The following is a 144179-nucleotide window of genomic DNA, read 5'->3' as shown; positions in this document are numbered from 1 at the left end:
TCCAGTGCAGACCATAACTACACTGAAATTATTATATAGTGAGGCTCAAAAAATATTTAGCTTACAAAATGTTATTGTAAATAGATTTATTTGGCTTGATAGAAACGTAGACAAATATCCAGGACAACAACGGGGGCTGCAGTGGTATATCACCAGGTATGAGAACTCACTTATTCAAGGAAGCCTATCCCACACCCACCTAACAACTGTCAACGAGCCACCCCCATCAAATCATTCCCTACATCTATTACCTTTTGTATCACCATCCCCTCCCTTTAGAATGTAAGCTCTACAAGCAGGGCCCTCCTGTCCCTTCTGTATTGAACTGTACTGTAATTGTGCTGTCCCGCCTCTACATTGTAAAGCGCTGCGTAAATTTTGGCACTATATAAATCCTGTATAATAATAATAATGTGAAGTCGCTAAAATAGAGGGTTAATATAGTGACCAATTAATACTAAAGGTAATATATCCTAAAAATTAAACTAAATTTAGGAGGTATTGATATGATATAAAGCAGAATAACTTACCCAAGGTCATGAAAGAGTTAAATTAATTTAGCTCATCGATAATTATTGAACCTCGCCATATAGCAAACAGAGGGTAAAAGAATGACCACTGTAAAAAAAGATGGTTCCTGTAGGGTAACTAGAGCCTTAGTGGTGCGGACATAAGGAATCCTTATTGTCTATGGTAGTAGAGGCACTGCAGGTTACCTTTGGGAAGCAATAATAGTAATTCTGAATGGGTAAGTATATATACAACAGGTCCCCATCCTAGACGTTTTAGAAGACCATGGTGCAGAGGGAGAGACATAACATACCATGTAATGGAGACATCCGCCTCAAACCTCTGCTGTTCACAATGAGTCCCTGGGGTAATGATAATGCCTGTATAAGGCGCATTTGTGCCTATTTGTACATCCATCCCAGCCGTGCGGCATGTCGGCGGTGCCATATGTGACGTCAGCCAGCCCGGCCGCCAGTCACTGCGCATGTGTCCGAATACTGCGCAAGCGCCGTGATGCGAATGTGTCCGTTTACACCCCCCGACATCCAATACGATCCGCTAAACACAGACGGATGAGGATCCGTTTCCCATCTATCTAGCAGATCGGATGGCAGTCGGGTGTAAACAGACAGGTGGTCTGTTTACATCCGATCACTCATAAAGGAAAGTGGGCTGTGTCCACTCTGCATAAGCTGAGCAGACACGGAGCAGCCGCCTGCCTGCTCAGCGGGGATCAGTGGACAGATTCTTTGCTGAACGTGTGAAAGGGCCTAAGTATAAGGGGAAAGGTGAGCAAGGAGTAAAGTAGGAGAGGTGTATTTACAAAGTGGTATGGGCAAAGTGACAGATTATTTTTAATGGTCTGAAATATACTCTAATGGTTAATAGTGGCCTTGTTGCCTTTTTCAGAAACCAGACCTAGGTAAGGGGGTAGAAAAGAAAATATAGGAAAAAATAAAATAAGAATCAAGGTACATGTGAGAAAGTTTATTTTGATAACCAAGTCAAATGATTTATTTATATAGTAAAAGGCATATTATATTTTAGAAAAATATATTGTATTATACAATTAATCCAAAAAAAAATTGCTAATCATAGTTTACAAGTGTAAAACTTGCCTCTGAAGGAGCTGCTGGATGTATTGGGTCTCCTGTTCCTCTCCATGAAAGAGTAATGAAACAACAACAATGATACAGCAAACATATAAATTATAGCAAGACTATGTTGAAATATGTAGAAATAAATATACTGTTTGAAATAAGCAATGGGTATAGCAACTCCTCCTAAACCTTCTACTGGCATAATCCTAGCTAAAGAGTATTACTCCACTTTAGCAGTTCAGCCGTCTGTAACATACTTTCCTTTGCTGGCCAGCTCGTTGGGGCCAAACTGTTATGTCAGAGTGCTCAGGATAGTGTCCCTTTAAAAACTGATACAGGCACTGACTCTGGTCTCTTTAAGCACTGATAATATTACTGGTTTTGGTAACTTTAAACACTGATAAAGTCAGTGGCTCTGTGATATTTACAGACAACACTGTCTCTCTTTTGTCAAAGTGTAATGTGGATTTGGCAGCAGCCTCTCACCAACTTCTTGTGTTAGCAGATGGTCTCCCTCTGTATACTAGGTGAAACACAGCCGATCTTTGTCTACCATGTCCTACCTTACTGATAAGACAGCGGGCTGTACCAACACTCATGGCTCTCTCCAATGTTCTCAGATGTCTGCCATTGTGCCTCTCCCCCTATCAGGTGCAGTGGTGACCGGTCTGCCAGCAGTCAAAGGTGCACACAGTCATCTTAGAAACAGCTTGTAAGGGATACAGGGAAACATGACAGTGAAGCAAATCCAAACCAACAACCTAATTATCATAAACTATATACAAATGGAGGAAAGCTCACATAAACAGGGCATGGTCAGGACCAGGAACAAGGGGAGCAGAGCTGGGGTAGCAGGATACAGGATACTGTATACAAGGTACAGGATACTGGATGCAAGGTAGAGGATACAAGGCAAATGATACAGGATCAGGCAGGGAAGGGGATCAGGCAGAACACTGAGGTCCGTATAAAAGTTAAGGGAGGGATTATATACCTTCCCAGCAGCCAGTATTAGGTGGAGCCTCTTCTGACACTTCTCCTAGGCCCGGGAAAACAACAGGGGACCACTTCTCCTCCTTGCCCCAGTGTCCTGTGGGATTTACAGTCTGCTCCTTCCAAGGTCACCAAGCCAACATAGTCTGTCAGAATTACACCTCCCATGACCCATGCAGTCCACATCCTGTGTGAATTCGGTATTCAGTAGAGGGCAGGCTTGACATTGTGTCTGTGATAAAGTCTCCTCAGCAGCACAGACACAAAGTTATTTTCCTGTCAGAGCTGCAGACTAGGCTATACAAAGTTAAGAAGCAAATATTTAAGGCCACTTTACACAAATGTGTTTTCTTTTTTTGTGCTAAATAATATTTATTCAGGGCGTTATTGTGCTTCAGTCAAAAAAGTGCTTATCTGTTTTTCATGGGTTATGTGTTAAATGGACTATTGACGGGAATGCAGGATAACACAGACATGTAGATGTAAAGCCAGCTTATTATTCTTGCACACAAACTACCTATGTGCCTCTGCATCAGAATTTTGGCATTCTTGTGTTAATAACTATGGTCTAGTGTAAAATCATAACATTTCCAAATGTCTGTGTTTGTTTTACTAGGAATACAATATTCACCCACATCAATGACAGAAAGCAGAAATTGCCCTATGATAACAGGTGTAAACAGTTGAATTAATTCTGTGGTATTCAGCACTTAACTGAATAGGGGCCATAGGACAAAACCGTAGCACAATTACCATTAAGGTCATCCATTCAACCAGAAATAATAGCATATTACAACACTTGTGGGTAAAGTCTAACATGGAATTCAAACATTTTTTTATGTATTATTAACCAACGGTGAGAGAAGAATAAAACTTTATGCCAGATACAACTTTTATGTGTCTTGTAATCATGTAGTAATAGTGTCAAGAGTCTCCTATAGGGTTTGTATTATACTAATGTGTTGTAATCAGTGGATGAAAGCTGACCTGCGATTCTAAGGACTTCCCATGGGCAATTAAAGGAACTTCATTCATTTTCCAGATGCAAAAAATAACATTGTTGCATGCCAGACTTGTATTTAGCATGTCAGACCTCTAAAATGTAAGAAGCTATTGTTAGAACCCATACAAAAATCAGTGTACCCAACTCTAGATCCTGCTAGTTTAGTTCCAAAGAGATTTAGAAAACTTTTATGCATTTACCAATATTCGTTTTTAAACTGATATTAGCTTAAAGTATATAATGTATAAAATATATATTATACATGTATATTATATTATAAATGTGTGCTTATACTGTATACAAAAAATCTTTCTGTATTGAGTGTAATTACATATGCGCTGTGGGCAGATTTATTTGCTCTTTGTATGGTCTTTGCTACCTGTACTCTGGTATTGTGTCCTTGCTGATTGTCTTGCCTTTCTGCAAGACTCACAGACAGTCTCTAATGACATGAAGCATCCACAGTGTACCTGTTAGCTATAGCCCATATCAGTAGGCAACCTAGGCTTTAGGTCACAGGAGCAGCAGTTATTTTAATCATATGAAACAAGAGGTACATTTTAACTGAAAATAAAATTGTGATTTCATAGTGTCCAATGATTCATGTAAAGTGTTATGACAGGGCATTTGGAAAGTATTCACTGCGCTTCACTTTTTCCATACTTTGTTATGTTACAACCCTATTCCAAAATGGATAAAACTCAATATTTTCCTCAAAATTCTACAAACAATACCCCATAATGACAATGTGAAAGAAGTTTGTTTTAAATCTTTGCAAATTTATTAAAAATAAAAAACGAAAAAAAATCGCATGTACATAAGTATTCACAGCCTTTGCCATGACGCTCAAAATTGAGCTCAGGTGCATCCTGTTTCCACTGATCATCTTTGAGATGTTTCTACAACTTGATTGGAGTCCACCTGTGGTAATTTCAGTTGATTGGACATGATTTGGAAAGGCACACACCTGTCTATATAAGGTCCCACAGTTAACAGCACATGTCAGAGCACAAACCAAGCCATAAAGTACAAAGAATTGTCTGTACATCCACCTAACATCTGTCCCCGAGCCACCCCCATCAAATCATTCCCTGCATCTATTACCTTTTGTACCACCACCCCCTCTCTTTAGAATGTAAGCTCTACGAGCAGGGCCCTCCTGTCCCTTCTGTATTTAACTGTACTGTAATTGTGCTGTCCCCCCTCTACATTGTAAAGCGCTGCGTAAACTGTTGGCGCTATATAAATCGTTAATAATAATAAAATTGATAATAATAATAATAATAGACCTCCGAGACAGGATTGTATCGAGGCACAGATCTGGGAAAGGGTACAGAAAATTTTCTGCAGCATTGAAGGTCCCAAATGAGCACAGTGGCCTCCATCATCTGTAAATAGAAGTTTGGAACCACCAGTACTTTTTCTAGAGCGGGCTGCCAGGCCAAATTGAGCGATCAGGGGAGAAGGGCCTCAGTCAGGGAGTTGACCAAGAACCCAAGGTCACTCTAACAGAGCTCCAGCACTTCTCTGTGGAGAGAGGAGAACCTTTCAGAAGAACAACCATCTCTGCAGACCTCTGGCCAGATAGAATCCACTCCTCAGTAGAAGGCACATGACAGCCCACCTGGAGTTTGCCAAAAGGCACCTTAAGGACTCTCAGACAATGAGGAAAGAAATTCTCTGGTCTGATGAAGCAAAGATTGAATTTGTTGGCCTGAATGGCAAACGTCATGTCTGGAGAAAACCAGGCACTGCTCATCACCTGGCCAATACCATTCCTACAGTGAAGCATGGTGGTGGCAACAGCATCATGCTGTGGAGATGTTTTTTCAGTGGCAGGAACTGGAATCAGGAAGTCAGGATCAAGGGAAAGATGAAGGTACAGAGACATCCTTGATAAAAACCTGCTCCAGAGCGCTTTGGACCTGAGACTGGGGCAGAAGGTTCATATTCAGGACAACGATCCTAAGCACACAGCCAAGATAACAAAGGAGTGGCTAGGGGACAACTCTGTGAATGTCCTTGAGTGGCCCAGCCAGAGCCCAGAGTTGAACCCGATTGAACATCTCTGGAGAGATCTGAAAATGGCTGTGAACCTGATGGAGCTTGAGAGTTTCTGCAAAGAAGAATGGGAGAAACTGGCCAAAAATAGATGTGCCATGCTTATAGCATCATACTCAAAAAGACTTGAGGCTGTAATTGGTGCCAAAGGGGCTTCAACAAAGTATTGAGCAAAGGCTGTGAATACTTATGTACATGGGATTTTTTATTTTTTATTTTTAATAAATTTGCAGAGGTTTCAAACAAACTTCTTTCACGTTGTTATTATGCAGGCATGTACTGGCCATCGGGACTATAGGGAGTTTCCCATTGGGCCGACAGCTCAGTGGGCCAGTTTCAGTGACAGCCTGTCAAAGTAATGGCTGCGTGGCCTGCACAGCCATTACTTTGAGCACTGCTGTACTGGTGTCACTGGGGGTGCCTGAGGGGGCCATAGAATAGTGTGCCCCCCAATGTATAACTCATTCATATAACGGCCGACGCTGCGGTGTCCGATTGATTTGTCACTTGTCTGTCAGTCTCGGAGCCTCGAGGAAGTCAGGGCTAGCTGACGTCATGTGATGGCCCCCGTCCGCCGCTGTTGTTTATGGAAGTTGTAGTCCGTGGTGGCAGCGGTGTGCTCAAGCTCCCTGCTCCCAGTAGATGGAGTCTGGAGAGCAGCCAGCCTGAGCTTAGTGAGATAGCTACAACTCCCAGTCGCCATTGTCGGATTTTGGAGAGTTTGACTGAACACACAAGTGACTGGCCTGGGTGCGCCGCTGGCTGCAGTACACTGTGCAGTGTGCACGCTTTATGCACCAGAAGTTGACCCCAGGAGACAGGAGCATCACCCACCCCCCCAGAACTGGAAGAGGCAGAGGCCATGCAAGTAGGACCTGTCCTGCTGAGCTCTGAGCCTGAGCTGGCAGCTGCTGTCAGCCCATTTACATAGTTACATAGTTAGTCAGGTTGAAAAAAGACACAAGTCCATCCAGTTCAACCTTAAAAACAATAAATAAATAAAATTAAAAATAGCGTACAATCCAATATACCAAATTTTATACCCTCAGTTGATCCAGAGGAAGGCAAAAAACCCCAGCAGAGCATGCTCCAATTTGCTACAGCAGGGGAAAAAATTCCTCCCTGATCCCCCAAGAGGCAATCGGATTTTCCCTGCATCAACTTTACCTATAAATGTTAGTACCCAGTTATATTATGTACATTTAGGAGAGTATCCAGGCCTTTCTTAAAGCAATATACTGAGCTGGCCAGAACCACCTCTGGCAGGAGTCTATTTCAGATTTTCACAGCTCTTACTGTGAAGAAACCTTTGCATATTTGGAGATGAAATATCTTTTCCTCTAGACGTAAAGAGTGCACCCTTGTTCTCTGTGATGACCGTAAAGAGAATAACTCAACACCAAGTTCACTATATGGACCCCTTATATATTTGAACATGTTGATCATATCCCCCCTTATTCTCCTCTTCTCAAGAGTGAATAAATTCAGTTCCTCTAATCTTTCATCAAAGCTGAGCTCCTCCATGCCTCTTATCAGTTTGGTTGCCCTTCTCTGCACCTTCTCCAGTTCCCTGATATCCTTTTTGAGAACTGGTGCCCAAAACTGAACTGCATATTCCAGATGAGGTCTTACTAATGATTTGAACAGCAGCAAAATTATATCTCTCTCTCTCTGGAGTCCATACCTCTCTTAATACAAGAAAGGACTTTGTTCGCTTTGGAAACCGCAGCTTGGCATCGCATGCTATTATTGAGCTTATGATCTACCAAAACCCCCAGATCCTTCTCCACCACGGATTCTCCCAGTTGTACTTTTCTGAGGTGAGAGACCCTGACACCCCCAGCTGACCCCCACATGATCATCCCATCTATCCCCCCATACACCTCATTTACCCTGCCCCAGTGCCCATAGCCTGTGAAGCCTGCTGGGAGCTGGCCGCTCCCTGTGGGACCTGTGGGTCCTGCTGACCAGTCACCTGTGGGTCCTGCTGGCTACTGGCCATGGCCTACCAGCCAGCGGCCAGCAGGGCCCACAGGCCAACAGCACCCATAGGCCATGGCTAGCTCCCAGCAGGACCCACAGGCCAGTGGCCAGCAGGACCCACAGGTCTGCAGCCAGTTCCCAGCAGGACCCACACGCTGTGGGTCCTGCTGGGAGCTGGCCGTGGACCTGTGGGTCATGCTGGCCACTGACCTATGGATTCTGCTGGCCGCTGGCCTGTGGGGCCTGCTGGCCACTAGCCTAGGGTGACCAGAAGTCCCCAGCTTCCAGGGGAGGACACTGAGGACACTGCCCCTGGACCAAGTCTGTCCCCGCAAGCTGGGGCAGAGGGGGGCCCCCAGGGCTGACCTTACCACTGGGCCTATTGGGCTGTCTCGGAGAGGAAGGGGTGGCGAGCGTCACCAGATTACACAGAGTGGGGATCTCCCACTTACCCGGCGACTGCTGTCATATGAAGTCCCACTTCCTGGACGGGTTACTATGATAGACTGCACAGAGTGGCCGTGCCATGTAAGCGGGAGATCCCTGCTCTGTGTAATCCGGCGGCTCTCCTCTCTCTAATCACCATGCACTGATCAGGTTGCATTGATGGGCACTGATCAGGCTGCATTGATCTACACTGGTGAGGTTGCAAAGATGGGCACTGATCAGGCTGCACTGATGGGCAACGGTGAGGCTGCATTGATGGACACTGATCAGGCTGCATTGATAGACACTGGTGAGGCTGTATTAATGAGCACTGGTGAGGCTGCAGTGATTGGCACTGGTGAGGCTGCATTAATGAGCACTGATCAGGCAGCATTGATGGGCACTGGTGAGGCTGCATTGATGGGCACCGGTGAGGCTGCATTGATGGGCACTGGTGAGGCTGCATAGATGGGCACTGGTGAGGCTGCATTGATGGGGACTGATCAGGCTGCATTGATGGGCACTGGTGAGGCTGCATGGATGGGCACTGATCGGGCTGCACTGATGGACACTGGTGAGGCTCCATTAATGGGCACTGGTGAGGCTGCATTAATGGGCACTGATCCAGCTGCATTGATGGGCACTGGTGAGGCTGCCTTAACGGGCACCGGTGAGGCTGCATTTATGGGCACTGGTGAGGCTGCATAGATGGGCACTGGTAAGGCTGCATAGATGGGCACTGGTAAGGCTGCATGGATGGGCACTTCTGAGGCTGCATTGATGGGCACTGATCAGGCTGCATTGATGCATTATTTTTGTTAAACCTCCTTTGTTGCTTCATAACATCAGTATCGGTTAAAATACAAGGTGGGCACAGATTGTGAGCTGATTTGGTGATTTAATGGGCCACTTGTTTTATGGTTGGCCCTCCTACTTTTGTCCCTGTCCCCTCATGTGCCCCCCCTAAATATGAAAGCTGGAGAGGCCACTGCCTATATGAGAAATAAAGCAGAACGCCTAATGGCCAGTGAAGGGGGGGGGCTTGAGTGGCCATCGGGGTTGGCCAGCTGGGGGGTGGGTTTGTCCAGCCAACCGGTATGGGAGAGACCTGTTATCCACACCACCCATTACCTCACTTCATAGTGCGCAACCTGGCTCAGCCTCATCGCCGCTGCATTGCTGAAAGGCAGCCAATGACTGTGCAGCAATGCCGGTTTTTGAAATTCCAGCCAATGAGGCTGTAGCAATGTTCCTGCATGACGTTAGCCCTCCCACTTCACCTGTTCACTTGTTTTTGTGCATGTTTGCAAAATTAAAGTGGGCCAGTCTGGATGAAGTCCATTGCCAAATTTTTGTTCCAGTCCAGCCCGGTCGTTATGGGGTATTGTTTGTAGAAATTGGAGCAAAATAATGCATTTAATCCATTTTGGAATAAGGCTTTGACATAACAAAATATGGAGAAATTGAAGCGCTGTGAATACTTTCCGGATGCACTGTATGTAATGATGGGCCCACCCTTAAGGTGGTTGTAAATCTCTGACATGAAATATGAACAAAGCATATCCCTCTACAGTGTGAACTTGTCTCTTCGAGAGCACTAAGTGTCATTCCTGTCTTCTGGCCCATTCCTCTGCTATCTGCATGAGTCACTCCTGACAGGTTTTTCTGGCAAAAAAGGTGACAGAGGAGGGAGCACCAGCACACAGGCTGTGATTGACAGCCTCAGCTCTGTTCCTGTGTGCTATGTGAAGGGAGTGTGTGCCTTCCCTCCAATCAACTCAAACTGAATGTAACTTCAGCTCCCTGCTTCCTGCTTTTTGAAAGCTCAGACAAGCTGTAAAAATCTGGACTTTGAACGTCTGCAGAGAAAAAAAGACAGCAGATAAACAGGTACAACTTATGTAAGAGGATTTATTTAATCTCTGTGTATCACCTGAGGCCATCCACTTCACTTAGTAAATGTAGGGGTTTACAATCCCTTTAAATGTCTTTAGTGGTAACACATGTAAAGACGCTATTAGGATAACTTTCTACTAGGAGTAGGAGCGCAGTAGGAGGCACATCAGCTGACATCGGAGGCACAGCACTAGGAGTAGGATCACAGCAGCTGACATTGAAGGCATAGCACTAGGAGTAGGAGCACAGTAGAAGGCACAGCAGCTGACATCGGAGGCACAGCACTAGGAGTAGGAGGCACATCAGCTGACATCGGAGGCACAGCACTAGGAGTAGGAGCACAGTAGGAGGCACAGCAGCTGACATCGGAGGCACAGCACTAGGTGTAGGAGGCACAACAGCTGACATCGAAGGCACATCACTAGGAATAGGCGCACAGTATGAGGCACAGCAGCTGACATTGGAGGCACAGCACTAGAAGTAGGAGCACAGTAGGAGGCACAGCAGCTGACATCGGAGGCATAGCACTAGGAGTAGGAGCACAGTAGGAGGCACAGCAGCTGGCATCAGAGGCACATCACTAGGAATAGGAGCACAGTAGGAGGCACAGCAGCTGACATCGGAGGTACAGCACTAGGAATAGGAGCACAGTTGGAGGCACAGCAGCCGACATTGGAGGCACAGTACTAGGAGTAGGAGCACAGTAGGAGGCACAGCAGCTGACATCAGAGGCACAGTACTAGGAGTAGGAGCACAGTAGGAGGCACAGCAGCTGGCATCAGAGGCACATCACTAGGAATAGGAGCACAGTAGGAGGCAGAGCAGCTGACATTGGAGGCACATCACTAGGAATAGGAGCACAGTAGGAGGCACAGCAGCTGACATCGGAGGCACGGCACTAGGAGTAGGAGCACAGTAGAAGGCAAAGCAGTTGACATCGGAGGCACAGCACTAGGAATAGGAGCACAGTAGGAGGCACAGCAGCTGACATCGGAGGCACAGCACTAGGAGTAGGAGCACAGTAGGAGGCACAGCAGCTGACATCAGAGGCACAACACTAGGAGTAGGAGGCACAGCAGCTGACATCGGAGGCACAGCACTGGGAGTAGGAGCACAGTAGGAGGCACACCAGCTGATATCGGAGGCAAAGCACTAGAAGTAGGAGCACAGTAGAATGCACAGCAGCTGACATCAGAGGCATAGCACTAGGAGTAGGAGCACAGTAGGAGGCAGAGCAGCTGGCATCAGAGGCACATCAATAGGAATAGGAGCACAGTAGGAGGCACAGCAGCTGACATCGGAGGTACAGCACTAGGAATAGGAGCACAGTAGGAGGCACAGCAGCCGGCATTGGAGGCACAGCACTAGGAGTAGGAGCACAGTAGGAGGCACAGCAGCTGACATCAAAGGCACAGTACTAGGAGTAGGAGCACAGTAGGAGGCACAGCAGCTGGCATCAGAGGCACATCACTAGGAATAGGAGCACAGTAGGAGGCACAGCAGCTGACATTGGAGGCACATCACTAGGAATAGGAGCACAGTAGGAGGCACAGCAGCTGACATCGGAGGCACGGCACTAGGAGTAGGAGCACAGTAGAAGGCAAAGCAGTTGACATCGGAGGCACAGCACTAGGAGTAGGAGCACAGTAGGAGGCACAGCAGCTGACATCGGAGGCACAGCACTAGGAGTAGGAGCACAGTAGGAGGCACAGCAGCTGACATCGGAGGCACAGCACTAGGAGTAGGAGCACAGTAGGAGGCACAGCAGCTGACATCGGAGGCACATCATTAGGAGTAGGAGCACAGCAGCTGACATCGGAGGCACGGCACTAGGAGTAGGAGCACAGTAGAAGGCAAAGCAGTTGACATCGGAGGCACAGCACTAGGAATAGGAGCACAGTAGGAGGCACAGCAGCTGACATCGGAGGCACAGCACTAGGAGTAGGAGCACAGTAGGAGGCACAGCAGCTGACATCAGAGGCACAGCACTAGAAGTAGGAGGCACAGCAGCTGACATCGAAGGCACAGCACTAGGAGTAGGAGCACAGTAGGAGGCACAGCAGCTGATATCGGAGGCAAAGCACTAGAAGTAGGAGCACAGTAGAATGCACAGCAGCTGACATCGGAGGCATAGCACTAGGAGTAGGAGCACAGTAGGAGGCACAGCAGCTGGCATCAGAGGCACATCAATAGGAATAGGAGCACAGTAGGAGGCACAGCAGCTGACATCGGAGGTACAGCACTAGGAATAGGAGCACAGTAGGAGGCACAGCAGCCGGCATTGGAGGCACAGCACTAGGAGTAGGAGCACAGTAGGAGGCACAGCAGCTGACATCAGAGGCACAGTACTAGGAGTAGGAGCACAGTAGGAGGCACAGCAGCTGGCATCAGAGGCACATCACTAGGAATAGGAGCACAGTAGGAGGCACAGCAGCTGACATTGGAGGCACATCACTAGGAATAGGAGCACAGTAGGAGGCACAGCAGCTGACATCGGAGGCACGGCACTAGGAGTAGGAGCACAGTAGAAGGCAAAGCAGTTGACATCGGAGGCACAGAACTAGGAGTAGGAGCACAGTAGGAGGCACAGCAGCTGACATCGGAGGCACAGCACTAGGAGTAGGAGCACAGTAGGAGGCACAGCAGCTGACATCGGAGGCACAGCACTAGGAGTAGGAGCACAGTAGGAGGCACAGCAGCTGACATCGGAGGCACATCATTAGGAGTAGGAGCACAGCAGCTGACATCGGAGGCACAGCACTAGGAATAGGAGCACAGTAGGAGGCACAGCAGCTGACATCGGGGGCACAGCACTAGGAGTAGGAGCACAGTAGGAGGCACAGCAGCTGACATCAGAGGCACAGCACTAGGAGTAGGAGGCACAGCAGCTGACATCGAAGGCACAGCACTAGGAGTAGGAGCACAGTAGGAGGCACAGCAGCTGATATCGGAGGCAAAGCACTAGAAGTAGGAGCACAGTAGAATGCACAGCAGCTGACATCGGAGGCATAGCACTAGGAGTAGGAGCACAGTAGGAGGCACAGCAGCTGGCATCAGAGGCACATCAATAGGAATAGGAGCACAGTAGGAGGCACAGCAGCTGACATCGGAGGTACAGCACTAGGAATAGGAGCACAGTAGGAGGCACAGCAGCCGGCATTGGAGGCACAGCACTAGGAGTAGGAGCACAGTAGGAGGCACAGCAGCTGACATCAGAGGCACAGTACTAGGAGTAGGAGCACAGTAGGAGGCACAGCAGCTGGCATCAGAGGCACATCACTAGGAATAGGAGCACAGTAGGAGGCACAGCAGCTGACATTGGAGGCACATCACTAGGAATAGGAGCACAGTAGGAGGCACAGCAGCTGACATCGGAGGCACGGCACTAGGAGTAGGAGCACAGTAGAAGGCAAAGCAGTTGACATCGGAGGCACAGAACTAGGAATAGGAGCACAGTAGGAGGCACAGCAGCTGACATCGGAGGCACAGCACTAGGAGTAGGAGCACAGTAGGAGGCACAGCAGCTGACATCGGAGGCACAGCACTAGGAGTAGGAGCACAGTGGGAGGCACAGCAGCTGACATCGGAGGCACATCATTAGGAGTAGGAGCACAGCAGCTGACATCGGAGGCACAGCACTAGGAGTAGGAGGCACAGCAGCTGACATCAGAGGCACAGCACTAGGAGTAGGAGCACAGTAGGAGGCACAGCAGCTGACATCAGAGGCACAGCACTAGGAGTAGGAGCACAGTAGGAGGCACAGCAGCTGACATCGGAGGCACATCACTAGGAATAGGAGGCACAGAAGCTGACATCAGAGACACAGCACTAGGAGTAGGAGCACAGCAGCTGACATCAGAGACATAGCACTAGGAGTAGGAGCACAGTAGAAGGCACAGCAGCTGACATTGGAGGCACAGCACTAGGAATAGGAGCACAGTAGGAGGCACAGCAGCTGACATCGGAGGTACAGCATTAGGTATAGGAGCACAGAAGCCAACACAGCAGCTGACATTGGAGGCACAGCACTAGGAGTAGGAGCACAGCAGCTGACATCGGAGGAACAGCACTAGGAGTAGGAGCACAGTAGGAGGCACAGCAGCTGACATCGGAGGTACAGCATTAGGTATAGGAGCACAGAAGCCAACACAGCAGCTGACATTGGAGGCATGGCACTAGGAGTAGGAGCACAGTAGGAGGCAAACCAGCTGACATCAGAGGCACAGCACTAGGAATAGGAGCACAGTAGGAGGCACAGCAGCTGACATCGGAGGCACAGCACTAGGGATAGGAGCACAGTAGGAGGCACAGCAGCTGACATCGGAGGCACAGCACTAGGAATAGGAGCACAGTAGGATGCACAGCAGCTGACATTGGAGGCACAGCACTAGGAGTAGGAGCACAGTAGGAGGCACAGCAGCTGACATCGGAGGTACAGCACTAGGAGTAGGAGCACAGTAGGAGGCACAGCAGCTGACATCGGAGGTACAGCACAAGGAGTAGGAGCACAGTAGGAGGCACAGCACTAGGAATAGGAGCACAGTAGGAGGCACAGCTGCTGACATCAGAGGCACAGCACTAGGAGTAGGAGCACAGTAGGAGGCAGCTGACATCAGAAGTGCAGCAAAGGGATGGACAGAGGGCGGGACCTGCCCCAGTTAACTCATTGGTTGCTAAAATGCAGGGCAGTTTTAGCAACCAATCAGTTAACTGGGCCAGCCCCTGCTCTCTGTGCATCACTGTGCTGCTCTTTTGATGTCAGCTCTCTAAAGACAACAGAGCTAGCAGGCAGCAGGTGGCTGAGGGGAAAGAAAGCAGATTCTAAATGACATGACTGCGGCGGGGCCAGATGGAACATTGACTCGGTCCAGACTTGGTCTGTGGTCTGCTATTTAGTGATGCCCGATTTAAACCTTGCAGTGGGGGGCCCACTAGAATGGTATTATTTTTTTAAGCCTCGTTCACATTGGAGCAACTTGTCGTGCAATTTGACAGGTCAAATCACATGACAGGTCGCACCCTATTGCCGGCAATCATACTGTTCAAATCAGTGCGACACCGACTTTACGGTGCTGCATTGATTTGAAAAAGTAGTTCCTGCACTACTTTTGGTGATTTCGGGTCCATATTGCATAGATATCTGTGCATGAAGCCGCACAGATGTCTTTCTAAGTCGCACCGCCATGCCGCTTTCAAATTGTGCGATTTCAAAGCCGCAGTCAAGGTGAACGAGGACTGAATCCTGAAGTTCAGCTTTAAAGGTTTTAAAGGGGTTGTAAAGTCAGAAGGTCATTCTATGCATTAAGAAGCCGCCCCAGCACCCCTAATACTTACCTGAGCTCCATTTCTGTCCAGCGATGTCCACGAGTGTCTTGGCCTCTCCCTCCTGATTGGCTGAGACACAGCAGTGGCGCCATTAGCTCCCACTACTGTCAATCAAAGTCAGTTAGCCAATCAGGAGAAAGAGGGGGCAGGACAGGGCGGGGCCGCAGCTCTGTGTCTGAATGAACACAGAGAGCTGTGAATCGGCATGGGTGCCCCCATAGCAAGGAGGGATGGGCCAGGAGCACAGAAGAGGGACCCAGGAAGAAGAGGATCTGGGCTGCTTTGTGCAAAACCATTTCACAGAGCAGGTAAGTATAATATGTTTGTTATTTTTATAGCAAAAAAAAATAAGACTTTACAATCACTTTAAATTCCTGTACATGTAACTTGTGCTATGATAAACGTATTACTTCTTAGAAGGTACCTCATTTTTCATTATTTAATAGCGTTTGCATGTTGATGGGCGGCTGTAGGACGATGGGTCCTCTGCTGATGGTTTGCATGTTCTTTTTGTGCTTGCATTGATTTACTGTTCCAATTGGCCCCAGTATGTGTGTGTCCGTGCTTATGCATGTGAGATAGGGACTTTGGATTGTAAGCTGTTGATGTGCACATACAGTATGTAAAAGTGCTACAGTATATAAATACCTGTAACAAATAAATACATTTAATAAATAACTGTAATCTCCTAGATTGTAAGTTATAACAAGCAGGGCCCTCTAAATCCTCCTGTTTCGAATTGTATTGTAATTGTACTGTCTGCCCTACTGTTATAAAGCACTGCGCAAACTGTCGATGCTATATAAATCCTGTATAATAATAATAATATAATAAATTCTATTCTCTCCCTGTCAGAATAGAAGTGTCAGGGTGAGCACCATGCTGTACGGCTCTCCTACCTTCTCCCTGAGGTCAATGCTAACAGACACTTTCAAGAAGATTGCTCGCCCCCTCCTACCTCCCACACATTCCTGGGCCAGTGAGGAAGGCCATGGCCCATGGCCATCATGAGCCAACAGGAATGTGTATAGGTGGGAAAGAGCAGACAAGCTCTGACACTAGGAGGAAAAAGGTTGAAGAGTTGCCAGTAATAGCACAGTAAACCAAAGTCTGCATACATTACACTACTGTATACTATAATTGTATAGATCCTTTGTTACTCACCTGCTTGCAAAAGAGAGTCAGGACTGGGTATAGTGGTTTATGTGCCCTAGGGCTTAGACAATAACCCACCTAACATTAAGAACTTTTTTTATGAAGTGTATTTTATGGTTATCTCTGTTCTCTTATATTTACAACCCTATTATTAAACAGTTGGATACGCGACACAGTTTAACAACCACTTTTTATTAAAAGCACAATATGATTATTAATGTCAATTACCATGATAAAATTAAGACCTACAAGGGTAATCAAATTAATTTAGAAAGCAGAATTAAATAATCCATTCAATCAGTTCACTAATCAGCCGTGAAGGTCTAATTAAAAAAAAAAGTAAGGTTATATGTCTCAGCACAGCTAAGTGCTTTTTACATATTTAATGAACTATAGCCATGGAGCTAATATCTGTAAAAAAAAAAAAAACAAAAAAAAAACATTTAATGTCTTTCCAGTCACCAAGCCAAATTACAAAATAATGCTTATAGCTAACATCCTAGTTTGGACTGAGACATATGTTATAACCATGAAATGTTCCAACTACTAAGATTTAAATGTTACTAAACACACAACAGTAAAATCAGTGCGTATATGCAATAAAGCATGCTTGTTATAGTCACTGTGGAATTGAAAGGGTTAATCCTGCTCATTGTGTAAAAAGGCTATTTTTATCCTGTCTTTTCTGATTCCACAATCCCCAATCCATCTCCAGATTGTACAGAGCCTTGGGGGCACTCTGCCCATGCTCAGTTTGGTGTGTGTTGCTAAGGAGGTTTTTTTGGGGGATGGTGCATGTGATCAGCACAGGGCAAATCAGCATTGTCCAGACAGAAAGTCAGGGGTCATGCAGTCTCATAGGACAGTCAGAAGAAAATGAATACTCCTCTTACAAGCTTTAACCAGTGCTCAGCCAGACACTGATAGAAGTCATAGCTGCTATATACTGCTGATGACAAAAGGTATTCAGCAGTTTATATTTACTAAAATAATTGCATTTCCATGTACTGAGGGATCAGGCTGGCGAAGGAGTCTGTACTGCGGTGGTGGTCTGAGAGGGGGTATTCAGGGACGTGGGGGGAAGATCTGTACTGGGGGTAGGCTGGGGCTGTTGGTTGAGATTTGTACTGTGGGGGATATGGGCTTCGGGGTGTTGATCTGTATTGGCAGGAGGGGGTACATTTTTATTGCAATCAGTGTAGTGGCTTGTGCGTTACACACTCCAGAGCCCTGCACACTGTGCGTTATGCACTCCTGAGAATGTAGGTACAAGTACTGGGGCATATGTGTGCTGTGTATACAGTGGCTTGCAAAAGTATTCACCCCCGTGGCTTTTTACCTATTTTGTTACATTACAGCCTTTAGTTCAATGTTTTTTTTAATCTGAATTATATGTGATGGATCAGAACACAATAGTCTAAGTTGGTGACGTAAAATTAGAAAAATATATACATAAAACTATTTTTCAGAAATAAAAAAATGATAATTGGCATGTGCGTATGTAGTCACCCCCTTTGTTATGAAGCCCATAAAAGGCTCTGGTGCAACCAATTACCTTCAGAAGTCACATAATTAGTGAAATGATGTCCACCTGTGTGCAATCTAAGTGTCACATGATCTGTCATTACATATACACACCTTTTTGAAAGGCCCCAGAGGCTGCAACACCTAAGCAAGAGGCACCACTAACCAAACACTGCACACAAAAAACTCATGAACCGGGCAAGGAGGACATTAATCAGAGAGGCAGCACAGAGACGTAAGGTAACCCTGGAGGAGCTGCAGAGTTCCACAGCAGAGACTGGAGTACCTGTACATAGGATGACAAAAAGCCATATGCTCCATAGAGTTAGGCTTTATGGCAGAGTGGCCAGAAGAAAGCCATTAGTTTCAGCAAAAAACAAAATGGCACGTTTTGAGTTTGCGAAAAGGCATGTGGGAGACTCTCAAAATGTATGGAGGAAGGTGCTCTGGTCTAATGAGACTAAAATTGAACTTTTTGGCCATCAAAGAAAATGCTATGTCTTGCAAGGCACTGTACAGTTAGTAGGCTCAGGTTTTATTTAACCATGGCTCTTTAACCCCTCCCATTGTGAACACAATCTGGCCACACCCACAGTTTGGTGCAATGCAGTAGTTGGATAGATCAAATTTTGTTAAAAGGAGAAAAATACTGACAATAACCCTGTCCATCATTGCTGAATAGTATGTTAGTTCATAAGAGCAGTATAAGGCTGCATTCACACCTAAGCGCGTTTTCATGTGCGATTTTGGCGCGTTTTTATGCACGACCATTCGCACGTTTTTGAGCTTTGGCGCTTTTTTTATTAGCCGGTAGAGAAAACAATCATCTGTTGCATCATTTGTTGCTAGGTATTTCAGCCTTTTTTTAGCTTTTCCCTTAGTTTTTATTTCTTTTTTAATAGCAGGGCCCTCTGATTCCTCCTGTATTGAATTGTATTGTAATTGTACTGTCTGCCCTAATGTTGTAAAGCGCTGCGTAAACTGTCGGCGCTACAGTGCCTTGCAAATGTATTCACCCCCTTGGCATTTTTCGTATTTTGTTGCCTCACAACCTGGAATTAACATGGATTGTTTGAGTATTTGCATCATTTAATTTACAGAACATGCCCACAACTTTGAAGATTTTTTTTTTTTTATTGTGAAGCAAACAACAAATAGGACAAAATAACAGAAAAAGTCAATGTGCATAACTATTCACCCCCCTAAAGTCAATACTTTATAGAGCCACCTTTTGCGTCTATCACAGCTCCAAGTCGCTTTGGATAAGTCTCTATGAGCTTGCAACATCTTACCATTGGGATTTTTGCCCATTCCTCCTTGCAAAACTGCTCCACCTCCTTCAAGTTGGATGGTTTGCGCTTGTGAACAGCAATCTTTAAGTCTGACCACATATTTTCTATTGGATTGAGGTCTGGGCTTTGACTAGGCCATTCCAACACATTTACATGTTTCCCCTTAAACCACTCAAGTGTTGCTTTAGCAGTGTGTTTGGGGTTATTGTCCTGCTGAAAGATGAACCTCCAACCTAGCCTCAAATCACACACAGAGTGGTACAGATTTTGCTCAAGAATATCCCTGTATTTAGCACCATCCATCTTTCCCTCAACTCTGACCAGTTTCCCAGTCCCGACTGCTGAAAAACATCCCTACAGTATGATGCTTCCACCACAATGTTTCACTGTGGGGATGGTGTTGTTTGGGTGATGTGATGTGTTGGGTTTGCGCCAGACATAGCGTTTTCTTTGAGGGCCAAAAAGTTAAATTTTAGTCTCAACAGACCAGAGCACCTTCCTCCTTACAAAGGTGCCATTTTGTTTTTAGCTGAAAGTAATGGCTTTCTTCTGGCCACTCTGCAATAAAGCCCAACACTATGGAGCGTACGGCTTATTGTCATCCTATGTACAGATACTCCAGTCTCTGCTGTGGAACTCTGCAGCTCTTCCAGGGTTACCTTAGGTCTCTGTGCTGCCTCTCTGATTAATGCTCTCCTTGCCCGGTCCGTGAGTTTTGGTGTGCGGCCATCTCTTTGCAGGTTTGCTGTTGTGCCATGTTCTTTCCATTTGGTTATGATAGATTTGATGGTGCTCCTAGGGATCATCAAATATTTAGATATTTTTTTATAATCTAACCCTGACGTGTACTTCTCAACAACATTGTCCCTTACTTGTTTGAAGAGTTCCTTGGTCTTCATGACAGTGTTTGGTTAGTGGTGCCTCTTGCTTGGGTGTTGCAGCCTCTGGGGCTTTCAAAAAGGTGTGTATATGTAATGACAGATCATGTGACACTTAGATTACACACAGGTTGACATAATTTCACTAATTATGTGACTTCTGAAGGTAATTGGTTGCACCAGAGCTTTTCATGGGCTTCATAACAAAGGGGGTGAATACATACGCACATGCCAATTATCATTTTTTTTATTTCTGAAAAATAGTTTTATGTATATATTTTTCTAATTTTACTTCACCAAATTAGACTATTGTGTTCTGATCCATTACACATAATTCAGATTAAAAAAACATTTAACTAAAGGCTGTAATTTAACAAAGAAAAAGAAAGGGGGGGGAAGTGCCCGGTACTAGTGTCCGGGTAAGGGGTTACTTTAACAGCACTAATTGAATATCAATTATTCAATAATAACCAACTAAAATGCCGTAAATTGATTAAATATATCACTTTATTAAGTATTTTAAAACAACATTGAACATGTTGGACAGTATGTTGGATTAAGATAAAAAATATGTATATAGATGAGTTCTTTTGGGTTCTGTTGAAACCCTGTTGCTACATATATCATCAGATAATGGGTCAGACTGAGCGAACTATAGTTGATAATAACATTAAATCGAAAAGCAATAAACAGAAATGCACAAACAAAAACAAAAAACAAAAACAAAAAACATACAATGTGGAACAACGTCCGGACGCCTATAGGATCTTGCTACGTGTGAGCTGGTACGGAGAAAAATTATAAATGTTTGGTGATGTTATTTAGTTTATTAACTAAATATCAATAATCAGGGGGGCGTGGCCAAGATGGCGATGTGAGCGGCTGCTTCCCAGAGAGCTCCGCACATCGCCGACATAATCCGGATCCATCTGGCTTCTAAATCCTCCGGACACATCCCTGCTGTCTCTGGGGGGCTCACAGACCCTCTATCTCTTGAGGGGGAGGATAATTTTTTTGATCCGGGGCCGCGATCGGGTCCGCCGGACGCTCCGGCCTACCTCGAGGCACTAGGCCGCAGCCGCGGACTTTCCTGGTGGGCCGCGCCGCGATCCGGATGACCCCTGGCGCGGTCGGAGCCTCCGGAACCATCACGGCCCACCACGGGCCTCGGATAAAAGCTCAGGCCTAGCCACGGCCGCGGAATCGGCCCGGATTGCATCCTCAGGCCCTACGAACAGCTAGGCCGCATCCGCGGCCTCCCCTGAAGATCTGAGGCCGCCGGAACAGCTGAGGGTGACACTGACCCCAGAGATCTGGAGGGGGAGAGCCCAGGAAAGCTGAGAGTCTCCATCTGGATTGTGGAGCAGGCCCTGGACCATCTCCTTCCCTGACACCCTGGGAGAGACACACAGAAAGTCCCTGTAGGCCTGTGGAAGTCCGAGGACAGCCCTGATTCTACTCAGCCTGCAGGTGAGGGGGCAAACTCTCTGGGGGGCACGTACAGCTCTAAATATACTGACTGCATACCCCTGAACCCCCCCCCCCTGATAGTCTCCCACAGCCAGCCACTAATTACTGCCCAGTCCGGGGCCTTGCTAATCTGAATGAGGCGCAGATCTTCTAGTGCAAAATATAGCAAGGGGGGCAAAAGGTTGGCCTTTCCACCACAGTCGGACTTCCCCCAGACGCCCACCTGTCCCACTCCGGAGGCCCATACCACACGCAGCACACATAGAGCCTCACAGACAAGCATCATGGAGCCGGATGACTCTCGTCCCCCCTGGCTGGCGGACGTCATGGCGGCCATAGCAACTTGCCAATCCACATTAACAACAAAAATAGAGGCTGTTCAGCTGGATATGGGTCTAATCCGTCAAGACATAGACAAAATTAGGTCGCGAGTTACCGAGACGGAACAAAGATTGAGTAACACTGAAGATACCGTTGCGGAACATGGAGCAACACTCCGTACGCTCCAGACCAAAGTAAAGGCCTTAGAATACAGAGCTGAAGATGCGGAGAACAGAAACCGGCGCAATAATCTTCGTATTATCGGTTTACCGGAGGGGGCGGAGGGGAACAATCCTACCTCCTTCATAGAGGGCCTGCTGCGAGACCTCCTACCGGAAGCCCGTTGGTCGCCCTACTACACAGTTGAGAGGGCACACCGTATACCGCCTAAGCCAGGGCCTCCTGGATCCCCTCCTCGCACCTTCATACTCCGTCTCCTTAATTTCAGAGACAGGGATGAAGTTCTTCGTGCCTCCAGAAATGTTGGGGACCTAAGATTTCAGAACACTAAACTGATGATTTTCCCTGACTATTCGGTAGAGACCCAAAAACTCAGGAAATCGTTTGACCAGGTTAAGGCCGCACTGAGATCACGCAACATTCGCTATAGTGTACTCTTCCCTGCTCGCTTGAGGGTCCAGGATGGCGAGACGACTCGATTTTTCACCACACCAAGGGAGGCCTCTGTCTGGCTGGATTCTCTGCCACAGATCCGTTGACCGACCGATCGGTACACACCGAATCTCCTCTTTATTCTTTACTTGTAACAACCTGGGCCCAAGTCTGAATTCACATACGAACTGCTCCATGGATGACTTAGTTTTGTTGCACAGGTTGTGCCCAGTTCATCCCCATGATGTGTTCAGACTTGAGGGGGGTAACCAACTATCCCCTTTCAGGAAAACTCTAAGTTAATGCCCCTGCCTAAGCATTTGGTCAGGAGACTGTTGACCTATGAGGCTTCATGTTACCTGCATACCTGTATCCTCTTAGTGATGGATCGACTTCACTGTGGGGTCACAACACGATTTACTTCTTCTCTGTTTGACTTCTAATACCCCACAGCCTGTTATAATCCATTAGCGGAGTTCTCACACTCGAAGGGCCGCTTGAACTCTTGCTTGCCCCCCCATGTGCAATTTAGGGGGGTCGGGCTCGCCTCTTCCACGGACCCCTTGCTGCAGCCGGCGAGCTGAATTGGTTTGGGATTGAAACCCGCCTCAGTTTGGGGGGGCTGGGTGGGGTGGGGGGTGGGGAAAGTTCCCCTAATGGGGCTGTTCTAATTTATGTTAGAAGTTGGACTGTTTTCAGTTTGGTTCTGTTTTTGTTTTACAATTGTTTTTTTAAAAAAATTGACTCATCAGCATTGCAATGTTTTCAGGTATGTCCATTATGGGTCCGGGGGTCCAGTTCGGGAGCCACGACCTACATTGATCCTAACATTATTATCATTCTGAGTAACCATGTCCTCCCTTAATATTGTTTCCTGGAACACTAGGGGACTGAACTCCCCGGTTAAGCGTTCCCTGGTGTTCCAATTCCTTAAAGCTTACAACCCACATATATGTGTGCTCCAGGAGACGCATTTGATAGGAAGTAGAGTTTTGGCCCTCAAAAAACCGTGGGTGGGTTATCACTACCACTCCACGCACTCCAGTTTTTCCAGGGGTGTCACTATTCTGATATTGAAATCCCTTCCTTTCCGGCTCCTGGATTTGGCCCTGGACCCTGATGGTCGTTATGTCATCATACATGCTAAAATATACTCTCTAACGTGGACCATTGTGGGTTTATATTTGCCTCCTCCGGCTTCACTACTGGTGCTCAACCAGATCACCGGTAAGATAGCTGAATTTGCATCTGATAACAATATTATATTGGGTGATTTCAATCTAGTCCCTGATCCGGATCTTGATAGAATGGCGTCTGCGGGGTATCACCATCCTGGGTTGATTGAGTGGGCGGACACGTATGGCCTGACTGATGTGTGGAGGTGAAGACACCCCCAGACCAGGGCATACACATGCCACTCGGCCTCTCACAGGACGTTCTCCCGGATAGACTTAGTCTTCGCGGGAAGTCCGGTCCTCCCACGGGTTACAGATATACAAATACTCCCTAGAGGAATTTCTGACCACGCTCCCCTGCTGTTGTCATTGGACCTTTCACTGGGCCCTGTAGACAAGATATGGAGGCTCTCGAGGTTTTGGATTTCAGACACGGCCGTAGACTCTCAATTCAGAACGGAGCTGCTTGACTTCTGGGTGGTAAATGTGGGCTTGGCTGACCCCACAGTTGTCTGGGATGCATTCAAGGCCACGACAAGGGGACAATACCAGACCATTATAGCCAGAGTTCGTAGGGAGCGCAGGGCAGAGTTGGTAAGGGCTGAGAGAGAGGCGAGTTGTGCAGAGATCCTCTTTGTTCGTATCCGGGACCCTATACACTACTCACATTTACAATTTATGACATCGGAGGTGGTTCGTCTTCGTACCACTCTTACCCAGAAAAAAATGCTGGCTCAATCCCAACGGATTTTTGAGCAGGGGGAGCGAGTGGGTCGCTTGTTGGCCTGGCTCTCCAGGGAGCAGGCGGGGGGGATGAGCATCTCCCACATCAGAGACCCTTCGGGACAGATAGTCCACACACCGGAAGAGATCAATAGCTGTTTCGCGGAATTCTATAGATCTCTCTACATGTCCAGGGCAGACTATAGGGAGGAGGACCTGGTGGCATACTTAGACAGTATTGATGTCCCAACCCTTACGGTAACATATCGTGATAAGCTTGATGCCCCAATTACATCCTTGGAAATACTCCGGGCACTCAAATCAATGCAGACAGGGAAAACACCGGGACCCGATGGAATCCCTATAGAATTTTACAAACAATACGCTGCAGAACTAGTAGACAAGCTTCAGGACCTCTTCTCTGCGTCGATGCGCCTCGAGAGACTCCCGGATACAATGAGTGAAGCGATTATAGTGGTGATCCCCAAGCCCGGGAAGGACCCTACTTTATGCTCCTCGTATCGCCCCATATCTCTCCTGAATGTGGACGCAAAGGTCCTGGCAAAAGTACTGGCCAATAGGCTTAACCTTGTCATCACTGCCCTGATCCACAGAGATCAAACAGGCTTCATGCCCGGGAGAGGTACTGACATCAACATTAGGCGTCTTTATACTCATATAGACAGGGCGGATGGGGAGTCCGGAGGAGTGGTGGCCTCACTCGACGCAGAGAAGGCTTTTGATTCCGTCGAGTGGGGCTACTTATGGGAGGTGCTCTCGCGTTTTGGGTTTGGCCCGGGCTTCACAAAATGGCTCCGCATGCTATATCATAGTCCTTCAGCCAGAATACGCACCAATGGTTGTCTATCGGAGAAGTTTAAATTGTTTCGGGGTACGAGACAGGGGTGTCCCCTCTCCCCGGGCTTATTTGCCCTGGCGATGGAGCCCCTGGCTATACTGCTGCGGGCTGACCCCGGGGTGAGGGGGCTTCAGGTGGGCCCAATCGAGGAGAAGATTTCGCTGTATGCGGATGACGCTCTGCTCTATTTGGCGGATGCGTCGTCCTCCCTGCAGACTGCACTAGGTTTAATTAACCGATTCGGCGGGTACTCGGGGATCCGTATTAATTGGGATAAGTCGATACTGTTCCCGCTCCATCAGTCGACCCCTAGGATCCCACACGTGCAGCTTAAATGGGTAGAGGACTTCAAGTACCTAGGGATTAAGATTAGTGGTAAAGTCCAGGATTATATAGACGATAATCTGCGACCACTTATGACACAACTAACGGCTAGGTGTGCTTCTTGGCGTTCCCTCCCACTGACCCCGGTTGGCAGAGTAAATCTGCTAAAAATGATTTACCTTCCCAAATACTTATACTTTTTTCGCAACACACCCATCCATATCCCTAGGGCCTTTTTCCAGAGATTGGAGGGTCTGCTGATACACTTTGTGTGGGCTGGGAGGCCACCCAGAGTGGCCAAGCAGATCCTATATCTCCCATTATCCGGGGGGGGACTGGCACTACCGAACTTTCAAATTTATTACTGGGCAGCTGTTCTTGTTACGGTTCGGTGGTGGTTCTCCCAGCCCGCACAGAATCCTGCTGTTATTCTTGAAGCAGCCATTTTGGGTTCTTTTGCAGCCCTGAGCAACCTTCCGTTTCGTGGACTTCGGGCTAGTCAGTCCATGACAACTCTGATGCGAACCACTGTAAGGGTCTGGCAGGAGGCCAGGAGGATATATGGGAAACCCAATCATATCTCACCTCATATGCCCTTATGGGGCAATCCCATGCTCCCTCACCTTTATAGTATACCAGACCCTTCTATCTGGGCAAAAAAGGGTATCCTCACACTAAAACATATAGTTCAGGATGGTAGGCTTAAGACTTTTCAGGCCCTGAGGCAATCATTTTCTATCCCTTCCTCCTTCCAATTTAGATACTGGCAGCTAAAGCACGCTTTTGAGGCTCAGTTCCCTGCCCCCCTTATTTTGGAACCAGACTCCATTGAACGGCTCCTGATTTCTAGCGTGATGGGGAAGCCACTTTCAACGTTATATCTATACCTCACAGTAGAGTATGACACCAAACTAACCAAGACATGGGAAAAATGGAGGGTCGATATCCCTTCCTTGGATGAAGAGGAATGGAAGGAGTGTTTAATTTCCTACATTCCTTCCATGATAGCGGCGAAAGATAGGTTCATACAATTTAAGTTCCTACACAGAGCGTATTTCACCCCACAGAGACTGGCACGCATTTATGATCAAAGGGACCCCAATTGTCAGAGATGTAGGCAGGAAGTGGGCACCTTTTGGCACATGGTCTGGTCCTGTCCCAAACTCAAACCCTTTTGGTTAGCAGTGGCCACCACACTGAGCGATGTCACAGGTTTGAATGTACCGGTTGACCCTCAGATACTATTGCTTAGCCATTTGGAGGATATTGAGGGAGACAGATATAGTAAACTGTGTCTTACCTTCGCATTATATTATGCTAGGCGTGAAATATTAATGGTATGGAAAAAGGCAGAGCCTCCTACTTTGGCATCATGGAAAAGGTCAGTGAACATGGTACTTCCCCTGTACAGATTGACATATGAAAGTAGGCAATGTCCAGGAAAGTTTGATAAGATCTGGTCCTCTTGGGTAGATGCCTCTGGGGCCCCGGAACCCCCTCTCGCATAATTATTATGCTATGAAACTGGTTGGAGGAAATCTAGTGTCTCTTTGACTGCTCTTCCGCTGCCTGTTCCCTCTTCCCCCCCCCTTGCCTTTCCTTCGTTCTTATTCCCCTCCCTCTCCCCCCCCCCTCCCCCCCCTCCCCTCCCCTTTCCCCCTCCTTCCCCTCCCCCCCCCTTCCTCCTCCCTATCGGGTTGGATTGAAAATGGTTACTTATGTAAGTTTATCTACGATGCTATAATATTATAATGTATTAAGGTGTACTGTTAAGTGATACTTCTGATATTTGCACAATTGGAATATCTGATGATTACAGGTTGAAGGTTGATTTTAATGTCATTTCCTTCTATACTTGAATGTCTTAAATCACTCTGTAAAGTAATGCTGATTTGTTTAATAAAAATTTTCTGTTAAAAAAAAAAATATCAATAATCAAATGATAGCCAAAAAGGTACCTGATAAGCGGACGAGAAAGATCCTAGGGAGATATACGGGAGAGGATGATGGGGAGGGGAGGGGGAGGGGAGTTGGAGTAGTGCTGGTCGGGCTAATTGGTGTACACCAGGTCTGTTCTGCAGATTTAGTTTAGGGACACATAGGATGGTAATCAGACCTATTAATGGGTATCAGATGAATGAAGCGCACCAATAGGCAGGATACTGTTGATGGACAGCTGTCCGCATGTATGATTCCTAAAGTCACTGGTGGTAACTATAAATGTAAAGTATATAGTTGATAAGGAACGTTACCAGTCCTTGCACTGACCGTCCTCCAAATCCCGATCCGAGCCGTTCATAAAGCTTCCGTCCTCTTTAGTGGGAGATGTGCTATAGTGTACAGCTTCTGATCCTGTGTGAGTGGCTGAAGTGGCAGCGTAACTGGATTGATGCTCCGCTGGCTCGTCCACTCGGTCAGATGAATGCTGCAGATGCCGCCTGATCAGCGGAGTCACTCAACTTTAGATACTTGGCCGGAAGAAATTAAGTCCACTAGCTAGTATTTAGCAGACATCCCCGTCTACCTCCTCGTTTACTCCGGTGTTCAGAGTGTGGCGTCCGTGACGTGTCGGCGTTGATGACGTCAACGCGTTTCGCTATTGGCTGTAGCGTAGCTTCATCTCGGACGAATTCAGGGCTTGTGAAGGCGCTCCTTTTAACTTGGCGGCTGCGTTCAATCACCGCCCTGAAATGTTTAGGTTTTGCAATGTAAGGATCTTTAATGGACCGATAGTGTTCCTAAAGCTCAATCTAACTCTTTTTATTCATTATTTTTTATAATAAAAAGAAAAGAATAGAATTGTTGAACATTGATGAGTATTCTGAGAGAGGGGCTGAAATATTTTTAGTTTCAATAGCCTATTGTTATTGGTTTACATCCAGGATGCTATTGATTGACCCACTGTCTCAATTTTTTAAAAAACGTAAGGGAAGGCAAAAGAAAGTGGATAAAGGGAGAAGTGGTTACAGCTTGCACTTGATTGATTACATTTTCTAGGTGTCTCTTGTTCCCCATCCTTTCCCTTATCCCTTGTATTATTTGTAATTTAACAAAATAGGTAAAAAGCCAAGGGGGGTGAATACTTTTGCAAGGCACTGTATATAAATCCTGTATAATAATAATAATAATTACTATTAATCGTTTTTTATTATTTTTTTTGTTAGGGTAAGGGGTTAGAACAGGGGTCTCAAACTGGCGGCCCTCCAGCTGTTGCAAAACTACAAGTCCCATCATGTCTCTGCCTGTGGGAGTCATGCTTGTAACTGTCAGCCCTGCAATGCCTCATGGGATTTGTAGCTTTGCAAAACAGCTGGAGGGCCGCCAGTTTGAGACCCCTGGGTTAGAGTTAAGGTTAGGTTAGGGTTAGGAGTTGGGGTTGGGGTTAGGATTAGGGGTTAGGGTGTCATGTACCTTGGTTGGAGGCCGAGTTGATGAGCGGGCTTCCCTTGCGGCTCTGGTCTGAGCACCCCTGAATGTGGTATAAAGGTACAAAGGTATAAGGCTCAAAGAAGCACGGGTGCCAGTAGCTTCATAGCAGGTGACTGCCACAGTCAGGGACGTAGCCAAGGTGAGCCAGGGTCATAAGGGTAAGACAACAGGGTGGTCAGGAGGCGCCTATGTGTCAGTGCACACTGGATATTAGCCTGAGCTCTGTGCTGGTACACATGCATGAGCATTAGCGGTATGTAAATGAGCAGTAGCTGCAGAAGAATTTGCATTAGCTGTATGAGAATTAGTATTAGCTGAACTAAGTTCCTAACACAGGGTTATTTTTTTATTTATTTTTTTGTTAGGGTTATATATAGCTAATCAATGCTTTATCACCTGATATTATCAGCAGCAGGGACTTCTCACACTCCCATACTCTAAGGCTCGGTTCACACTCGGGGCGGCACGACTTGCAGGTCGCCTCACCGAGGCGACCTGCACACGACTGCCTGGGCGACTTGCAAAACGACTTCTGTATAGAAGTCTATGCAAGTCGCCCCAAGTCGCCCCCAAAGTAGTACAGGAACCTTTTTCTAAGTCGGAGCGACTTGCGTCGCTCCCCTTAAAACGGTTCCATTGTACAGAACAGGACGCTACTTGTCAGGCGACTAGGTCGCCTGACAAGTCGTCCTAGTGTGAACCGAGCCTCCTACTAATTCAATCACTCTATAATGCACATATAACAGCAAGTGCTTATGTAATAAATCTGTGTGTGCAAATAACAAAACCAAAAAAATATATATATATTAAAAAATATATACAATATTGTCAACTTGTCATGTCGCATTAAATCACAACAATACCAATACCAGTGTTCATAAATATAGTGACAAGTGAGTATATATGAACCATAGATGGTGTATCCTCAAAAGAAAAAATATATTAAAGAACAAATAATTGAAAATGGCCCAATTTAAATTGTTGTGTATGTGGTAACCACTCCTTCTGTGCAATCCTTAAAAAACATTTTCCCGGAGCCCATTATAACAAAATGACAAAATATTGCAGCTTCATACCAACGTGCCTGAACAGGGTCGGCCCAAGCAATTGTGCTGCCTGGTACCAAGAATGAAATGCTGCCCCCCCCCAAAAAAATAAAATAAATTACGGCCACCAAAATGCCCCCACATCCATTATTTTATATCATGATAACTAAAGTGGACCTGTCATGGCTCTATACATATATATAGGAGTATAAAGAGGACCTGTTATGGTTGGTTACATGTATAGGAGTATAAAAAGGACCTGGCATGGCTCTATTCATGTATAGGAGTATAAAGAGGACCTGTCATAGCACTATACGTGTATACAGTGGGGCAAAAAAGTATTTAGTCAGCCACCAATTGTGCAAGTTCTCCGACTTAAAAAGATGAGAGAGGCCTGTAATTTTCATCATAGGAATACCTCAACTATGAGAGACAAAATGTGGAAACAAATCCAGACAATCGCATTGTCTGATTTTTGAAAGAATTTATTTGCAAATTAAGGTGGAAAATAAGTATTTTGTCAATATCAAAAGTTCATCTCCATACTTTGTTTTATATCCTTTGTTGGCAATGACAGAGGTCAAACGTTTTCTGTAAGTCTTCACAAGGTTGTCACACAGTGTTGCTTGTATGTTGGCCCATTCCTCCATGCAGATCTCCTCTAGAGCAGTGATGTTTTGGGGCTGTCGCTGGGCAACACGGATTTTTAACTCCCTCCAAAGTTTTTCTATGGGGTTGAGATCTGGAGACTGGCTAGGCCACTCCAGGACCTTGAAATGCTTCTTAAGAAGCCACTCCTTCGTTGCCCGGGCAGTGTGCTTGGGATCATTGTCATGTTGAAAGACCCAGCCACTCTCATCTTCAATGCCCTTGCTGATGGGAGGAGGTTTGCACTCAAAAACTCACGATACATGGCCCCATTCATTCTTTCATGTACACAGATAAGTCATCCTGTCCCCTTTGCAGAGAAACAGCTCCAAAGCATGATGTTGCCACCCCCGTGCTTCACAGTAGGTATGGTGTTCTTTGGTTGCAACTCAGCATTCTCTCTCCTCCAAACATCTGACCATATGACATTCTCCCAATCCTCTTTTGGATCATCCAAATGCTCTCTAGCAAACCTCACTGCAGGATCTGAGTCCCTGGCGGCGTAGTGTGTTACTGATGGTAGCCTTTGTTATGTTGGTCCCAGCTCTCTGCAGGTCATTCACTAGGTCCCTCAGTGTAGTTCTGGGATTTTTGCTCACCGTTCTTGTGATCATTTTGACCCCACGGGGTGAGATCTTGCGTGGAGCCCCAGATCGAGGGAGATTATTAGTGGTCTTGTATTCCAATTATTACTCCCACAGTTGATTTCTTCACACCAAGCTGCTTGCCTATTGCAGATTCAGTCTTCCCAGGCTGGTGCAGGTCTACAATTTTGTTTTTGGTCTCCTTCGACAGCTCTTTGGTCTTCACCATAGTGGAGTTTGGAGTGTGACTGTTTGAGGTTGTGGACAGGTGTCTTTTATACTGATAACAAGTTCAAACAGGTGCCATTAATACAGGTAATGAGTGGAGGAGAGAGGAGCCTCTTAAAGAAGAAGATACAGGTCTGTGAGAGCCAGAAATCTTGCTTGTTTGTTGGTGACCAAGTACTTATTTTCCACCATAATTTGGAAATAAATTCTTTCAAAAATCAGACAATGTGATTATCTGGATTTGTTTACACATTTTGTCTCTCATAGTTGAGGTATACCTATGATGACAATTACAGGCCTCTCTCATCTTTTTAAGTGGGAGAACTTGCAGAATTGGTGGCCACAATTGGTGGCTGAGTAAATACTTTTTTGCCTCACTGTATATAAGTATAAAGAGGACCTGTAATGGCACTATACGTGTATATATGTGTATATATAAGTATAAAGAGGACCTGTCAGAGTTCTATACATGTAAAGGAGTATAAAGTGGACCTGTCATGGTTGTTTACATGTATAGGAATATAAAGAGGACCTGTCATCACTCTATACATGTATGTAGGATTATAAAGAGGACTTGTCATGTCTCTACATCTGTATAGGAGTGTAAAAGGACGTGTCATGGATCAATACATGTATGTAGGAATATAAAGAAGACCTGTCATGGCTCTATAAAAAGGACCTGTTATGGCTCTATTCATGTATAGGAGTATAAAGAGGACCGGTCATGGCATTATATGTGTATATAGAAGTATAAAGAGGACCTGTTATGGCTCTATACATGTATGTAGGAGTATAAAGAGGACCTGGCATGGCTCTATACATGTATATAGGAGTATAAAAGGACCTGTCAGGGCTCTATACATGTGTATAGGAGTGTAAAAGGACCTGTCAGGGCTCAATACATGTATGTAGGAATATAAAGAGGACCTGTCATGGCTCTATACATGTGTATATAGGAGTATAAAAGGACATGTCATGGCTCAATACATGTATGTAGGAATATAAAGAGGATCTGTCATGGTTGTATACATGTATAGGAGTATAAAGAGGACCTGTCATGGCTCTATACATGTATATAGGTGAATAAAGAGGACCTGCCATAGCTCTATACATGTATAAAGAAGTATAAATATGACTGGTCATGGCTCTATACATGTATTTAGGAGTATAAAAAGACCTGTCAGGGCTCTATACATATGTATATAGGAGTATAAGAGGACGTGCCATGGCTCAATACATGTATGTAGGAATATAAAGAGGATCTGTCATGGTTGTATACATGTATAGGAGTATAAAGAGGACCTGTCATTGTTGTATACATGTATAGGAGTATAAAGAGGACCTGTCATGGTTGTATACATGTATAGGAGTATAAAGAGGACCTGTCATGGCTCTATACATGTATATAGGAGAATAAAGAGGGCCTGCCATGGCTCTATACATGTATAAAGGAGTATAAAGAGGACCTGTCATGGCTCTATACATGTATATAGGGGTAGAAAGAGAACCTGTCTAGGCTCTATACATGCATAGGAGTATAAAGAGGACCTGGCATGGCACTATACATGTATGTAGGAGTATTAAGAGGACCTGTCATGGCTCTATACATGTATTTAGGAGTATAAACAGGACCTGTCATGGCTCTATACATGTATATAGGAGTATAAAAGGACCTGTGCGTGGCTGGTGGCCGCGCTGTCAGCCGGCCATCTGCGATCGCTCCACAGAGAGCCAGAATGACAGGGGAGGAGAGACAGATCTGATGTTACTAACGATTAGGAACAGAGATCTCTCTCCTCCCCCAGTTAGTCCCATCCCCCCAGTTAGAAACACCTCCCAGGGAACACATTTAACCCCTTCCCTGACAGTGACATTTACACAGTAATCAGTGCATTATTATAGCACAGATCGCTGTATAAATGTCACTGGTCCCAAAAGTGTGTCAAAAGTGTCCGATCTGTCCGCCGCAATGTTGCAGTCTTGATAAAAATCGCAGATCACCGCCATTACTAGTAAAAAATAATAATAATAATAAAAATGCCATAAATCTATCCCCTATTTTGTAGACGCTAAAACTTTTGCGCAAACTAATCAATATACACTTATTGCATTTTTTTTACCAAACATATGTAGAAGAATACATATTGGCCTAAACTGATGAAGAAATTTTTATTTTTATTTTTTTGGATGTTTATTATAGCAAAAAGTTGAAAAAAAAAATTTTTTTTCAAAATTGTTGCTATTTTCGTTCATAGCACAAAAAATAAAAAACGCAGAGGTGATCAAATACCACCAAAAGAAAGCTCTATTTGTGGGAAAAAAAGGACGTAAATTTTGTTTACGTACAACGTCACACGACCGTGCAATTGTCAGTTAAATCGACACAGTGCCGTATCGCAAAAAAAATGATTGAAGTGCATTATTTCTATTATTACATTGTTATATAAAATAAAATAGTTCAACTCACCATAATGCAGAATCAGTGGGAGCCCTGAGTGTGTCACTTGCCACTGTCACCTGCCTTAAGATGTGGATTGTCACTTCCCGCGTCACCTGTCACCAGATGCATTGTCACTTGCCACATGTTGCGGATTGTCACTTGCCACAACGTCACCTGCCACACATTGGGGATTGTCACTTGCCACAATGTTACACATTGCGGATTGTCACTTGCCACAACGTCACCTGCCACACATTGCGGATTGTCACTCGCCACGTCACCTGTCACAAGTTGTGGACTGTCACTTGCCACAACGCCATCTGCCACACATTGCGGATTGTCACTTACCACGACGCCACCTGCCACATGTTGCGGATTGTCACTTGCCACGTCACCTGCCACACGTTGCGGATTGTCACTTGCCACGACGCCACCTGCCACACGTTGCAGATTGTCACTTTCCACAACGTCACTTGCCACACATAGCGATTGTCACTTGCCACGTCACCTGCCACACGTAGTGGATTGTCACTTGCCACATCACCTGCCACACATTGCGGATTGTCGCTTGCCACAACGTCACCTGCAACACATTGCGGATTGTCACTCGCCACGTCACCTGTCACAAGTTGTGGATTGTCACTTGCCACAACGCCATCTGCCACACATTGCGGATTGTCACTTACCACGACGCCACCTGCCACATGTTGCGGATTGTCACTTGCCACGTCACCTGCCACACGTTGCGGATTGTCACTTGCCACGACGCCACCTGCCACACGTTGCAGATTGTCACTTGCCACGACGTCACCTGCCACACATAGCGATTGTCACTTGCCACGTCACCTGCCACACGTAGCGGATTGTCACTTGCCACATCACCTGTCACACATTGCGGATTGTCACTTGCCACAACGTCACCTGCCACACGTTGCAGATTGTCACTTGCCACCGTCACCTGCCTTCAGATGCAGCTTGTCACTTGCAATGTCACCTGTCACCAGATGCGGATTGTCACTTGCCACATGTTGTGGATTGTCACTTGCCACGACGTCACCTGCCACACATTGCGGATTGTCACTTGCCACAATGTCACACATTGCGGATTGTCACTTGCCATGACGCCACCTGCCACACATTGTGGATTGTCACTTGCCACATCACCTTCCACACATTGCGGATTGTCACTTGCCACGATGTCACCTGCCACACGTTGCAGATTGTCACTTGCCACGACGTCACCTGCCACATGTAGGGGATTGTCACTTGCCACACGTTGCAGATTGTCACTTGCCATGACGTCACCTGCCACACGTAGCGGATTGGCACTTGCCATGTCACCTGCCACACCTAGCGGATTGGCACTTGCTGTGTCCAAAGTAAAGGCAGGCAGCAGAGAGATGATGTAATCTCTCTGCTGTCTGTGGCTGCACAAGGGCGGACCTGTAGTGATGCAGGGTGGGCGGTGAAAGATGATGTCATCTCTCTGCTCCCCCGCCCGCCGGCCTGCTGATTGGCCAGCAAGCCCGCTCACCTGCCGACTGTCCCGCCCACTGACTGTTCCCCTGTTCTGCCCGCACGCTCCTTTCACCTCGACACCGGTGTTCTGACGAGAAAGGTCCCCATCGCACAACTGAAGGGTGGGTTCTGCAATGTAGATGGGCGGGTTTGCAGGACCTATTTAACTACCTAACACAAGCAATTTGTATGCATCCGCTCCTTGCAGAGTTGCATGAGCATCGGGAGCATGCGGCAGCGTTTGGCACAATGTCGTCTTGATTGTCTTGATTGCGCAGGCGCCATGTACAGCTGATCAACAGCTGTTCATGTTTGGAGATTTTCGGTGGCTCTGTTGAGCTCTGTACTGCGCAAGCACTGCGCCTGTGCAGTACAGGGCGGGCATTATCCGACGGGGGACCTTTCTCGGCACAACACTGGGCTCCTCACAGTGGGATCCGCAGCAGAGTGGGCGGAATGGGCTGGCTGGCGGGTGGTAATTTGCCGCACCCCTAAAAGTGCCGCCTGGGACAATGGTACAATCGGGTCGCATGGTAGGGCCTGCCCTGGGCCTGAAGTACTTAGATGTCTTCAGGCCTGTTGGCATGAAGCTGCGATATTTTGTCAGTCAGTTAAGAATTAGCCCCAGTGTATCAATAAGAAGCCAGTGGGCTTCCAGAAAATAGCAATGTCCCGAATATTGGAGATAATGTTATAATGGGCTCCGGGAAAATGGCAGTGATTCTGTCAGAAACCATGAATCAGACTGAGACAGAAGAATAGTTAAATCACACTTGTTTAGTAATATTTAAAAAAAGGTAAACAGGGTAAACGTAGTCAAAACATAGCCAGAGTTCAGGAACCGGAATGGATAGTCAGACAAGCCACGTCAGGGAGCCAGAAGGAATGTCAGCCAAGCAAGTCTTTAACAGGAACACAGGAGAGTGTCTCTAGGGATGTGACCAAGGCGAAGGCAGAGATTATCTGGACTGGATGGCTTAAGTAGGCAGGACTGACAAGCAGGATCACAACAGGTTAGTCACTGTGGAGAGATAGGAGCTGGCAATTAGCCGAAAGCTGAGCGACCAGCTCAGAGAAGGAAGGGTTGGGCCCAGCCCTGACCTTACCACCTCCTCAATGACCCCTCCCCCTCGGAGGACCACCAGGCTTGAGGGGAAAACGTCTATGGCAATCACAGAGGAGGACAGGGGCATGTACGTCCAAGGATGAGACCCAAGAGCATACCCCTTCCAATGCACCAGGTACTGTATGCGCCCACGGAACCTACAGGAATCAACAATGGACTGTACTTCATACTTCTCATGGTTCTCAACCAGAATAGGGTGAGGATGTGGCACCGAGATAGGTAAAGCGGTTGCAGACCAAAGGTTTTAATAAGGAGACATGAAATACATTTGAGGTACTCATATTAGAAGGTGGTGTAAATAAGAAGTTGCGCTGACCCCAAAACAAAATATATGTGAACAAGTGGTGAAAAGCTGCTAGCACACAAACAAACCAAGTCGCATCAAATGTGTAAAAAATACGTGCAGCGCTAAAAAAATATATAAGTGTGTCAAACATGAATATGTAAATTAGTGACAATAAAACAACTATAAAGTAATAATGATCAACACAATAAACATTGGTGAGGTGTATACGAATGTCCCAAAGAAATGTGTTAAGTATGAATATGTCCAGGAGTAAGACTAAAGTCAAAGACTAGAGTCAATACATATAGGTAGAAGATGTCTTCTCAAACACAGGGGGTGCATGGATACATGATGTTGACTGAAGACTGGAAAACACATCAATCACAGACAACACGTCATAAGTATCTAAAGTTAGGTACTCTTACCAGATCCAGTGGGACGTATCAGCCATATAGCAGTACGTCTGTCAGAGCTTGTGTAAGTAGCCTCCCGTGAACTCTCCCCAAAAGGTTCACTCTTCGGTCATGATCTCCGATAGGCAGGTAATCACTTGGGTCACGGTCACCGATAGCCAGGGCAGTCAACGGTGGGGATGGTCAGCTCACTCCCACACTCTCCGGTTCCGGGCAGGTTCAAAAGGTCTCAAGAAACCAATCATAGATGAAATCATGGAGAAAAAAGAAAAAAGGGGCTCCACATGGCGTAGGTCAAAAATAAAAGGGATTTATTGAATAAAAGCCTTACAAGATAAAAAGTGATCACTGAATAAAAATTGGTGGCAATGTGGAAAGCTTGAAATCTTGACGCTGGGCGTTCAAGCTTTCCACATTGCCACCAACTTCTTGCATGTGGACGTGGGGAAGAATGGCTGGATGTCCGATGGTGGAGTCATCACCCAGACGGAGTTTTACAGGCGTCTCCAGAATGGCAGCTTGGACTTGCCACCTCCAGAGGACAATGTGGAAGGACTCCCATTCGTCTTCGTTGCTGATGAAGCATTTGCGCTTGGGGACCATCTTATGCCGGCATTCCCTATGAGGACCCTCACCCCGGAACAGAGGGTTTTTAATTACCAGCTGGCCAGAGCCAGAAGAGTGGTGGAGAACACATTTGGAATCCTGGCCAGCCGGTTCCGCCTATTTCTGACACCCATCCATATGGCGGAGTATAAACTTAATCATATAATCCTGGCGTGCTGTATTCTCCATAACTTTTTACGCAAACATTCGGCCAACTATGCTGGCTCAGTTGGGCCTGAGGCCGGAATGATACATGAAACAACACTGATGGCGCTTGAAAGTGGCCGTCCTGGCTTGCCCTCCCTGAGTGCCCGTGATGTCCGGTTACGATACCTGGAGTTCTTTGCGGGTAGGGGGGGCCATCAATATGCCAGCAAATTTGTGAAGCCTTTATCAAATAAAAAAACAAAAAAAAGAAAATCTTTGTTGACATTTACTGCTTGTGTTTGTTTTAGCTGACCCTGACAGAAATGTGTTGAGTCCAGAAAATGGCGTGATTGTGTAACCTTATACAAAGCACTGTTGGGTGTTATTTACTAAAGGCAAAGACACTTTGCACTACAAGTGCACTTGAAACTGCACTGAAACGGCACTTGTAGTGCAAAGAGGATTTGCCCTTAGGAAATAACCCCCATTTTCACAGAAAACACCAATTACATCACCACCAAAGTGTTTTAGCGTTGACACAATAATCCACACATTCTTGCTTAACAATCTTTTTAATACCTGCACAATCACATGTGCATTTAGAAAAGGTTTTTCAAACAAACCAACATGTTTGTTGTATAACAATTTTTGGGGTAGCATTCTAAAAAATAGAAATGTCCATTTAAGATAAAACAGGCATGTGTAAAACCAACAAGAAAGACACAAATCTTGAACTTACAAAGTTCACATTTGGTAGAACTTGAAGGCAATATCAGACATGAGTATTTAGGAACTGTGTTTGATATTGCGTTCAGATGGGGTGAAGTCACCCCAGGAAAAGCCAAATTTGGAAGATGCACACAAATTTACCAAGGTCAACATGTGCTAGCTGCCATCACGGGGGATCAAGGGACGTGTTTTGGGGGAGAAACCCCTTCCTCTCAGCTACTTTATTATGGAGGAAGGGGTTGCACCCCCAAAACGCGTCCATTGATCTCCTGCGATGGCAGATAGCACATGTTGGCACACTGTGTGCATCCTCCAAATTAGGCTTTTCTAAAAATCACTAAAACATTTTGAACATTGTAGCACACAAAAACACAAAGGGATTGGGAGGGGTTTTAAACTCGCCCCAAAACATCAATGATGTTTTTATTTTTTTGAATAACATCATTGATGTTTTTCTTGAGGTTTTCCAATTGTAAATTACACCCCATGATCTCCCCGATCAGGATCTGGGCACTTTCTGATGTGAAAGGATCTGGATCCACAACATCACCTAAAAAGAGAGAAACCCCAAAAAAAGGTATCAAAAATATGCTGGCATCCATCTCTTACCTGAGCCTGTGGTCGCAGACACTCACCTGTTGTGGTGACTAGTTCCACCACGTCTTCTTCCTCCTGCTCTTCTTGGGTTGGTGGGATTTCCCCTTCTTCCAGAGGTGGGGGGTCTGTGGTCTCCTCGGATGAGGGGTGTCCTCCGAGTTTTTTCTCCCCTATGTAAAAAAAAAAATGCTATACTTAGCACACAGAGATTTGATGGCAGAACTATAAATAGGAAACATTGCTTGGAAGTGGGGTACAATTGTCTATTTTGGCAGAGTTCCAAAATGTAGCATTTTCAGTGTCCTTTGTCAAGCTTCAATACTTTACCTGTTTGGTACAAGCTTCACAGATGTAGCCCCCCCCCCATAGTATAAACTGGAGCACCTGTGTGGCCCCCTAATAAAAATGGTGTTCTTGTGTCCCACACTAGTGCTCCAGTGTCCAGATGTGAAAACAGCTGCTGAGTGTCCTCTCCTTACACAGAATCTAGTTTGCATTTCATTCTAGTAACAAAGCCATCTACACAACCAAAATAGTTTCAGACAAGTAGGGCGTAAAAATTGTGGCCAAATGCATATGGCCTAAACACTGGTGTTTTATAGGCCGAAAGAAAAATGTTTGATACGAACGAATAATGTGCCCATGAACATGAAAGTTGCCATTTAAAAATGTACACTTGTAAGAAAAGCACATGGAGCAGCACGAACGTAAGAAACATAAAGAATAGGAACACAGGACAACTACTTACTTTTTTGCTGCACTCTCCGGATCTTTCTGTACTGCTCATATTCTCGTAATTTCAGGTCCGACCACCGCTTCCTGAGCTGATCTTTCGATCGTCATACCCCGAATTTCCGGTGCAGACTCTTGACCACTTTCGCAATTATCTTGGCCTTTCTGACATTGGGGTTGGGGTAAGGTCCATACTTTCCATCATAGTCGGCCTTCTTCAGGATGTCCACCATCTCCAACATCTCCCCAAAGGACATATTTGATGCCTTAAATCGTCTACTTCTGGATCGTGACGTTTCAGGCTCCGGGCTTTCCTCCCCCTCCTCCTCGTTCCTATAATTAGCACGCACCTGCTGTGTATCCGCCATGTGCTCTTCCCCCACTGCGCAGAACGAAAAGGGGCGGGGTATAGACTAGAAAGAACGTCAGGGGCGTGCAGAGTTACACGCATGCGCAGTGTGTATAAAGCGTAACACGCGTGCGTATTACGTACGATCTGTGAGCGGAGGAAGGAGCATCGAAAGCGCCGATCGTGATAACGAAGTTAAGATCTAAACTTGGGCCTATACTGCTTTGAAATGAAAGCCTATATTGTAACCAGATTAGGGGAGTTTGGCCTGACCTTAGGGTTTGTCTTGTGTTGTGTCTTGCAGAGAAAATGGATGGCTTCAATGACCACAACTTCCTCCCCCTGTTCATAGACAAATACAGGGAGCTGCCCTGTCTGTGGCATCCTCATTATAACAATAAACAAAAGAGGCAGGCAGCGCTGGAGAAACTGCTGGAGTTGGTGAAGCCGGTGGTCCCCACAGCAACCATCCCCTATTTAAAAACCAAAATTGGTGGCCTGAGGAGCACTTATCTTAGGGAGCGCAAGAAGGTCACAGATTCCCAGAGGTCCGGAGCTGCAGCAGATGACATTTATGTCCCCAGGCTGTGGTACTATGAGAGACTGCGATTTCTGTCAGACCACACTGAAGTCAGGGAATCCCTCTCCACTCTTCCTTCCACTCTTCCTTCCACCCCAGCTGAGGCTTCCGATGTCCAACCTGGGCCTTCCAGCCAGGAAGAAGTGGAGGAGCCCAGCTGGAGTCAGGTATAGCATTCTTCTACAGATTTCTGGTCAATAAATAAATGATGTTTATTAGATGTTATTATTGATCACTAATTGCTGATTGAAAAAAGTGTTTTACATATCAATAGACAGTAGTGAGCACCCAAAATTGGGACAAGAATGAAAAATGCTGGGATCAGAATGATAGTCTGTTATATTTGTTAACATTCAATTTGCAACAGTCATGAGGTTAAAATTGTGTGTGATTGATGAATAAAAAACTCAAACTATGTCCCTTTTTCATACACAGGAAGACCTCAGCCAGGAGGAGGTTGTGGAATGTGGCAGTCAGGAGGAGGCGGGGATTAGTGACAGCCAGGAGGAGGCGGGGCTAAGTGGCAGCCAAGAGAAGCCTGAGACCAGTCGCAGTCTGACTGAATCGCAGGTTCCTCCCCTACGCCTTCCATATAAAAGAGCGAGGAAGGCGACTCCCATGCAGGATTCAGCGCTCAGGCTAATTCAGGAGGCTTTGGCGTCCCTCAGAGCCTTACCCACTCCTGAAGAGGCCTTTGCCTGCATGGCTGCCACCAAACTGCAGGGCATGCAGGAGGGTCAATGCCTCCTGTGTGAGCAACTTATTTATAAAGTCCTAACTAAGGGGGTGAGTGGGGAACTAACACCCAAGACCGAAGTGATTGAGTTGGACCATCCTCCTCCTCCTCCTCCTGCTGCCACAACTCCACCACCAGAGCCACCACGTGGAAGGAAGCGTGGAAGGAAGACCAGAGAGTGATGACCCTGGGTTCAGTCTGGTCTGACAAAAGCTGCAGTCTCTCGTATGACCACAGCCTGGGGACACAGATGTCATCTGCTGCTTTCCGGATCTCTGGGACTTCTGGACCAGACTGCACTCCCTTAGATAAGGACTACTCAGGCCACCAATTTTGCTTGAAAATAATTGAGGGGGTCCAAGGCTTCGCCAATTTCTGCAGTTTCTCCAGCGTTGCCTCCCTCTTTGTTTAGTTGTGAGCCCTTAATAAAAGTTTTATTTTGGGAAATTATACTCTCCTGTGTGTTTTCATCCAAAAAGGACAGTTTGTTGGTGACGATTCAGGTACATTTCTAACATAAAATGTGAAATTAACAAGGGACAACAACACCAAACAATCTCCTACACATTAAATAGAACAACATATCAATGGTCTTGACACAAAAAACACACACAAAAATTTTCAGGAGTACAAATAAAAATCCCCCCAAAAAAATCAGCCTTGAAAAAAATACAAACCAAAAAAAAATAATCGTCCTTCAAACCAAAAAAAAAAAAAAACACCAAAATAATGTTGTCAGATGTGACAAATCAAAATACTGTATATTGAGGGAATCCCGATAAATAATAAAGAAATAAGTTTGTGAGAAGTCTATGTGAATATGAGCAGCAAAAATACTTAATTCTTGTCACATTATAAAGAAGAAGAGAGTGCGCTGTATTAAACCATTTTTAACATTGCAGCGTGACGAAAGTGCTGTATCCATTGCAAACGCTAATTTTACCAGACCGAGCTGTTCCGTGTCGGAATTTCTTCTAAGCATGCGTGGCACTTTGTGCGTCGGAACTGGCCACACACGGTCGGAATTGACGCGATCGGATTTTGTTGTCGGAAAATTTTATAGCCTGCTCTCAAACTTTGTGTGTCGGAATGGAAAATGTCCGATGGAGCCCACACACGGTCGGAATGTCAGACAACACGCTCCGATCGGACATTTTCCATCGGAAAATCCGACCGTGTGTACGGGCCATTAGACTGCGGGTGATACACAGAGGAGAAAGCAAGCTGAATTCCCAACTGTGCACAAAAGGCTCGCCAGAACCGGGACACAAACTGACTACCCATGTCTGAGACAATCACCTTGGGCACTTGCCCCATCTATGTTCCAGGCGGGCAGCGCTCCTCCTCCTCTGCATCACGATGGCTTCCGCCATGCGTCTCCTCCCTCCTCGCATGTCCTTTCAGCCAATTGGGTGATGACTCTCAGGACCTGCTTCCTGATTGGCCGGGAGGAGGATAAGTGTGAGAATAGCAAATATTAATTAGTTATTTTCCCACAACTGGGTGGGCTCGGAGCGCAGTACTCTGCACCCCGAGCCCACCGTTTTTTGAAGCCTATTAGAGCCTCTGGCTCTAATCACATGCTTCAAACCCCCCCCCCCGTTGGAATCCATGCGCCCACGCCCTGCATGTAGATTAGGGGGCTGTACACATGGATGGGGGGGGCTGGTGCCCCTGCACCCCTAATGGACACTGGGACTACAAGTGGGGTGTTATCACTTGTTGTAGTAGATGAGCACTTTTAAGGATTGTACAGAAAGAGTGTGGTGACCACATACACAAAAATGTAAATTAGACCATTTTTTCAATTTTTATTAGTATATTTTTTCTTTTGAGGATATACCATGTAACAATGACTGTATGGTTCATATATACTCACCTGTCACTTCATTTATGAACTCTGATATTGGCATTGTTGTGATTTAGTGCCGGTTCACACCAGCGCGTTTCGGGAACCTGCGTGATTCCAGTGCCCTTTCAGGCATTGCATAGAACTCGCAGGCAGGTCACACTGCTGCGATGCCAACCTCCCTCCTCCTTATTATTAATTTATTTGATTTATTTATGATGATTTTTAGTTTTTTGTGAATTTAGTTTACATTTATTTATTCATATATTATTGCTATTTTATATTTTCCAATTTTTAATTTGAGCAAAAAATTGAGCACAAGCACGTGACAAAATGCACGAATGTGCACAAGAACGCACGAATGGTGCATTTCTATTAATTTCTATGCCAAAAAATGCTCAAATCTGCCTGATTCAAGCTACAAAAAAAGCTCCTGAACTTTTTTGAGCTTCAGCCGTTTGGCTTCAGATGACTTGGAGTGGACATGTGAACCGTCGCCATAGAGAATAATTGATTTTTTTCTCCAGCGTTTTGGAGCTTTAAGCTCCAAAACGCTGAGATGTGAATGGGGCCTAATAGTATAGCTTGTTTGCATGGGGGAATTAGTGGTTATTATAGAGTCTAATGCCATGTACACACGAGCAGACTTTTCGGTAGACTTTGCCCGGCGGACTGGATTTCGTCGGACAATTCGATCGTGTGTGGGCTCCAGCGGACTTTGTTTTCTCAAAAGTTGGACGGACTTAGATTTGAAACATGTTTCAAATCTATCCGACGGACTCGAGTCCGGTCGAAAAGTCCGCTCGTCTGTATGCTAGTTCGACGGACAAAAAGCCACGCTAGGGCAGCTATTGGCTACTGGCTATGAACTTCCTTGTTTTAGTCCGGTCGTACGTCATCACGTACGAATTTGACGGACTTTGGTTGATCGTGTGTAGGCAAGTCCGTTCATTCAGAAAGTCAGTTGTAAAGTTTGTCGAAAAGTCTGCCGGGCAAAGTCTGCCATAAAGTCCGACCATGTGTACGCGGCATAAGACAGCAGTACCATGGGCGTCCGCAGAACTTTTTTCAGGGGGGCATCATTTTAGGTCACCCATGCTCATTTAGATTGGAGCATGGGAACTGTCACAGACTGACAATAGGATACGAGCTCGGCGCTGGTGGATGTTTTTTACTATAGCCTTCTGCTAAATGTAAGTGTACCATGTTGTTTTTTAACCTAATAAACTGATTTATATACGGGATCACGCTATGTGCACTCTCTTCCAACACTCCACATATATTCATCCCATTGTGACGAGCATTGAGGAAATGGGGACGGTTTGAAGACACCCTTATGAGGTATACGAACTTGGCGTTCGTTGGACTGACGCCCACACTCATTTTACAAAAGTGAGTGCATCCCCCTTCTGTGTCCTGTCCCTTTTTCCACTCTGGCCGCCACGGAGTTATACTATATACTCTCTGCTTATGTTTTTTATATACCATCCTGCACATCCACCACCCGAATCGCCTGAACTACTGGATAGGACCCTTGCCTGCTGGTGATTTGTTACTGGATTACAAGCTGTTGTCTTGCAGCAGTAAGGTGAGCTGCTTGCGAGCACAGAGGTGTCCTCACTGAAGACCTTTTTTCCCTTCCCTGTGGCTTGTGGACTTGCCTTTTTGGAACTGATGACTCATTGTTTGAGCACTTTGTACTACAAGGTGGTGGGACTGTTCACCATTTATTTATTTACTTGGAGTCACTAATAAGAATTTGCTGAGTTACCACATATGTGCTAGTATGATACTAGCCCTTTTGCACTGAGATTTTTTTTGTTTTTTTGTTTTTTTGTTTCAGTATTTACAATATTTTTTATGTGCTAGTATGATACTAGCCCTCATGCACATGGACTTTTTTTGATTTATATATTTTTATTTGGTTCAATTTTTTTTTGTACCCACACTGTATTTGTCACTCATTTTATAGCTTTTTATACGTTTTAGGCAATTTTGTTTCTTCAGTTTATTCGGATTTAGTGCCCATGAGACTGCACTTTATTACATTTCATTATACTTTTATATTTTGTATAATTTTTTTCATTTTGCCTTTTTGGAACTGATGACTCATTGTTTGAGCACTTTGTACTACAAGGTGGTGGGACTGTTCACTATTTATTTATTTACTTGGAGTCACTAATAAGTATTTGCTGAGTTACCACATATGTGCTAGTATGATACTAGCCCTTTTGCACTGAGATTTTTCTTTTAATAAGTATTTGCTGAGTTACCACATATGTACTAGTATGATACTAGCCCTTTTGTACTGAGAATTTTCTTTTCTTTTGTTTCAGTATTTACAATATTTTTTATGTGCTAGTATGATACTAGCCCTCATGCTCATTATACCTTTTGTATAATTTTTTCATTTTTCATTCACCTCTCTATACATTTGAGTTAGCCCCTTCCCCTTCCTCTTCCCCCCCTTCCCCTTTTTATCACAGCGCAATTACCACTCACCTTATTCATACCACTTTTGTCTGTTTGGATCAGCCATTTAGGTGTTGCAGCAGTGCCCCATAGCATAGGTATTTCTTACAGCGCAGGAGTTTCTTCATTATTTATTGGATGTGATTGACAGCAGCGCGAGCCAAAGGCTGCGCTGCTTTCAATCCTTCCACTGTAACCAATCAACAGCCAGGCTGAGCAGCAAAGAGGATGTCGGGGGCGAGCGCGGGACTTTCGAGGAGTCAGATAAGTAAAACGGGGGGGCTGGGGGGGCCGGTATTGTCTGATGTTTTTTCACCTTAATGCATAGAATGCATTAAGGTGAAAAAACTTTTACCTTTACAACCCCTTTAAAATAGAACTATAGGCAACACTTTTTTTTTTTCATTTTGGAAAGAGTAAAGGAGGGTTATAACCCCTATCAGTTTATTTTTTACCATTCCTGTCCCATTCAGAGATCTTCCTTCACTTCCTGCCCCATAGCCAAGCAGGAAGTGAGAGGAAATCTATGCGAATTAAGGGAATCCATTGCCCCCCCCCCGGCCCTCAGAACTAGTGTCCCCACTTGGAAATTTCAGCAAGGGGTGTGACCTTGACAGGAAGGGGTGGGTCATATTTAAATTAGGGGGTGCACGAGTTTAGTCAGGCCTAGGGCAGCACAAAACCTAAATACACTACTGGTAGACACACAGGTCGGTAAAGCGGGGACGACCTCTCCCTATAGCCAGCAGATAGCTATGGTAGTCCCGTAGAAGAAGAAGCCAAGGTCGCCGCCACTGCACAGAGCAGGTTCGTATAACATGCGTGTTAATTTATTTAAAAAAAAATCATTGGAGTTTAGTAACACTTTAACTAACCTCTTATCAATGGATTGTGTTAATTAATCTTGATCTCAGGCGCAAGCGTGGCGTGTAGGATGGCGGATGTGTGAGAGAAGAGGTCCGGTCCCCGTCTCTATGTCCGCAGCTCCTGCGAAGCCTACAAAGCACCAATAGCCCCAGGAGTGACACCGCCGACTGCCAGTGGTCCCCAGACACCGTATGGGTAAGATTGGCTTCCAAAAAGCGATCTACAGAGGCTTTATCCCGCCGCCACCATCGCGGCCTATTCACAGTATGGAACGCTTCTGTATTGGCCACAATCCCCGGCCTCGAGTGATCCGCTCAGCCCGCCAGACACTGCTGAACCCCACCTGACGACGGGAAATGCAATTTCGGAGGATCACAGGTCCCAGCAATCCCACCCATCCAAAAATACTACAAATGCTGTGACAGTGGCTGTACAAATTACATTCATTACTTCAGGACCTAACCCTCAATATTGCTAAGGAGGTGGGTAAAATAGCACACGAGCTGCGGGGAGAAATAGATCAACTGGGGGAACGCACTGACACCTTGGAGAATAAATATGATGAATTAACCCAGTATGTACATGTTCTTGAGGAAGAAAACGCCACCATGAAACATACAGTCTCCCAGCTCCAGCTACAGCAGGAAGATTTGGAGAATCAGGAAAGACGCCAGAATTTGAGAATCAGAGGGATCCCTGAAACGGTTAGCGACACGGGGCTACTCTCTTATCTTTTGGGCCTGTTTATTACCTTAGCTCCCCATATCCCTGACATAGACGGCGGCTTGACAGGGCACACAGATTCTTGGCTCCAAAACCCCCTCCTAGTGCTAACCCTAGAGACGTTATTGTCCGTTTCCACTACTATGAGAGCAAAGAAGCCCTCACAGTTGCAACCCGCAACAAGTCAAGCATTGACTTTAAACAAACCAAGATCCAGATCTTCAGTGATCTTTCCCCAATTACTTTAGCCAAAAGGTGCAGTTTTCGCCCTTTTACCACACATCTACAAAACCATCAGGTCCCTTACCGATGGGGGTTCCCATTCCGCCTGTCCGCTTCCAAAGATGGCGTCCAATACTCACTGAGAGACCTCTACGAAAGTGAAGCTTTTATCAGCAACCTAGGTCTCCCACCTATCCTTGAAGAAGATCTTCAGCCCCAGGCTCCGAACCCTAAGCCATTCACAACCCCAGCCAAGATCTGGACCCCAGTCCAACGCAGATCGCAGAAGACCTTTTCCACCCCGGAACGAGCTAACTCTCACAGATTCCTGACCTAAAGAGTCCCTTTCTCCATCAACCTTTAGCCTGGTTTCACACATGTGCGGTGCGAATTGAAGCTCAGGTTTCACTGGGGAGATAACAATCTCCTGTTCAACGGATTCATTGCGTTTTTGCTCAGGATTAGAGAGCAGGGAGAGGGGGAGGGAGGGGGGGGAGAGGGGGAGGTGTAGTGAGGAGAAAGAGAAAATCCTTGTTCAGAACGCAATGCATCTGAGAATCAGATGCGTTCCCATAGGAGATAATAGGCTTGTAGTTCGCACCGCAATGCCCAAAAAACGCACACGTTTTTTGTGCAATGCGCAGTGCGAATGCAACGCACATATGTGAACCAGATGCATTCATATGAATGTATTTTAAAATGTCCTGCGAATTAGATGCGGTGTAAGCCGCATCTAATTCGCATAGGTGTGAACCCGGGCTCAATCTTTCATACCATAGGCAGATATTGCTTAGTCTGGCTATGCCAGTGACCCTCTTGGAGACTGGTCACCTTCTCTCCCAAAGAGACACACGCTCCTTACTGTTGGATAGAACCTATCACCTATAACTTTTCTGAAAGACGTTTCTTCCCCCTTTCATGATCGATTAGTTACCTACCACTGATCAGTTTTGTCTGCTACTCTAGAAGAGACAGGGACCCTCCGCCGGTTCCTGCAGGCTGCTATGCCCCTCCCCACAACCTATGGCTTCTGCCTGGGTACCCTGAAGTTTTTTTTACCTTCAGGTTTTTCAAAAAAAATTTTGTTTTTTTTTTCATTTTTTTCTTTTTTCTGTTATTTTTTACTGTTTCAATTTACAGGTCTTTTTTTTAATCTTTATATGGTTCCTAATGCTAAATCTATAATACCGTTTCAACTTCGGTATCTATGTGCCTTTATGTGTTTTATCTCATGGATGTTCAAATACTTGTTTACAGTATATAATATACTAGCATTATTTACACCTGTTTAGATATGGCTCTTAAAGTATATTCATGCAATGTTAAGGGCCTGAACTCCATCGGGAAGCAATGACAAGCTCTGAGGGAGTTTAGGTCCAATGCAGAGGTGATTATGATTCAGGAGACCCACTTTAAATCCGGGGGCTCATTCAAATTTGCTTCCAAACATTTTCCCATGGCCTATATGGCCTCAGACCCATCTGGAAAAGCAGGAGTAGCAATTCTCATTAAACGATCCTACCCGATCCGGGTCCTCTCATCATATTTAGACCCTCACGGTCGGTTCATACTCCTGAATTGTAGTCACCTGAACACTCATTTCTCTTTGGCTAACATATATGCTCCAAATGTAGGACAAATCAGTTTTCTCACAACAGTTTTTGAGAAGTTGAAATCCTTTTCTCAGCCTTTTATGATTTTGGGAGGCGATTTCAATGTGTGTATGTCCCCGACCAGGGACAGACAAGCTTTATTCCAAGATACCCCACAGATAGCTACCCAGAAATTATCTGCCTCTTTACGTAAATTAACTAGATCACATAATCTTTTTGATACCTGGAGAGTAAAATATCCCACTCAGGGGAGTTTTACACATTCTACTCCCCCTACCACAAGCTTTATTCCAGATTAGATCATTTTCTAGTTACGGCCCCTCTCCTTCCCTACGTAGTCTCCTCGGAGATAAACCCTATTACCTGATCGGATCATGCACCGATTGAAGTCGACATTGTTTTGACGTCTTCAAATCCTAAGACGTGCCACTGGCATCTGAACGAGTCCCTGATCAAAAACCCAGTATCCCAAACTCACTTGCAACAGAAGCTGTTCAAATTCTTCCAACTAAATGATGGGTCGGTTTTGGAAATTTCCACCTTGTGGAGGCCAACAGGGCTTTTTTTAGAGGCGAGTGCATATCTACAGGCTCTTGCCTGAAACGAGATTCTGCCAAATTAAAAGTAGACCTCCTTGCTCAACTGCAAACTGCAGAGATGCACTTGTTGGAATCCCCCACGGTGGAAAAGTTGAGAACTGTTACCTCAATCCGAAATCGAAACAAATCATTTGATATGAATAAAATTTCTAAATCTATGTTGTGGGCCAGACTAAAATTCTATGAATTTGCAAATAAACCTCATAGGATGCTATTTAACAGGTTAAAACCCCAGGCTTTTCTATCAATACCTGACCATCTGATGCAGCTTGACGGCACCCCTACATACTGTCCTAAAGCTATGTCCAAAGTATTTGGGGACTTCTATAATCAGTTGTATAACTGCTTAAGCTCTGACTCGAATTCCCAATTCTCACAATCTAAGTTTGATAAATTCATAACCTCCCTAACACTACCCAAACTATCCACTGAACAAATTTCCACTCTTAACTCACTGATCACCACAGAGGAAATAGCAGAAGTGATGCCAGCCCAAAAATCCCCAGGTCCGGATGGCCTCCCTTACATTTATTACAAAACCTTTTCACAGACTCTAAACCCCTACCTACAATCCCTATATTCTTCTCTCCTTAAGGGTACCACCCCACACTCACAGTTTCAACATGCTAACATAACAGTCATTCCTAAACCGCATAAAGACTCCGCACTACCAGACAATTACCGCCCTATTGCTTTATTAAATTTGGACTATAAAATATTTACCAAAATATTAGCTAATAGATTCTCACCCCTACTGACGACCTTGATCCATAAAGATCAGGTGGGATTCGCCCCAACAAGACATGCAAGGGACAACACAAGAACAACCATAGACCTGATTGACTTAATAACTAAAACTAAACAACCCACTATCGTTTTAAGCCTTTACGCACAAAAAAGTTTTCGACCGTTTAAGCTGGCCATTCATGTTCGCGGTCCTGGCTAGATTTGGATTCTCGGGTCCCTTCATACAGGTTCTACAAGCCCTGTACTCTCACCCCACCTCTCAAGTTCATATGTCTTCCTACGTGTCGCAGCAGTTCACCCTTAGTAATGGCACCAGACAGGGGTGTCCTTTGTCACCCCTGTTGTTTATATTGAGCCTTGAACCTCTCGCAACAGCCATTAGATCTCATCCTGATATCCGGGGGGTCCCGCTGCGACAACAGGACTACAAGCTGTCACTTTTTGCAGACGACATCTTACTAACTATCACCCATCCCGACATCTTACTACCTTTCTTACATGACATTCTATCCACCTTTGGAACTCTGTCAGGTTTTAAGATTACCCAGTCCAAAACAGAAGCCCTTCCTATTAACATAACCCCAGAATCGCTCAGCTCTTTACAAAGCAGATTTAAATACAGATGGTGCGCGTCTTCGTTGAAATATCTAGGCATTCATCTTACCCCCTAATATTCCTCCCTCTACCAAGCCAACTTACCCCCTATGTTCGCAGAAATAACCAGACTTCTGCACCTCCATCCCAATCTCTCTCCTTGGCAGAATTAACGTTCTCAAAATGTCGATCCTGCCCAAAATACTGTATTTATTTGAAACATTGCCAATCCTGGTCCCAATGTCGCAGCTGAAAAACCTCCAGAGAAAATGCCTCAACTTTATATGGAATAACGCCTCCCACAGGAGTGCTCAATTAGTAGTTTTTGCTCTTAGAACTAAAGGAGGGTTGGCTGCACCAGAATTCATTAAATATTATTACGCCTCTCATCTCAGGGCATTGACTGCCTGGACTTCTAAGAAAGCTCCAAATAGGTGGGCTGAAATTGAAATGGGGATTAGTACATCCTTGCTACATGTTGTGGCCATCCTCAAATAAATGTATGCCCCTATTGATATCCCTTTGTTTGGCCCCGATGCTTTTCACCCTATCCATTTGGAGGAAATGTGCAGACCGGTTCTCTCTCTCCTCCCCTTGCTCTCCACTCCTGAATGTCCTTTTCAACCCAGATATCCCAGATAGAATGTCTTATATACGAATACTCCCATGGACCCAAGCGGGCATCTTTCAGTTGCAACATCTGGTACACCCGGTTACACGCAAACTCCTGTCATTCCCAGATCTAAAAAAGAAACATGATCTTCCTGCTTCCTTGTCGTTCTCATATATACAATTTAAACATTTTTTCCTTGCCAATACACCCTCACTATCCTTAGAGAAAACTACAGATTTTGAAATACTTTGCGCAAATGGCCCTTATGAACCCAAACTAATTTCATCCATATATAAAATGCTTCACGAGATGCCTCTCCTAACAGACATCTCACACAGTTACATGAAAAAATGGTCTTGATTACTAAACTGGCCAATCTCATTGTTAGATTGGGGAAAAATATGGGAATTGTCCTCAAAAATCTTACGATGTGTAGCACAAAGAGAAACTGCCATTAAGATACTATTCTTTATAAAACTCCTGACATGCTCAGAACCCCTCTGTCTCTAATCTATGCTGGAGATGCGGAGAATCTGTAGGCACTCATTTTCATATCTTTTGGGAATGCCCTGTCATTGGCCCATATTGGACCGAGGTTCAAAAAATATTACAAATATTACTTTCCACAACCATTCAATTGAATCCTATATATTTCCTCTTAGGTCTCCCTATTCCGGACATCTCCAAAGAATTACAGAAACTTGGGTCCTTCATACTTCTAGCAGCGAAGAGAGCCATTTTCCTAGGCATTGGCTCTCTACTTCTCCGCCCACTTTCCACTAACTTCCTTTCCATAGTAGCAGATATACGCAGGATGGAACATCTGACTGCAAAGATTGAGGATAACCTTTAACCCCTTATTTGATAAGATTTGGAAAGCCTGGGATGATTCAATATACCCTCTTGAATCTGATAACTACACATCCTTCTGATTCCCACTAGACTATATATTATAATCTAACACATACCTTTTCAACCAGATTTAAAAGAAGATACTGTATGGAAACTGTGCTTAGCTGATCCAATGACGGAAGACGCTGCTATTCACCCATACATGTATCCCTGTCAAGTTCTACTGGCTCGTTTTCTATATTGTTTTGTATATTCCGAAGTTGAAATGTCTTACTCTCTGTATCTTATGATATGGTGTTTTATAATTGTTATAAATAAACAATTTAGAATTCCAAAAAAAAAAATTAAAATAATCTTGATCTTCTGGGAACCCACAGCTCCGGTGCTGCAATAATAAACACATCAAACAGTAATAAAGTCCAAATGTAAAAGCATAACTGTGACGTCTTTATTATCCTCTTATCAATGGATTGTGTAACAACAGCTCTAGTGCTGCACATCAACACATAATAAAATCACATATGCTTCACCTCTATGTCAATTGTGCCCTCACCTCCACATTATGACCTACATAAACATACAGTATCTCACAAAGTGAGTACACCCCTCACAAGTTTGTAAATATTTTATTATTTATATTATCTTTTCATGTGACAACACTGAAGAAATGACACTTTGCTACAATGTAAAGTAGTGAGTGTACAGCTTGTATAACAGTGTAAATTTGCTGTCCCCTCAAAATAACTAAACACACAGCCATTAATGTCTAAACCGCTGGCAACAAAAGTGAGTACACCCCTAAGTGGAAATGTCCAAATTGAGCCCAAAGTGTCAATATTTTGTGTGGCCACCATTATTTTCCAGCCCTGCCTTAACCCTCTTGGGCATGGAGTTCACCAGAGCTTCACAGGTTGCCACTGGAGTCCTCTTCCACTCCTCAATGATGACATCACAGAGCTTGTGAATGTTAGAGACCTTGCGCTCCTCCACCTTCCATTTGAAGATGCATAACAGATGCTCAATAGGGTTTAAGGCCTGGAGACATGCTTGGCCAGTCCATCACCTTTACCCCCAGCTTCTTTAGCAAGGTAGTGGTCATCTTGGAGGTATGTTTGGGGTCGTTATCATGTATAAATTCTGCCCTGCGTCACAGTCTCTGAAGGGAGGGGATCATGCTCTGCTTCAGTATGTCACAGTACATGTTGGCATTCATGGTTCTCTCAATGAACTGTAACTCCCCAGTGCCAGCAGCACTCATGCAGCCCCAGACCATGACACTCCCACCACCATGCTTGACTGTAGGCAAGACACACTTGTCTTTGTTCTCCTGACCTGGTTGCCTCCACACACGCTTGACACCATCTGAACCAAATAAGTTTATCTTGGTCTCATCAGACCACAGGACATGGTTCCAGTAATCCATATCCTTAGTCTGCTTGTCTTCAGCAAACTGTTTGTGGGCTTTCTTGTACATCATCTTTAGGAGAGGTTTCCTTCTGGAACGACAGCCATGCAGATCAATTTGATGCAGTGTGCGGTGTATGGTCTGATCCCCCTTCCCTTCAACCTCGGCAGCAATGCTGGCAGCACTCATACATCTATTTCCCAAAGACAACCTCTGGATATGACGCTGGGCAACTGCACTCAATTTCTTTGGTCGACCATGGTGAGGCCTGTTCTGAGTGGAACATGTCCCGTTAACCACTTGCCGAGCGCCTCACGCAGATATACTGCTGCAGAATGGCACGGGCAGGCAGAGTAACGTATGGGTACGTTACTCGCCTCCCGCGAGGCGGTCGGCATCGCTCCGGAGAGATCCGTCCTGAGGGGGAGGCCACTGATTCATAGCATCTCCCTCACGATCGCTCCTGACGAATGAGAAGCTTCCTCTGCTTCTGAAATGTAAACATTTTGTTCCGGCGCCCAAGGAGAGAAGACATCACAGTGAGTCTGCACCAACACTACACTAACACTAGCACACATAGGCACATAACCCCCCCAATCCCCCCCCAATCAGCCCCCCTGTACCCCCTGTCACAGGTGAAGCTAGTTAGCCAGGTAGGTATTTAGGTTCACCGTCAGCTTTTTATAGCATCAGGTACCCCCATATACTACCTAATAAAGGTTTTAACCCCCTGATTTCCCCCTAGTTAACCCTTTCACCAGTGATCACCGTATAAGTGTTACGGGTGACGTCTATTTCCCAAAGACAACCTCTGGATATGACGCTGGGCACCTGCACTCGATTTCTTTGGTCAACCATGGTGAGGTCTGTTCTGAGTGGAACATGTCCTGTTAACCACTTGCCGACCGCCTCACGCAGATATACTGCGGCAGAATGGCACGGGCAGGCAGAGTAACGTATGGGTACATTACTCGCCTTCCGCGAGGCGGTCGGCATCGTTCCAGGAGCGATCCGCCCTGAGGGGGAGGCCACTGATTCATGGCCTCTCCCTCACGATCGCTCCTGACGAATAAGAAGCCTCCTCTGCTTTTGAAATGCAAACATTTTGTTCCGGCGCCCAAGGAGAGAAGACATCACAGTGAGTCTGCACCAACGCTACACTAACACTAGCACACATAGGCACATAAACCCCCCCAATCACCCCCCGATCACCCCCCCTGCACCCCCTGTCACAGTGACACCAATAGCAGTTTTTATTTTTTTACTGATCACTGCATTGGTGTCATTTGTGACTGTTATAAGTGTTAGGGCAGTTAGTGGTAGGCCCCTTTAGGTCTAGGGTAACCGCCTACCTAATAAAGGTTTTGACCCCATGATTGCCCCCTAGTTAACCCTTTCACCAGTGATCACCGTATAAGTGTTACGGGTGACGCTGGTTAGTTAGTTTGTTTTTATACCCGCCATTTATTACCCAATATAGGTTTAACCCCCTGATCGCCCGGTGGGTAATATCAGTTAGGTTTTAGGGTCAGTTAGGGTCTGCGTGCCCCAGGCAGCGTCAGATCAGTGCCAGTACCGCTAACACCAACGCACGCAGCATACACCTCCCTTAGTGGTATAGTGTCTGAACGGATCGAGATCAGATCTATATTAGCGTCCCCAGCAGTTTAGGGTTCCAAAAAACACAGTGTTAGCGGGATCAGCCCAGATACCTGCTAGCACCTGCGTTTTGCCCCTCCGCCCGGCCCAGCCCAGCCCACCCAAGTGCAGTATCAATCGATCACTGTCACTTACAAAACACTAAACACATAACTGCAGCGTTCGCAGAGTCAGGTCTGATCCCTGCGATCGCTAACAGTTTTTTTGGTAGCATTTGATACAGTTGCTGACAGCCTAGGAGCATGTTTAAACGCTCATGTGCTATACAGAGCTTCAGGACGGACTGGATCCTTCCTTAAATTCCAGGAAGAGATCGTCAGAGCCCTTCTGTTTCCAGACAGTGCTCTACCTCAGCTTCCCAATCCAAATGCAGTAAGCCGGCTGCATGAGAGGCATTTTCTTTATGTCCTCCCGAGTACCCCTACCCAACGAGCCCCCCAAAGAAAATGTCGTGTCTGCAGCAAGCGCGGATATAGGCATGACACCCGCTATTATTGTCCCTCCTGTCCTGACAATCCTGGTCTTTGCATTGGTGAATGTTTTGAATGTTACCATACACTAGTTGAGTTTTAGCGTAGGGTACATCACTGCACAGACTAGGCACACTTTCACAGGGTCTCCCAAGATGCCATCGCATTTTGAGAGACCCGAACCTGGAACCGTTACAGTTAGAACGGTTACAGTTACAAAAAAAAGTTTAAAAAAAAAATATATATATAAAACTAGAAAAGCTACAATTTCTGGGGAGCCTACAGTAGTCTACAACTGGAGTGGGCAGAGTAACTGGGTGGAAGGGCTGGAGTAACTGTGTTAAAAAGCTTAATATTTTAAAAAGTATAAATAGTAGTAAGAAAGTTGAAGAAGTCCCATCATTAGCTGAAAGAGCTGAACATTTTTTTCAAAAATTTTTTTTTTTTTTCAAAAATGATTTTTTTTTTTTAATTATTTTTTTTTTAATTATTTTTTTTCAAAAGATTTTTTTAAAAAAAAAATTATTTTTCAAAAATGTTTTTTTTTCAAAAAAATTTTTTTTCAAAAATGATTTTTTTTTTCAAAAATGTTTTTTTCTTCAGAAATGATTTTTTTTTTTTTAATAATTTTTTTTCAAAAATTATTATTTTTTTTTTCAAAAATTATTATTTTTTTTTTTCAAAAATTATTTTTTTTTTTTCATGGGGTGGTCATAATGTTTTGGCTGATCATGGGGTGGTCATAATATTTTGGCTGATCATGTTGTGGTCATAATGTTTTGGCTGATCATGTTGTGGTCATAACGTTTTGGCTGATTATGGCGTGGTCATAAATTATTTGGCTGATCATGGGGTGGTCATAATGTTTTGGCTGATCATGGGGTGGTCATAATGTTTTGGCTGATCATGGGGAGTCATAATGTTTTGGCTGATTATGGGGTTGTCAGCTTTTGTCACCTCCCACTCTAGTTTTGAACATTTTTTTTTTCTCAAAAATGATTTTTTTTTCAAAAATGATTTTTTTTCAAAAATTTTTTTTTTTTCAAAAAAATTTTTTTTTCAAAAAATTTTTTTTTTCAAAAATTTTTTTTTTTAATGATTTTTATTTTTTCATGGGGTGGTCATAAGATTTTGGCTGATCATGGGGTGGTCATAATATTTTGGCTGATCATGTTGTGGTCATAATGTTTTGGCTGATTATGGGGTGGTCATAATGTTTTGGCTGATCATGGGGTGGTCATAATGTTTTGGCTGATCATGGGGTGGTCATAATGTTTTGGCTGATCATGGGGGGGTCATAATGTTTTGGCTGATCATGGGGTGGTCATAATGTTTAGGCTGATCATGGGGGGGTCATAATGTTTTGGCTGATTATGGGGTTGTCAGCTTTTGTCACCTCCCACTCTAGTTTTGAACATTTCGCCATTCATTCCTATGGGACCAATTTCACCGCAAAACGACGATATTTTGTGAACCATTTGGCGAAATGTTCCACAAAGTAATAGCACACCAATCGGGAACAATCCGCATGTTTTGGTATATTACTGTCTATGTAGTGTAAAAGCTGTGGGAGGAGTTAGCGTGTAATTTTGGCTATAATAAGAATAATATATATGTGAGATAACAGTAAGTGGTCTTGCTATGCAAGAACACTTAATAAAAATAACAAAAATAGTTGTCGTTTTATTGTTCTCTCTCTATTCTCTGTCTATTGTTCTGCTCTGTTTACCTGTATTCTATTCTGCAATGTTTTATTGTTATTATGTTTTATCATGTTTGCTTTTCACTTTACTGTTTACTGTGTTTTATTGTTAACCATTTTTTTGTTTTCAGGTACGCCATTCAGGTGCAGTGCGGATTTATTTATTTTGACAGCAACAGCGTTTGCTCCCACGATACATAAAGCCTTGACTCCAGCGCTGTAGGAGGTGATTTCACCACCACAGTTAAAAAAAAGAGCATATATGCCGAAGCATGGGGGCAGCAGGGGCGGATGAGCGATCTGCTTCTAATTTTGGGGCAGATGCCCCCATGCTTCGGCCTATATTTTTTAGGCCATTCAGCTGCAGCACTGATTTATTTATCTTGACAGCAGCAGCGTTTGCGCCCACGATACATAAAGCCGTGACTCCAGCGCTGTAGGAGGTGATTTCACCACCACAGTTAAAAAAAATGGTGCATGTATGCCCATCATTAGAAGTGGGTGGATGAAGGGAGGTATTCTAATGGTGGGCATACCCACCGATCAATCTCTTTTTTTTGTTCAGTCCACAGGCTACATGAAAAAAAATTACAATATATGCCCAACAAGGACTAGCAACGTACTGGTATGTTGCTGGTCTTTGAGTGGTTATACCAGAATGATGCCTGCAGGTTTAGGTATCATCTTGGTGTCATTCTTTTCAGCCAGCGGTCGGCTTTCATGTAAAAGGAATCCTAGTGGCTAGATAGCCTCTGGACTGCTTTTACAAGCAGTGGGAGGGAATGTCCCCCTTCCCAACGTCTTTTATGGTTTTCTCTGGCTCTCCTGTCCCAACAGGGAACCCGAGAATGCAGCCGGTGATTCGGCCAGCTGACCATAGAGCTGATCAGAGACCAGAACGGCTCCAATCATTTCTATGGCCTAAGAAACCGGGAGCTACGAGCATTTCATGATTTCGCTGGATGTAAACAGCTGGAAAATTGGGAAATTGGGAAAGCATTTTATCTCACTGATCTTGGTGTGGTCAGATGCTTTGAGAGCAGAGAGAGATCTAGGGTCTAATAGAACCCAATTTTTAAAAAAAATAGTACCTGTCACTACCTATTGCTATCATAGGGGATATTTACATTCCCTGAGATAACAATTAAAATGATTAAAAAAATGAAAGGAACAGTTTAAAATTAGAAAAAAAAGCAAAATAAATAATTAAAAAAAAAAAAAAAAGCACCCCTGTCCCCCCGTCCCCCCGCTCTCATGCAAAAGCGAAAGCAAGCGTCGGTCTGGTGTCATATGTAAACAGCAATTGCACCATGCATGTGAGGTATCACCACGAAGGACAGATCGAGGGCAGTAATTTTAGCAGTAGACCTCCTCTGTAAATCTAAAGTGGTAACCTGTAAAGGCTTTTAAAAATGTATGTAGTCTGTCGCCACTGCACGTTTGTGCCCAATTTTAAAGCATGTCATGTTTGGTATCCATGTACTCGGCCTAGGATCATCTTTTTTATTTCTTCAAACATTTGGGCAATATAGTGTGTTTTAGTGCATTAAAATTTAAAAAGTGTGTTTTTTCCAAAAAAATGCGTTTGAAAAATCGCTGCTCAAATACTGTTTGAAAAAAAAAAAAATGAAACACCCACCATTTTAATCTGTAGAGCCTTTGCTTTAAAAAAATATATAATGTTTGGGGGTTCAAAGTAATTTTCTTGCAAAAAAAATAAATATTTTTTCATGTAAACAAAAAGTGTCAGAAAGGGCTTTGTCTTCAAGTGGTTAGAAGAGTGGGTGATGTGTGACATAAGCTTCTAAATGTTGTGCATAAAATGCCAGGACAGTTCAAAACCACCCCAAATTACCCCATTTTGGAAAGTAGACACCCCAAGCTATTTGCTGAGAGGCGTGTCAAGTCCATGGAATATTTTATATCGTGACACAAGTTACGGGAAAAAGACATTATTTTTTTTTTTTTTTGCACGAAGTTGTCACTAAATGATATATTGCTCAAACATGCCATGGGGATATGTGAAATTACACCCCAAAATACATTCTGTTGCTTCTCCTGAGTACGGGGATACCACATGTGTGAGACTTTTTGGGAGCCTAGCCGCGTACGGGACCCCGAAAACCAAGCACCGCCTTCAGGCTTTCTAAGGGCGTGAATTTTGTATTTCATTCCTCACTGCCTATCACAGTTTCAGAGGCCATGGAATGCCCATATGGCACAAACCCCCCCCCCCCCATGACCCCATTTTGGAAAGTAGACACTCCAAGCTATTTGCTGAGAGGTATGGTGAGTATTTTGCAGACCTCGCTTTTTATCACAAAGTTTTGAAAATCGAAAAAAGAAAAAAAACATGTTTTTCTTTTCTTTCTTAACTTTCAAAAACAAATGAGAGCTGCAAAATACTCACCATGCCTCTCAGCAAATAGCTTGGGGTGTCTACTTTCCAAAATGGGTTCATTTGGGGGGGGGTTGTGCCATCTTGGCATTTTATGGCCTTCAAAACTGTGATAGGTAGTGAGGAGTGAAATCAAAAATTAACGCCCTTAGAAATCCTGAAGGCGGTGCTTGGTTTTCGGGGCCCCGTACGCGGCTAGGCTCCCAAAAAGCCTCACACATGTGGTATTCCCGTACTCAGGAGAAGCAGCAAAATGTATTTTGGGGTGCAATTCCACATATAACCATGGCCTGTGTGAGCAATATATCATTTAGTGACAACTTTTTGTAAAAACAAATATATATATATTTTTTGTCATTATTCAATCACTTGGGACAAAAAAAATTCAATATTCAATGGGCTGAACATGCCTCTCAGCAATTTCCTTGGGGTGTCTACTTTCCAAAATGGGGTCATTTGGGGGAGTTTTGTACTGCCCTGCCATTTTAGCACCACAAGAAATGACATAGGCAGTCATAAACTAAAAGCTGTGTAAATTCTCACAAAATGTACCCTAGTTTGTAGACGCTATAACTTTTGCACAAACCAATAAATATAAGCTTATTGACATTTTTTTTACCAAAGACATGTGGCTGAATACAGTTTGGCCTAAATGTATGACTAAAATTGAGTTTATTGGATTTTTCTTATAACAAAAAGTAGAACATATCATTTTTTAAAAAATTTTCGGTCTTTTTCCGTTTATATCGCAAGAAATAAAAATCGCAGAGGCAATCAATTACCATCAAAAGAAAGCTCTATTTGTGTGAACTAAAGGACGCAAATTTCATTTGGGTACAGCATTGCGTGACCGCGCAATTACCAGTTAAAGCAGCACAGTGCCAAATTGTAAAAAGTCCTCTGGTCTTTAGGCAGCCAAATGGTCCTGAACTTAAGTGGTTTAACCACTGTATAGTCTTGGCCAATGTGCTGCAGCTTAAGTTTCAAGATCTTGGCAATCTTCTTATAGCCTAGGCTAGTGATGGCAAACCTTGGCACCCCAGATGTTTTGGTACTACATTTCCTATGATGCTCATGCACTCTACAGTGTAGTTGAGCATAATGGGAAATGTAGTTCCAAAACATCTGGGGTGCCAAGTTTCGCCATCACTGGCCTAGGCCATCTTTATGTAGAGCAACAATTCTTTTTTTTCAGATCCTCAGAGAGTTCTTTGCCATGAGGTGCCATGTTGAACTTCCAGTGACCAGTATGAGAGAGTGAGAGCGATAACACCAAAATCAACACACCTGCTCCCAATTCACACCTGAAACCTTGTAACACTAATGAGTTACATGACACCGGGGAGGGAAAATGGTTAATTGGGCCCAATTTGGACATTTTCACTTAGGGGTGTACTCACTTTTGTTGCCATCGGTTTAGACATTAATGGCTGTGTGTTGAGTTATTTTGAGGATACAGCAAATTTACACTGTTATACAAGCTGTGCACTCACTACTTTACATATTTACAAAAATGTGAGGGGTGTACTCACTTTTGTGAGATACTGTTGATCACAATGTTCATAGGACACTCCTCTCCAGGGATACCAGGGCTGGTGCAAGGATTTTTGTCACCCTAGGCAAAACCTAATTTTGACGCCCCCCTTGGCTCCACCCCTGACCCTGACTCCACCCCCTTTGCCCTGCCCATGTATACCCCACATTTTTAATGAAGCGCCCATCAAATGCAACCCACCAGAACCTATCAATGCAGCCTATCAGCGCCCATCAATGAATGTTTGCTTGCCTCCTTTCATTCGGAAGTCGGGACACAGACACAGTCCTCCGCCGCCACTGCGCCTCTGACACTATGAGCGAACAGAGAGGCGGCTGCCTGCTGATGCTGAGACTTAGTTGCTTGCTGCAGAGAGAAGAGAGTAGGAACACCAGTGGCGGGCGCCCTAGGCAGCAGTGCGCCCTAGGCGGCTGCCTAGTTTGCCTAGTGGTAGCACCGGCCCTGGATGTCACTCTCCTTGTTTAGGACACTTCCAGTCTCTTATATACGTATTCCCCTTTAAGGGGGGGGGGAGTTGAGGGGTCCGCTTGTTCACTACAAAAGTATGTAGAAGCTTAAAAACAATCCTTCTTATTAGAGTAATTGCACTCACATACATTTCGTGTTTCGGTGCGTAACAACGTCACCCAGCTCTGCCCAACATGTTCCATACCTCATGAAGTCTGGTGAAAACTGTTATTGTATTCATATGAGAGGACAGTCTGCCAAAAAGTCACACAGGTGAGTGAGATTAGGTAGTTCTATATGGCATTTTGGGCATGTGAATAACCATGTATTCAAGGTGGGTTTAGGGTTGATATTGGTGAGATTAATGTGTGACATTAAATTGGATCTCTCTCCAACTCTTGCTCCGAATTGCCTTTAGAGTATGCATCCAGCCATGCAGGAGAGAAAGCCAGGTTTCTTCTGGCAGTAGATTTAAAAAGGTTGCCCATATGCCCATATAAAATCTCTTGTTAGTGGGGGATCTGAAAGCCACCATGAAGCCAAACAAACAGGGTTGCCCACTTATCTGTTCAACTGATGATATACAGTTTTCGTGATTGATTACATTCTATTGGTGTCTTATCAGTGTGGGCAGGGGTACCTTTTACGTGGAGTGCACTCATCAAAGCCCAGGACCAAGCGGGGGTCACATTCATGTGAGAATCATACATTAAGGCAGTTCCCCAACTTAGTGATGATCCATACCACTGTGTGCAATAACAAAAGTACAAAGTTCCTCTCCACCAGTTGTCAGGGCTGGGCTCAGCCCTTACTTCTCTGAGCTGGCCGCTCAGCTGTCGGCTAATTGCCAGCTCCCATCTCTCTCCACAGTTACTCAGCTGTTGATGATCCTGCTCGTCAGTCCTGCCTACTTAAGCCGTCCAGTCCAGTCCTTCTCCTTGGTCACGTCACAAGAAACTATCGCCTGGGTTCCTGTTTAAAGACTGGCTTTGCTGACATTTGGCTCCAGAGCCTGCTTAAAGACTGGCTTTGCCTTCTGGCTCCAGAGCCTGCTTACTCTTCCACTACTTTGATCCCTGACGTCTGGCTTGGCCGACTATCCATTCCAGTTATTGAACCTTGGCTATGTTTTGACTACGTTTGTTCTTTTTACTTTTATTATTAAACTAGTGTGATTTAACTGTACTTCTGTACAACTGTCTGATTTCATGGTGTCTGACACCAGTCCAGTGTACCTTTGCCACCTCACTCCCAGTGACAGAATGGTATCCCGTCGTACACCTAACATGGACCTCATGCGTGCTCTTGTTAATTCCTTCCTTACCGTACCATGTGGTTAGGCTATGGGTCTACGTAATGTGGGTTCGGTCCCAGTCGCTCTGGGAAACCGACCTTCTCGCTACCGGAGGACCCAACACCTACACCAGGTACTGCATTAATGACCAACTGCAGTGTACCTTGCTGTAGTTGCTGGTTACCCATGGCAACTACATTACTCCTACAACTTGTCCTGCTGAGTTAACCTTGTAGTAGTGGCTTTGCTTCATACCCCATATCTGCTTTACTGGCCCTTGTTCTTTCATACACCAGGAACCGTCATACACCTCATTAAATTACTTCAGACCAAGCTTTGAACAATTGATGCAACTTTTACTTACTTGTAAACCGTGGATGTTACAAAAAAAAATGCAAGGCAATGGCATAATGTGCTAGTATGCATCAAATTATGAAATATTCACCTTGGAACGAAGCCCTCCAGCTCTGTAATGTCACCGCTGAAAGGGCTGACATGCCCCCCCCCCCCCCCCCGTCCCCCCGTCTTTCCAGGTTCTCATGCTCAGGCTGTGATTAGTCAGAGCAGCAATGGCATCACTGTGTGGTGGCTCTCGGTTCCGGCAAGGTATGCCGGACCTTCAGAGCGTATGCACCAGTGATGTCACTTGGTTCATGCAAGGTAAATATCTCCTAAATGGTGCACGTTTAGGAGAGATTAATTTTACCTACAGGTAAGCCTTATTGTAGGAGGTCTAAAGGGGAGGTCTAAAGGGGTTGTGGAGTGGGGAAGGGAAAGTCTGTGGGGGCTGATCTGGGGTCTGAATGTTAAGGCGGGCTAAACTGGTTTCTGGCTGTTAAGGGGGCTAAACCAGTGTATGTATGTTAGGTGGGGACTGATATGGGGCTGGTGTGAGGTCTGAATGTTAAGGGGGCCTGATCCGGGGGTCCAAATGTCAAGGTGGGCAAAACTGCAGTCTGAATATTGGGGGGGGGGATGAACCGGTGTCTGAATGCTAAGGGAGTACTGATCTGACGTTTCAATGTCAAGGAGCACTGATCTGGAGTCTGAATGGTAAGGGGCCTAAACTGGGGTCTGAATTTTAAGCAGGTACTGATCTGGGGTCTGAATGTTAAGGGGGGCTGACCCGGGGTTTGAATGTTAAAGGGGGACTTATCTGGGGTCTGACTTTTAAGGGGGGCTAACGCGGGGTCTAAATGTTAAGTGGGGACTGATCTGAGATTTCCATATTCAAGGAAGACTGATCTGGAGTCTGAATGGTAAGGAGAGCTAAACTGGGGTCTGAATGTTAAGGTGGTACTGATTTGCGGTCTGAATGTCAAGGAAGTACTGATCTGGGGCCTGAATGTTAAGGGGGGACTGATCTGGGGTTTGAACGTTAACAGGGGACTTATCTGGGGTTTGAATTTTAAGGGGGGATAAACCGGGATCTGAATGTTAAGGGGAACTGATCGGGGATTTAAAATTTAAAGTAAATGTAGCAACATGGACTACAATTGCAAAGTGTGGCGATTCCCCCATCATTTCTATGTACTGTATTGTCCCTCTGGTGCCCAGCGTCGCTAACTGACATCATCTCTTTGAGCCAAACCAAAGGGAAAAGGGATTGTGGGATTAGTAGTTCCTCAGAATGGCAATTGCCCTGCATGACTATACACTTGGACTACATATCCCAGGGATCTTTGCTACCATCAGAGAGCTTGCTGGGAGGAGCTATAAAAGAAGCCAAAGACCCACTCCATGCTCTCTTCCTCCTGGGCCTCGCGTGTGAGGGACCTCTCTGTACAGGGGGAGTGAAGGTCGCATCCTACCACGCAGTGTACAACCTTCCATCCCGGCCGAGAAGGGCATAACACTGCTTGCTGTTCATCGGATATCTATCCAGCACCACCATGACAGTCCGGCAATCCGCTCTTCGTGCTACAGATGATCGCTGCAAGTGGATCTGCTGCAAGGACGCCTCTTTAGGAGCCGCTGTTCGGAAGGCACTGAATCAGCCTGGTCGTTGGTAAGAGGGAAATTGCCCACCTTTACAACCTTTTCTTGTTCACTGGGACACTGTGTACAGACAGCTTTACCCTGGGGAAACACTTTACTGCACTTCTATTTGAGCACTGTACATAGACACCTGTCACATAAATACCATTAAATACCAGAAATACCATTGTCTTGTTACTACACCTTTTTGGCTATAATTAATGATCTCCAACTCCCAGTGAAGACCATCAGGCCTGCAACTGGGACATTGCTGTCATTACTATTTAAAGGGCCCTCACACCATTCCTGTTTGCTTGATCTCTCATTAGGATTAAAAGTTAAATAGGCCAGCCTGGATTTCTCCTTTAGAAGTCTTGCCAGAATCAATGCCTAACTCCATTGTACATGCGTGTATATAATATACTGTTATTGCCAAACTGTCTTAACTTGTATTATTGTAGAGGAATTTTGCTGAGTCAGAACTGTTATCCAAAGCTCAGTGGATCTGTTACTTCCTTTTTGCAACAACATCTTCTTTGAGTTATTCCAGTAAACGTTAATAGGATATAAAATCACTGATGTGTCTGACTTATTACTTTAACTGAGCCTCTTTTTGATACTTGTTTTTTTCAAGATAAAATCTTTTTTTTTTTTGCTAGAAAATTGCTTAGAACCCCCAAACATTATATATATTTTTTTTCTAACACACTAGAGAAAAAAATTGCGATCGTTGCAATACTTTATGTGACACCGTATTCGCGCAGCGGTTTTACAGCACTTTTTTTAGGTGGCACTGGTGATCACTGATGGGCACTGATAGGTGGCACTGATTAGCAGTGTATAAAGTGAAATATCCGCGCTAACCCTCCTACAGCCCCACCCGACGCATTTCTCCGTATGAGGCATCGTCTGGGAAAGAAGGCTGTCGATGCCTCATACGGAGAAACGCATCAGCTGGAGCTGTAGGACCTGACGTCATCACGTACCAGCTGGCTGGCTTGAGCCGCAGCTGCTAGTTCTTATCCATACACCGCTTTTATCATTGGATGTCAGTTGCTTACTATCACCATTTTATTGGAATAAAGAAGCCTTTTTTGAGTACTGCACCATGAAGTCTTTTTTCTGCCTTCCATAAACACGCTCCACGAGCGATCTTATCCTGATAAGGGTTCCATGGAACAAAGTTACTGCAACAGTAATGATTGATATCTGTCATGGACTATTAATTACACTGTGACATTAATCACATGGTGGCACTATTATTTCGCTTGTAACACCAGTTGTGTTTTATTTCAATACTTATGTGATTTTCACACATTTTTTTAATATATTTTGGTTGCGCAATTGAATTTGTTACACATATCTATAAGCCGAATATTTAGGTTTTCCTTTTGCAGCACCACCTTTTTTTGTGTTTTTTGTTAACAGATATACCTTAATTTGAGTCACGTTTTTATATATATACATATATCTAAATATAGGTATATGCACGTTTATTAGAGGGTTAGCGTGGATATTTCACTTTATACACTGCTAATCAGTGCCACCTATCAGTGCCCATCAGTGATCACCAGTGCCACCTATCAGTGCCCATTAGTGCCTCATCATCAGTGTCACCTATCAGTGCTGCCTATCAGTGCTACCTATCAGTGCCCATCGTTGCCGCCTATCAGTGCCCAACAGTGCCACCTATCAGTGCCCTTCAGTGCCGCCTATCAGAGCCCATCAGTGTGGTCTCATCAGTGTCCACCAGTGCTGCCTCATCAGTGCCCACCAGTCCTGCCTCATCCGTGCCCATCAGTGCTCATCAGTGCAGCCTATCAGTGCCCATCAGTGCTGGCTGATCAGTGCATGTCAGTGAAGGAGAAAAATTACCTGTTTGCAAAATTTTATAACAAACTATGAAAAATGTTTGTTTTTACAAAATTTTCTGTCTTTTTTCGTTTCTTTAACAAAAAATAAAAAACCCAGTGGTGATTAAATAGCACCAAAAGAAAGCTCTATTTGTGTGAAAAAAAAGATAAAAATTTCATATGGGTACAGTGTTGCATGACCACGCAAGTGCGACAGCGCTGAAAGCTGAAAATTGGCCTGGGCAGGAAAGTGCCCAGTAAGCAAGTGGTTAATACATGCCGTAGAATGGGTGTACCTCCCTGTGTCCATTTTTTGCCTATTTGCTTCACTTCCCCCAGGGCAACTGCCCCACCTGCCCACTTCCTTACCCCAGCCCTGAGCACAGCAATGATGTCACTGTTCATTTTATATGACAATATGTGGTTTTGTAAAGGCATCTAAAGCTGGATACACACTATATATATATATATATATATATATATATATATATATATATATATATATATATATATATATATATATATATATATATATATATATATATATATATATATATATATATATATATATATTTTTTTTTTTTTTTTAGATTTTTTACCTTAGATTTACCAAAACCATATAATGTGAGGTCAAACCTAAACATTTTCAATTTGTATGCAATCAGACAGGCCCTTGCACTACATAGTTGAAGGTAATTCTAAAGGAAATCAAACAACAAAAGTTGTATAGTGTGTATCCAGCTTAATACCCACAAAGTGGATTTATATCCTTTGTGGTGATTGACAGATATACTGTATTTATAATCAATATTCTGCGCTTGGAGTTCAGCTTTAATACATGTGAATGTAGAAACAGGCACAATCCTTTCTAGTTTGAAGGTGAAATTCCCCATCAGATTTGCTGGTAATATAAAATATCCTCCAGATATAAGAGGCTTTCCCTTGCTGGAGGAGAGATAAAGTGGCTTGTGAAACCTTGACTACAGAATGGAAAGTCCCTGTACACAGGACAAAGCCTGTCCCTCCTATATATAACACAGTGCAGCCTATCATCCCATATACAGGACAAAGCCTGTCCCTCCTATACATAACACAGTGCAGCCTATCATCCCATATACAGGACAAAGCCTGTCCCTCCAATACATAACACAGCGCAGCCTATCAACCCATATACAGGACAAAGCCTGTCCCTCCTATACATAACACAGCGCAGCCTATCATCCCATATACAGGACAAAGCTTGTCCCTCCTGTACATAACACAGCGCAGCCTATCATCCCATATACAGGACAAAGCTTGTCCCTCCTGTACATAACACAGCGCAGCCTATCATCCCATATACAGGACAAAGCCTGTCCCTCCTATATATAACACAGCGCAGCCTATCATCACATATACAGGACAAAGCCTGTCCCTCCTATATATAACACAGCGCAGCCTATCATCACATATACAGGACAAAGCCTGTCCCTCCAATACATAACACAGCGCAGCCTATCATCACATATACAGGACAAAGCCTGTCCCTCCTATATATAACACAGCGCAGCCTATCATCACATATACAGGACAAAGCCTGTCCCTCCTATATATAACACAGTGCAGCCTATCATCCCATATACAGGACAAAGCCTGTCCCTCCTATATATAACACAGCGCAGCCTATCATCCCATATACAGGAAAAAGCCTGTCCCTCCTATACATAACACAGCGCAGCCTATCATCCCATATACAGGACAAAGCCTGTCCCTCCTATACATACCACAGCGCAGCCTATCATCCTATATACAGGACAAAGCCTGTCCCTCCTATACATAACACAGCGCAGCCTATCATCCCATATACAGGACAAAGCCTGTCCCTCCTATACATACCACAGCGCAGCCTATCATCCCATATACAGGACAAAGCCTGTCCCTCCAATACATAACACAGCGCAGCCTATCAACCCATATACAGGACAAAGCCTGTCCCTCCTATACATAACACAGCGCAGCCTATCATCCCATATACAGGACAAAGCTTGTCCCTCCTGTACATAACACAGCGCAGCCTATCATCCCATATACAGGACAAAGCTTGTCCCTCCTGTACATAACACAGCGCAGCCTATCATCCCATATACAGGACAAAGCCTGTCCCTCCTATATATAACACAGCGCAGCCTATCATCACATATACAGGACAAAGCCTGTCCCTCCTATATATAACACAGCGCAGCCTATCATCACATATACAGGACAAAGCCTGTCCCTCCTATACATAACACAGCGCAGCCTATCATCACATATACAGGACAAAGCCTGTCCCTCCTATATATAACACAGCGCAGCCTATCATCACATATACAGGACAAAGCCTGTCCCTCCTATATATAACACAGCGCAGCCTATCATCACATATACAGGACAAAGCCTGTCCCTCCTATATATAACACAGCGCAGCCTATCATCCCATATACAGGACAAAGCCTGTCCCTCCTATATATAACACAGCGCAGCCTATCATCACATATACAGGACAAAGCCTGTCCCTCCTATATATAACACAGCGCAGCCTATCATCACATATACAGGACAAAGCCTGTCCCTCCTATATATAACACAGCGCAGCCTATCATCACATATACAGGACAAAGCCTGTCCCTCCTATATATAACACAGCGCAGCCCATCATCCCATATACAGGACAAAGCCTGTCCCTCCTATATATAACACAGCGCAGCCCATCATCCCATATACAGGAAAAAGCCTGTCCCTCCTATACATAACACAGCGCAGCCTATCATCCCATATACAGGACAAAGCCTGTCCCTCCTATACATACCACAGCGCAGCCTATCATCCTATATACAGGACAAAGCCTGTCCCTCCTATACATAACACAGCGCAGCCTATCATCCCATATACAGGACAAAGCCTGTCCCTCCTATACATAACACAGCGCAGCCTATCATCCCATATACAGGACAAAGCCTGTCCCTCCTATACATAACACAGCGCAGCCTATCATCCCATATACAGGACAAAGCCTGTCCGTCCTATACATAACACAGCGCAGCCTATCATCCCATATACAGGACACAGCCTGTCCCTCCTATACATAACACAGTGCAGCCTATCATCCCATATACAGGACACAGCCTGTCCCTCCTATACATAACACAGTGCAGCCTATCATCCCATATACAGGACACAGCCTGTCCCTCCTATACATAACACAGCGCAGCCTATCATCCCATATACAGGACACAGCCTGTCTCTCCTCTACGCAGGACACCATGGGGTTGATTTACCAAAACTGGAGAGTGAAAATCTGGTGCAGCTCTGCATAGTAGCCAATCAGCTTCTAACTTCAGCTTGTTCAATTAAAGGGATTGTAAAGCTTAATTTATTTAAAAACAAACAAACAAACATATCATACTTACCTCCACTGTGCAGCTTGTTTTGCACAGAGTGGCCCCAAACACCATCATCTGGGGTTCCTCGGCGGCTCTCGCAGCTCCTCCCCACATCAGATAACCTCCTAGCAGAAGCGCTCTCCCGGGGGGTTACCTTGCGGGTGCGCTCTCGAGTCCATCATTCGGTGGCTATAGCCGCCAAATGTATGACTCGGCCCTGCCCCCAGCGCCTGCGTCATTGGATTTGATTGACAGCAGGGGTCAATGGCTCGCTGCTATCAATCTATCCAATCAAGAGCCAAGAACCCCCGGGCAGAGGGACAGCGCATCCCCGCCGGGTGAAATTCCAGGGCTCAGGTAAGTAAAACGGGGGTTGGTCACTGTCATATGTTTTTTCACCTTAAGGCAAAAAACTTGATGGTTTACAACCCCTTTAAGCTTTGACAATAAAACCCGGCAGCTGATTGGTTACTATGTAGAGCTACACCAGATTTCGCACTCTCCAGTTTTAGTAAATAACCCCCAGCCTTTCACTCCCATACAGAGGACACAGCGTGTCCCTCTGTTCCAGTGTCATCTCCGTCATCCCTACTCCCAGCTGTGATGATGGGGGTCCTTATCAGACGTCAGCCTGTGTCCATCACCTTTCCTCTGCCTCCCTCCTCCCTCTGCTCCCTCTGCTCCCTCCTGCTTCCCTCCTCCTCCCCCAGCTGATAAGAAATGCTTTCTCCACAACTCTCAGAATTCGCTGAGTGATCTTGTCTTCTTTCGAAATCGCAGAGCTTCTGTACCTTGCACCCTCCCTCCCTGGCACCCAGCTATTATATGTCTTGTTTTTTCTTGCCTAACCCTCTTCAATCTCAGGGACAGCCGGAGGCAACAAGTAAGTGTGACCCCCCAATAAGTACCCCACCCCAGGACTCTACACTACCTGCTCAGCACAAGGGATGGGGCTGTCATTGTCATACAACACTCAGATGTTTGTTTATTACTGAAACTTGCATAGTGCAGGAGAGATCCAAGGATAAAGCCATTGTGCAAACACCAAGTAATGCTGATGTACCTAACAAAGGGATTGCTAGCATTTAAAGGGGGTGTACTATTGCCAGGACTGCTTTATGTGATGTATTAGCCTTTATTGTAGGAGCTGTGAGTCCATAGTTTAAATAACTTGTATACACACTTGTTGGATGTTTGTATACAAACGAATGCTGGCCATATACACAGACATTTATTTATCATTTTTGTTATTTATTTTGTATTATATTGCCTGAACAAGCAGCCAGCATGCTTCGAAAACCTATGTTACCATTTATTTAGTTTAGGCAATAAATGGTATTAACTTAATACTACACTTCTACTTGTTACTTTCTTTTATTACAGGTATTTATATAGCATTGATCTTCTACGTATTGTACACCCACACATCTATCTATCTATCTATCTATCTATCTATCTATAAATAAATAAATATATATATATATATATATATATATATATATATATACACACACACTTTATTACCAAATGTATTGGGGCACCTGTCTTTACACGCACATGAACTTTAATGGGATCCCAGTCCTACTCCTTAGGGTTCAATACGGAGTTGGCCCACCCTTTGCAGCTATAACTCGAATGTACAATGTATATGTAAAGCGCTGTGTAATTTGACGGCGCTATATAAATACCTTAAATAATAATAATAATAACAGCTTCAACAGGGAAGGCTGGGAAGGCTGTCCACAAGGTTTAGGAGTGTGTCTATGGGAATGTTTGACCATTCTTCCAGAAGCACACTTGTGAGGTCAGACACTGATGTTGGTTGAGAAGGCCTGGCTCGCAGTCTCCGCTCCAATTCATCCCAAAGGTGTTCTGTTGTGTTGAGGTCAGGTCTCTGTGTAGGCCAGTTAAGTTCCTCCACCCCAAAATCACTTATCCATGTCTTTATGGACCTTGCTTTGTGCACTGGTCCAAATTATTTGGTGGAAGGGGGATTATGATGTGGGGTTGTTTTTCAGGGGTTGGGCTTGGCCCCTTAGTTCCAGTGAAGAGAACTCTTAAGGCGTCAGCATACCAAGACATTTTGGACAATTTTATGCTCCCAACTTTGTGGGAACAGCTTGGGGATGGCCCCTTTCTGTTCCAACATGACTGCGCGCCAGTGCACAAAGCGAGTTCCATAAAGACATGGATGAGTGAGTTTGGGGTGGAGGAACTTGACTGGCCTCAACCCCATAGAACACCTTTGGGATGAATTGAATTGAGTGGAGACTGCAAGCCAGGCCTTCTCGTCCAACATCAGTGCCTGACCTCACAGATGCGCTTCTGGAAGAAACCTAAGAAACCTAAACCTAAAGCCTTCCCAGAAGAGTTGAAGCTGTTATAGCTGCAAAGGGTGGGCCAACTCAATATTGAACCCTACGGACTAAGACTGGGATCCCATTAAAGTTCATGAGCGTGTAAAGGCAGGTGTCCCAATACTTTTGAATATATATATATATATATATATATATATATATATATATATACTGTTATTGGAAGATTGCGTTGATCTGTGCAATCGTTTTCACAACGGAAAGCTGGTTGAGTCCCCATTCACACTTAAGTGTGAACATATATGGGCAATTTTGAAGCAGTTTTCAATTTTTTTTGCAGTTTGATGCATTTTTGAAGTGCAATGTGTGTGTTTTTCATGTGTTTTCAAGCCTCAGACTTTTTTCATTTTGGACCATGGAAAGTATCATCTCTGACATCTTATGTTGCTGTCTTCCTTTTATCTGCCAGAATAACTGTTAAGAGCAAAACATACGCTAAAATACTTCTTTTCAGGCACTTCCATTATTAGTCAATGGGGCCAAAAATGCACAATTCTGCCTTAAAAAAAGCTCATGTTTGCCTTCATGTGGCAAGCAACAAAGCGCTCAGGTGTAAACAAGCAACATTAAAAATAAAGGGGTTCTTCCTGTTGAGCATTGTCCGGCTTCAAGAAACGCATGACAAGATACTCAGGACCTGTTCAAATCTGAGCATTTTGGGATTGCGGGCAGAATCATGCAATTCTGCCTGCGATTCCAGAATTGCAGCAAACCATGGGACACACTTGCGGGGCTATTATTTCTTAATGGCATCTGAAACGCGGTGTGATTTTGCCGCCATTGTGGTGAGACAAAACGCATGAAAATTGTGGCAAGTAACCCAATGTGAAACGCGCCTGGCTCGGTGCCAAAGTTTTTTACATAAGCTACTTTGTCACATTTTTGGAGCTGACAAAGGCCCATTCGAAATAAATGGTGGCACTCCAAAAAACACACCACAAAATCGCCCCCCCCCCAAAAAAAAAAAAAAAAAAAGCTACACTGCTGCCGTGTCGCTCAGGTGAGAACAAAGTGTGAATAGGGGCTAACATTGGTTGCTAGAGAGTTGTTCTTTGTATGGCCAGTTTTTGATGATCTTGCACACTTATCGTCGCAGTTCACATTAAAGACATATACAGGGCAGACGCATACCTCCCAACATTTTGAGATGGGAATGAGGGACACCTACTAGCAAATGTATGTAGGCATAGGACACGCCCCCTGCCACACCCCCCTTAAAGGAGAATTGACCCCCCCAAAAAAGTTAATCAAATCCACAAGTGCTTTTTTTTACCACTACTATTCCTTTATATTGGCTTTTAAAAGTTACAAATGCAGTAATTTAGAAATCAGAAGAAAGGTTTAGCACTGAAAAACACTTTTTGAAAGTTAAAAAGTGCATTTTATATACAAAGATATAGATTAGAGCAAAATGAGGGACAAATGAGGAAGAAAGAGGGACAGAGGGACTTTGTTCCAAATCAGGGACAGTCCCTCGAAATCAGGGACAGTTTGGAGCTATGCAGACCTGTGACGGTTTTTGGAACTTTTTTTGTGATACGCGTTCCTCCCCCTTCCCATTGGTGGAAATGTGTGTTCCCTGGTTTTTAAAAGACTGTTTTTGCTGCTACATTGCAGTGGATTACTTCTATGCTCTACAGAACTGTGTTCACCCTTAAACAAAACAAAATTTGGTTATACAAACGCTGCGACCATAGGGGAAGAGATGAAAAACCTGTGGGACAGGTAAGAGGGACATGGTATATAATGGTAAGGATTAGCGAGGAAAGGGATTCCTTCTGACTTTATTTTTCAGGAAAAAAAGAATGGAATGATAGAAGAGGAATTGTGTTGTGCTTAGTGTTTGTGAATGGTACAGGATGCTGAGCTCCTGGCACTGAGACAAGGTAGGAAGTGTTTGCAGCTCCAGAATCACAGTGTACTTAGCTGTAAGGGCAAAGTCGTATTAGAAGCCAATATAACAGTAACAGAAAAACAACTCCAGCGCTGCAAGAAAGGGCTGAAAGTTTCGAGTTAAATTACAAGTGCTGTTTATAGCCCTGAGAATGATTATGGGGACATTGCTCTTCAATCCTACTCATTAATGACTAACTTCCTAGAATCCCCTTCGCTTATCATTGACTATAGGTGAAGCTGCTGGTTCAGGCTTCTTTTATCAGACAAGCAGTAAACACATTGCTCTAATGATGTGAAAGTTTTATCACTTTATTCCACCACTTATTATGCGATATTAATCTCTCCGTTTTTGTTCAGCAGCTCATTTATTCTCCTACTGAGTATACAGCTTCTTTATATTTAAAGAGGAAGTAAACCCTCCTGCAAAAAAAAAAAAAAAAAAAAACTAAAAACACACCCTGCAAGATAAAGGCATAATGAGCTAGTATGCATAGCATACTAGCTCATTATGAATTACTTACCCGAGAACGAAGCCCCTGCAGCCGTCCTCGTCTCCCCCTCAGGCCGCTGACATGTCGCCCGGGGCTTGCTTCCGGGTATCACGGCTCTGGTGCTGTGATTGGCCGGAGCTGAGATGACGTCACTCCCGCGCATGCGCGCGGGAGCCGCCGCGAATGGCACAGTACAACTGAAGCAACGGCACGTACGTGCCATTGCTTCAGTTGGCTCAAGTGCGCATGTGCCGCATGATGTCGGCACATGCAAATACAGGGATATCTCCTAAACCGTGCAGGTTTAGGAGATATCCAGTACAGCTACAGGCAAGCCTAATTATAGGCTTGCCTGTAGTTTAAAGTGGTTGTAAAGGGCTTGCAACCACTTTAAATCCTTGTCTATGCACTGCGAGGGGGGCGCAATGCGGGGGAATCAGACACTGCACCCAGGCAATAGGGGATTAGGGTGTGCCCACGCACACCTGGCACACCCCCTGTGCGCGCCTATGTTCCAGTTTAGACCCTATACCAGTGATGTAACCTTGGCACCATAGATGTTTTGGAACTACATTTCCCATGATGCTCATGCACTCTGCATTGTAGTTGAGCATCCTGGGAAATGTAGTTCCAAAGCATCTGGGGTGCCAAGGTTCGCCATCTATGCCCTATACACACTATTAGATTTTCTGCAGATTTTTTTCTTTAGATTTACCAAAACCATGTAGCATACCTCCTAACTTTTTGAGATGGGAATGAGGGACACCTATCAGCAAAAGTATGCAGGCATAGGACACACCCCTTGCCACGCCCCCTTAAAGGAGAATTGTACAAAAAAACAAGATTGGTTAAACCCATAAATGTTTTTTTTACCACTACGATTCCTTTATATTGGCTTTTGGAATTTACAAATGCAGCAATTTAGATGAAAGGTTTAGCGCTGGAAAACACGTTTTGATAGATAAAACGTGCATTTAATATACAACTATATGGATCAGACCAAAATGAGGGACAAATGAGGAGGAATGAGGGACAGAGGGACATTGCTCCAAATCAGGGACAGTTGGGAGCTATGAATGTAGTACAAGGGCCTGCCTGATTGCATACACATTGAAACTCTTAAGGTTTGACCTCATATTATATGGTTTTGATGAATCTGAAGACAAAAATCTGATGAAAATCTAATAGTGTGTATGGGGTCTAAGCTGATGCCATGATCACTGCCCCAGTGGACGATTGTTCGTCCGTTTTTTTGTGGCATGCTAGTCTCATGTCTAGTCTAGTGAAGAGGTTACTCACCATATGAAAATTCTCGTATGACAAAGTACAACTTCAGAAGTGATGTAATGTGTTGAATAGTTTTGTATCTATTCTTTAGTTTCTGAGCATGCGTAGTCTTGCTCTTATGATTTTTTGTGGACAAAAACCAATTAAATGAAAATCGGACGTTGTGTTCACATCCGACAAAAAATGTTATAGTCTGCACATCCAGCTTTTGTCGTACGAAAAAGCTTCTCACAGCAGTGGGTCCGGTGCGTCCCTGTTTACCGATTTCTGACCCAAAGACGCACAGGACTCTTTCCAAATGCGGACTGAGGCCGCCCCAGAGCTGTGTAAACCGGCTCCACAGAGAGCCAGGAACACTCCTCTCCTGTTATGCAAATTTGATGCAGGGAAACCCGCAGTGCCGGCCACTCTTGCAGGGCGCAGGGGTGCCACCCCCCTAATCCATGTGTCAGACGCATGGATTCCAATGGGTTTTTTTTTTTTTTTTTTTCGAAGCGCATGATTAGACTGGCTTCAGAACACTGCGCCCGGAGCCCATCCAGTTGTGTGACATTAGCGAATAAATATTTGCTAAAGTCTTCCTGTTTCTTCTCCTGGCCAATCAGGAAGTGGGTCCTGAGACCTGATTGGCTCGGAGTCCTAAGACCCGATTGGCCGCAAGTCCTAACTCCTGATTGGGGAAAAGCAACCGCCGGGACTCGAGAGGAGACGTAGGGGAGCAGGGCTTGTCAGGCGACGAGCGAGTGATGCGGCGATCGATCGAGCAAGCGCCGGTGGGGGAGGGGTTGTTTGGTTGGTTGGCTGGTTGGGGGGCACCACTGGAAACCTGCATCAAATTCTCACATGTGTGAACCCAGCCTAACAGTAAAACACAATGGGTGGATGTCTCCTTTGGGCTGGTTCAATTGTATTTGGAATTAATCTATGTTGTCACAGGCATACCCGCAGAAGAAATTCCTGTTTCAAGGGAAATTTGAGCTTAGGTTTTGTTATGTCTATTGTTTGCATGGATAGATGATTTTAAGTGGCCATATACTTTAGCGTTAGTTACAACTCTACTTCCTCCTCTCCTCTTCCTATCTCTGTTGGGGTCCCCCAAAGTTCTATTCTTGGGCCTCTCCTATTTTCAATCTACACCTCCTCCCTCATCATTTTGGAGTATCTTGTGAGCCTAAGCTCCTCTTCTGTTGAAATTCTTAAGCAATAAATGCTAAAAAGATGTCCCCTAGACCTTTGATGGTCCACGAGAAAATGTTGGTGGTTCCCGGCGGTTTTGCCACAAATCAACATTGTGGCGGATGTATAGGGCCCAATGTTTCCAGTGTTGTTCTCGGTGCGCGCTGACAGTCAATAATGTCAGCACACATTTATACACAATGCCTCCTCTGTAGTTCTGGCTCCTGTGAACTCAGAGGGAGGCACCAGGAGCAGTGCAATTTGGACATTTTCACTTAGGGGTGTACTGACTTTTGTTGCTAGCGGTTTAGACATTAATGGCTGTGTGTTGAGTTATTTTGAGGGAACAGCAAATTTACACTGTTATACAAGCTGTACACTCACTACTTTACGTTGTAGCAAAATGCCATTTCTTCAGTGTTGTCACATGAAAAGATATAATAAAATATTTACAAAAATGTACAGGGGTGTACTCACTTTTGGGAGATACTGTATGTGTGTGTATATATATATATATATATATATATATATATATATATATATATATATATATATATATTAGGGTTAGTGTCAAAGCATTGTGAAAGATATAATTGGAGACAAGCAAGAAATGAAATATTCACGTTGATTTCCCGTAATGGTTTGCTGTTGTATGGAATTTTAAAGGAAACCTGTACTAGGAAAATATAAAGGTTGCCATGGTTTAGCTCTCCTACTGGAAAAGCCAGTTGACCGGCTGACCATTGGCTTTAGTGCTGTGAGCACAGACTGGATATGGATATCTGACTTTCTAATCTGCATGTTTGTTCCAGGTGAAACAACCTGACAAGTAGTATTCTTTTAAGAAAGTCCGTGCCCGCAACCTCCGTATTTCTCTTAGTGCAGGTCAGTATTATAATTGTTATATATATATTAGTGTGTGATTTTTGACAATCTCAAGATATCTAAGCATTAAGGAGAGTATTTGAATAGAGCTTGAGTATGAAAAATATTTGTTCTTCATGTGCAGATGAAGACTGGATCAAGTATACCTTTGAGTGCCTTAGATAAGAGAACCTTTGAATACATATTATCTGGTATAGTTTTGGTATGACACTACCCATGTGGTCTCTGAGGTCAGTAGATAAGGGCAGTAAGTAAGGATCTCTGGGAATGACAGATAAGTTTTCTAAGGATTACTTGACACTAAGTTATATAGATAGAAAATATTCTTCCAATAATCCTGTTTGTCATACACCTTGCATAAGGCTGCACACACTTGCACAGATCTTTCCTGAGTTTAGATTGATAAGCTTAAAGGGGTTGTAAACTCTCAAGGTTTTTACACCTTAATACATTCTATGCATTAAGGTGAAAAACCTTCTGTAGTGCAGCCGCCCCCCAGATCCCCCCATTTGCTTACCTAAACCCGATCGTTCCAGCGATGGGGACAAGCACAGCAGCTCCAGCGGCCGTCTCGGGTCCTCATTGGATAGATTGATAGCAGCGGGAGCCAATTGGCTCCCGCTGCTGTCAATCAAATCCAGTGACTTGGGGGCGGGGCCAAGTCCTGCTGTCTGTATCAGTGTACGCAGCAGCAGGACTCGGGAGCGCACCCACGCGAGTGTCCCCATGGAAAGAGACTCTCCGTGGGGGCACTTGAGAAGAGAAGGAGCCAGGAGTGCCGCTGAGGTACCCTAGAGGAGGAAGATCGGGGCCGCTCCGTGCAAAACTTTTGCACAAAGGAGGTAAGTATAACATGTTTGTTATTAAAAAAAACCCCAAAAAACGGACCTTTACAACCCCTTTACAAGGAGCCCGTGCTTATTAGACCCCTTTCACACTGGGGCGCTTTGCAGGCACTACAGCACTAAAAATAGTGCCCTGAAAGAGCCGCTGCTGTGTCTCCAATGTGAAAGCCCCGAGTGCTTTCACACTGGAGCGGTGCGCTGGCAGGATGCTAAAAAAAGTCCTGCTAGCAGCATCTTTGGAGCGGTGAAGGAGTGGTGTATACACCGCTCCTGCCCATTGAAATCAATGGGGCAGCGTGGCTATACTGGTGGCATAGCGCAGCGCTTTGCGGTGGTTTTAACCGTCTCTCGGCTGCTAGCGGGGGGGGTAAAAGCATCCCGCTAGTGGCCGAATAGCGCCGCAAAATTGACGGTAAATCGCCGCTAAAAATAACGGCGTTTTACCGCCGACGCACCCACCGCCCCAGTGTGAAAGGGGCCTTACAATCTTCAAAGCAAAAAAAAAAAGATCCACAACACCATATCAGTTAGGCTAAGTTCACATTGACGTTAAAAGCAGGCATTTGAGAAGTGTTAAAAACATTCCTCAAACGCCTATGCAAAATGATACAAAGGACAGGGCTTGCTCACACTATCAAAACATGAAACGTTAGTGTCGAATCGCTTCAAAATTCTAGCATGTTGAGTGAGGAGATGTTTGAAGCCTTTCAACGCCTCCCATTCAAGTCTATGGTAACGCTTCGCAAACGCTGTGGCAGAAAGTTGCATTGCAGTTGCGGGGCGTTAAATTAGCTTATTAATTTTGTGGAGGAGTTATAACGCGCATGATCACTCGTCAAACACTTCAAAACTGCCCATACGGTGTTTGGGGAGCATTTTTAACTGCTCATTAACGCCTGTAAAACGCCAGTCCAATGCCCATACTAGAGCTCATTAAAGTGAGTCTAACACCCATACTAATGCTATAGAAGTGATTGTTAAGCATTCGAAATTTAGAATTTAGTGTGAGCAAGCCCTAACGATCACCAACCAGCATGATTAAAGTTAGCTATAGATATTATGTGATACTCACCACACATAAAGTGATTTTAAGTGCCAGTTCACACAGGGGTGGCTTCAAAGTCTCCCTGACTCTGAAGCCGCCCCGTACAGCACGACTTCAGCGCGGCTTGTAAAACGACCTCTGTATAGAAGTCAATGCAAGCCGCTCCAAAGTTGCCCCCAAGTAGTACAGGAACCTTTTTCTAAGTTGGAGCGACTTGAGTTGCTCCTATTAGAATGGTTCCATTGCATTGCATGGAGCTTGAATTGTCCGGTGGCTAAGTCGCCTGACAGGTGTGTGAACCAACACTAAAGGCAGAATTAAAAAAATAAATAAAATGAAATAAACATGTCATACTTACCTGCTCTGTGTAATGGTTTTGCATATAACAGCCCCGATTCTCCTCTTCTCGGATCGCCCGCCATCACTCCTGGCCCCTTCCTACTGCCAATTGCTCCCAGAGCTAGCAGCTTGCTATGGGGGCACCCGAGCAAGGTCACTCCCACTCACACTGAGGCTGAGGCTCTCATGCATGTCACTGGATCGATATGGAGCTCAGGTAAGTATGGGGGGGGGGCTGCTGCACACCAAAGCTTTTTTACATTCATGTATAGCTGGCCATACACTTAAAGATTTTTTTCACTCAACCTGTGCGCTGTATGAAGGAAATCAGATTCCTCAATCCACGCTAAACAGCGCAGATTGAGGAGTCGCCACTGCTGGTTATTGTATTTTGACAGCCAGCGACACCCTGAACAGTGCCGGCATCTGATTGGTTACAGGCGCTGTTTGGTCAACAACAATTTTCTACCTAGTTCCTTCCACAAAAGTCGGTCGACTTTTGTCAAGCTAGGTGGTTCCAAGCCAACAGGGTAGCTTTAAAATGTAAGTTCACCTTTTCTGAAACAATAAAAAGGTGAACTAACACCGTACACCCTCCCCACCCCCACCCCCGTGGTCCCTGCTGTACATAGCTCTGTGGGTGATGAGCAATAAGTGCCAACTGAAAACCCACTATTTTTTTTAGTTTTGGATAGTTTTTGGATAGAGTGGAGAGGGATAAGAACACCTGTTTTTATTGCTGTATGTGCTCCCGTTAGGGAGATTCACCTTCTCTATTTGTCCTGTTTACCGTTATCACTGAAAGTGAAAGTAAAAGAAAATCTCAAATTTTGGATTGTCCTCAGAAAAGTAATAGAGGGGACATCTTCCAATGGGGACAGTGGTTCTGTTGATCTGTGGGTCACCAAGGAATTCCCTTAATTTGCTGGGATTTCCTCTCACTTCCTGTGTGGCTATAGGACAGGAAATGACTGGAAATCTCCGCAATGGGACACAGATGGTGGGAAAAAATCTGCCGTGGGTTATAACCCTCCTTACTCTATCCAAAATGAAAAAAAAAACGAAAAAAAAAAGTTATGGCCATATTTCTACTTCAGATGAACACTAAACCATATCCTTAGTCTCCAAAAACCATATCCATATCCATCCACTACTTAATGGCCCTGTTTTCTATTTTTCATGAAATAGTTTTTTACTGTTTTTTTTTCTGCTCCCTTGTAATGTCCTCCATGAGTTCCTGGGACCTCTCCTTTTCCGCCTAACTTCCATTTGTTTCAAATGAGCAGTGCACGTTAGTGGCTGTCATATGTACTGCTCTATGCACACTACAAATCCCATAGTTCACAGTCCCTAGTCCATCTTGGAAGTGAACAAAGAGAAGGTGACTTTGTTCCTGCATACAGTGGGACCATGGAGAACAAAGAAGGTAGCCACCCTCTAAAAGAAAGTCAGATCACAGCAGCAAAAAACAAAAAAAGGAATATGGAGATTTTAATGAGCCCGCGAGAAGGTACTTTTAAAAATGATAAAAAGGCTTTTTTTCTCTTTTCTAAAAATAACAAACATGCCATACTTACCTGCTCTGTGGAGTGGTTTTGCACAGAGCAGCCCCGATCGATCCTCCTCTTCTTGGGTCTCTCGCCAGCGCTCCTGGCCCCTCCCTCCTGCCTAGTGCCCCCAGAGCAAGCAGCTTGCAATGGGGGCATCCAAGCAGCCCTACCCCCCCTCTCTCCTCATTGGCTTACTGGCTGTGAATGACAGCAGCGGGAGCCAATGAAGAGTGAGAGTCCCTGGAGAGCTGAGGTTCTCATGCATATCACTGGATTGCGATGGGGCTCAGGTACTGTATGTATTGGGGGGGCCTGCTGCACAGAGAAGGTTTTTTTTACCTTTGAATGCACGAAGGTAAAAAACCTTGAGCCTTTACAACCACTTTTAAGTTAAAGCAGAACTTCAGTAATTTTTTCAACTTTCCATCTATTAAATTCTCTGCCCTTGTTGTTTTAACTTTGGATAGTAAAACATTTTTTTTCTGCCAGTAAATAACTTATACAGCACACTGCCTGTTTCTTTTCTGGTCATTAGCCTAGGCTTGTGACATCATGCACAGCTCTCTCTCTCACTCTAGTGAGAGTTTGCCAGGAAGGGAGGGGGGATGAGTAATAAGAGAGCCAATGAGAGCTGCAGAGCTGGAGGTGTGTCTGTGTGAATTCAGGAAGTGAACAGGCAGCAGCTTCAGCTGCCCACAGCTAAAATGGATGCAGCCAGACTTAGTGGAGGGAGATTTCTGAAGCATATTTGGCAAGTACAGAATCACAGTGTATATAAAATAATATGCAAAGTGGTTGGAGGGAAGCTTCAGAATGGCAAAGATGTTTTTATTACAAATTATGTGAGCAGACTGCAGTTCCTCTTTAAGAATACATACTTGACTAGAATTAGCTTTTTTAAAATCAGAGTTTAGTGTCACTTAAAAAAAAACACACACACAGAGAAATAGAAATGGTCAAAAATGTGAGCTTTTTTATTACATTTTATTATTACAAAAGGTCTTTCCAAAATGTCTATTCAAAGCAATTCTGTCACAAAGAATTTTTAAAAGAATATCTCCTGCATCAGAAGACTGTAAATATTTACAGGTCTGACCAATGGCGAGTCTGAACTCCACTGTCATCATGCAGTACATCCTTGTGTAAAGCCTTTGGCATTCAGCACTTCTGTGAGCGTTGAATGCCTTCATCCCCCCACAGCACAGGTGGTTCCTTCTGCCAGCCCCTATGTCACCACAGAATATACTAGTCAGAGGAAGGTACCACAGGGTGCACAGGGGACACAGACATTTGACACACCTAGAAGGGTTAAAAGCCAAAGATTTTGCAGAGGAGAAAAAAACTCCAGAATAGACTAAAACATAAGGCTCATTGCTGCCTGTTAAGTAGCTAAAACATTGACCAGTTATATCAACATGGTAAGCTAAAATATGATTTATATATAATTCTGAATAATCTGAGACATGACTGGCAAAAAAATGCATCGTACATGGATGACTTTATAAACAGTTCAAAGAGAAGAGAAGAGCCCAGATCTTTGGGTCTGTTTTCTTGTTATGTAAATGAAGCCAATAATCCAATCAATAATCTTCCATTATTTACTGCCTAGCTGTATCATTTTGCACAGATGGCTGATTCACAATTAACTTTTCCAGACATCTGAATGCAAAAGTAAGCAGATCTGGCTATTCATCAAGTGGATCACTTGCATAAATCCCTATGGCAGATGACCTGTGTAGGCCCTTTTGTACGGACATCTGCTGTCTATACTTACAGACAAGGGTGAAGATGATCCTGTCTTTGAATGGCATTATTCAGAGCATTGTACTTGTTTTACAACCTCACATCTGACATTGTACTACCAGATTGTTTGCATGGGCTTAAAGTAAACCACAGTCATGTCACAGTGCTGTAGAGCAGACAGAAACAATGCATTAATATCTTTTGTTTTTACATTAATATTAGGGAAAAAGTGATAGTAGCTGAAAAAAAGAAAGTTGAGCACTGTACTTGATTCATTTTATTTACTCCAAGACCTCCATTTATTTATCTGTGTCCCAAAACAGGAAGTGAGAGTAAAGCCGCGTACACACGGGCGGACTTTTCGACCGGACTGGTCCGACTGACTTTCCGACGGACTTTCAACGGACTTCCGACGGACTTTCTAACGAACGGACTTGCCTACACACGATCACACCAATGTCCGACGGATTCGTACGTGGTGACGTACACCAGACTAAAATAAGGAAGTTGATAGCCAGTAGCCAATAGCTGCCCTAGCGTCGGTTTTTGTCCGTCAGGACTAGCATACAGACGAGCGGATTTTCTGGGTCCGGCGGACTTACGACGTAAAGATTTGAAGCATGTTCCAAATCTAAAGTCCGTCAGATTTGCGACTGGAAAAGTCCGCTGAAGGTCCGATGAAGCCCACACACGATCGGATTGTCTGCCGGACTCTGTCCGTCGGACCAGTCCGGTGGAAGAGTCCGACCGTGTGTACGCTGCATAAGTCCCTCCGAAGTGAGTCAATCCCTGGTTGTCCCCTCTGGAAGATTTCCTCTCTATTACTGTTCTGGTGACAACTCAAAAAACTTTCACTTATGGTGATAATGGTAAATAGGACAAATAGCGAGGGTGAATCTCCCTTAAGGGGACACAGACTGCAAAAAAAGAAAAAAACCTGACAGGTGTCCTAATCTCTCCTCACTATATCCAAAACTAAAAAAGACGTTGCCTTTAGTTGTACTTTGCAAAAAAAATTGCACATTTATAAAGCGCAATTGGGACTTAAATGACTTGAATGAGAGGGAATGGCTGAGAGTAGGAGAGTCCAGATCTGTAACTTGTAAGGCCGGCCATACACAAGATTCTGGAAGGCTGGTGTTTTGTCAGATTAGCAAACCTGTGAGATTAGCATGCTTGCCGTTGCTTTTAAAATTCAACAACAAAACAGTCAGACGGATTTTTAAATACGTACTGTATTTCACTATATAACCTGAGTTTACTGGTAAAAGTAAGAGTGAAATGCATGACTCCAGTGGGTGTAACAAGATGTCCGCTTGCGACCTTTTCACTGTATCCTTACTGTGGACGAGTGCGGGGTGTAGCAAGATGGTGGCGATGGAACGTCACTTCCGTTACAAATTCTGACGAAACACCGGCCTAAAGATCATGTGACTGGCCTTTCATCCAATCATAGAGTTCTCCCTGCTTAACAGTGCAGGATGAGCACACCAAACACTCCATACTGTGTTGCAGAGAGGCAAGGCAGTGACATCATGCTCTCCACCTCTTCCAATCAGAGAACATTTTGCATTCATTAAGACGATACAAAGCGTTCTCTAAATGGTGCTGGTGCCAAGCAGCATGCCTCCTGTGTCCAGAATGCATCAGGCCAACTGCTCAGCACAGGACCCGGAAGCAAGTGGAGATCACTGGAGTAGCAATGTAGTATCATTTATTTCAGTGATTTCCAGCTTCCAGGGGCATCAGCAAGGTATGGTATATACTGTATATCAGGGGTGTCAAACTCAATTTCATTGTGGGCCGCATCAACATTAGGGTCACCCCCAGAGGGCCAGTTCTATCTGTAGCCCCCACCATCAGAAGTCAAGAGTCCCCACTCTCTCTTACATCACAGTGCACCCCCATTGCCATGTGCTGCTGCCGGGAAGGAGCTGGGGGCAGAGCTGGGAAGCAGAAAGTGCAGGGTCTGGAGGAGGACCAGAGGAGGGCTGGAGTCAGCTGCCAGAGTCTGCTGAATGCTGAGACCGGGGGGGTGTGAGGGACAAGTCTCTGAGGCTGCACGGAGAAGTGCAGGATTTGGCAGAGGAGTTCCGTTCTCCTCTCTGTTGCCATCTGCTGAGACAAGGTAGGTCAGAGATGAGGGAGATGCAGCAGAGGGCCACAATAAATGGCCCATGGGCCTTGTGTTTGACACATATGCTTTACATAGTTACATTGGTTCAAGTCGGTCCAATGTAAATATGTAATAATAATTCGCCACAGCAGATTGCCCTAATGTAAATTGACCTTAACAGTTCAGAAATTACATTCTCCTTATTTCTGCCAGTACAGGTTCTAGCTCTCAGCAGTCAAAGGGAAAAGGGGAAGCTCCACTTGTTTGCTTCCTCCCCCCCTCCGCTGCCACATTTGGCACCTTTCGGGGTGGGGAAGTGGATACTTGTCAAAACCAGGTACTCGCTCCAAATTCCGCGTAAGATCAGTGCAATCGTTGTGCGGCGATCTACGCAATTTCCGTCCCCTTTTCCTTCCCCACTGCTGTCTTCTGGGAGACACACAGATCCCAAAAGACATCGGGACCATTCAGAAAGCGCAATGCGACTCGCGTATGTGCAATAGGAAGTGGGCAGTAAACTTCCTGTTTCCCTTCGTAAGAATGCCGGCGCCTGCACCCGGAGCCGATGGATGGATTGGATTGGGGTGCCGACATTGCGGGGTTCCTGGACAGGTAAGTGTCCTTATATTAAAAGTCAGCAGCTACAGTATTTGCAGCTGCTAACTTTTAATTTTTTTTTTCCGGGCTGAAACTCCGCTTTAATGTCAGTTAAAAGGGAGTTCTCAGTGCGTTTTCTGATGACTAATGCACACAAATCTATATAGTTGATTTGCAGCACTGGGTAAAGATAAAGGCGTACTGCAGCATATGTCCTGATTTGACATTACCTTTATATCAATGCACCAGGAGCCACCTCCACTTTACAAACTCAAGAGATTAGTAATGGTTTACCATAAGCCATGGCCAGGATTTCTTTAGCATTAGATGCTTTTTTTTGCATCTACCCTGTTTAGTACAATCTACCATACTTTTTTTTTCCCCTTACACCTGCAGCAGTCCACAGTGGATCATTTTTCAGAGAGCAGCATAGGTGCAGCTGGCAGGCATTCAGGAGGTGAAAAAAATGCCCATTCAAAAACAGGGTTTTTGAATGGGACTACCACGCCACAACCATGACTCTAGCATTTAGTTCGCCCAAATAAATGGGTCACGTTTATGCCCACCTGAACGCAACATGGGGTATAATTTTTACCATACCTCCCAACTTTTTGAGATGGGAATGAGGGACTTCTATTAGCAAAAGTGTGCAGGCATAGGACACACGCCCTTAAAGAAGAATTATACAAAAAAAACATAATCATATTATTTAAACCCACAAGTACTTTTTTTTTACCACTTCTATTCCTTAATACCGGCTTTTGAAATTTACAAATGCAGCAACTTAGATCCTGGATGGAAGGTTTAGCCCTGAGAAACACTTTTTGAAAGATAAAAAGTGCATTTTATATACAACTATATAGATCAGATCAAAATGAGGGACAAATGAGGGGGAAAGAGGGACAGAGGGACATTGCTCCAAATCAGGAACAGTTGGAAGCTATGTTTTTGCTGTGGGTATAACCCCAGTAAATATCTAGCATCCAGCATAGTTACGTAGTTAGTCAGGTTGGAAAAAGAAACAAGTCCATCTAGTTCAACCAATAAAAGAATAAAAAAAGAAAAAAAACATACAATCCCATATACACAATCCTATACCCACAGTTGATTCAGAGGAAGGTGAAAAATCCCAGCAAAGCAGGATCCAAATTGCTACAGCAGGGGAGAAAATTCCTCTGTGATCCCCCAAGCGGCAATCGGATATTCCCTGGATCAACTTTACCTATAAATGTGAGTACCCAGTTATATTATGTACATTTAGGAAAGAATCCAGGCCTTTTTTAAAGCAATCTACTGAGCTGGCCAGAAGCACCTCTGGAGGGAGTCTATTCCACATTTTCACAGCTCTTATTGTGAAGAAACCTTTCCATATTTGGAGGTGAAATCTTTTTTCCTCCAGACGTAAAGCTAGATGTAAAGAGTGCCCCCTTAAAGTGAATAACTCAACACCAAGTTCACTATATGGACCCCATTTGTACATGTTGGTCATATCTCCCCTTAATCTCCTCTTCCCAAGAGAAAACAAATTCAGTTCCTCTAATCTTTCCTCATAGCTGAGCTCCTCCGTGCCTCTTATCAGTTTGGTCGCACTTCTCTGCACTATCTCCAGTTCCCCGCAGAGACAAATTAGGCAGTTGCCTAAGGCCTCGCCCTCTCAGGGGCCTCGCGGCGGCCTAGTTTGCCTAAAGAGCAGCCCCTGGCTATCCTCATACATCAGTCCCAGTACAGTCAGCGGAGCTTCATGGCGCCTTGTTTAGCGTACAGTCAGTCCTCCTCCTCTCTGCTTTGTAACACCACGCCCCACCAGAGCACTGCCGGCAGACACACACACAGAGACTAACGACTGCCCTGTCCAGCAAATCCCGTCCGCCCTTGAGCCGATATCTTGTGCAAGGGCGCAGCTAGCATCTCAGAAGAATAGTCGACCTTCCAGGGTGGGGCTTCCATGGCGGAGCCAATTCCAGTTCGCTGTCTGTGTGCAGCCGACTGACTGCTGAGCTGAGGATGCGCTGATTGAGCTGTGAGCGGACAGAGCCTTGCTATGCGTGCGGTACATGGGCTTGGGGAGGTGTGCATGTGACTGGGGGGTGTGCTAGGGGGGGTGTGCATGTGACTGGGGGTGTGCATGTGACTGGGGGGGTAGATGTGACTGGGGGGTGTGCATGTGACTGGGAGGGTGTGCGTGTGACTGGGAGGGTGTGCGTGTCACTGGGGGGTACATGTGACTGGGGGGGTGTTCGTGTGACTGAGGGGGTACATGTGCCTGCAGGGGGTGTACATGTGTCTGCAGGGGGAGTGCATGTGCCTGCGGGGGGTGTGCATGTGCCTGCGGGGGGTGTGCATGTGCCTGTTGGGGGTGTGCATGTGCCTGTTGGGGGTGTGCATGTGCCTGCGGGGGGGTGTGCATGTGCCTGCGGGGGGTGTGCATGTGCCTGCGGGGGGGTGTGCATGTGCCTGCAGGGGGTGTGCATGTGCCTAGGGGGGGTGCATGTGCCTAGGGGGGGTGCCTCTGGTCCTCCGATATCCTTTTTGAGAACTGGTGCTCAAAACTGAACTGCATATTCCAGATGAGGTCTTACTAATGATTTCTACAGGGGCAAAATGATACCTCTCTCTCTGGAGTCCATACCTTTCTTAATACAAGAAAGGATTTTGCTCACTTTGGAAACCACAGCTTAGCCTTGCATGCTATTATTGAGCTTATGATCTACCAAAACCCCCAGATCCTTCTCCACCATTGAATCCTCCAGTTGTATTCCCCCTAGCATGTATGATGCATGCAAGCCCCCAAGTGCATAACTTTACATTTATCAACATTAAACCTCATCTGCCACTTACTTCCCCAATTAGACAGTGCATTGAGGTTGGCTTGTAAATTGGAGACATATTGTATGGACGTTATTCCACTGCATAGCTTGGTGTCATCTGCAAAGACTGAAATGGTACTTTTAATCCCAGACCCAATATGATTTATAAATATATTAAAAAGTAAGGGTCCCAACACTGAACCTTGGGGTACACCACTGATAACCTTAGATCAATCAGAGTAAGAATCATTAACCACTACTCTCTGAATTCAGTCTTTTAGCCAGTTTTCTAGCCATTTACAAACTGATCTTTCCAAGTCTATAGACTTTACCTTACACATGAGCCATGTGTGTCAAACACTTTTGCAAAATTCAGGTATACCACATCCACCGCCATCCCTCTGTCCTAGGGCAATTAGGGGAATTTCAATAACCCCCCAACGCAATTCATATAAACACCAACCCAGTGCTCTGGGGGACAGTCTAGCTGCTGGCGGATTGTGCACAGCTTAATGGTGACAGTAAAACCACAACTAAACCAACTATTTTTACTGCCCCTGCGATTTTACTGCCCACTAGAACTGTTCCAATACAGCCGGATGGGGCTGTACACATGCCATGGCCATAATGCTTTGCTTCACAGCCACGATGAATATAACTCGGGGTGCAGCGTTTGCTAGGCAGTACCTCCTGTCACACTCACCCATAGAGTTTAATGGGACCAAGCCGCAACCGTGTGTAATGCACCAATTGTTGTGCAGGAGCGTGGCATTATAGGGTTAAATGAGGCAGTGAGGAGGCTTATAACTCCTATAAACTGTGTATGTCACACTTCCAAACTGAATGACTAGAAAACCAACCCTAACAAGGAAAACCTGTCTAAAAATAGGCATTTAAATCTTAAATGACACAGTGGTTGTTTTCCTGCAAATCCAGATTGTGCTAATGGGGGTTTTCAGCCAGAAGCTCTTGAGATGAGATTGTAAGTGGCATTAATGGGTAAGATGATGCAACCACATCTCCTTCTTTGATGATGAGCAGATGCTTCTGGGTGGTGCCAAGCAAGAAAACAGAAAACCACTTGATCAATGGTAACTATTCTTTATTACTATCATTACTGTCCTCTCCAGAAAAGCTGCAGTGATCGCACCATTGTATGAACATTTTGTAAGATTGCTAGTACATGTATTAAAATGGAACATGAGAAGAAGGCAAAAGCTGATGACATACAGGCAACGCCTCCACTTTGTCAAAATCGAGTAAGGGTCTCTAAGAGGCTACCTGTTTGTCCATATGGAATCTCCTACCCTGTAACTAGGGCAGCGCGATGTCGATCTCATTGGTAGTGTTCGTGTCTGGCTACAGAGGGAGCAATTTTATAGATCAACTCTACCAATTCCATAGTGATCCTGCCACTGATGATTTCTCTAGCAGCAGAACTACTTATAAGTCACCATCCTTAGAGTGACACTAAACGCTGGCTTTAGAAAAATTCTATACAAATATGTATTTTGTGGCTTCCTCCAAATCTCCAAATACCTTTCTTTTGCTGCTGTGATCAGACTTCCTGTTAGAGGGTGGCTACATTCTTTCTCCATTGTTCCACTATATGTAAAACGTAGACATCCTTTCTAGCTCATTACTGCGAAGGACCAGGAACTAGTTGGCTATGGGATTTGTGGTGTGCACACAGAAGTGAATGTGACTGCAGCTAATGCCCTGTACACACGACCGGTTTTCCCATTGGAATAAACCAATGTCCGATCGTCATATGTTTTCTCATAGACCTTTCATCCTCCTGAAGAAGTGGTTTTTACCGCAAAACTGGTAGGGGAATATTTATACCCCACCTTTACAGAAACTGTACCGGGGAAACCTGCTATGAGTTAGTTCTGTGTGGTGTATACTGTACTATTTTTTATAATTGTCTCTGTATACATTTCTGTGTTTTTAAGATATTGTTGGTACATTGTTACAGAATAAAATTTTGTATTTTATTAATCAAATTTGTGGTTATACCAATACTGAGAAAGTCATTCCAATTCCTTTTGGGTATCTATGTGTATGGGATAGTTTCGGCAACTACCCCCACATTTTCACCCTCCCCAATCATATATGTCAATTTGGACGATGGTACTCCTTTACTGTTATTACCTTAATGTTATGTGAGGCTATACTCAACGTTTAAAACAAGAACGCGGTGATGTACAGCACGTACGACGGGACTAGAAAAAGGAAGTTCAATAGCCAGTAGCCAATAGCTTCCGTCTCCTACTTGCTTCAGAGCATGCGCCGTTTTTGGTCCATTGGAACATACAGACGAACGGTTTTCCCGATAGGAATTGGTTCCGTTGGAAATATTTAGAACATGTTCCATTTCTAGGCCCGTCAGAATTTTCGAAAGAAAAAGTCAGATGAGGCATATACACGATCGGAATATACGATAAACAGCTCCCGTCTGACTTTTTCTGTCGGACATTCCGCTCGTGTGTACACGGCATAATGCGCACTCTGGGAGCCCACAGAGGACGATCCAAGGAGGCAGAAAAAAAAGATTTCATGAAAATAGATTACAGGGCCATTAAGTAGTGGTTGTGCATGGATTATTTTTGGAGAATAAGTATAATGTTTTAGTGTCAGTTTTCGCATCATTGATTCAATTTTCCAATGGTTATTAGAGTCAAATCAACTTTTGTTTTCAACCATAGTGATAGGGAAATTTAAAGGAGCAGAATGGAAAATTTTTCTTGTGCGAACCAAAATTCCAAATGTAAGTCTTGGTTCACATTGATGTTACTTTGAAATCAATTAGCGCGATTTCAAAGTAGCAAGGTCAGTGTGATTTCAGGTGCTACTTGATAGACATCTGTGTGGCTTCATGCACAGATGTCTATTGAAGTCGCACCTGAAATCGGCAAAAGTAGTGCAGGAACTACTTTTGCAAATCGGTGTGGGGTCGCAAGATCGGTGTCGTACCGATTGGAACAGTGCTATTGCCGCCAATAGGCTGCTCCGACGTAAACTTAGGCTAAATGTGGTTTTCATGAGAAAAATAGTAACTATTGTAATACCTCTGGGAAAGAGGCTTGAATGAAATTTTAACAAGCTTAAAAATGAAATTAGTTGACTCAATGATATCAAGAAAGAATGTTCTGACCTTTTATTTTTCTGCAAACATTCAAACAAAAATCTGACCTGTATGGCCAGCTTTAGGCCTCATGCACACTGGGAGTTTGATTTTCTCCTCTGAACGCCTTTTGCTCCTGGCAGGAAAAACTGCTTAAAAAACAAGTCGAAAGCTGCATATCGCACACGTGTTTAGGCATTAATGGATTCAAATGGCCAGAATATTCATTTATTCTGGCCATTGGAATGAATGAACGCTCAAGCGCGACACACATTAAGCATTTCAGTGCGTTTAGATGAGTTTATAAGCTCCACCAGAGAAAGTTCATCTCACTTCTATGGTCAGGTTTAGGATTAATTAAAAAAAAAAAAAAGACTTAAAGATTAACTAAACCCACATCATAAAAAACTATCAATAAATGGTGTATTACATGCTGTTCATACTCACTCAGTCACTATGAGATTCCTTTTCTGTATTCTGCAAAAACCCTGGTTGATTCTGCTCCACCTTCTGTTCATGTCCCCAATTCAGCTAGGAATTTTGCAGCTGTAGTGGCAACTCTGCACATGCTCAGTTTTCAGTGAGTTTCTATACTGAGCATTTCCCCAGAGGGGGCAATTTTAGAGATCAACTCTACCAATTCCATAGTGATCCTGCCACTGGGGATTTCTCTAGCAGCAGAACTGCTTATAAGTCACCATCCTTAGAGTGACACTAAACGCTGGCTTTAGAAAAATTCTATTCAAATATGTATTTTGTGGCTTCCTCCAAATACCTTTCTTTTGCTGCTGTGATCAGACTTCCTGTTAGAGGGTGGCTACATTCTTTCTCCATTGTTCCACTATATGTAAAACGTAGACATCCTTTCTGGCTCATTACCGTGAAGGACCAGGAACTAGTTGGCTATGGGATTTGTGGTGTGCACAGAGAAGTAAATGTGCATTTCAATGAGTTTATAAACTCCACCAGACAAAGTTTCTCTCACTTCTATGGTCAGGTTTAGGGTTAATTAAAAAAAGACTTAAAGATTAACTAAACCCACATCATAAAAAACTATCAATAAATGGTGTATTACATGCTGTTCATACTCACTCAGTTTTGCTCAGTTTTCAGTGAATTTCTATACTGAGCATTTCCCCCACTATCACATCAGAGCAGCTCATGTGACTATCACATGTGATAAATGACAGCCCACACCCTCCCTCCTCCTCCATGCTGACTAACCAGCCAAACACAACAAGGGCGGGATATTACATGTAGATTATTGGAGGCTTCACCTTCCTCTTATTCTAAGACACAGGCTGGGGGGGGGGGGTGACACAGCCTGTAACTGAAAGAAATCTGCCCACACCATGTTATTGCCAAAAAATAATAAAGATTTGATTTCATATATATCTTTGAATGACAATTTAAAACAGTTTATTGGTATTATTTATTTATTTTTACTCTGTATTCCAAAGGCTATTTTTTTTACATTTTGAACATGTGAACAGCAGCAGAGCACTAGAAGCTCCTCCTGCTTATGTTTCCCTCCAGACAGGATGGGAGAGAGCTGGGTCATGTGACAGCTGTATATTGATACATTAAACAGTGTGTGTTTAGTATCACTTTAAAGTAAAAAGTTACTTCATGTGAAAGAGACACTAATATGTTTTTGAATATGTCTGTAAGCTCCCATCTGTACATAAACTGGAAAATGTAACATCTATCTATCAATGAATGCTATTAAAATTCCAAAATTCTTGTACATAAACCATCATGTAATTTATCCTCAAAAGTCTAAAATTCTTTTACATAATCCAGCATGTATTTTAAGTGGCCTTTTAAATAGATATGTTTAATTTTCCAGTGGATTGGCTGTGAATACAGTTCAGTATACCTGGCTATTTCTGTACCATACAGTGTGTATTTAGAGTTAATATTGTTTAGGCAGCACTGAAGAGGTAAAATTCCTCTCCTGTTCCAATTTATTGTGCATGGCTGCTCCACTCACCCTGTGACCTCTCGCTTTCTCCTAGCTGGACATGCTGCTGTGCTGCTGACTCTTTCATTACACCATGGGTATCTCCGGTAAATACATACCTGCCGCCACAGAGGAGCCAGCTCCCAATGGCAAAAATGAATCTCCACTGGACACTAACTCTCAGGAATCCATGAAACTCAAGAAGGAAATTTCCCTGCTGAATGGGGTTTGTCTGATTGTGGGCAACATGATCGGCTCTGGGATCTTTGTGTCACCCAAGGGTGTCCTTATCTATAGTGCTTCTTATGGCCTTTCATTAGTCATCTGGGCGGTTGGAGGAGTTTTTTCAATATTCGGTGCTTTATGTTATGCTGAACTAGGTACAACCATTACCAAATCAGGAGCAAGTTATGCCTATATTCTGGAGGCCTTTGGTGGCTTCATAGCCTTCATCAGACTGTGGACATCCCTCCTTATTATTGAGCCTACTAGTCAAGCTGTCATTGCCATCACCTTTTCCAACTACATGGTGCAGCCCATCTTCCCATCGTGTGAATCGCCGTACTCTGCTAATAGGCTCCTCGCAGCAGTGTGCATTGGTAAGCCTTGTAGATAAGAAAACAAAACATGAAAATGTTGGTTTAACCAAAAATTTTACTTTGACTTCTGTCAAAATTGACTTTTTAGTGTTGCTTATTTTCTAAGGAAAAGGTCATCTGGCAATCCCTTGTCCCTCCCTTGCTGTATAAATCAGTTTTGTGGTGTCTATTTATAAATGTCTTCACACAACTTTAACCCAATATATATATATATATATATATATATATATATATATATATATATATATATATATATATATATATATATATATATATATATATATATATATATATATATATATGTATCCAATGGGATCCAAGTGGAACATGTGTGAAGTTGGGTAAATCATTCATAATATTAAAAAAAATAAATAATGTCATTTGATTTGCTAGTAAATTATTATGGATGATAGCCATTTGAAGTGGAACTTCATTCTCCCAATCAACATTGATTATTTTAATCCTCATGCTACTAGCATTAGTAAATAGATAGGTAAGTATATCATATTTACTTGTTTTAAACTTTTGTTCTTTTTTGTTTACATTTTTTTAATTACTTCCTAGTTTCCTGCCTAGGCAAATGATGTCATACATCCCAGGAGTCTTCAGGAGGGGAGGAGAGGAAGAGGGGTTTTCTTAGCTAATCACACTCTACTGCATGCATGCTTGAGCTAAGGGCATATGGATTCAAGGAAGTAAATACTACATGAATCATCTGCCCTTAGTCAAGATGGCCACAGCCAGAAATGCTAGGAGGTTGTTTTTCAAAGTGATTTCTCGACAAAATAAACCATGGAGACATGGATGGATGGGGGAGTTTGCTTTGAATTTTAAAAATAAAGTAAATAGTGTTTTCAGTTTGTGGTGCTCAGCTGCAGTGAAGATCCGCTTTAAGTATTGATCACTGGAGATGTCGCACTAAGGCTAGAAATGTAAAAAGCTCATTACAGACAGTCTGTCCTCGTGATCTCCATAAAAAAAAAAACCTAACAGTTTTGGGTTGAGGCCTTAAAATAAGAACATGTTTTCTAGTACACAGAACATGTATTCAGTTTATCACAATGGGGTTTCTTTATTCTGTAATAAAATTATTTTTTTTTGTTTTTTGTTTTGTTTTTTGCATCAACTATCTTACAGCATTCTATGCATTAGTTTTAGTGGAATTATTTCTATTTCTCTTCCAAAATGAAACAAAAATGTGATTCACAGCCAACAACAGAGTAAAGCTGTTCAGTAGCTAAAAGATTACAAATGTTAGAATGTCAATGGCTGGGAACCTGTGAAGACAGAACTATGGGAGCTGCCTTTGCAATTAAACGTGCAAGCTCTGTCATCCTTATAGTGGCTTTACTACCTAGTGAGGCAGTTAGACACGTCAGATTTCACTTTTTATCCTAGATCAGCAACCCACTAGATTGACCTTTCTCAACCAGGGTCCATTGAGAGTTTGCTAGGGGTCCCTTGAGCAGAGAATCATTTTCTGACACCACTGATCTTTTTAGTTATTTGTAAGGGGGAGATTCTTTCCAATGACCACAAATATAAGGGGCATTTTTCCCCAATGACTATCATGCTAATGTACCATGAGCTGTAGATCTAATTTTTTTTTAACAGGGGTTCTCTGAGTTTGAAAAGTTTTTTCAAGGCTGAGAAAGCCTGCACTAGATCTGCATTGCCAGAAACAGCATGACGTCCTAAAGCCTGTACTTGTACAAACAACTAGGCAATTCCAAAATTTTTATACTAACCGTTTTTTTTTTGTCAACCCAACTGACAGTGATGTTTTATTATTATTATTATTATTATTATTATTATTATTATACAGTATTTAAATAGTGCCAACAGTTTGCACAGAGCTTTCCATCATAGAGGGAGACAGTACAGTTACAATACAATTCAATACAAGTGGGTAAAGAGGGCCCTGCTCCTGAGAGCTTACAATCTAATAGGGGGGTGCAAGTGGAACAAAAGGTAATAACTGTGAGGGATGAGCTGATAGGAGAAATAAAAGATTCAGTTGTTAGCTGAAGGTAGGTTAGGCTTTCCTGAAGAGATGAGTTTTCAGGGATCGCCTAAAAGTGGACAGAGTAGGAGATAGCCAGACAGAATGGGGTAGGGAGTTCCAGAGGTTGGGACAGGCTGTGGAAGAGTCCTGGAAACAAGCATAGAAGGAGGAGACAAGAGAGCTAGAGAGAGTGGGAGGTGTGAAGAGGATGGTTTGGGTGATATATTGAGACATGATTGGTGATGTAGCTCGGGACAGATTTGTAAATGGTTTTGTGAGTTGTTAGTATTTTGAATTTTATTCATTAGGCAATCGGAAGCCAATGGAGGAATTGTCACAGAGGGGTAGCTGACACTGAGTGGTTGGAAAAGTGAATGAGTCTGGCAGCAGCATTCATGATGGACTGAAGGGGGAAAGCCTGTGTAGAGGTAGACCTATGGGGAGGGAATTGCAATAGTCAAGGCGGAGATAACAAGGGAGTGAATAAATTGCTTGATTTATGTGAATGTAAAGAAATGAAAACACCAGCTCAAGATACAAGATTTACTGGTAATGGCTAAGTTGGTATCACATGGGAGCACCTAAAGTGGTTCTAAACCTTCTTTAAAAAAAAACAAAAAACAAGTCATTCTCACCTGCTATGTGCAATAGTTTTGCAAAGAGCTGCCTTGAACTTCCTCTTCTGGGGTGCCCCCGCCAGCGCTCCTGGCTCCTCCTCTTTGGTAAGTGCCCCCATAGCAAGCTGCTTCCTATAGGGGCACTCCTGCGGGCTCAATCCTTAGCCGCACTGCCTGCATCCATAGACATAGACAGCGCGGCACAGCTGCCCCTGCTCCCTCATCACAGAATTTGATTGACAGCAGCGGGAACCAATGGCTCCCGCTGTCGCCTTTCTGTCCTCTGAGGTGGCAGAGAGTGGAGAGAGCTGCTGCTCTTGGGCACATCGCTTAATCAAGATCGGGCTTAGGTAAGGTTGGGGGGGGGAACCTGGTCACAGAAGTTTTTTACCTAAAGGGGTGGTAAAGTCTCATGTATTTTCATCTTAATGCATATCCATGCATTAGGGTGAAAAACCTTCTGTGCTTCAGCTGCCCCCCTAGACCCCCCTTTTTCTTACCTGAACCTGATTGTTAGAGCGACGAGCATGTGCCCAGATGCTGTCTCGGGTCCCCATTGGCTCCCATTGCTGTCAAACAAATCCAGTAACACGGGAGCCGGGGGCGGGGCCGAGTCCTGCTGTCTGTGTCAATGGTTGCAACAGCAGGACTTGGGAGCGTGCCTGCACGGGTGCCCCCATGGAAAGCGGATCTTCGTGGGGGCACCCACCCGATGAAGAGGAGGAGCCAGGAGCAAAAGGGGGATCGGGACTGCTCTGCTCAAAACCCTTGCACAGAGCAGGTAAGTATGATATGTTTGTTATTTAAAAAAAAAAAGCGAACCTTTACAATCACTTTAATGCAGAGAATACTTTAAAGTAAAAAAAAAAAACCTTAAAGCGGTAGCACCAACTTTTTTTTTAAACCCTGTAAGGTAAAGGCATAATGTGCTAATATGCATCGCATACTAGCACATTATGAAGTACTTACCTTAAAACGAACCCCTTCAGTGCCGCGCTGTCACTGCCGACAGATGCTTCCGTTTCCAAACTACGGCCCTCCAGCTGTTGCAGAACTACACGTCCCTTGAGGCATTGTAAAACTCTGACTTTCACAGACATGACTAGGCATGATGGGAATTGGTAGATCCTAAACAACTGGAGGGCCGTAGTTTGGAGACCCCTGCACCACTTTAAAACACGGGTGCCAAACTTTCCATTTGGTGATTTAACCCACCACCACCAGCATCCACTGAAAGCTACATTATCACATTTTTTTTTGGCATTTTACATAATATTTAATGCATTAGGGCAATTCGGCACCTATATAAACTGAAAATATTAAGAATGTTTTTATACTAAAACAATGACCTTCTAGCTATATTCTACTTTCAATGCATTCTGTATTTCAGTTGTATATATTTTGAAAAATGCTAAGCATCATTTAGTGTATATTAAAACTTTTATGCAGGTTTGAATCAAGTAACTAATTGCTAACTTTATGGAGCAGAGTAGATCTTTCTACATTTAAACTTATTGTCAGAGCACACAGCTTACAAAAAACACATTGAGTGGATCCAAATCTGGCTAGACCATTGTATTTGTCAGATTGGCAGAGTGCGTCATGCTCACCGCAGGTCATGTGTTTGATCATGTGAGTGAGCCTCAGAGAAGTGAAACTATATGTGCACACGGTTGTGGTGGTTTCATGCAAGCAAATAGTGATTCTTTCTTTATTGCTCTCATAGTGTTTTACTTGTACAGCTATTCCTGTTCTATTTAGTGTTCTTCCCTTACTTCTGTTTTCCTGTCTGTCTCATGTTCTTCCCTTATTATTGTCTTTTGAAACTCTGTATTCCCCGGATTGTTACGGACAGGATGTAGGTGGAAAGTCGTGCACAAGGAAGTGCTAAAGGATCTTCTGCTGACAGCAGCAGTAAAGTCCCATGACCGTTGTATACAATACATCCCTCAGTGCTGTCATGTATCTATTATTTTAGAAGCTGAAGAGTAAGGCTCCATGCACACTGGGCTTAAAAAAAAAAACATCTGTTATTTGGGAGTAAAAAACACTCATATAAAGCATTTTTTTGTACAAAGTCTAGACGAGTTTAGGAGAGTTAAAAATGTTCTCCCAGTAAGCTCCATTAACCACTTCCGGACCGCCGCACGCCGATACACGTCCTCACTTTGAGGACGGATATCATTGTTATGGCAGCAGCTAGCTGCCATAACCCCGGTATCGCCGCGTTCGGCCGGCGGTCCGGTACAAGATAAAAGTGGTCTCTGCGGCGGATTGGCCACGAGATCACTTTTATAGACGTAGGAGAGGGCCCCCCTCCCACCGCGATCCCGTGCCCTCCGCGGAGGCAATCAGATCCTTCCCATGGCTGTGCTTGGAGACGAGTAAGGGGATGATGGCCCCTACCCATCTCCATGACACTGCAGGGCGGAAGCAACGTCAAAACGTCACTTCTGCTCATAGCTCTTAAAGGGCCATTTTTTTTTTTACATTTTTTTAAATGACAATTTATTTTTTTTAATTGCATTTTAGTGTAAATGAGATCTGAGGTCTTTTTGACCCCAGATCTCATATTTAAGAGGTCCTGTCATGCTTTTTTTCTATTACAAGGGATGTTTACACCATTTTTTTTCTTGTTAAACAGTGTACAAATAAAAAATAAAAAAAAATAAAAGGTAAAATAAATAAGACATTTTTTTTTTTTAAACGCGCCCCGTCCCGCCGAGCTCACGTGCAGAAGCGAACGCAAACGTGAGTAGCGCGCGCATATGAAAACGGTGTTCAAACCACACATGTGCGGTATTGCCGTGATCAGTAGAGCGAGAGCAATAATTCTAGCCCTAGATCTCCTCTGTAATGCAAAACATGCAACCTGTAGAATTTTTTAAATGTCGCCTATGGAGATTTTTAAGGGTAAAAGTTTGTCGCCGTTCCACGAGCGGGCGCAATTTTGAAGCATGACATGTTGGGTATCACTTTACTCCGGGTAACATTATCTTTCACAATATATAAAAAAAATTGGGCTAACTTTACTGTTGTCTTATTTTTTAATTCAAAAAAAAGGAAAATTTATTATCAAATACTTACCGTAATTTTCCTTTCCTGATGAACTCCATGGCAGCCTACGTGTGGGTTAACCCCGCCTCCTCTCCAATGCTATAGGACCCCATACCCTATAAGATTGAGCTCACCTGAATAGACTGTGTTCCGTAACTAGCCTACTCTTTGACCGATGGGTGGGGACTCCGTCTGCCATGGAGTCCATCAGGAAAGGAAAATTACGGTAAGTATTTGATAATAAATTTTCCTTTTTCCTGACAGACTCCATGGCAGCCTACGTGTGTGAAAACTAGCCAATCCACCCGGGTGGGCATGCTAAACAGCAATAAATTTCAATTTGACCCGTCAACCGACAGGAATTATAACCAAAGTCCACAGAAGATAGCAAAGCATGCTCAATATCGTAATGTGACGATAAAGTTTTAATAGAGGCCCATGAGGCCGCTTTGTAGATCATGTCTGGAGCCACATGCCGGGCTGCTGCCCATGAAGTCGCTATACCCCTGGTTGAACGTGCCACTACAGCTTCCAGAAGATCCAGGCCCCTAGTTCTAAAAGACTGATGGATAAACTAGATGATATAGGCTGCAGTTGTTCTAGCTGAAGCCCAATTCAGTTTGTTACTGCCAAAGTGCAGGTCGGCTGAGTGTCTAAAAAGGGAAGAAGCAGCTTGCAGGTATACCGACAGAATTTTGCCCATGTCCAGAGGATGAACTTCAGCGGACTCCTGGTCCTGAATGTTGTTAGGATGATCTCTTGGTCTTTATGGAACTTTGAGGTAATTTTTGTATTTGAGCTGAGTCTAGGAATAAGGACCATCCGGATCGGAAAGAAGGACAGAAGAGGTTCTTTGTAATTTTAGTGGCGCGACCTCCGAGACCCTCTTGGCCAAGGTAACAGCTACAAGGAAAGTTATTTTAGCCAAAAGGTCTCCAAATAGAAAAGCGGGGAAGGCCCCGTATTTACTGAGTTCAGTCAGTGAGTTGTGGACAAGAGGAAGATCCCAATTGGGGAGCCTTGGTTTAGTTTGAGGGCTGAGTTTTAACTCCCTACGGAATCACTGCTGGATGAAAGGGTGAACAGTCCACGAAGCACCGGAGAAGGCCGACAAAGCTGAGACTCGGACTCTTAGAGAGCTGATGGATAGAGACAAATAAAGAAAGCCGGAGATATCCTGAGCCTTGGATTTCTTCCTGATCTGCCTGAAGAATATGATAACTTGACCGATTTGGCCCATCTTCTTCTATAGACCTAACTCGTGCTCATCCCCGTAGAGCTCATGAGAGTGGAAATCATCCTTGACCTGCACCCAAATCGGACAAGGGTGCAGGACTGCCACTTGAGACGGAAAGTCCGGCCCGAGAGGGAGATGCAACGGGTCCCGAAAGCTGAGCTGGCACAAGAGGGGAAACCAAGGTTTGCTTCCGCCAGTAAGGGGCTACTGCCACCATTTTGACTGCTTACGCATGAGGTCTCGAAAGGACCTGAGGATTATTAGGAGCTGTGGAAAGGTGTATGCCCTCTTGAAACTCAATTGATCTGTCAGGGCATCCATTCTGGAGGCCTAGCTGCCACGACCCCGAGTGTAACACTTCACCAGCTTGAAGTTACCTGGGAAGAGAATAGATCCACTTCAGGATTGACTCCCAAGGACAGAATCCACTTCAATGCCTGCCTGCGAAGAGACCACTCGTTAATGTCTTAACCGAATGCGCCATAAGAAATTCGCTCGGACGCTCTGGACCCTGGGGAAGTAGGCCGATGAAATGTTGTCTAGGCCCAAAACCTGAAGGGCTCGACCTCCCAGAATAGTGTGGAGCTTTGAGTGCCTCTATGACTCCTCACATAGGAGATTGCCATTGTGTTTTCCATCTTCATCTTTTTTTTTCTTTTTTTTTAAATCTCTTTTGTCGAGTATAAGACATACAAACAGATAAACACCAGTACATCTACCACAGCACTGGGGTGTCGTCCATTCTTAATAATACTGATTCTCCGTTCTGGAGATGGGAGAAGTACTGAAGGGCACACTAGGCTTGCCGAAATTCCATAATGTACTGGCCCGGGTTGAGAGAACACGTACCCTTGAGCAAGATCCGATCTGCAGAGGGCTCCCCAACCGGTACCGCTGGCATCGGACATGACCTTGACACATAAGGTGGGGCAACAGAGTGGCAATTGGGCAGGTTTTGCGCTGAAGCCACCAGAAGAGGCTGCTCCTCATCGTTGATGAATAGGTTGACTATTGCCTCCTGATTTCTATTACTGCAGAAAACCTGACTGGAAAGGGAATAATCTCCGCAAGGACCACTTTACCATAGAGGTCGCGGAAACCGACGAGCCGATAGATTCTTGCACTATAAGGCCCTCAGCCCTGAAGGGATTAGAGACCACAAAATTCTCTCCTGGATGACAGTGATCTTCCCCACTGGGAGAGAGATGGAGCCTGTAGCAAACTGGGCCCCAAAGAACATCTGGCGCTGGATAGGTGTCTTTTTCCTAGATTTAGGAGCCAACCGAAGCTGGTCAAGGTGGAGATTAACTGTTTCCTGTGAACCAGCAGCTGGACTTTGTCTTAGGACAGCAACAGGAGGACCTAGGAACAGTGATAAAGACGTACCCCTCTCCTTCTGATGAGGGCCATTATGGCCAGAGGAATTTTGCGAAGACTCGGGTGAGGTTATCAGCCCGAAAGGGAGGTAGAAGAACTGTCGATGGTCTTGACAACTTGGAGCCGGAGGTATTGAGAAACTCCTTCGCCACCTGAACATGGAGGAAAGCATCTTTAAGTCAAATGAGATTAGCCAATCGCCTGTCCGTACAGATGGTCGACAGAGCCTATATTTGGATCTTCTGAATTTATATACTTGTTACTTAGATGTTACTTAGATCTAGCATTAGATGCCATAAATCGTTTAGCACTGTATAACGAAGAGGGGAAGGTATACCCCCTGGAGTTTTTCGTCCCTTGGGACGTGTACCACTGCTCCCTGAGACCATAGTGAGTCCACGTAGGACAGTAACGTCTGCTTCTTCTCTTCCGACCGAGCTTAGCAGAGTGGAATAAATCTGGGTGGAGGAGTAACAGTGAAGGACCATAGGTTGCTTGAACAACCATTTTGACGACCCGTCATGATTGAGGCCACCCAGGCGTGCCGGAAGAGGAGCAGACAAGCCCCCCTGCCCGAACTGTCTGGGCGGGCGTAACCTAAAAGAATTAGCCGGTTCACCACTACCGGACGCCTGGTTGTTAGTGGGTTTTTCGGAAGGGCACTTGCCCTCTGCTCCAATTCTTACAGAAGCTCCGGCAGGCCTTTACAGCAAGCTTCTCTCAAGCGTTTGGCACCTTCTGTACTGGGGACTCTTCAGACCGAGACGGTGCCTCTCGTGGGAAAGGCGTAACCATAAGGCCCGTTGAACCGCAACTGAGGACCCTTTAGTCCAAGCCAACAGGGGGATCGGATTGACGCCAGCTCCAGCTCCCTAACCGCTGCACTTATGTGTTCTGAAACTCCATTTGAGAACAAAACCACGTTCTCTGTCCTGGTTTCCGTAGCCCTAGACATAGCTGCTAGAGCCAGGGCAGGTTTACAAGTCATGTTGGCATACTCATACGTCCTTCTTGAGGTCTTGATACATTTCTCTCAAGCCTGTCCAAAAGGACACAGCATCTTTTAAGGTAGAGTAACCTGTTTTTCCATCAATGAGGGGAGTGTTTTCCAGATACTTCGCTCTTTTACCTTGAAGGGATACAATCTGGAGGTTTTGAATGACATAGAAGTTCTCTTGTCCATCTTGCCCCACTACCCATTCTTTAACTCCGTAAAGAAAACAGAGAGAGAGAGAGTGTTCTTTCTCCAGGCGCTTAAAGAATTGGTTTGCTTAGCTGGGGGTGGAAGGATCTACCTACTTAAGGGCTTCCATAATCGCTTTGACTCGTGGAGGAACCCGAGAGACGTCAAGGCTTCCAACATATTCGTCCCCCCCTAAATCGCCAACCGAGGAATCTGGAGAAGCAGCGTAAGGCTGGGAAGGACCCAGATCCTTTGGGCCACGTCAGCCAAGGAGCCAGGTAGAATATACAACTGGCTCAATGTGTGAGATGTATCCCATTTCCTTAGGGACTGCTGCATCACACATTTCACAAGAGACTCCACATCATTGTTATCTGTCTCTTATTCCCAAAACTGCCCAGACATAACACCGGTCACATAAAGACTTACCCTCGGGAAATCGTGTCCCATATCTCCAGCATACTCTGTTCTCCGAGCAGCTGTCATGGCGGTGGGTGCGGTGACTGGAGGAGGAATGGGAACGTCTCCTCTAGATGGAGGAGGAATGGTAACATCTCCTCTAGTTGAAGGAGAAATGGGAACATCTCCTCTAGTTGGAGGAGGAATGGGAACATCTCCTCTAGTTGGAGGAGGAATGGGAACATCTCCTCTAGTTGGAGGAGGAATGGGAACATCTCCTCTAGTTGGAGGAGGAATGGGAACATCTCCCCTGCTGTTATAATGTTGTGGCCTGGCAAGGTCTCTGTCGTTCTGGATCACAACCTGAGAAGGCTGAAAAATAAAATGTGGGGAGGGGGAAGGCGAGACATGAAATTAAGACGCCAATACTTTGCAACCGTAAGCTCAACCCCTCCCCTCACCTGCACGTACCATGTGCGTGAGGGCTGGCCACACGAAGGCGGAGACTTGTCCATAACCTTTGGACAAAACGTCAAGAGACGAACGGTCTGCAAAAGACCTGAAAATGCCAAAATGTACCAGAGCCAGCCAAAAGAGCAAAAAGATTATATAATCTTGCTTACCCCCTTTTTTTTTTTTTTTAATAGTAAAGAAATATACTTATACATTACTTCCATCTCTTTTTTCTTTTTTTTTTTTTTTGAAATACACTTATTTTATTTATTTTTATATTTAATTATTTTTATTTATTATTTATTTTTTTTTTAAGAAAAACATTTCCCCTTGAGGGAGAAGGACTAGGCACTCTGAGGCATTCATCAGGGCAGACCAAGGCTGGAGGGGCTGGAGCTGCTACTGCTCACTGCCTGGGGAGATCCCATTTGACAGGAGCTAGCAGCCATTTTCGAATCCCCCGCCTGTGACATCACCGCCCCCCCACCTCGTGCCTGCGCTGTGGGGAGGTAGCCGAACGGCGCCCGCACGGCCGCCGGGGTGCCCGTCAATCTGCGCATGCGCGAGCCCAGCCTCGCGCTGAGGCTCCGGCGCCTGCGCAATGACGGTGGCGGCCATGACTCGTAAGCGCTGCGGCGAGCTGGAACGCAGAAGCGTTCCAATCGCCATGAGGGGTAGCTGGGGATACGGAAAGGCACTGGTAAAAGTGAAAACAGGGGCTACAAACAAAAAACACATAGAAACGACTGCCATGAATATAGGAAGAAAAATAGAGTCGCAGACCTTGCCAGCCGTTGATGCGTCCATGTTCAGGCATACAGAGGCAACCTCCCCTCCACAAGTGGGGTATCTAGTGCCTTAAAAGCTTCTCGCCCGCCCGTGGCTGGGTCCTGAGCTGCACCGCGAAGTGGTATGCCAAATCCCGGAAATATCCAACCGGACGTGAACAGGAACAATCGTGTGTGTAGGTCCATTGGAGGAGGACAAAAAAGGAACACAGTCTATTCAGGTGAGCTCAATCTTATAGGGTATGGGGTCCTATAGCATTGGAGAGGAGGCGGGGTTAACCCACACGTAGGCTGCCATGGAGTCTGTCAGGAAAGTGTATTTTTTCAAAAAAAAGTGCGCTTGTAAGACTGCTGCGCAAATACGGTGTGATAGAAAGTATTGCAACGACCGCCATTTTATTTTCTAGGGTGTATAAAATGTATAATGTTTGGGGATTCTAAGTAATTTTCTAGCAAAAAAAACAGTTTTTAACTTGCAAACAACACATCTAAAAAAGAAGTGGTTAAGAAATGCGAACCAGAAGGGGTTTTTTTCCTGCCTCTAAACGTTGATCTCAAAATAGGCCTCTAATCATCCCAATGTGCATGGACACAGGACAACATTGAGCTGCTTCTACAGGAAAAACAAAAAACTCCTGTAGAAGCAACGTTTTTTAAGCCAGTGTGCATGGAGCCTAAGAGAAGAGAAGCTGTAAGACTTTGGGGGTTATTTACGAAAGGCAAATCCACTTTGCACTACAAGTGCACTGCAAGTGCACTTGGAAGTGCAGTCGCTGTAAATCCAAGGGGGACATGCAAGGAAAATATAAAACAGCATTTTAGCTTGCACAGGATTGGATGATAAAATCAGCAGAGCTTCCCCTCATTTCAGATCTACCCCTTAGATTTACGGCGACTGCACTTCCAAGTGCACTTGCAGTGCACTTGTAGTGCAAAGTGGAGTTGCCTTTCGTAAATAACCCCTTTTGTGTTATTATATTAGATCAACCTCATACTGTTATCTGCAAAAATAATAACCACTGCAATGTTTAACCTTGTAGAGATATTTTCCTGCAGACAATGTATTTATTGTTCAGTGGGTGGTGGCTTATAGGTTGAATATATTTTTATTAATATTGCTATGATCATGAAACATATGGAGGTACAAAATAAACGGATGGGGATATCAGGTGATAATTAATTAATTAATTTTATAAAAGGTATCGCTCATGCCACAGTTTACAATGAACAAAATCATTTGAACATCTTATAAATTGCTACATCATAAAAAGCAAAACATTGTCTGTGAGTCCTGGGGGAAAGGAGAGAAAAAAAAACGATTAAAGGAAGGAGAGAGAGAGAATAACAATTAAAAGAGAAAGAATGAATAGGTTAGTGGGTTGGTTGACACGGTGTGATCTGTAGAAGTTGTATGACTACCATAGGTCTCCTCTGGGTGGGTAGGCCCATGGAGAGAATAAAATGATGAAAAGGGGCAGGGGGAGGATTATTAAAAGAGCAGACGGTGGGTAAAGAGGCAGGTAAAGCCAGTTATTTGTACCCTGCGTTCAGGCCAACCATCTACTCTAGACTACATGGAGAATCTAGGTGGTGGCTTATAAGCATAGTACTTTATCTATGGATATGGAATAATTGTTGTGCAGTCCAGACAACTACAGCTAGATTGGAGAACCATTGGTATACCTGAGCGTAGTAAACATCTCATTTACGGTTCATTCTTTGGGAGTTCAGTGAACAACTGGGTTGGATTCTTACCAATTATGTTATTAATTAATCCCAGATACCACAGGTGTCTTTCTACCTCCCTCTACAAGTCCATTCCAATCCAAGAGTGTGCATATTAATAGAACGAGCATTATAAATTGATAATATACGATTGAATCCTCATCCAATGTATGTGGATAGCTATTACATATACCTACTTACATAGTTAGGCTAAAGACACATACCCCTCGCTTTAAGCATCAGGAAAAAATATATATGTACATGTACCATATCTATCTATCTATCTATCTATCTATCTATCTATCTATCTATCTATCTATCTATCTATCTATCTATCTATCTATCTATCTATCCAGATTTTATATTTGTGATCTGTAATATGTTTAACATTGGTAAATTGTGTTATAACAGCCATTCTTAACTAAGTTTCCTTGAGATGTTGATAGGGGTTCCTGTAGCTGATTGATCTCCCATTTGATGGTGCCTGCATAGTTCCTACACCAAAACTCTTGGCATAGCCAGATCATCAATTTTTTTTTTTAGCTGGCTTCAAGGGTGGCATTCTGATCACCACTGTAAGAGCAATTTTTCCCACTGATGACTAGTGTAATATGCATTTTTTCCCCACTGACCTATACCAATGAACTGGTTTTAGCAGGGGTTCCCAGATACCTGAAACATATGTTATGGGTTCCTCTGGAGTAATAAGGTTGAGAAAGGCTGGGTTAGATTATTATTTGTATTATACAGAATTTATGTAGTACTGTACCAACAGTTATAGCTTTATTTGCCATATATTATTAATGAAGTATTCAAAGCCAAAAATGTTTTTTTTTTTTTTTTTTTTTTGGTTGAGTAGTTAAAGCAGACCTTGCAGTAAACTGCAAGGCTTGCTTATAATGTCTGTCCCTCTTTCCCCTGTAAAAGTCCCTAGTTCAATGTATGTAAAAAGGTACCTTGTAGAGAAAAAGTTAGATTTTTACCTACTTTTACTTAGGAGTAAGCTAAGTGTAAATCTATTGTTTTCATTTACAGGTACATTTTTCTAATTAATTTGACAGAGGGAGGGGGCACCGGACATTATAAGTGGACCTTGCATATTAAGGGTTAGAGCCCCTGGCAGATTTTTTGGTCTACATCCTTGCTGGATAGATTTAAGCTGTTTAGTTGTCATAGTTACCATCACTAACTGGACAGAAAATGATGGGAAACCCAAAATGTAACCTCCAATGGGGTACCTGTTCCAGTGACACCTGTCTATAAGAGAATTTTGCCCTCACATTAAAAAACATGGAGCTGTCGCTGTTTGCTGACCTGTCAGAAGAGATCCCCAGACATCTTCGAACACTTATATTTTTCATCTTTCTAGTAGCTAAAATAACCATAGCACGAGCGTGGAAATCACCCGCGATTTATGTCACATTGGTGAAACATAAAATATCCTGGATTATGATCAATGGAAAAAAGTATTTGCAGAGATAAACAAGCTAGGTTTGAGAGAGTGTGGAACTCCTGGATTGAATATCTCCAAGCTCCCTAGACACTGGGCCACCTTGCGAGGGGAGGCCCGTGCTAAGGGGACTACTCTGATCTTCTTCTCCTACTTTTCTCTTTTCTTTCCCCCTTTTTTTTTTATTTCTTGCTTCCCTGTTTTTGGTTCTGACTCTACTATTTTCTCAGGATCGAGATCCCTTGGATTGAGGTATCGGGATCCATTCTAGAAGCTAATGTTATACATCATCATGTTCTGGAAATATGCGTGGCCGACAACTTGCTGTAATGTCACTTGATAATTATCCCTATTTGTTTTATGCCCTTATGCCCCGTACACACAATCGGACTTTCCGACAACAAAACCGTCGATTTTTGTCCGAAGGTTGTTGGCTCAAACTTGTCTTGCATACACACAGTCACACAAATGTAGGCCAACAATTCCGAACGCGAGAACGCGGTGACGTACATCACGTACGACGAGCCGATAAAAAGGAAGTTCAATAGTCATGTGATATCTCCATTAGGATTGCTAGTTTTACAAGACCGAGCGCTTCCAGCTCGTACTTGATTCTGAGCATGCGTGAACTTTTGTGCACGGACTTGTGTACACACGATCAGACTTTCTGACAACAAAGTTTTGTTGGCGGAAAATTTGAGAACCTGTTATCAAACATTTGTGGGCGGAAAATCCGACAGCAAATGTCCGATGGAGCATACACACGGTCGGACTTTCCAACAACAAGCTCACGTCGAATATTTCCCATCGGGAAATCCGACCGTGTATACGCGGCATAAGAGAAATGGTCATGCTAACAAGTAGACCCGGATTGCTAGGCCTGAAACTCTTGTAGTAACTGCTCTGTACAGCCGGTCCTCTGATCACTTTGGTAAATGCATCCTTGCTTTGATGATTACCTGATAATATTCAAGTATAAGTTTTTGTATTGTGCTTAAAATTGTAATAAAAATGATTGAAAAGAAAAAACATGGGGCTGTAATAATTCCCTACTGTATCGAAAACTGAAATAAAATTGTCTTTAGATAGATGTCTTTTTTTTATTTTTATTTTTTTATTATATGATATTAACATATAATATGGTAGAATGACAATAATATTATGAGATTTTTAGATGATATAATAGTGCAGTAATGATAATGTAATACCAATTATGTTAAAAATCTGGATTGCTTTTTATACCTGATTCTTTATTGTGTAAGACTTGTAAAAGTTGATTATCTGCTCTGTTGCATTCTTCTATAGTAATTTTTTTATTGTACCTTCTAGTACTTCTCACCTTTGTGAACTGTGCCTATGTAAAATGGGGCACCCGTGTACAAGACGTTTTCACTTATGCCAAAGTCTTGGCTCTGATTGCAGTCATCATCGCAGGAATTGTAAAGCTCGCTCAAGGTGAGGTACTGGAGGAAACAGAGGAAGAGTTATTGCAGAAAGCAAACTATGTTATGTGTGGGAGGAATACCAGGCTTGGAAAATTCACATTTTATAAAATGTTATTCAAGAATCAAGATCAGCCAAAATGTACTTTATTTTGGTAATATAAAGCATAGTTTTTCTAATCAAGAACCCTATTAATGCTTCAGTGTGGACCACAGGGGGTTCTTTTTACAACCCCACTATTTTACATAAAGTAAGCCTTTCCTAAATGTAACATGGGTCTGGTTTCAGGCTGAAGGAAAGTGGCTTTAATTTATTTTTGCAAACTTTAAAAATAGGTCTACCAAGGTCTGCATTAATGTAAGTGTGTACTGTGGTGATTCAGATTAAAGTAGCAGGTTCACTTAGCCTACTGCCTCTACTACTATTAGTTTCCACAATTTCCTTTAAATTTCCTGTAAAGTGCATAGTACATATGGGTAAAGGGGAACCTTGACTCTTTCACCTTGTTCATGATAAGCAGGGTGCTAAGTGGCCAATTGTAATTTTCTAGTCAGTGTCGGCTGGTGTTTTTCTTTTTCTTTTTGGTGGGGCGGCAGACAAGATCCCTGGTCATATACCGGTCAGGTCACACGCACCGCCCTTCCAGCTGGTTGGCCGGTCATCTAGTAAGGACACTTACCCATCTAGGTTTGAGGTTGTCTCCTCCTCCTAGGTGTCCAATAGGATCGCCTGTCCTTTCAGCCAATCAGGTGACGGGTCTCAAGACCCACTTCCTGATTGGCCGGGAGGACAACCATCAGTGTTGCGATAGCGTATATTTATTCGCCATTGTCAAACAACTGGGTGGGCTTGGAGCGCAGTGTTCATCCCCCCGAGCCCACCCTTTTTTTTGAAGCCTATTAGAGCCTCTGGCTCTAATCACGTGCTTCAAAAAAATAATCACCCCCCCTCCCATTGGAATCCATGGTCCTGCATGTAGGAGGATCAGGTGCATCAGGAGGCGCATGGATGGGGGGGGGGGGCGGTGCCCGGGCGCCCCTAATGGATGGACTGCCGCTGGTTCTAGTGCTGACACGTCAGGCTGAAGGAAAGTACTTTGCCGAAGTGCTGCACATAATATTCTGTGATTGTAATACTTCAGCAAGCTGTCAGAAAATGAAGACATTCAATAGGAGATGATCAGAGACTGCAAAGTTGCTACAAGGGTTGTTCAGGACACGCTTTATGAGCCACTCTAAAAATATTTTTGTTTTACTGGCTTAAAGTAGAACTATAGGCAAAACGTTTTTGTTTTCCTTGCTGGGTAGAGCAAGGGAGGATTATAACCCCTGTCAGACTTTTGTTTTCACCATCTGTGTCATATTGCCGAGATTTCGCTTTACTTCTTGTTCCATAGTCAAACAGGAAGTGAGAGGAAATCCCTGCAAATTAAGGGAATTTCTAGGAGACCCCCCAGGTCACCAGAACTAGTGTCCCCATTAGAAGATTTTCCCGCTATTAATTTTTTGGGGACAACCCAAAATTTTGGATTTTCTTTTACTTTTAATGATAATAATAAACAGGACCAATAGAGAGTGTGGATCTCCTTAACTGGGACACAGACAGCAATACAAACTGACAGGTGTTCTAATACCTCTCCATCTCATCCAAAAATAAAAAATAAAAGTTTTGCCTTTAGTTATACTTTAAATATGCATCAAAACAGACCACTGTCTGCCTGGACCCAGAGGGCTGCACAGGAAGTGTCAAAGGGCCACAAGCAGCCCTCAGTCTATAGGCTGAGCACTAGGGTTGTAGAGGCTTAGCTATAGTGTCGAACTTTTACATTGCCTTGAATAATCAAAGTAGAAATTTGCTTTAAAAACAGAATTCTTGGTATTAAAGGGATTCCATGCATTGACATATATACAGTATTTGGCTGCCCAGCTGCATCAAATGTCTGCTATGTAACCAATAATATACTAGCTGCAAAATGTTAAGGGCCTGTTCACAACTATGCTTGCAAATTTGTCTCTGTGCAAGAGTTTCCTGTAATAAAGACCGGTCACTGGTGCTCTCTCTCCTTGTTTAGGGTGACTGGTCTTGTATCCACCCCCTCCTGTAGTTTTTTTGTAGACAGCGTGACAGCTTGTAGTGTCAGCACCTGATAGTTCCCTCTTACAGCTATGCTCTCTGTATGTGCAGCACCGTGCTGGTTTTTACAAGGTAATATCTGGTGTTCACACACAGAAGATTTTCATTCAGTGTATGTATGTAAATTTATTGTACTCAGTCCTCTGTTTTGTTGTTTCATACGTAACTTTTACTGTCTTTGGATTGTCAGGTCATTCTCAGAACTTTGATGATGCCTTTGCTGGTTCTTCCCATGATGTTGGGCATATTGCTCTTGCTCTGTATTCGGCCCTCTTCTCTTACTCGGGGTGGGACACACTAAACTTTGTCACGGAAGAAATAAAGAACCCAGAGAGGTGAGAATATTATCTGGACAGTGGAGGAGCCCAGCATGAAGGGATATGAATATGGAACTAGCCTACAACCTACAGGAAGGAAAAACAGGATGTAATGACAACATGCTTACTGTAGATGAACAGCAGTTAGTTCAGTAGTTGGTGTCACTTTCTTACTGAATATTCATATCTAATGTTATTTTTAGATGCAAGTTATACAATTTTGCATTTTAAAGCCTTGCATCTCATAGTACGATTGTCCAATCTTCACTAGATCTACCAATAGCTGGTCTAGTGAAGATCTGCCAACAGTTGTGTAATGCAAGTGTGCAAAGGGCCAGTATGATTGGTTATAACATAAATGGATTGTTTAGGAGCCATTTTAATGGTTTCTATATTCTGATTAAATATCACAGCAGGTTGGCAGTTCATATATAGGCAAAAACAGAACAAATTTTAGGAAACAAAAAGATGCCCTACACAAAAACATGAAGACATGAGCTGTGACAAAAGATGAGCTGCTCTCATTGTGATTAACTGTTAACTGGAAATTGCCAACCTAGGACATAGGTGCAAAGCTGTGTAGGGTGACACTGCTCCAAGGCAGCCTGTGGAGATGCCTGGCTGCTATGTAACCTCAGGTGCCTGCCTGGTTTGCGGCCAAAGGAGCATGTAAAAGGAAAGAGAGGCTGGTGGCACTTCCACGAATAAAAGCATTTTCTTTATTTCAAATCCATAAGAACAACGATATGAGACACATGGTACATACTGGTCAGCAGACACGTTTCACACTCCTGTACCTAATCATTGCAATGAATAAGCACAGGCGTATGTACCAGCACACGGTACGTAACAGAATGTACCGTGTGTGTCATATCGTTGTTCTTATAGATTTGAAATAAAGAAAGTGCTTTTATTCCTGGAAGTGCCGCCAGTCTCTCATTCCTTTAAGGTGCCTTACCATTATCTGCTACAATTAATGGTGTCATACCTGAAGTAGTTAAAAACTCTAAAGGCATAGTACATTTTTACATAGTTACATTGGGCCAGCTTGGCCCAATGTAACTATGCATATACAATACCTGGATGATGTCCCTGGAAGTTGTGATTCACTAAGGTAGACACTGCTACTCCAGTGATCTTCGTTCACTTTCGGGTCCCTTGGCGAGCGGTTGGCCCAATGCATTGTGAACACAGGAGATTGGCTGCACAGCACGAGTGCCATTCAGAGAATGCTTTGCATTTTCTGAAGGTATACAAAGCATTCCCTGATTGGACAAGGAAAAATTTCTAAAACCAAAGTTTTTATTACAAAATTAAAATGACATATATACTGTCCATATTGTATGTTTCCAAGATTCAATAAAACAAAACATAATAAAACTGACAACGTATACAATTACATATGAGTGTGCACCAGACTCTTTATTGTAATTGTATACATTGTCAGTTCTATTATGTTTTGTTTGTTTATGAAAAAAATATGTATATATTTGTAACATCTGCTTTTTTGAGCTAGGTCATACTCTTCTGATCCTGAGTGAAGGTTCTGAGGAAGCATTTACATGAAACGCGTTGACCTCTCTGGATTGTTGAATCTTGGAAACATACAATATGATGTAAAATGTCATGTTCAAGATTTGTGACTAAATATTGGGGACAAATCCCTAGATATGGACACTATACAGTATATGTTATTTAAATTATGTGATAAAATCTTTAATTTTAGAAAATCTTGTAATTCCTGGTACCAGTCCGTTCAATTTTTTATTTTTATTTTTCATACATCATGGGACACAGAGTTAGGCTAATATTTATTACCTACTGGGTTATACGCCATCTCTAGGTGAATGGATACTGGTAGACAAAGTCTTAGGCAGGAAGTGATCCCCTATATAACCCCCTTCCATACAGGAAGTACATCAGTTTTTAACCAGTGTCTGCAAGGTGGATGGGCATGTTTGTTTGAGCTCTCTGAGCTCCAGGTCTCTAGCCCCACAAACGGTTCTTAAATTAATCAAGGGATTGACCGATCCGATCCATTTGACACAGGCTCTATATGCGTAAATAAATGGTACCCAAGCCTTGCAAAGAAGACTCAAGATCCTGCAAGGTTTTGCCTGTAATGCGACCTCCATGTGCTGGACCCTGCGAAGTGGAATCTTGGACACCACAGCGCTAAGGCATTCCTGCAGGGAGCTGTACAGGTCCAAGGGAGTGGACCCTAAACATGAAAAGGGTACCCAGTCCTTGAAGGTCCTCAAGGGACAGGAACCCGCCGTGATGGGTGAAGATTGGGCTCTTAGTTTCTAAGCTGCCCTGCGCCTGGATGGGTAAGTGAAACTCCCTAATTTACTTATTGTGAGGTGTCCCAGTGATTGTAACAATCAGTCAAGCTAGCTAGAGGCTGGGCACCTGTGTGTGGTGACCATACAGGGAGTTTTGGGCTAGCTGTGGGTGTTTGCAAAGTGTACCTTTTTTTTTTTGCTTGTGTCTGGCTGTTTTTTACCTGTATGATGGTGCACGATGGTGCGCCATTTCGCCTCTTGGTTCGCCATGGTGCACGTGCATTCGCAAGAGCGCTGCTGTGCTCAGCAGTTTGTTTGACGGCCATGGCGCACGCGGCAGAGCCGCACATGCGCCGTAGCCTTTATCTGGGCGCACAAAGATTTGTTTCATACGCGAATACAGCCGCGCCTGTTCGCCGTGCATGCACAGAATGGAGCACAGCCAGCTTATTTAAGCTGTGTATGCCAAGCATGCGGTGCTTCCAGAAGGAAGCTGTGGGACACAGAGCAGGCTCTGAACCAGGCATTTGCAGCGGTTCATTTCTCCTTACCCGGCTCACGTGAATCACCAGGTGTTGCTTGGCAGGCTAAAGGTGCTCAGCAGGATTGTTGCATAGGGGCTTGGTGAGCCCTATTAAAGGGTCTCCCTTCTGAGGTGTGTTAATACTACACTCAGGTGCTCTCTTTTTGTGGCTTGTAAATGTCTTCAAAAAAGAGAAGTGAGACTAACACTACAGGAAAGGGCACACCTATGTCGTCAGTGGTTCCTGATAAACCTAGTCGTATCCCTAGTGTTGTATCCCCTGAAGGACCAGAGGCTTCGGGGCAATCTGAGCCGCTGCGCCTATCTGGTATTGTGCCTACAGTCAACGCTGCTGCTTCACCCTTTTATCACTAAGGAAGAACTGTCCTTGGCCCTAGCTGAGTTAGAGCTCAGGATTGCTGGCATGATTGCCTCCATCCCGCAGGGTGGCAGGAAGCGTGACAGATCCCCCTTCCCAGAGCCTCCTAGTTTGGAGTAGGAATAGGTTGAGGATGGGGAAGAGCTAAAAGCTCAGGATTCTGTGGAGGGCCTGGTGCATGAGTCTGCTTCTGAGCAATCTGGACAAGAAGGTATCCAGTTGATGTCTGCCTCTCAGTCGCACAGGCTTTTGATCCAGACTCTTACCGAGATGGTTCGTTCTGCCTTTAAGTTGCCTCTTACAGAGGTTACTGAGCCCCCCTGGCCCTCTTTGGGGTCCCTGAGGCCTCTTCAGGCCGCACAGGCTTTCCCCTTACACCCTCTGTTGGAACAGGCGGTGTATGCTGATTGGGAACATCCTGACAGGATTTTTGTTCCTCCTAAGAGGTTTTCCCTTTTATATCCCATGGATGAAAAGTTTGTTAAGAAGTGGAGCATGCCAGCCGTAGATGCAGTAGTCTCTTCCTTAAACAAGAACTTAACTTTGTCCGGTAGATAACGCACAGGGTTTGAAAGACCCTGTTAACAAGGAATGGGAGTCATTATTAAAGGCTTCCTTTTCTTTGGCCAGTTCAGCTATTGAGCCAGCTGTTGCAGCAATTGGTATTTGCTAGAGCTGCATGATTCTGGTCAAAATGAGAATCACGATTTTTTTGCTTAGAATAAAAAAAATCACGATTCTCTCACGATTCTCGCGGTGTAAAATCTTTCACATTATACAAAAAAAAAATGGGTTATCTTTACTGGTTTAGTTTTTTTTAAATCATTAAAGTGTAATTTTTTCCTAAAAAAAATTGCATTTGAACGACTGCTGCGCAAATACAGTGTGTCATAAAGAATTGCAACAACCACCATTTTATTCTCTAGGGTCTCTACTAAAAAAATATATATATATAATGTTTGGGGGTTCTAAGTAATTTTCTAGCAAAAAAAAATTATTTTAACTTGAAACCAACAAATGTCAGAAAAGGGTTTAGTGTTTAAGTGGTTAAACTTCCCTCATTTTCACACCGAAGTGTATTCCTTTGATCTAAAGGACAACTTGTTACAATGTTTATACTTAAGTTTCACTGCTAAAGAATGTTGTGTTTCTTGACAGACTGCCCAGATTTTTTTTCCTTTCTTTTGATGGCTGTTGGCTTTAGCAGAGCAGAGAGAATTCTCTACATAGAAAGAATCAGGAAATACTTTTTTCAAGATCGCGATAACGATTCCTAACGATTAATCGTGCAGCTCTAGTATCTGCCAGTTCATAAAGGATCAGGTCAGACGGCCTGACAGGCCTTACCAGGAGGATGATCTGGCTGCAAAAAAGACAGATATTCCTCGAGCGCTGTGTTTTGCTGTTGACGCCTTAAAGGATTCAATACAGCAGGTTTCTCGTTTGGCTCTCTTGTCTGTACACATGCACAGACTTTTGTGGCTTAAGAACTGGTCAGCCGAGCTTCCTTGTAAAAAGTTATTGGCAGGTTTCCCCTTTCATGGGAAATGTTTATTTGGTGATCATTTGGACAAATATATCCAAAAGATTTCCGGAGGGAAGAGTTCTCTCCTTCCTGTGAAGAAAAGCACCAGGCATCTCTCGTTTAAAACCTCGGGGACTGCTTCCTCAGGTGTCTCAGCGGCAAGGCAGTTCCGCCACCAACAAGGCGCTAGAGCCAGGGGCAAGCCGCAAGGCCTGGGCCAGAAAAAGCCCTGGGTCCAAAACTCTTCTAAACCCAGCACAAAGTCCTCCTTTCGAGGGGACACCCCCCACTCTATTGGGTGGGAGGAAGGCTGCTGCACTTTGCGGACATTTGGAGAACAATGGTTCAGGACGAGTGGGTCACCTCAACTATATCCCACGGTTACAAGCTGGAGTTGCGGGGGGTTCCCCCTCAGAGGTTTCTAAGATCCAGTGTTCCCTTGGATCCTCCAAAAAAAACTTATTGTTTCAGGCACTACAACATTTAGGGCATCAAGGATTGATTGTACAGGTTCCTGTATTCAAAAGGGGCGCAGGGTTTTACTCAAACCTGTTTACGGTTCAAAAACCAGGCACTATAACATTTAGTGCATCAAGGGGTGATTGTACAGGTTTCTGTATTCGAAAGGGGTGCAGGGTTTTACTCAAACCTGTTTACAGTTCAAAAACCAAACGGGGACATAAGGCCCATTTTGGATCTAAGATCCCTGAACCAGTATCTACTAATCCAGTCCTTTCGCATGCAGTCTGTCCGCTCAGTAGTAGCCTCACTCCAGACGGGAGACTTTCTAGCCTCCATTGATATAAAGGACGCATATTTACACATACCTATCTTTCAGCCTCATCAGAGGTTCCTGCGATTTGCAGTAGAGGAACCTCATTTTCAGTTTGTGGCTCTACCCTTGGGGCTTGCCACAGCTCCCCGGGTGTTCACAAAGGTCCTAGCACCAGTACTGGGTCTTTTAAGGGCCCAAGGGATCTTGGTGCTCAAGTATCTGGATGACCTCCTGCTCAGAGATCACTCAATAATGGGTCTAGAACAGAGCATAACCTTCACAATGCGGTATTTGGAAAGCTTAGGCTGGATCATAAATACCAAAAAGTCAGCCTTGAGACCAGCTCAAAGTTTTAAGTATTTAGGTCTGATCCTAGATACGATCCAAGCAAGGGTATTTTTGCCACCCGTAAGGATCTGTGCCCTGAAGGATCAGATGCGTCAGTTAAGGGGCACCAGACAACCCTCCATTCGGCTTTGTATGAGCTTTCTAGGAAGGATGGTGTCCTCCTTCGAGGCAGTGCCCTATGCCCAGTTCCATTCCAGGCCTATACAACAAAACATCTTGTTGGCTTGGAACAGGAGAGGACAAGCCCTGGATTATCCAATGTTCTTATCTCCTTGGGCACGCTTAAGCCTAAACTGGTGGTTGCAGGATCAGAACCTGCGAAAGGGAAGATCCTTCCTCCTGGTAACTTGGAGAGTACTGACTATAGATGCCAGTCTCAGGCTGGGAAGTGACCCTAGAGGGGCTATCAGAGTTTAGTCCGACAATGCCACTGCAGTGGCCTATATAAACCACCAAGGCGGTACCAGGAGTCGTTCAGCTCTGAAGGAGGTAAACCACATACTAACCTGGGCAGAGGGACATGTGCCAATTCTATCGGCAGTCGATATCCCAGGAGTAGAGAACTGGAAGGGAGATTATCTCAACCGCCAGCAGATCTGCCTGGGGAATAGTCCCTACACCCAGGGGTGTACCAGGAAATGTGCCAGCATTGAGGATGGCCAGAGGTCGATTGGCAACAAACTACAGCAACAACAGCAACAACAAACTACAGCAGTTTGTGTCCTGAACAAGGGATCTGGCAATCAGAGCAGATGCTCTGGTAGTTCCATGGAGACATTACTCCCTGGTTTATGCTTTCCCCCGATCCCTCTCTTTCCACATTTGTTGTGCAGGATTTGGAGAGAGGGGGTTCCAGTCATTCTGGTGGCACCAGCCTGGCCCAGAAGGCTCTGGTTCTTGGAAATTGTGAGACTGGCAATAGACGGGCCATGGACGCTTTCACATCGCCCCAGTCTTCTGTCTCAGGGTTCTATATTCCACCCCAATTTACAGTCTCTACATTTGACTGCATGGTTATTGAAGCCAGGGTGTTGAAGGACCGTGGCATCTCGGGACCAGTGGTGTCTACCCTACTGAATGCTAGAAAAGTTGTCACTAGGAAGATCTATCATAAGGTCTGGAAGACTTATATTGCTTGGTGTGAAGCCAGTAAATGGCATCCTCGAAAATATGTGATTGGGAGAATTCTCTCTTTTCGAACAGTCAGCTGTGGCTGAGTACAATCAGAGGTCAGATTTCGGCCCTGTCAGTATTATTCCAAAGGATTTCAGACTCCCATTCGCTGGTCCGAACCTTTATGCAGGGGGCAACTCGTTTGCTTCCCCCCATTAGGTCACCTATGTGTCCTTGGGACTTGAACTTGGTGCTGTCTGTGTTACAGAAACAACCATTTGAGCCTAACAAGGAAATTCCATTAGACTTGCTGTCACGCAAGCTAGCCTTCCTGATGGCCATCACCTTGGCTAGAAGGATGTCGGAGTTGGCAGCCCTTTCGTGCAGGAAACCACACTAGATCCTTCACGACGACAAGGTCGTGTTACGACCTGTTCCATCCTTTTTGCCAAAATGATGTCAGCCTTTCATTTAAATCAGGACATTATTTTGCCTTTTTTCTCTCAGCCTCGTTCAGCGGAAGAGAGAGGACTGCATTCTTTGGACCTTGTCCAGGCAGTCAAGGTTTATTTGTCTAGATCTGCAGAGATCAGAGGATCAGACTCCTTTTTTGTTTTACCAAATGGACCCAAGAAGGTGCAGGCAGCTTCCAAGGCTTCCATTGCCAATTGGGTCCGTCAATTGGTCATTCAGGCCTACGGTCTTAAACGTAAATCTCCTCCCTTTAGGGTGAGAGCTCATTATACCAAGGGTGTAGGAACCTCCTGAGCTTTTCGCCACCAGGTATCTGTGGCTCAGATTTGTAAGGCTGCTACCTGGTCTTAAGTGCATACATTCACAAAATTTTATCAAGTGGATGTTCGAGCAGCTGACGATTCGGCTTTCGGTCGCAGTGTACTGCGGGCTGCCGTATAAGGTCTGATGGCTATTGTTTGGCAGGGTGTCTCCCTCCCCTCAAGGCTATTGCTCTGGGACATCCCAGTAGGTAATGAATATTAGCCTAACTCTGTGTCCCATGATGTATGAAAAAGAAAATAGGATTTTTTCATCATACTTACCTGTAAAATCCTTTTCTTTGAGTACATCATGGGACACAGAGATCCTTCCCCTTTTTTTTTTTTAGGATTCAGCGATTGCTACAAAACTGATGTACTTCTTGTATGGGAGGGGTTATATAGGGGATCACTTCCTGTCTAAGACTTTGTCTACCAGTGTCCATTCACCTAGAGATGGCGTATAACCCAGTAGGTAATGAATATTAGCCTAACTCTGTGTCCCATGATATACTCAAAGAAAAGTATTTTACAGGTAAGTATGACGAAAAAATCCTATTTTTTCTATATGTCGAATACTTAAAGGGGTTGTAAAGGCAAATTTTATGCATTAAGCTAAAAAGCCTTCTGTGTGCAGCAGCCCCATCAGCTCACCTAACACGAACCTGAGGTCCATCTCTGTCCAGTGATGTCCACAAGTGTCTCAGCTGTCTGAGATTCTCATTCCTGATTGGCTGAGACACAGCAGTGGCACCATTGGCTCCCGCTGCTGTCAATCAAAGTCAGCTAGCCAATCAGGGAAGAGAGGGGGCGAGGCTGGGTCAGGGCTCTGTGTCTGAATGGACACGGAGCTGTGACTCAGCTTGGGTGCCCCCATAGCTATCTGCTTGCTGTGGAGGCACTGAACAGGAAGGAGGGGCCAGGAGCACAGAAGAGGGACCCGAGAAGAATAGGATCTGGGCTGCTATGTGCAAATTCACTGCAATAGAGCAGGTAAGTATAACATGTTTATTATTATCATAGGAAAACAAATTAGACTTTACAATCACTTTAATAGTAGGATGTGGCACGCAGCAGGGCAGCTATTTTGTTTGCATTACCTGATTGGACGAGGTGGAGAGGTGGGGCGGTGACATCACACCACCATTCACCTAGTCCAAACAGTAGGGTCTACTATAGTGATTTCCAGCTTCCAGAGGCATTGGCCAGGTATGGCATATACACATTTACATTGGTCCAAGATGGATAATGTATAATATAGCAATGCCTGGAATTATAATTTAAATTACACTAGCCTCAGGTACCAGGACAGGAAATTAGTTTGTGTTAGGCAAGTAGGTAAAAGTAAAGTAAATAGTCTTTACTACCTTTTTATTCTTCTTTTATGTACTCTGCAGAAATTTACCCTTGGCTATTGGGATCTCTATGCCAATTGTGACTGTGATTTACCTGCTGACCAATGTGGCCTATTACACTGTGCTGGACATGCGCTCCATTCTGGGAAGTGATGCTGTGGCAGTGGTAATTTCAATTTACATGGTTATTTCTGACAATGTTAGCCTTTGAATTACGTTTACATGGTTTTGTTTGAATTTATAAATTAGTTTCAGATTGTCTTCATGTAGAACAGATATTGTTGGCTGAGCAGTAACCTTTATTTTTATTTTTTACCTAATAAACAAGTGCACAATGGTATAGGAGGTTTCTAGAATTTCAACATTCAACTTAAAAAGGATACCCATAGCTCCCACCCAAAAAATCGAATTATATTGCATCTTACTTGTCCTTAGATGTAGTGGCTGCATTAGTTTTCTTTTCAGGCTAAGAACATTTTTATAATGTACAAAAGATACCCATTGATCTTGCCAGAAATGCAGTGTCTTTGTCACTTCATGTGATGAAAAAACATCAAAAAACATCTCATCTTTCTTTTGTCAGCCACTACATCTAAGAACCGTTAAGCAGCAATATATTACATTTTTGTTTTTGGGTTTAGATATAATTTCAAGTCCACATACAGAGAGGGAACACATATATAGTATGTTTACTCTGCCAAATAATGTTTTATTCTGTACAACGTTATCATATAGCTGGTTGTAATTAAGTCTCATTTAATTGGACTTATTCTATAATGTTGAAGATATTCCGTTGCTCAACCAAACTACTTTTTCAGTTTGTCTTTGGCTTGGTTAAAAGAGAAGTATGGGTTTCTTTTTTTTTTTTAGATTTATACATACCTAGGTGGATGCAGCATCGGTCTGATGCTGCATCTGTCCCCCGGCGCCTCTACACTGAGAACCGAGCGATCGCATACCGCCGATCACTTGGTTTTCACAGCCCTGTGAGCAGAGATCTGTAGACTTTCAGTCACAGCTCTCTGCTCATCTCCCTTCATGCTCATTGGAGAGCTGATCTGTGGAGGGGGTGAAGCGGCCATCTCAGGCTCCAAGCGGTTTGCTGAGAGGCTGAGACGGGTGTCAGTCCAGGCACCTGGCGGACCCAGACTTCCATTGTTGGGATGACGCTGTACCTGGACTGATATCCATGACGACAGCAGAGAGCAGACTTCAGTCTGCTCTTTGCTGAAAACGGGTCGCAGGAGTGCAAAACGAATTGCACTCCTGTGACCCATAGGAGAAGCCCAGCCAAACAAGCTCAGACTGGACTTCTCCTTTAATGAAATGTCCTCAACATTGCAGAATAAGTCCACTACTAGCTATACCATGACCTGGATAAATGAGAACCTTCCCAGACAAATTTAGCGTATACACACTTCTGCCACAATGCACAGCCAGGAATATTACACTACTATTTTCTGGTTGAAGCTGAAGTTTATTATTTTTTTTGGGGATGCAGCACCAAACACAAAAGCTATGTGTAATGGTTTCTATCCCATTACCCGCAGGAATCTGCTTCTGGTGAAAAACGTACCCGCAGGGCATCCTTCATTGTAGTCAGATACTGCAGCTATCTTTCAGTGTTTTGAAGAATAACAGCAGCGACTGCTACTGAGAAAAGTTGCAGCCCTACCCTTCTGCCTACTCCACCACTTATTTTGCTGGTATTACTACAACCCTACAAGGCATTGCACTCTGTGAATGGGCATAAGAGATCCTGTCACTCAACTGCTCCTTAATTCACAGAACGAGATGCTTTGTGGGCATATAGTAATAGGAGTTTTGTAAATGGTGGAGAAGTCAGAAGGGGATGGGTTAGTGGCACAACCTTTCTCAGTAGCAGCTGCTGCTGTTATTGTTCAGAGCGCCAGAAAATAGAGGCTCAGAGCTGTATCTGACGACTATGGAGAAGACACTGCAGGGAAGATTTTTACCAATAGCAGCTGCCTGCAGGTAAAGGGATACACACCATTACACATACCTAATGTGTTTAGTGCTGCTACCCCCCCTCCCCCCCCAAAAATACTAAACTTCAGCATTGGGCCCCTTTTACACTGGCATTCTGGCCTGACTGTCAGTTCTTTAGGCGGACCTGTTCAGACAGTCCATGGAGCTCTAGGGACAGGCAGGTGTAAATGGACTTGTGTCCACTTACACCCGCCTACTATCGAGTCCAATCAGGTTTAGTAAAAAAATGGACTGCGTCCTTTTCCATTTTGGTGGACCGGATCAGAGGTAGCCTGATGTAAACAGACATCAGAGTCTGCTTACACCCGGCCATCCGTAGAGCTCAGTGGGGTCTACCCATGTCCACTCTGCATAAACTGAGTGGGTACAGATGTGATATCCATCCCGTTTGGCTCTGAGCAGTGGGGGATCTGCTCATAGATCCCCTGCTGATCTGAGTGAACTCCGCTCCATGTGAAAGCGGCCTTACTAAATGGGTAATAATGCTGACTGTCTGAATAGGCTTGGGCAAAGGGTGACACAGGTAGCTGTATTCATGAACAGTGGCAGGCTGGTGCTCCAACGGTCACGCGGGGGGGGGGGGGTGGGCATATGGACCTGGCCACAAATCCCTCCGTCGCTCCAGCCCGTCACTGCGCACCATAAACCCCCCATCGTTGGCTCTCTTATGCTGTGCTGTTATCTCCGGATGGACCAGCAGGAGATAATAGGGGGCTCTGTGCAGGCTCCGGTCTTGCAGGGTGATAAAGGCGAACAGAAGATTGCCAAGCAGGCTGACGCAGGCGATCATGGGTGCTAGCTTGATGAGGTCGACAGGGAGAAGGGATGTGTTGCTTTTTTCCAGCTCCTGGCCAGCCATGGAAACAACAGCTGCTGCTGAAGCTGGATTCCACTCCTAGTCACGGCTGGTGGGTAGGTCGGTCAGTCCTGGGCATCACAGCGGCCGGGCGTCTCCTCCCTCCTCCTCCTAGGCCAATAGGATCGCTTCTCCTTTTTACCAATTGGGAAACCGGTCTCAGGACCCACTTCCTGATTGGCCAGGAGAAGAATCAGTGTGACAATAGCGAATATTAATTCGCTATTGTCACACAACTGGGTAGCCGGTGTGCCCACCCTTTTTTGAAGCCTATTAGAGCCTCTGGCTCTAATCAAAAAACTTCCATTGGAACCCATGCATCCAGCGCCCCGCATGTAGATTAGGGGGCCAGACGCATGGATGGGGAAGGGTCGCCACTGCTCATGAACCAGGAAACAGTGTGTTACCTGCCTGGCTAAGCAGTGTGGTAAATATATGTAGCTCACAAGAATAGCTACATAGTATTAAAAATATATATTTCAGCTGTGTGTAACAATTTTCCTGAAGTTTTGCTTAAAAAGTGTAAATTTTTTGTGCCCAAGAGGAAAAAAGAGATACAAATTTTAAAAAGCAAAATTCATGAATTTTGTTATTGATAGAAAACAGCAACATATAAAAGGAGAAATGTGAGTTTGCTACAGTTTTGTCAGTAAAAGAGGTTCTCTGTCTTCACATCATTCAGTCAATGTGGTCCTGGATCCCTCTTTTCCCAGACATTCGCTGATCAGATATTTGGAATCTTTAACTGGACGATCCCACTTGCCGTGGCTCTGTCATGCTTCGGGGGTCTGAACGCTTCTATTCTTGCTGCTTCCAGGTAACAGAATTGGTTACTAACCTGTCTCTGTAATTACTGTACTACACAAAACAAGTTTTTTTTTAAATCTTCTGTTGTCACCTCTTTAGCATGCTCATTACTTTATACCTGAAAACACACCTTACAGGTCCAACCAAACATTAGTTACAGGAGTAGACATTTCACATAAATTACAACGTAGTTGCCTGTACCAAAATAGTTTTGTGGAACCATCAATCTAGCCTAAGGCCTTGATCACACTATAAGCGGTGACCTGCGTTTTTCTGTACTGGATAAGCACAGATCATCGCTAGGGCTCAAAGAAAGCAATTTTTATGTATCCCATTCACACTGCAATACTGGTGTGATATGTGGTGTAATAAGCTGCAGTAATATGCAGCATGTCTACATTTTTTTTTGCAGAGCACTGGATGGCACAGCATGTCACCACACTGCAGCAAAATACCCTGCACTGCTGTGCGATGACATTAGTGAAGTGTCACTATGTGACACTTCAAATAAAGTTAGGATAAAAACATAGCCCCCAACTGTCCCTGATTTCGAGGGACTGTCCCTAAATTCGAGCAATGTCCCACTGTCCCTCATTCGTCCCTCATTTTGGTCTGATCTATATAGATGTATATAAAATGCACTTTTTATCTTTCAAAAAGTGTTTCACCTGATTTCTAAATTGTTGCATTTGTAAATTCCAAAAGCCAATATAAAAGAATAGTAGTGGTAAAAAAGCACTCGTGGGTTTAACCAATCTTGTTTTTTTGTACAATTCTCCTTTAAGGGGGCGTGGCAAGGGGTGTGTCCTATGCCTGCATACTTTTGCTGATAGGTGTCCCTCATTTTCATCTCAAAAAGTTGGGAGGTATGATAAAAAGAAAATGTGTTGTGTGATGTGCTGACATCTCATTGCACTGCTCCCCCTTGCCTGATCCATGTGAGCTAGTGTGAACCTAAATAACAAGAGAATAACACTGACCAAAGACTTTACACTGCTCCATGTGCATCCAGCGCTCATACTAACGCATATGTAGGTGTAAATGTGTCCATAGAGTTTCCCTTTGTCTTTCATACTAAACTGCAGTGCATAAACATGAGCCAGACACACAGGAAAGAATAGCATTTCTACTTGACATGCATTTTCATGCAGCAGAGTGCAAGTGTTTTAGTGAATCAAAGCAAACACATGTAAATAGGCCATGAGAAAAGATTAGAATGTAGGTGAAAATGATACAGATGTAACCAGTGAATCTTCACAAATAATAAATAATTGGTCTGAGGGCTTGTTCACACCAGATGCAGTCCAGTGCATCTTTATTCTGCATCAAAAACACACGGACAGTGTTTAACCCTTTCATGCCTAAGCTTATGTCTGACATTTGTTGCTTACAAGTTAAAATTAGCATTTTTTAGAAAATGACTTAGAATTCCCAAACATCATATATATATCTATCTATCTACATATATATATAGATATATCTATATCTATCTACATAGATATAGATATATCTATATCTATCTACATATATATAGATATATCTATATCTATCTACATATAGATATAGATATATCTATATCTATCTACATAGATATAGATATATCTATATCTATCTACATAGATAGATATAGATATATCTATATCTATCTACATAGATATAGATATATCTATATCTATCTAGATAGATATAGATATATCTATATCTATCTACATAGATATAGATATATCTATATCTATCTATCTATCTATCTATCTATCTATCTATCTATCTATCTATCTATCTATCTATCTATCTATCTATATATATCTCTATCGATATCTATATCTATATCTATATAGATATAGATATACAGTGGCTTGCGAAAGTATTCGGCCCCCTTGAACTTTTCAACCTTTTGCCACATTTTAGGCTTCAAACATAAAGATATAAAATTTTAATTTTTTGTGAAGAATCACCAACAAGTGGGACACAATTGTGAAGTGGAACGAAATCTATTGGATATTTTAAACTTTTTTAGCAATTAAAAAACTGAAAAGTGGTGCGTGCAAAATTATTCCGCCCCTTTACTTTCAGTGCAGCAAACTCACTCCAGAAGTTCAGCGAGGATCTCTGAATGATCCAATGTTGTCCTAAATGACTGATGGTGATAAATAGAATCCACCTGTGTGTAATCAAGTCTCTGTATAAATGCACCTGCTCTGTGATAGTCTCAGGGTTCTGTTGAAAGCGCAGAGAGCATCATGAAGACCAAGGAACACACCAGGCAGGTCCGTAATACTGTTGTGGAGAAGTTTAAAGCTGGATTTGGATACAAAAAGATTTCCCAAGCTTTAAACATCCCAAGGAGCACTGTGCAAGCGATCATTTTGAAATGGAAGGAGTATCAGACCACTGCAAATCTACCAAGACCTGGCTGTCCCTCTAAACTTTCAGCTCAGACAAGGAGAAGACTGATCAGAGATGCAGCCAAGAGGCCCATGATCACTCTGGATGAACTGCAGAGAACTACAGCTGAGGTGGGAGAGTCTGTCCATAGGACAACAATCAGTCGTACACTGCACAAATCTGCCCTTTATGGAAGAGTGGCAAGTAGAAAGCCATTTCTCAAAGATATCCATAAAAAGTCTCGTCTAAAGTTTGCCACAAGCCACCTGGGAGACACACCAAACATGTGGAAGAAGGTGCTCTGGTCCGATGAAACCAAAATCGAACTTTTTGGCCACAATGCAAAACGATATGTTTAGCGTAAAAGCAACACAGCTCATCAAACTCAACACACCATCCCCTCTGTCAAACATGGTGGTGGCAGCATCATGGTTTGGGCCTGCTTTTCTTCAGCAGGGACAGGGAAGATGGTTAAAATTGAGGGGAAGATGGATGCAGCCAACTACAGGACCATTCTGGATGAAAACCTGTTGGAGTCTGCAAAAGACCTGAAACTGGGACGGAGATTTATCTTCCAACAAGACAATGATCCCAAACATACAGCAAAATCTACAAAGGAATGGTTCACAAATAAACGTATCCAGGTGTTAGAATGGCCAAGTCAAAGTCCAGACCTGAATCCAATCGAGAATCTGTGGAAAAAGCTGAAAACTGCTGTTCACAAACGCTCTCCATCCAACCTCACTGAGCTCGAGCTGTTTTGCAAGGAAGAATGGGCAAGAATTTCAGTCTCTCGATGTGCAAAACTGATAGAGACATACCCCAAGCGACTTGCAGCTGTAATCGCAGCAAAAGGTGGCTCTACAAAGTATTAACGCAAGGGGGCCGAATAATTTTGCACACCCCACTTTTCATTTTTTTATTAGTTAAAAAAGTTTCAAAAATCCAAAAGATTTCGTTCCACTTCACAATTGTGTCCCACTTGTTGGTGATTCTTCACAAAAAATAAAAATTTTATATCTTTATGTTTAAAGCCTGAAATGTGGCAAAAGGTTGAAAAGTTCAAGGGGGCCGAATACTTTCGCAAGCCACTGTATATAGATCTATATATATAAAGTTTTAAGCAAAAACCCTAAAGAATAAAATGGCGATTGTTGCAATATTTTTTGTCACACGGTATTTGCGCGGGGGTCTTTCAAACGCAATTTTTGGGGAAAGAAGAAAATTTCATGCACTAAAATTACATTGCCCCTTTAAAAAAAAATTCTTATCACTTTTATTGCTGTCACAAGGAATGTACCCTTTTGACAGTAATAGGTGATGACAGGTACTCATTATGGAGGGATCGGGAAGACCCCAAATCCCTCTTTTGCACTTAAAAGTATTCAGATCGTCAAAATTGGCGATTCTGAATACTGTCATTTTTAAAAAAAAGTTGTGACGTTGGTTCCGGGAATTTACATCAGAGACCCGATCAGAGCTGAATCCAGCCTCATTCGGGTCTCAGCCTAGCTGTCGGACGCACCGACTGGTGGCTTGGGTCTCCCGGTGGGACGGGAGGCCCGGGAAGAGCGGTGGAAGGAGGTGGGAGGGGGGAACGTCCCCTCCTGCTCCTTTATAATAAGGTGCATCGGTTGTCATCACTAAAGAGCCAACCGCTGGCTATAAAAACACGGTACCATGGTGATATCTGCAGCTGCAGGCATCATCTGGTATAACCCCTTCAAGCCATGAACGCAAATTTGCGTACGGTCGGTGTGAAGGGATTAACATCAGTGCAGTGTGTTCCAGTACAGTCACTAAAAGTAGAATTTGCTGCATTTTTTCTGTATAAAATCATCTGGAATGTGGAAAAGCGCATCAAAACCGCACTGGAATCCATCAAAAATGCGCATCCATAACACCTTGGCACCAGCTGCATGCAAATATGTGGCCTCTCTGCGGGTGGGCCTTGGGAAAAAGAGCTGTGCCGAGAGCGCTCACGCTGCGCACAGTTACCGGCGACTAACGGAAAGTTTCCAATCACTGCTTGTGAATAGGAACTTTCCGATTATGTGACCACCATGACTGCCAATCACGGCGGGCGGTCACATGATCATAAATCCCGCCCTGCGTCCCGGCAGGCGCCGGTTTGAATAGGTTAACTGAGATAAAGGAAAAAAAGAGGGGGGCAAAAAAACCACCCTAATGCAACAAGACTGCACCGAACTGCATCAAAAACGTGCATGCAAAAACACATCCAGAACACAGAAATTGTGATGTGAACCAGCCCTGAATGGTTCCAAATTCTCTGTAGAGTGCTGCAGAGAAAGTGTCTGCCTTCTCTTTGAGTGAGAAACACAAATAAATCATGTGTTTGTATTTGCCAGTTTTCTGTAAAGCTTTTCCAAGAAGACAGATGCTATGTTCTGGGCAGGTGGTTGTAAACATAACAACTCCTCTTATTTTCTCTATTTCAGTCTAGTAAACACACAAGTAAAAGCATTTGGTTATTACTGTTTGTTAAGTGCAAAAAGTACCTGATGATCTTGTCAGAAATTCAGTGCTATCTTGCATCTTGTACAAGCAGTGAAGTTACCACAAGGATTGTTATTAACCGTGGCCAGTTCACCTTTGTGGACTACAGAACACCAGCATCCTAGCTAACAATGACATTGTGCAGCCTGGGCCACCAGCATCCTAGCAACCAATGACACTGTGCATCCTGGGCCACCAGTATCCTAGCAACCAATGACATTGTGCATCCTGGGCCACCAGCATCCTAGCAACCAATGACACTGTGCATCCTGGGCCACCAGCATCCTAGCAACCAATGACACTGTGCATCTTGGGCCACCAGCATCTTAGAAACCAATGTAACTGTGTGGTTTGGGCTGCCAGCATCCTAGCAAACAATGGCACTGTGCAGCCTGAGCCACCAGCATCCTAGCAACCAATGACACTGTGCAGCCTGGGCCACCAGCATCCTAGCAACCAATGACACTGTGCATCCTGGGCCACCAGCATCCTAGCAACCAATGACACTGTGCATCTTGGGCCACCAGCATCCTAGAAACCAATGTAACTGTGTGGTTTGGGCTGCCAGCATCCTAGCAAACAATGGCACTGTGCAGCCTGAGCCACCAGCATCCTAGCAACCAATGACACTGTGCAGCCTGGGCCACCAGCATCCTAGCAACCAATGACACTGTGCAGCCTGGGCCACCAGCATCCTAGCTAACAATGACACTGTGCAGCCTGGGCCACCAGCATCATAGCAACCAATGAAACTGTGCAGCCTGGGCCACCAGCATCCTAGCAACCAATGAAACTGTGCAGCCTGGGCCACCAGCATCCTAGCAACCAATGAAACTGTGCAGCCTGGGCCACCAGCATCCTAGCAACCAATGAAACTGTGCAGCCTGGGCCACCAGCATCCTAGCAACCAATGAAACTGTGCAGCCTGGGCCACCAGCATCCTAGCAACCAATGAAACTGTGTGATTTGGGCTGCCAGCATCCTAGCAACCAGTGCTAATAGGCATCCAAAAATGGCAGCATCCACCCCCAGTACGGGGGTGGAAGGTGTCCTGTTGTCTCAACACGCTTGTCTGAGGGCAACAGTGCTGCTTTTCCTAGATTCAGTGCAGTGACTGAACATTGTCACACTAGGATAGGAAGTATGTTACTAGCTAAATCACCAGATGAAAAAACAGGGAAAAATGCTTGAAAAAGAAAATGAATGCAGCACCTCATTTAAAGATTGGCAACATTTATGTTTTTTTTTTTTTATATATATATATATAGCTACACTTTATTGTGTCTTATGTTTCAGGCTCTTTTTTGTGGGATCCCGAGAAGGACATCTTCCTGACGCTCTCAGTATGATCCACGTGGAGCGATTCACGCCCATCCCTGCCTTGCTGTTTAATGTAGGTGCTCCCTACGCCATTTCATCTTATGATCACTGTAATAACTCAGACAGGACTATACCAGTTTTGAAATCAACAGCAACCTCAGCATAGGCTGAGGGAAAGCCCATGCTGTGGTTTGGGAAAGTGCTGATTAATGAATACATTTTGAACAATTTCGTCAGAGATAATGAAAAAAGGAAGCTGTGATGTATATGGAAAAGTCAGCTGGAGGAAGTGTGACTGACAATTTGCTGTCACAAAGCTAAATGGGAAGGTGTTGTAACATGAAAGGCACCCATATAGCATCCATACAATAGCTGGATCTTTATTAGATTCAGTCAACTCTGGGACTCTGAGAAGTCCAAACTGCATAAAAATGGAAATGGCGCTAAAACAACCACAATGACTGCCTAGAAAAGATTGTTTTTTTCATGTATCCTGGTCATTTCTTTTGCCTTACAGCAATAGTTTGGAAAAGATGATTCTGTTCAGTTAGTCTTGTATTTCACACATGTGCCATATTGTCCAGTCAGCAAGATGACTGTTTTCTGGGTCATCTTCCTTCTCCTTGGACAGTGGTGATGATATGGATTCAGAGCCCAATGGGCAGGCAGAGGCAAAGAGGGGACACTTCAAGCTTCAAAGCTCAAATAGGCCATGTACTGTAGGTGTCTGCTGATTGACTATGCAATGTGGTGTATGTGTGTAAATCACAAGACTTCCTGAACAGAACTGCAAATCATTTGGCTAGTAAATCAATTTATAACACATGTAGTTCAACTATGGATGTAGCTGTATGCCTGGTGAAATTATTTAATGGAAAAAATGTATTGAGAGGAATACAGAGGTGGCCATGGCTGATCTCCTTTGAAAAATGCCCGACTGTCTTTAAATGAATACTTTCATAGTAAGTGACCCAGAATAAAAATTCAGCTCAGAAAAGACAAATGAATAGAATTTTCTGATAATAGCTCCCAGCTATGTACAGAGAAAAAGGAGAGTGATATAAGGTAGGAGCGACCTGCCCCTTGTTTAAATGAATACTGTTATGCCGCGTACACACAGTCGGATTTTACGACCGGAAATGTTCGATGAGAGCTTGTTGTCGGAAATTCTGACTGTGTGTATGCTCCATAGAACATTTGTTGTCGGAAAGTCCGTGTTTGAGAGCAGGTTCTCAAATTTTCCGACAACAAAACTTGTTGTTGGAAAGTCCGATCGTGTGTACATAAGTCCGACGCACAAAAGTCCACGCATGCTCGGAATCAAGCAGAAGAGCCGCACTGGCTATTGAACTTAATTTTTCTCGGCTCGTCGTATGTGTTGTACGTCAGTGCGTTCTTGACGTTCGGAATTTCCGATAACATTTGTGCGACCTTGTGTATGCAAGACAAGTTTGAGCCAACATCCGTCGGAAAAAAAATCCACGGTTTTGTTGTCGGAAAATCCTATCGTGTGTACAGGACATTATGAGAAATTAATGGATGCTGCCATTACTGAACTCTCCTTTGAGAATGCTAATTCCCTGGCTGTCCTTCTGATGGTTTTGATATCAATGCTATCTGAGTCACTGACTCTGGGACAGATATTGAGATAAGTAGTTCTGACACACGTTCATTTACAGCATGCTTGTTCCAGGACTGTGACTGAAACATACAGAATTCAGACACAGCCAGGCATCTAGCATTTTCAAAAGGAAAGCTGCAATGGCAGCCCTCTTATGTCTCATAAGACAAAATCACCATAAGTGGAAGAAAAAATCATAGTAACATAGGAGACAGTGGATTTTTAGGAGTAATATTTTTCTAAGGGGTGTTATTAATTGCTGCATTACTAATGAAAATGAAATTATAGACAATGTAATTGGAATATATGACTATACATCATTTGTAGATAATGAAGCATCATCCAGGATTAAGTATTACCAAATTATTGGCACTAGACGGTTAAAAAGGTGGCTTTTTGAAAGAAGTACTGTACATGTAAAATGGTTAGATACTGTATGTATGGAGCTTCAGATAGAATGTTACTCTTGGATACCTGTAAAACATTTGATCATTTAGGCTTTGTTCACACCTTAGCATATAAAAATCATGGGGCAGAATCAAGCAATTCTGCCTGTGATTCCAGATTGCGCTAAAATCTTGGCATAACATGCATAGTGGCACCCTAAACATGGTAAGCAGGTACACATTTTGTCATGCATTTATTTTCACGCCACATTGCAACGCTCCACACCCAAAAAAGTTCTGCAGTGAATGGGCTTGCCTTATGCGGGATGTGTGGAAAACGCACAAAAAAAAAAAAAAAAACGAATGGGAATGTGCTTTTCTGCTACACGAAATTTGAATGGGGTCTTTTCTTTGTTGAAGATAGATGTGTGATTTAAAAAAAAAAATTATATTACAATTTTCCTCTGAGATAGTCTAGAGTAGACAAACACTGAAAGATTTAGGCAGGCCATAGATGATGCTATTTTCTTTCTTGCAACTACGGGTTGTAGGAAAGAACATTTTTTAATTCCCCCATTAGCACAGTCAGTGTTGATGGGGGAATCCTTCCCGCGGAGCTATACAATGATTACTGCTAGTGGCTATAGCCACTGGCAATAATCGCATGAAATCGGACATGCTGGTTGCACCCATATTGATCGATGGTACAATCAGGCTGCCCATCCATGGATCAAACCTCATCTGGTCCCTGCTGAACCAGCTGAGATTTGAACCATCTATGGCCGGCTTTAGTTTCATCTAGGAAATGTCATCCAGGCACTGTATCATTCTCATGTGCTGTTCTCTGCAGCCTTCCAATGGACTTCAGCTTTACTTAGCAAAGTGAATGTTTACTAAGCTTAGTAAACTTATGTGAAGTAATGTTCACTTTAATTAACCAGTCATGTTTCAGCAAAATTTTCCTTGCACATGACTGAGAATTTAAAGTGAACACAGGCTCACTGTATTTTTACAACTTTTAGCTTGCTAAGTGAACAGCCTGCATTCCTCAGTAAATCAAACCTAATGTCTCTTGTATGCAGGGGAACTTAAACCCTTCCCCTCGTTGCCTCCCGGCCCTTTAAGAACTTCTAGATGCAGGAAGTTGGGTCATGTAATGCTGTGATTGGCTGTCACATGATCGGAATGCTCCCAATCGCGTCAGGAGCTTTCTGGTCCCTGCCGTTGACTGTGCTGGGAGTGCGCAGGGTGCGGTGAAGGTCCCTCCCCTGTCACCATTTCTCTCTTGGTGTCTGGAAAACTTGTCAGAAGTGATTCATGCTGATAGCAGAGACAAAAAGACACTTAGTGCTTTTAATTGAGACAAGTACACATTATAAAAGGATATGCTTTCTTCGTATTTCAAGGTTTACAAGTGTTCCTCTGTTCTAGCGGCTGCTCTCTTTTGAAAGCAGTACTTGTAAAATGGGTATATATGTTCGGGGCTCCCATCCCTACAGCTACTCCACACCTTTGATCTTTCAGTGCTGACGAAGTTAATATGAGCCACTAGCCCTGTCACAGGAACTCGTTGAAAGTGACAACTATGCCCACCCTTTTCGCCCTCTCCATCTTTCAATAAGAGCAGTACTTGCAATGAAAAGTGCTCTATAAATGGAGGAGGTGTACCTTTCATTCATCTGCTCATCCTACATTCATTTTCATTGTAAGAAGCAATAGTGCAGCTTTTATGAATGGAGGAAGGGAGCAGAATGAGCAGGCATAGTCATCAGTTTTGACGAGCACCTGTGACAGGTCCAGTGGCTTTTATTAAACCCCGCAGCACCAAAGATCACAGTTGCAGGGGTATGGGGGTGCAGAAGAATGGAGCTTTCACCAAACAGGGAAGCCCCCAGCATAATGGACACTTCTCATGCAATGTAAGTGCCATCCCTTGTGAGTTAAAAAAAGATCTAAACTTAAGCTTTAAAGAAATGTTATGTTAAAAACACTAAAAATTGCTGATAGGTACTGTATAAAGTAAAGGGAATCAGAGGTGCCTTCACATGCATATAGCAGCTTCCATTATATTTTACTTTGCACAAATACTGATCTGATTGGGCAGAGCTTTTTCATTACACTAATAGGCCAATAGGAATGTGTGAAGGTGGGGCTTAGCAGAAAACACCGACACTACCAGGAAGTGTCAGAGCTTTGCCTGATCAGACCAATCTAGCATTATGGAAAAGCAAAGGACACTGAAATCTGCTGCAAGCGTGTTCAGACATCTTTGGGTACTTACACGCAGCTCATAGCGGTCAACAGCTTTCATTATTCTTAAAGTGATAGAGTCTGTTTAATAAAAATGCAACTGCTAAGCAAAAACAAAAAAAAAGGCTAGAGAGATTTGTATGAGTGCTCATGCTAACCACGGTCTGTCTACAGGGAGCAATGGCTCTGGTGTACCTGTGTGTTAAGGACATCTTCCAGCTCATCAATTATTACAGCTTCAGCTATTGGTTGTTTGTGGGTCTCTCTATCGCCGGACAACTGTATTTGCGCTGGAAGGAGCCAGACAGGCCTCGACCACTCAAGGTTATTATTTTACATAAATGTTGTTTTGATTCTTTGATGTCTTTTCTTGCTTCTTGCATTTTCGCTGTTTAACACCTTTTTTGTGTTCTGGTTGTCCTGTGATGTTAAATAATATTAAACCCTCAGTATTTTATAGCTTAACACATTGAGCACAATAAAATAAACATTCCCCAGTGAACTAATTGTTAAAATTCTTACCCAAGCACTTGACAAGAGTTGGCAATGGACAGTGCAGTATCCAGTCAATCTGTTAGCTTGGAGAAGGAACAGGGGAGGAGGCGAGAGGAGCAGGGGAGTGACTTGCCATCCTAGGCTATGGGGCTGTGGGTTTCTATTGATGCACACAGTGTAGGAAGATACAACTCTAGTCTCTGCATGCAAGGTTGGCTCCATAGGATGCTGCAAGAGAAATTAGCTAACCTGAAACCAGAAACCTAGGGCAGTAATCATGATACCAGCTTAAACAGGAACATAAGCATTGATTAAAAGATAAAGAAGCTGCATACTCAGTATGTAATTAAATTAGCTGCTAAATGTGAGCAAAAAACTGAGGGTTTAAAATTACTTTAAAAGAGAAGTTCAGGAATTGAAAAAAACAATTATACTCACCTAGGTGGATGCAGCATCGGTCCGAAGCTGCATCTGTCAATGGCCGCCTCTAAGACCGAGAACTGAAAAATTCAAGACCACTGGTCACTCAGTTCTCTTTTTCAGTGAGCAGAGAGCCGGTGACTAAGTCACCAGCTCTCTTCTCTGCCCCTTCAGCACTTACTGGAGTGCCAGCTTGTGGAGCGGCTCTCTGAGAGGCTGAGCCAGCTGCTGATCCAGGCATCTGGGTGGATCCCAACATTAACCAGTTCCCGCATGCCGATATACCTCGGCACAATGGCAGCGGTGGGCAAATGGGCATACCTGTACATCCCCTCTAAGAGCCGGGGATAGCATTGTTTTTTTATATATTTTTGGGGGATATTTATTATAGCAAAAAGTAAAAAATAATGCGTTTTTTTCAAAATTGTCGCTCTTTTCTTGTTCTTTTGTTGGTGATCAAATACCACCAAAAGAAAGATGTGTGGGAAAAAAAAGGACATCAATTTTGTTTGGGTGGAACGTCGCATGACCGCGCAATTGTCAGTTAAAGCGACGCAGTGCCGAATCGTAAAAAGTGCTCCTGTCAGGAAGGGGGTAAAATCTTTCAGGGCTGAAGTGGTTAAAGTCAGGATCGATCCAGAGCCTGGACCGGCTGAGGGACGACAGCAGAATTGAACCCACTGACAGCTAAAAGGGGTCAGAGGAGTGCAGAACGAAGTGTACTCCTGTTACCCACAGGAGATGTAGGGCCAAAAGAGCTTTGACCCTAGTTCTCTTTTAACCTGTTTTAAGGGATTGCTTTATAAACACTAAAACAGTGGAACTGATGTAAGAAATTTGGAGGAAACTAAAAATAAGGATATTCACCTTTTGTAGATTACTACGTTTTCACCTTTTTTATTTTTATGCACCCCCACTTCCTAGTTGGGGGTCATCTACCTTTTCTGTGGGCCCGGGCCCACACTTCTCGTCTTTCTCACCTAGGATAACTCTTAAAACCATTAATTCTGGTCTTAGCTATCTGCCTTAGACAACAGCTTGCAATATAATTTTTGTTTTTCCCTTTTAGCTCAGTCTGGTATTTCCGGTGATATTTTGTCTTTGCACTGTGTTCCTGGTTGCCGTGCCGCTGTATAGTGACCTTATCAACTCTCTGATTGGAATAGGCATAGCTCTCTCTGGAGTTCCAGTCTATTTCCTAATTGTACGGGTCCCTGAACACAAGAGACCAAACTTCTTAAGGCGTGTAGCAGGTATGAACATTGTGTACTTCCTACTTTTACCTTAGAAAGCAAAACACAATTCAGTGCACTTATAGTCTCTTTTGTGTTTGGTTTGTCTTTTTCCTGTAGCTGCTGTCACTCGCTATACCCAGATTTTATGCTTCTCTGTCATCACGGAGATGGATTTGGAGGAAGAAGAAAAACTGGCCCCAGAATCTGAATGAGAGACACAGTCACTATCTTGGATCTGCTTTGACTTTTGGAAAACTCCTCGCCGTATAATTTATTTCTTAGTGGATGGACAGATTTTTTTTTATGGCTTTAGCATGAGGGTGGCTGCAGGGCAGTGCTCTGGCTAGAAGCTGGCTTAATGATTCTCTCTGACAGGGGAAGTGTTAATAATTGTCTCACATTTACAAATGCCTTTCCCTGACTTGGGATGTTAATTCCATAGTTGCTTGAGGGGGCAGCGGTCATGGGTGGTGTGATGCAATGCTGGCCCTTGCATGTACAGGTTTAAATCTGGGAAAGTACAGCTGTCCTATTCAGGCCAATCAGGCGAACAGAGACTCTCATGAACATGGTGTGCCTTACATGACTGAGCGATTTGGCACTGTCTGGAAAATTATAACTGGCGCTCGCTGTGTCTCTTTACAGCACTGATACAAGTTGAATAAAACTTGGAAGACCAAAATGACAATGCAGTCATGATGTGTAGAAAAAGTACTTTTGGTGAACAAACACACACTGATATTTATTAATCAAACAAGATTACTGTATAGTTAAGTCTCTTGTGTGAACAACACCCCATGTAACGCAAACGCCATTTGGTAATTCAGCTATAGTTAGAATCATCACAGACAAGCAGTGTCTGAGAAATGGGATGGCCTGATATAAAATTAAATCAATAAATTTATAAATTAAACCTGTCATAAGAGAAACAATGCTAAAATCTACAAATGAATATGTTAGTTCAAGATCCACCTAGTCAGATCATGACTTTCATCTGACTTTACTGATATTATTATTATAAAGGATTTATATAGCACCAACAGTTTACGCAGAGCTTTGCAATGTAGACGGGGATACAGTACAATTACAATACAGTTCAATACAAAAAAAATAGGAGGTTGGTTATGGAGCTTACAATCTAAAGGGAAGGGGAGGTAGTATAAAAGGTAATATCTGCATTAGATGTCTTATAGAGGTGACTCGGGTACAGTTCTTTAGTGGAGGTGGGGTAGGCTTCCCTGAGTTTTCAGGGATAGGGGCTGTCTGGACATACAGAGGCAGGGAGTTTCAGAGTATGGGAAAGGCTCTGGATAAGTCCTGGAGGTAAGCATGGGAGGAGGTAACAAGGGAGCTAGAGAGCAGAAGGTCTTGGGAGGAGCGGAGAGGACTATTTGGGCATTATCTGCAGCTGAGGTTGGTGATGTAGCAGGGGGCAATGTTGTGGATGGCTTTGTATGTTGTGGTTAGTATTTTAAATTCTATATAATGGGATAGGGGAAGCCAGTGAAGCGATTGGCAGAGAGGATCAGCATATACGGATCAGTTAGTAAGGTGTATTAGTCTAGCAGCAGCATTTATAATAGACTGAAGGTGGGCTAGCCTGTGTAAAGGTAGGCCAGTAAGGAGAGAGTTGCAGTAGTCAAGGCGGGAAATAACCATGGAGTGAAAAAGTTGTTTTGTGGTGGTGCTAGTCAGGAAGGGGCGAATTCTGGAAAAATGTTTCGGAGGTAAAGGTGAAGATGTAGCCAGTGATTGGATGTGGGGGCTGTAGGAGAGGTCAGAGTCTAGGATCACACCAAGCTTCTTGGTGTGTGTGGAGGGACCAATGGTTGTGCTGTTGATCTCAATGGTAAACTCACGGGGAGGGGATAGGGGATCACAAAATGATACAAGCTCAGTTTTAGAAAGATTGAGTTTGAGGAAGTGGTGTGACATCCATACTGATATGTTGCTCGGTAAGTTTGTGATACGTGAGGAGATTGAGGGAGTGAGTTGAGGAGTCGAGAGATAGACCTGGGTGTCATCAGCATAGAGGTGGTATTGGAAACCATGGGAGATTATCAACTGGCCCAGGGAAGAGGTAAAGAGAGAGAATAGGAGGGGCCCAAGGATGGAGCCTTGGGGTACCCCAACAGAAAGAGGAAGAGGAGCAAAGGAGATGGTGTTGTACGTGACACTGAAAGCATGCTGAGATAGGTAGTTGGAGAACCAGGAAAGAGCAGAATCACGGAGGCCAAGGAAGTGTAGTTTATTGAGGAGGAGTGGGTGGTCAACAGTTTTGAATGCAGCAGAAAGGTCCAAGAGTATGAGTATGAAGCAGCTAGTAGGTTGTTGGTGAGTTTTAGTAGGAGCAGTTTCAGTGGAATGTTGTGGGTAGAAGCCAGACTGTAGGGGATCGAGAAGGTTGTTATCAGTGAGGTAGGAGCTCATACAGTTATGAAAAAGGCGGGGCAAACAGGAGCAGGGAGATGGGTCTTAAGTTATTTAAACAGGTGGGGTCCAGTGAGGGTTTTTAAAGCATGGGGGTAACCAGTGCATGTTTGAGTGGGGAAGTAAAGGTGTCGGAGGAGAGGGAGAGGTTGAAGATGTGGGTTAGAGTTTAGGATAGAGCAGGAAGGTGGTTGCAGTAATTGTGAGGGGACATGGTCTAGGGGACAGGTGGTGAGGTGGGCATTGGAAAAGAGTTTGGCATTTCCTCAGTGGTAACTGGGCAGAAGGAGGAAAGTTTTGAGTGCGATGTTGGACCTGGTGTGTTGGTGTGGGAAGGAAGCTGGGCGCTGGATATCTCATCGCATATTGTTTCGATTTTGTTTTTGAACTCATTGTAATGTTCAAGAAACCAGTTTGAGATGATTTGAGCTTTGTGACATGGTGCATTATCCTGCTGAAAGTAGCCATCAGAAGATGGGTACACTGTAGTCATAAAGGGATGGACATGGTCAGCAACAATACTCAGGTAGGCCATGGAATTTAAACAATGCTCAATCGGCACTAAGGGGTCTAAACTGTGCCAAGAAAATATCCATCTGAATTTCGCAGCTAAAATCGATACTCATCATACCAGGCAATGTTTTTCCAATCTTCTATTGTCCAATTTTGGTGAGCCTGTGCGAATTGTAGCCTCGGTTTCATGTTCTTAGCTGACAGGAGAGACACTCGGCGTGGTCTTCTACTGCTGTAGTCCATCTGCTTCGAGGTTCGATGTGTTGTGCATTCAGAGACGGTATTCTGCATACCTTGATTAATATAATAAAATGCTGCGCTATCCGAATGTAGGTATATAACCATCACACTCGATACTGACATTGCTAACTCCCAAGAATCATACAAAAATATTGCAATCCTAAGTAGTCAAATGTTCTGCATGTATTATATTCCTATACATTTCAAAATTGCAATCCCTATGCGATATTTCCAATGTCAAAACTATGCGATTAAAAATATGCGATAATTGCTGTGACCACCTATGTGTCTATACACAACTATATATAAAGTGCATTCTCTGCAATTAAAATTGCAATCCTTATGCGACAATACCAATACAGTCCTATGCGAACAAAGTTTGCAATCCCATGCGACTGTACACAATGATAAATAAAGTGCATCTACATTGATTATAACCAATATAGTTAATAATTTTAGCAAATATAACATGCTTAAAGTGCTCTTGTGCAAAAATAATCCTGCATTAATGTGCCTTAAACAAAACGCAACATAAAAGTCCATTTCTATTTGTTTTTTTCTTGTAATTCTCTTTACAGATGATAAAACAACAAGTGCTCGTGTCCACTCTTGTGCTCCTTTGGTGTATGCGTTCACCTTAGAGCATGTGACCTTGCACCTAAGCTTGGTCAAAACACGCTTTTAAACCACCTCTGGGTTTGTAATTATTATTATTAATTACAAAAATGTTAATAATGAGCGCCCTTGACGCGTTTCGCACCCACCAGGTCTTCTTCAGAGGATTAATACGCTGTGAAAATATTTACATATATTGAAATTCATAGACATATCACAAGATAAAATAAAATACCGTAGTAATAAACATTTGTTTATATAGTTACCAATCACACTGTATTGAGCGATGTCTACTGAATCTGAGATCTTCTAAAGACCCCCCTCCACTCAGTCCCACCGGGAGTCCCCGGCCGGCCGGCACACCAGCAAAAAGAGCCGACTATTCATGCGTGGCTTATGAGGAGTCACAATGCAGGATAATTCCAGGTGCCAGGGAGGGGCGTGGAGGCGAAAAGGCAGCACCTGTGGTCAAAGTATCAAATAGCCATGCGATAAGTACAATGATGTTTGTAATAACATAACAACAAGTAATCGTGTTTCATTATTCCAATACTTAATACTAAATAAGTAACTGGATCTTATATATTGTATGTTGTTTGGAGTTTAACAAAAGTAGTTTTTTTGTGTTTTTTACGGCCAGCAGCATATGGATGTTATAGTAATCAATTAATGATAATTGTAACTACAAAGTCGGTATGGAGGAGCATGTATCCATTGCTTCAGCTCAAAGGAGGAGGTTAGACTGAAAAGTTTGGAATTTGCAGGAATGTTAGTATTAGTAGGGATGTTGAAGTCCCCAAGAATGATTGTGGGGATTTCAGAAGAGTGAAAGTAGGGTAGCC

At 44.1% G+C, this 144179-nt stretch overlaps 1 protein-coding gene and 1 long non-coding RNA gene across 3 annotated transcripts; one reads left to right on the top strand and one right to left on the bottom strand.

Moving 5' to 3' along the window:
• Window positions 1–71864: 71864 nt before the first annotated feature.
• On the top strand, window positions 71865–140221 carry SLC7A7 (solute carrier family 7 member 7). Of its 2 annotated transcripts, XM_073632247.1 has the most exons (11): window positions 71867–72019; window positions 79174–79246; window positions 95434–95977; window positions 111598–111723; window positions 114035–114179; window positions 123280–123403; window positions 126817–126920; window positions 133109–133205; window positions 137564–137713; window positions 139374–139557; window positions 139657–140221. In XM_073632247.1, exons 3-11 carry the CDS (start codon window positions 95473–95475, stop codon window positions 139749–139751), a joined length of 1530 nt encoding a protein of 509 aa, XP_073488348.1. In that variant the 5' UTR covers window positions 71867–72019; window positions 79174–79246; window positions 95434–95472; the 3' UTR covers window positions 139752–140221. The 2 variants fall into 2 exon arrangements, with proteins under 2 accessions (XP_073488358.1, XP_073488348.1); XM_073632257.1 differs by lacking the exon at window positions 79174–79246 and having other exon boundaries at window positions 71865–72019.
• Window positions 130405–139366, bottom strand: LOC141145511 (uncharacterized). Its single transcript, XR_012244570.1, has 3 exons — window positions 138323–139366; window positions 137912–138112; window positions 130405–137809 (listed from the first exon to the last, which is right to left on the bottom strand). It is a non-coding gene; the product is annotated as an uncharacterized lncRNA (long non-coding RNA).
• Window positions 140222–144179: the final 3958 nt, after the last annotated feature.

This window comes from Aquarana catesbeiana, linkage group LG01 (genome assembly GCF_042186555.1).
Source record: "Aquarana catesbeiana isolate 2022-GZ linkage group LG01, ASM4218655v1, whole genome shotgun sequence".
NCBI classification, from domain to species: domain Eukaryota; kingdom Metazoa; phylum Chordata; class Amphibia; order Anura; family Ranidae; genus Aquarana; species Aquarana catesbeiana.
This window is presented reverse-complemented; position numbering and strand designations above follow the sequence as displayed.

What these genes read in the sequence shown, in the direction of transcription:
- SLC7A7 (XM_073632257.1), top strand. Translation starts at nt 95,473, where the DNA reads ATGGGTATCTCCGGTAAATACATACCTGCCGCCACAGAGGAGCCAGCT. An exon ending in GAAATAAAGAACCCAGAGAG is followed by an intron (nt 114,180 to 123,279) that starts GTGAGAATATTA and finishes TGTACTCTGCAG; the next exon opens with AAATTTACCCTTGGCTATTG. An exon ending in TCTATTCTTGCTGCTTCCAG is followed by an intron (nt 126,921 to 133,108) that starts GTAACAGAATTG and finishes CTTATGTTTCAG; the next exon opens with GCTCTTTTTTGTGGGATCCC.